Below are 144179 nucleotides of genomic sequence, written 5' to 3'. Positions count from 1 at the left end.
GAAATGTGGACACGCACGCGCGCGCACACACACACACACACACAGCTGAAGGCAGAAGGGAAGGACTTACCGAGTGGTAGCCGCTCTGTGCACTAACAACAACATGGAAGCCAAGCAAGTCACCAGACTTACAGATTCAGTTACAGAAGGTGCCACCCAACACAGTGGCAGGTCACTGCAGAAAGGAGCCAAATGTCTGGTGGGGTGCTTTGCACTGTGCTTTGTGATTTTTCTAATTCGTTTACTTTCTCTAAGCTGGTGAACCCAGTGCAGAAAGTAATACACTGTGGACGCTTAAAAGAGACAGAAGCCACTAACACCTTATCAAATCTCTTATCACACCCAGGTATGAGGAAGAACTTTTCCAGAATGACCACAAGCAGACCCACCTGCAACCACACAATCCAGTATCAAACTGCACGGAGTGTGTTGTTGTATTCCAGGAAACCTAAGCACCCCAAAGCCTGGCAAAGAGATGGTGCGGACCAGCAACAAATGGATTAATTACACGAAATGAAGGCCTGGGCGGCCGGAGAAAAGAGGAAAGCTATTTAAACATCAAATGTATTTACTTTTCGCTTATTATTATTATAGAGGAGGCATGGCGTGGAACACTCACATACATCCTCTGAGACCATCGTAGGGTATTTCGAAAAAGACATTCAAGTAATTAAATGGTTGAGTTGAACAAATAATGACCTGAATACTTTTCCCAATCCCTAAAAAGAGATGTTTTTAACACTCTATGATTGTCAAAACTATATGGATTTTCTTTATATGTCACTTAATACATAAATTAGTTATAAACGTTTAAATCACACCTCCTTCATATCTTTTTCTCCCATGTCAGACTGATGGCATTGCCTTGAAAATGCAGCAGCCGTCTTTCAAAAATAAGCTTTGTATTCTTCTCAACTGAGTCCACAAAACTGCCAAATGCAAGTCTGAAACTAGTTTCCAGTTATTAAACAGTTTCAAAACCAGAAGGTCAATATGTTTTCTCTATTTTTGAGTCAGTGAACATCTAGCTGTTATTTTTTATTTTTCTTTATTTTTTTGCTGAGAAAGATTTGCCCCAAGCTAATGTTTGTGCCAATCTTCCTCTATTTTGTATATGGGTTGCTGCCACAGCATGGCCACCGACAAGTGGTGTAGGTCTGCACCTGGGAACCGAACACAGGCTGGACCCTGTCGTTTTTATTTTTTGATTTCAAGTTCGGATTCAAGCTAATGTCCCTGTTTTCTTGTGAAGCTCATAGTGGTTGGGATCAGTGAGGGATATGACCTCAACCAATTTACCTAACCTTGCCGTGCCTCAGTGTCCTGACCTGGGAAATGGGGATAATCGTCTTTGTTCCTTCACGAAGTTGAGATGAGGATTTAGAGGCATCGTGCGTGTGGGGCCCTCAGCACGATGTTAGCTGAGCACAAAGCTCACGTCAGATCCCTGAGTGGTGGCCCTTCTGCGCTTTCTTGCCAGGCAGACCTTCCTTGCCCTCCTGGGTTGCGAGTATTTAACCCACTTGGGATGTTCTGAATCCTCGCATGCTCCCTTTCACTTTACAAAATAGGTGAGTTTTAATGATTTGTAAATTCAATTTCCATGAGGCCAATCTTACTTCTGAGACACAAGGGCACTTCCTATTTAAAGGACCCTCACAGCAGATCCTTTCTTAGAGTAGCAAATTCCTTTGTGGTGAGAGTAATTATCTATCAGCTTGTCTTTTTTTTTTTTTTTTTTAACAAATCCAGACATTTGCGGGAGGCAGGGTGTGTTAGCGGAAAGAACACTGGACTACGAGACAAGCCAGCCCCGGGGCTGGTCCAGCCACTAACTGTAAACCGGGCGAGTCGCACTCAGGCACAGCGCGCGCACCGGTTCCCACCGCAGCAGACGAGGCCCCCGCAACCCCTCTCAGAACACCAAGTGTTCGCTGTGTACAGTGCGCCCCGAAAGCCGGTCTCTGAGGGGCCGGGGCCCACATCGACACCCAGAGCCCGTGCTAGATGGGTCCGGACTGTGGTGAGTGCTGTCTCAGAGCCACGAGTGAAACAGACCAGAGGACGCCGAGGCCCACGCAGCTCGCAGACCTCTGACTCCCCGGGATCATGGAGGCCCGACCTCTGGTTAGCGGTCCAGGCATCGACCCCGCTCACTAAATGTTGGCTCGGCCTGGGCTTTATGGAAACCCGGGGGATCGGTGGTGTTAGGCTTGCAAGGTACCACCTGTGGATATAAATGTGCCCTAGAAAAGGAAAAAATGTGACCCCCTGATTAGAAGAGAGGACATCAAGCTTGAGTCTCTGGTAACCAACGTATTTCCTAGTGCTTTCTATTCAAAACTTACCCACACGAGCTTAAAATATTTTGTCAGAAAACTGACACCTGGGCCCCTTGAACACCTTACCCTGATCACCTTTGGCACCACGGCCGTGTCACCCTGCCACAGTGCGAGAGATTGGGCTCCGGGTTTAATTTCTATTGTTAAATGTCCTACCTCAGTATGGGTAGATGTCTATTCGGGTCCCTTTCACACTTTTCTCTTCTGGGCTCTTTTAGACTCTCACCTTGGGCTTTGCTAACTATCCCAGTCCATTTGAACAGCACACAATTTCGTCAGCTATTGGTCACCACATTGCTTGAGCATGAAGCTTTCAAAGGAAATTACAGTGAAAAAAATAAGATCTGGTATTGGTTATTAACTCCACCTCAGGGTGACTTCTCTTCAGGGGCAATTAAATAGCAGCTCTGCGCTGTTAAGTTTAGTGGCTTTACTCGTAGGTGGCACATCTTCTTCAAGGACAACTTGGGCTCAGATCTGCTTTGATTTGACATGATGAAGCTGAGGCTGCCTCTGCAAAACCAGATTTCATTTGAAATTCTAGGTGTGACCACATATCTGTGAGCTGACCTTTCTTTAAGAAGCAAGTTTTGCATTACCAGGTAAATGCCCTTTCCGGGGACTTCTCATGGAACACTGGTGACATCCTGTGGTCAGTTGGGTTTAAGGCAGCCGGCCTTCTCAGCAACTATCTCAGGGAATAAAGAAGTAAATGCCCCACATCAATCCTACTTGGTTTTGCCAAACCAGAAAGGAAAAAGAAGTACATTCTTATTTCTAATCATTTTTACAATATGAACAGCTCCCTTTTGGAGCAACGCAATTTTTCGGTGAATGCGGACAAAGCACATTCTGGTAGTGAGTATTTTGGTAAGGAGAGATAGTTCATGGAAGCGAGATACAGCTTCATCAAAGCAGAGGACGGGTGCCATGATGTCGGGCCTCTCTCCGCGATGGTACCTGGTTCTCACCATCTGCTTGGTACGTCCTCTGTACCTTGGCTTCACGTCTACTCCTTGCAGGAGACAGCCTTCTGCAAAAGGGCACACAGCGTGGCTTAAAGGGAAAACAGTGGGTATTTTGGCATTTTTACACCAGTGACAGTAAATTGAAGCCATCTAGTTGTAAATGTGATATTACACTTGACGGTTTCCCCTGGCAAAGCGCTGAGCGGCCCAGATTGAATGGAGCCAAAGAGATGGAACCGGGAGAGCAAAGCCAGTCGCCAGAGTAGCCGACCAAAGGGGCTCGTAAAAGCATTTGTCAGTCGTTTAGAATCATAACTCAGCTCCACACTCGTGGTACCAGGAGCAACGGGCTCGGTTTCAGCTGTAGAGAGCAGGCAATGGAGTTTATGTTGTTCTTCTGTTTATTAAAAACGGATGGGAGCACTTGACAGAAAAATCAAACTTCTGGTCATGGCTCATTAATCCCTGTTGTATCTGTCAGGGGGATGTGCGTGGAGTTCCAACAAGCCCCTGGAAGTCGAGCACAGCCGAGCCTCGGTGCTTTCTCTAATTTTGAATGGAAAAAGAGATGCCAATCACCTTGAAGGGGAGAGAAGAGTAGGTTATTCTTAACCCACCTACTTTGGACATTAAATGTAAGTGAGTTGGTTTAAGATAAAAGTGACTATGGTGAAGAATTTTATTACCAATATTTGTCATAGAGCTTTCTCCAGGAGAAGCAGAAAGGTAAAGATGAATGTGGAATAAAGCCTAATATTATGGCTCTTTTATGATAAGCCCAGCTCTCGGAGACAGATCCTCCGGGGAACTGTGCGGGCGCCTCATATCTGTGTACGCTAACTGAAGTGTAGGCCTCTGTTCAATAATGCCCAGGCCTCCTCCCTGGAGATGGAGACAAGACTCTGGTCAACTCAGGCTGTTTACACCAAGCCATGAGAAAGGACCAGCAGTATTCCAGTCCCTCTGTAGGGAACAATGGGCATTTATAAGACAATGGTTTTTCCAAGCCTTCACCCTGTGCCTGCTGCACCCTTGGGCTGAGAAAAACCACAGAGCTGGGAGAAATGCTGCTTCTCCTGCTGACTTGGAGCTTGGGCTCTGAGGTCACATTCACGAATCTCCCAAGGCCCCTGATTCCTTGTGTGTAAAAGGCGTGTAAGGACAATGATTTAGCATCTACCCCGGAGGATGGCCGAAGGGTTAAATGAGATAATGAGTGTAAATCACGTAAACACAGCACCTGGCCCATAGGAAGCACTCAGTACAAGTTGTTCTGGAAAGTATTATTATCGGCCCCATCATCATCGTTATTACGGACAGCACTGTTCGCTCTAAGCTGTGCTCCCCCCACGCTGCGTCCTCAAGCCACACATCAGGAGTGTGTGAGGAGGATGAAGAGTGAGGTGGGAGACAGGTCCTGCTAGGTCAACTCACTCTGCTGGTTGGGGGCGATTATTAAACTAATAATTTTGAACTCTATTCTGGGCTCGGCGCTGTGAATGATACAGAGAAGTTTTAAATGTAGTTTCTGCATTCAATAAACTTAAATCCAATCCATGTTCGCGGATACAGGAAGTTTTCTGTGTAGGCAATCTTAAGGCAATAGCTTTAAAGCAAAGTAAGCGAAGCCCCTGAAGGGAGACCAGTGCCGAGCAGAGTGAGAATTCAGGAGGGAGCGGGCGAGCAAACCCAGCACCTGCTACACATTTGGGTTCACTCCCTAGGAGGTAAGGATTAGCTGGAGTCACACCCTCGAGGCTTTCCAGGAGGGCCCAGCGCCTCCTTGTGAATTCCTGGTTCTTTTTAAATTTGGGTTTTGTTTAGAAACATACACGGTGGGTCCCCTTCTTTGCCGAATATTCTCTGCCAATGGAGAATTGAAACCAAATTGTCTGAGCATGGAGCAGGTCTGAGATAGAAGTTAGAAGCTCTGACAACATCTACCATTGTGGTCCTTTCTTCATCTGCCACCTAACTCCAAGTAAATTCTTCCGAAGAGAGTTACCGAACACCCGCAATGGTAGGTGTAAAGCACGATGCCAGATCTGACCGGAGATACACAGATGACATGGCTTCTCCATCAGGGAACCTCCATTCCAGGCAGAAAGGAGCTTCTTGTACACAAAAGAGTATGATGTAAAATAGATGTTCGTGACACACGCTAAGAGCCAGCCAAACAGGACAGAGTTCAGAACAGAGAGGGAGCCCCTCCATTGACGGCCATCAGGAAACCCTTCTGGGTTAAGAGGTTTTATTTTCACTGGGCCCTGGAAGCCAACAGTTAGGATCTGGCAAGTGCGACAGATGTGTCTATGAGAGGGCCTGCAAGTAGAGGGACCAGCAGCACAGAGGCCTGGGGCCAAGATGGCATGGTGTTTACACAGGAAGGAATATTAGGAAACCTGCAAAGTATCTGCGGAAATCTCCGCTTGATAAAGACAAACAAGCGTATTTCAAGGAATGCTTTGCTTGGGAAACTTTATCCTGCTAATCTTGTTGGAACGAGTTCATTCCACCGAAAGAGGTGAATCAAGATTTGGGAATCTAATTAACCCTGTGGTTTGTGTTTATGTTATAACTCAAACCTGCTTAACTCTCCCTTTCTCACTCGGCCAGAGCATACAAATCTAAGGACTTCGGGCACAGCGTCATAAGGGAGCATCGTAGCTGTGAGCCGTATTTTCAGTTTTATTAGCATTTCTTATTTGCCCACAGCCTGATTTCTTTTCAGGTTGACATAATTTGCATGATTGAGTTAATCCAAGTGTGAAATGCAGAGGGACCTGATTCAATGGGTGGCCAGAAAGGGGGCATTATTAGGATATAAAGGAGATGGGGCAGGGCTGGGCCTCCGCAGGTCCGGGTGCAAACAGGCTCCAATAGGACACACGGACTGACCACAGGACAGAGAACGTTCCGGAAGAGTAAACTGTGTTCGCTCAGCGTCTGAAATGCGTTTTTCAAGGCCCTTCTTTACAAAATATTCATCAGGCTAGGCGCTGTATTTGAGCTGGGCAAACAGGCATTCTCATGCGGCATTGAACCTCTTCGCCAAACTTCTCTAGCCCTCCTTGTAAAAGGGATCTTTGCAGCACTTTAATTCATTAACCTTTTAATTTAAAATAATTTTAAATTTACAGAAAGGTCCTACAGAGAGCCCTGTATACCCTTCACCTGCCTTCCCTGAATGGTGTTTTTTGGGTTTTTTTTGAGGAAGATTAGCCCTGAGCTAACATCTGCTGCCATTCCTCCCCTTTTTTTGCTGAGGAAGACTGGTGCTGAGCTAACATCCGAGCCCATCTTCCTCCACTTTATATGTGGGACGCCTACCACAGTGTGGCTTGCCAAGAGGTGCCATGTCCACACCTGGGATCTGAACTGGCGAACCCCAGGATGCCAAAGCGGAACATGTGAACTTAACCACTGCGCCACCGGCCGTCCCCTCCCTGAATGTTAACATCTCACATTACTATGACATATTTCTCAAAACTAAGACATTAAAGTTAGTACGGTCCTGGTAACTAAACTATAGACTTCATTCAGATTGCCCCAGTTTTTTCACTAGTGTCACTTTATTCATTTTGAAAGAGGTATGTCACCCCTACTCATTTGGGGAGGTGTTTTTAACCAGCAGAGAAAGTCCTTCTTGATTCCATTTTGCAGCTTGATGGCCCTGCTTGACCTTTCGGCTTATCAGGGCACAAAGCACACTCCCCGCAAAGCCGAGCAGAACCTCCCAGCCCCCACGTGCACCCTACATCCTTCCCGGATCTCTGAGGAGGACGGGTTGTCTGCTCAGCCATTGAGAAGGCCAGAAGGCCAGCTCCAAGGAGCAGCTGTGAATCACCGGCATCAATCGACCGGCCGTGGCATGCAGGCCGTCCTCAGAGATCTTCAGACCCAAAGGCAAGACCTGGAAGGGTGGCACAAGGACATTCAAGGAGGGAGCATTTGGTGCAGATCTTACCAAGCAGTGGTTCTTGCCTTTTTCTTTTTTATTGCAAACTCTTTTAATCATAATATATAATCCCTTATATCCTCTTAGAAGTTTTTCCAAATAATTTCACTGTTTTGTGATTTTTTTCACTTCAAAATATTTTTGTATCAATGTTATTAAAATCATATCTTTGGCTTCATACTTTACAATCTTTAAATATTATTATCTCTAAGATATATTACATCTTAATTTTACCAAGATAGAAATGACATAGATGTGTTATTCACTTTAAAGTAACAATTCAAGAAAAAGCATATTTTTTTGATGAATTAATTTTAAAATGATATATTGTTTCATCCTTGGAGACTGAATGTATATTAAAATTCAGGTTGCAATTTAACCACTCATTACTGTGTCAAAGGTACTAATAAATCTATTTGATGGCCCAATGTTTAGAAATCTCACATATTGTCCTTTAAAAATTAACTGGCTTATTTTTATAATTGTTGCATTGTTTTCTCAATGACAAGACGAGGGAGAACATTTCATAGTAATATTTGTGAAAACTTTGCAAACAACACATTGGGTGTATAAATAGTTTTACATTTTTAATTCCCAATACATTAAAAACAAAATTGGATGTGTTTGTGTCTTTTTAACACTGAATTTTGAAGTGCTGGTGACACGGCTGTGCGCAATACAAGACATTCTGCAGATCAATGCAGATAATCTTAAGAGGAATTTGCAGACTCATTGTCATTTTATGCTTCTTGTTAATAACTGCTTTGTAACATCAACGTCCCTGATGCTTTTCTTTCTAGCCAAATAGCCAAATATAAGCTTAAACTACACCACATGTGACTAAGAATAAAAGTACGTTACGCCCGCACAGTGGTGAAAACTCCTGGAGTGCAATGTGCCCAGGTGGGTGACAAACCAGCAGGGTCATTAGCACGCCTCTGAGATCCAAAGTCATCCTCAGGCATGCTCACTAGATACCTGTCAGAAGGCTCATAACTGTTTAAACAAGAAAATATTCCAAGAGTCATTTTACCCATTAAATCTGCTGCCCTGGGACACTTGCACGTATATCTCAAACCTTAGGTTGCAGAAAGGCCCATGAACCGGGACCATGGGCTTTGGACTTTTGGGGACAGGGAAGGGAGGAAAGTGGAAGAGCAATAGGTTGAATGTTTAATCTCTTGCTATTGATGGATTCCCTTCAATTTCATCACCTTTGACCCCCTTCTCTCCTATGGTTCCTGGAGCTGAACATCCTTTTCCTGCAAATTCACAAGGGTTTCCTGCCTAAACTTTCTGACAGATCACTCCATCTGGGGAGAGAGAAGTGGCCACATGGGGAGAGAAACAGAGCAGAGAGAAACCATGTACTCTAGAAAAAAAAGCTATTATAGTTTCTAGTCTAGAAAAACATATATATAAAACCTACTTAATCTTGTAGTAAAGGCTTCAATATGTGTGTGACACTGGACGTGGAACATTAATCACCATTCTCACCAACATAACAATAATAAGCAAGGTTATAGAGCTTGGCATTTTAATTTTGTTTGGTTTTTTCTCATTTTATTAACAGAAAACCCTGGATTCTTACATCCGTTCTATTCTCTTTTCACCAGATACAAGACAGTAGTTGAAGTGCCAGGTCTTATTGTGATCAAATTGTTAAAACTATCTGGCACATTAGCATGTGATCCAACTTTTAGCAAAAGTTACAACTTTTCTTATGTTATAGGAATTAACCTTCAGCCTCTAGTGCGGGGAAATGAACAGGAAAATATCTGTTTCGGGACGTATTATAAAAGGAAATTTTTGTATTACCACAGGTTAATCCTCAATAGACATGTGACTTTGGCGAGCTCAGGTCTGATAGTTAATTTCCATCTGGTATCTGAGCTGAGATGGGGCCATGGGTAGGGAGACAAATCATGGGGTTCTTTCAAGAGAGTGGTGGAACCTGAACTTCCCGGCACTACACTGGACCGTGTGACACCCTCTTCACTCACCCATGGCTTTAGGTTTGGGACTGGGGATTTTAAGAGGGCTCAGCACTTGCCCATTTAGCTCATTACTGTATGCCCCGTGGTTAGTACTTACCTGGAACATAGGAGAGACTCAAAAAGTATTTATTTAAAAAATGAACGAATCTATGAATGAAAGGAGGGGTAAAAATGATGGAATCTACATATCAACCAAGTAATTCACACAAAGAACAATTATTAGAGGGCTACACGCTTCCAGGCCAGTCAGTTCACAAAGTCAGATTCGTAAATGTGATTTTTGAACAACAAACAAACTTGCACGGCATCTGTCTTGGTGGCAAAAGGTAGAAGACTATTTATAGGAGAATATTTCTTTTCTCTTTTTAAATTTTACTTTTTATTATGAAAATATTCTAATATATACAAAAGTAGAAAAAAGTAATGCAATGAGCCCCCATGTACCCATCACCCAGCTTCAATGATTAGCTACAAAAAGGCCAAACATTTGAACCCTAATCACTCATCACCCCCGACCTGCACTAGATTATTCAAAAGCAAATCTCAGATATTGTATAATTTCATCCATAGATATTTTAGCATCTATCTCTAAAAGATACTATAATATGCAACAAAAATCTCTTTATATTATCAAACCCCAAATCACCATTAAAATTTTCCACATGTTCTCATAATTTTTTACTAAAGCGGTTTGTTCAAATCAGGATCAAAACAAGGTGCCAACTGCATTTAGCTGAGACATCTCTTAAGTCTTTTTTAATATGTAGGTTTCCTCTTCCTCTTTTCTTTCCCTGAAATTTATCTGTTGAAGAAACCAGGTTGTTTGCTTTGTAAAATTTCCCAAACTCTGACTTTTCATTGCATTCCTACGGTGTCTTTAATGTGCTCCTCTGGCCCCTGTATTTCCCATAAGCTGGTAGTTAGAGTTACAGGCTGAACGAGATCCAGCTTTGTGTTATGTACTTCCTGTTATAGCCCATGAGGAAGTCTTAATATCGGGCTACCTCTCTTTTTTGTGATATTAATGTTGATTAATAGCTTCAGACATTGTCAGACTGATCTGTTTATTATAATGTTCCCCATCAGCTATTCACCATGATTTAACTGCCATTAGTGATCATTGGCTAGATTCAATCTTTTATTTGGGGTTTTGAAATAGTGATGTTCTATTTCTACCGTTTCTTGCAAAAGCACATTTCTTAAAAACATGATATTATTCTACAAGCCTCCATCATCTTGTATATAAAAGGGCAGTAATAATACCTGCCTTACCTGCATGAGAGAAATGTTGCTGGGTGGATGCACAAAGCATCTGGTAAGCTGAAGTCACCATACAAATGTGTGGTAGGCCACGGTGATCCCCCAAAATTTATTCAACCTCAGAAGCACCAAAAAAACCATGCTAGTAACTGACTTGGGAATAGGCTTGTGACCCAACCCTCATGGATGGATCATGAGGGGAAGGAAGCCTCCTGAGAAGCTTCTGGGAAAGGTCCTTCCTTCTCAGCTAGAGCCATAGGAAGAGACAGTAGCTCTTCTTTCCTCTAAACAATGTCATATCTGGATTGGCACCTGGAATGGGTGCTGTCACTTGCTACCAGCCTCGCTGCTACACTGAGAAGAGATGGTGAACACTTGGATCCTTGATAACACTATTAATCTGCTGATTCAACCAACTCTGGAGCCCATCATTCTAAGGAATCTCCTGCTCTGAGATAAAATATTTGTTATTTATAGCTACTTTGAATTTGAGTTTCTGTTGCAATATAAGTCATCCTAACTAGTACAGGAGGTCAGGAATGACCATGGTGGTGATGGTGATGGGTATACCAGTGTGAAAGAGTGCCAAGACAGAAGTCCACCTTAGAGGTGGTGAATAGAATTTGAACATGTAAACTTGCATTGTTAGTCAACACTTATTGTGTATACACTCTGTATAAAGCATTGTGCAAAATACCAGTGAAATTTTACACAGAGATTTCCAGGAATGGGCCATACATAATTTCTAGTTAAAAGATGTCAGCTCTGATTTCTGTGCTGGGAAATGGTACCAGCCCATGACGTCATGGTCTTTCTTGAGTCTGGTTTCCTGTTTAATGTGGAACTATCTTGAAATCTCTTTGGAAGGTAGTAACATGTATGAACGGAGGAAGCACTGAATTCAGTTGCACCTCAGGAAAGTGTTAAAGGACTTCCTAAAATTGTGACTTCCCACCCATGGCTTTTAAGACACTGTCAAAGGTAATTTAACATGCACAATATCTTCCTCATTTGAAAAATAGTTTCTTTCAGAACATAAAATAATGTAATTCCTCCTAAAAGATATTTTTTAATGCCAGAAATATGCTATATGTACAAAATCTTGTGTCTAACTTATATAAAACATCTTCTCATCTTAGATTTGATATAAAATTGTGTAGTTGGGAAAATAGAATGAAACTGAAAGTTCTTCAGAGAATTCTTCATCCTCCAAAATGCTATTAAGAGGTCTCACTCTTTAAGAGTCAGGCTGGATGGAGGGTGTGTTAAAATATTAAAATTCATCCTTGTCTGGGGAGGGGAATACTAGAGAACTAGCCCAAGTGAAGAGAAAGAACCCAACCAGGAAAGAACAATGGGCAGGAATGTAAAAATGGGGAAAAGAAGGTGGGAGCGGGAACTAGAACTTGGCCTGAGACAGCGCCAGATTTCAGGGTTGAGAAACATAGATGAAGCACAAAAACAGACACTACAGGCCCTGGGACAAACCAATCCAAAGACTAAATGCAGGGCTGGCCCCGTGGCCGAGTGGTTAAGTTCGTACGCTCCGCTGCAGGCGGCCCAGTGTTTCATTGGTTCCAATCCAGGGCGCGGACATGACACTGCTCATCAAACCACGCTGAGGCAGCGTCCCACATGCCACAACTAGAAGGACTCACAACGAAGAATATACAACTATGTACCAGGGGGCATTGGGGAGAAAAAGGAAAAAATTTAAATAAATAAATAAATAAATAAAAAAGACTAAATGCAGGACACATTATCAAGATGTCTTGAAAGAGACAAAAGGGCTCATGTTTGGATCAGGGCCATAGGGGCTCCTGCCGTGTTGTGGATTCTGACTTCTGAGGACCCTGTGGACAGCAGAGCGGAGCCCTGCCAGGTCTTTTTGCGCCATCCTCTCCCCTTCCAGCCCCATATCAGACAATACTCTGCTGCTATTCATAGGGTTTTCATGGCCAATTTTTTGGAAGTGGGGGGCCAGGTCCTTCTTCCTAGTCTGTCGTAGTCATCTCCACTGAAACCTGTCCACCATGAGTGTCCCTGCTGGTATTTGAAATACTAGTGGCAGAGCTTTCAGTGTCACAGCAACACGTAGCTGCCACAGTATAACAGACAGATGGGTGGTGTGGTTCTCTGGCCGGGAAACGAACCCAGGCCAAGGTAGGGGTTAACAGAGTTACTTAGAAAAGAGGACAGGGAGGCCCAGCGAAGATGAGGAAGTGGCTCTAGACTGGTGTAGATTTTACTTTGAACCTGCGTGGTGATTCTGCACTTAAGGAATGGCCTTACTTTCCAGGGCCCAGGCCCAGCGTGACCTAAAGAAGGAGATGCATGTAGGAATGGGTGAAGCCTGCAATGAATCGAGGCTCCCGAAGCATAAAGCCACAGGATAGAAAGGTACTGTGGCACTGTTTAGTGGAACCAAACCCTTTAGGGGATGGACATGAGAGTGTGGAGTCCAAGAGGCCAGAGGGAGGGTAAAAAAGGAAGGAAGGGCATTTATTCCCTCAACATTGTCCCTGCTAAGTCACCGTCTTCTACAAAAGGCCACTGCTCCCATCAGATAGCTCACTCCCTTCAGCCCACTCACACTCATACTTTCGATGAGCCCACTGACCCTGTCTCTCTCTCACAGACACACACACACACACACACACACACACACACACACACACCCCTGGGCAAGCGCTCCCTCCCGTCGTCCGCATTCACGTTCAGGTGTGGTAAAGCTCCTGCTCTTAGTAGCAGATCCTGCACCATCCCTTACTGCTTTTCCTAAACTTCCCCTACATCTTTGCAAAGACGCCTCTCAAGCTCTGCTCGGTTACCCAGCTCTGAAAGTGCCCTTAGACAAGACTCTCACTGACACGCGGACTAAACTAACCATTGCTGATAAATTTATTTTTTGGTTGTTTCTTTACTTGCAGGGCAGATTTTTAAGAGAGTCGGTGAAGCAATCTCCTTGCTTGTGATGAAAACGAAAGGGCAAGATGACCCTTCTGTGGGAGTCAGTGATTGAAGGCTGACTGGAGAACCAGGGCCTCCGCACCATGCCATAGTGACAACAAGGAAAACCAGCCTAGAGGCATGGGCTCCAGAGACGGTCACATCACCGGGGGTGTGCATATGCACTCTTGTGGCCAGGCAGGTCCACTCCTGCCCCTAATGCCTGTGTCGGTGGGATGGCTAGGGCCAGACTACTGGCGCCCCAGCTTTGCAGAAAGTGCGGGGAGAGGGCCAGCCCCGTGGCAGGGTGGCTGAGTTCGTGCATTCTGCTCTGGTGGCCCAGGGTTCACTGGTTTGGATCCTGGGCACAGACCTAGCACAGCTCATCAAGCCATGCTGAGGGGGCATCCCACATAGAAGATCCAGAAGAACGTACAACTAGGATATACAGCTATGTACTGGGAAGCTTTGGGGAGGAAGAAAAAAGAGGAAGATTGGCAACAGATGTCAGCTCAGGGCCAATCTTCCTCACGAAATACTTGCAGAAATAAATTTAAAAAAAAAAAAAGAAAGAAAGAAAGTGCAGGGAGCAGCAGCAACCTGAGAGCGCATGGAGACAGCACCCAGAAAGGACCCCCTCTTCTCACAACCTTCTTCATCTTTACATTCTAGAATCTGGATTTCTGCTCGAGGTCGGCACACCTGAATCCCTGACACTCAAGACTCTCTTGTGCGTCTTTAGTGACTTCCACAAGAAACCTCGGTGCTCTTAGATGAGATCAATGGCTCAGTGGTGAACATTCAACAGACACCCACTGAGCTTTCTTATAAGTAACATCCTGTGGATGGTTCTGTGGGCAACTTAGTTCTCAAAGATCTGGTCTGAGGAGTCCAGTTCACTCTTTCTAACCTAAATTACTCAATCTCTTCAGGTAGCCCGAATCCACCAGGTGTTGACAGGGATTATTTTAATTCATACTATGTAGACAATTCTTCCACTTATTCACTCACTCAACAAATATCTATGGTTTGCTGAGTACTGGCACTACACTCAGTTATAAGAATAAATAAAGCCATGGTACCTGCCTGGAAGAGCGGGACATGGAAAAGTCAACACCCGCCTGGAACACAGTGTTTTCGGGACCCAGGGAGCCTGTGAGCAAAGAGCAATAGGAGGACAGAGAGGGAGCAGCCGATTCTGCTGTGGCAGGGATGGGGCCAGTGGAGTCAGAAAAGGCCCTCAAAAGTGGTGACGTTGTAATTGGGTCTTCAAAGAGGAATGGGATTTTACCAGGCAAAGAAAGGGGACAAGGGCATTCCAGACCCAGGGAATAGCATGAATGAAGACATGAAGATTTCCCTTAGCCAACCCACCCGTGGTCCTTCTCTTCCATAGAGCCTCCCAACGCTAAAGGCCCTTGGGCCTTAGTCCTGAGTTCTCTGCTCTTTCTTCTGTCACTCATTCCCATTAGTGAGGACATCTGATCGTGTGCATTTAAATCTCTGTGTTGATGTCTCTAGAGCTCTCGCCTGTGCTCCAGGCTCATATATCCAACTGTTGACTTGACATTTCCATTTGGATGTCTGTAGGCATCTTAAGATTATCCCACCCAAACCAGGTCTCAATAAAGGACCACACAGTTCCGAAGAAATCTGAGAGTCTTGCTCCACTGCTCTCTCACCCCGTCCAATCTATCAGTAGGTCCTGTTGGTTCTACTGCCAAAATGCACCTTAAATCCATCCCTTTCTCTCCATCTCCATCGTCGCTCTTTGTGTCTAAGCCACCTTCATATCTTGTCTGGACTACTGAAATAGTCTGACAACTGCTCTCCCCAATTCTATTCTGTTCTCCATAAGGCATTCAGGTTGATGTTTTTAAAGCATAATTATTTTACTCCCCAGCTTAAAATCCTTTAATGATTGCCCACTCCACCTAAAATAAAACCCCACGCTCTCCAACTTGGCTTATGAGGGCTGCAGGATCTGGCTCTACCCACCTCCGTCGGTTCCTGGAAACTATGGGGCTCTTTCTAGCTTTGGGGCCAAGTCTCCTGCAGAGTTTTATGTGGCTGACTCCTTCCAACCCTTTATGTGTTAACTGAAACGTTTCCTCCTAAGCAGGGTTTTCCTCGACCACCTTGCCTAAAATACTGCCCCCCCCCCCGCCGCCACTTACTCTCCATAATATCCCCTTGTTGATGTCTTTTACAGAACTCACCACAACACAAGCAGTGCATGGACTTTAACTGAACACTTATCATGTGTCTTCCCTGCTGCAATGCAAGTTTCCCATTGGTGGAAACCCTAACTGTCTTGTGCTCTATCGTATCATATCATATTCCTACAACCTGGCACATACGTAAATTTAGGTGGTACCTAAAGAGAGTGAATGAATGAATAATGTTTGTCTCTCTCTGGGCTCTCCCTAGGTCCTCATCGCTGAACCCCTATCTTTTTCCAAGAGCATCCTCTGGAAACTCAATCCGCCACCAGGCCCTGTGTCAACTGATTGATGCAGGGACGGGTTCCCTTCCAGATGGCAGATGTGAGGCTGACATCACAATGTTTGGAGTTCAAAACTTCTCCCTGAGTCCCTTTGGCTGCCAATTTAGAAAAATCCCAGTGTTGATGGGGATGTCTCCTGGGTTTTTGTGTTGTTTTATTTTTAATCTAAATCAGAGCTTTCCCCCCTCCTTCTGTTCCTCATGTTCCTTCCCTCCTGCTTGTCCATGATGGCTCAGGGCCAAGCCTGACCTACTGCCTTGGTTGTACTCCTGACCTGTTAGACCAAGTGCTTTTGATGAAAGATAAAGAACGAAGAGGGAGCTGGTGAGTGACCCGTCTACTGAGTAAGGTGGCACCAGGAGGTTGCGGCTCTCTGACTCCCACTGCCGCCTTGGCCCAGTTCAGTAGAAAAGGAAGGAAAAAATAAAGATGAGACATGAGCGGGCAGGACAGGATAGTGAATATTAATATAATTATTTGCTCCTTTAGTAAGACTTAAGAGCAACCTTCTGCTGGTTCCATGTCTACTTCCAAAGTTTTTCAAATTTATTTTTAATTTTCAAGATGATCATAATGAACTGAAAAGAGGTAGATATCTGTTTGGGAAATAAGTAATTAAATACAGTATTTAATCTAACCATTAGCTGATATTCTCCTTTCTCAATTTATGTTGATTACAATCCGTTTACTGAATGTGTGTACAGCATAATTTATGGCGGTTCAACCTTTACTGGATATATATTATATGCTGGGTAATAAGCATATCAGCCACAAGGGATCCAAAGATGAATGAGACACCCTATCTGTCTTGAGGGAAGTTCAGAGGGCAGGCAAACATGTAAACAATTAATTAAAACAGCGTGATGCCTGCAATGGTAGGAGTGTGTGCAAGGGAGAGAACAGGGAGTATATTTTGCACATGAGAGAAATACAAATAGTCTGTGACCAGAGATCAGACTGTGGCAGTTTGTGAGCATGGCCCCTGAATCCCGTGAGACTTCTCCTATTGAGAGAGGAGATCTGCGGCCCCTGTCCTTGAACCTGGGCTCTGTGACTGTTTAACTGATACAGAAAAACATGGGAGTGACACTGTGCCAGTTTTCAAGCCTTAAGGAACTGGCAGCTTCCACTTCTCGTCTCTTAGGTTGCTGGCCCTCGGAAGCTGACTCCATGCTGGGAGGAAGCCCGAAGCAGCCCACCTGAAGCGAACACAGTGCGGCCCTCAGACTTCACGAACAGAGAGAGAGGTTGGCCAGGCCTCTGCTGCTCCGGCCATCACTGTTACAGCTTCAACCTCTGTCCTACTGGGCTCCACCAGGGAGTTCTGCTGGTCTCACTGGAGTCTCTCACACAGTTACAGGTGGTAGGTAGCGGGGGCTGGAGTCATCTGAAGGCTTGCCTGAGACCCTGAGGTGGCTGGCCTCCTCCCTCCCTGTGTGGTCTCAGGGCCTTTCCACTGGCTCCCTTTGCCTTCATCACAGGATGCTCGTGTCAGGGCATTCGGACTTTCTACATGGCAGCTGTCTCCCCCCAGAGTGGGTGTTCCAAGAGAACAAGACAGAAGCTGCAAGGTTTCTTATGACCTAGACCGAAAAGACTTGCTATTAGCCCAGGTTTAACACCAAAGGGACTACACAGGGCCTGACCACCAGGAGACATGGGCGACTGTGGGGCACATCTTTGAGGACTGGGTGGCAGCCTGGCTGTTACCCTATTGATTGTGGAGAGTCACTGAAGGCTTTGAAGGAGGAGAGGGGTTTGATTTGACTTTTCTTTGAAACACTTATTCTGGGACTACTGGACTAGATCAGGAAGGAATGACCTGTTTCCTTTCTGGTGACACCAAGGGTACCTGGGGAGATGGCAACCTCTGAAATGCCCAGAGAAAATGCAGGGCTAGGAGCCCTGTGGCCTCAAAAGCAGAAAGTCTCAGGCCATATAAATAGGGAAGCCAGAGCTGCCTGCACAGAGAAGCCTCAGGGTGATTCAATTCTCTCTGCCACATTGCCATGTAACTTCCTAACGCCCCAGAGGAAGGAAAGAAACAGCAACTGTTGGAAAGAAAGTGGGAGGGGGCCGGGCAGAAAACTAAAAGCACTTGGCAACTGTGACTCCCATCTCAGGGCGAGCCGGCACTGCCTCCTCACGCCAACCTGCTGGCCTTTGCCTTTGATGAGGGGTCAGCCCACAGGGGGCCTGGGGTCCGAGAACAGACACCGGCGGGAAGGGAAGGCTGCCAACAGTGCCTCGCCTTTATTGGATACTAAGTCCTGGCAAGCTCACCTCTCTCCAAACATCTCATTTAATTCTCCAAACAGTCACCCAAGGCAGGAATCGCTGCTGTGTTTGTTAAGGTGAGGAAGCTGGAACATGACTCGCCCAAGATCACTCAGCTTTTGAACACTGGAGCCGGAAATAGAAACCATGACCCCACCTCCATGCTTGGACTACACATTTTTTGTAAGCTCTCTTCAGCATTTTGCTGTCAGAGAGTTTACAAATTAAGAAGAAAAGCACTTTACAGCTGAGTATAATTCCCTGAGTTTTATGATGTAACTCTGGCCGCAAGAAATATAACAATGGCTTCTAGAAGGTATCCTAGGGCCTTGAGCCACAGACACTCAAACCCAGAGGTTAAGTTTCTTTTATACTATTAGCTCCCTTTAGGAAAAGAAATCTCTCTAGTCTCCTATTTAAGAATTCTCAGCAGCGTCCAGCTGGAAAAATTGGCAAATGCTCCTTTTATGGCTTCTATTTCTCCCACTTCTACAAGGCTTCCATTGCAGGGATTTTTCAGCCTGTTAAATATAAAGCAAAGTTTGGCAGGGCCAGAGGTTTTCAGCCAGCACCAACTGTACTGGGCAGCTGTGTGTCTTCACCATCACGGAACCATGGAATGTACATCTCAGTGACACCAAGTCCTGAGCAATGCTGTCTCAGGATTCAGAAAGAGGCTGAAACCTCAAAACCCCACGAGAGTCACTCACTCGTAGTGTCACACACTCTCGGCTTCATCGTACCTTCTGTATCCCTCAGTGCCTAGCCAGGAGACTGAAACCACATCGACTATTTTAACAGAGATAATTTAACATAAAGAACTGTTAACCAGATATTCAGGAGCTGAAACGGCAAAAAAGGAACACTAAGATATCACAGAGGTAGCAACTTCAAGAAGCAGCTCCCTCCCCTAGGACCGGAGGTTGAGATTACTTAAACGCGGAAGCTGGAAGAAGAGACCCCACAGAGCTGGGATCCAGACTTCTGAGGAGAGAGCCCCAGCGGGCTGGACCTGGTTATCTCTGATGGGGTGAGATGAAGCTGGTTCCGTGAGTGTTGGAAAAACTGCTCACTAGAGTCACCTCCTACTAGTTAGATGAACTGCTGCTGCACGAGTGAGGAGGCTGGGGTGAGGCTACAGGAACAGCAAGCTAACAGGAGACAGTCCCGCCTCCCAGCTCCAGAGCACCAGCTCCCTCTAGCACCCCCTATTGGTAGAGTGTATCAGGCAAGCAGCTGGCAAAGCAAAAGTGTGGTCAGCGGGGTCCCAGTGCCCGTATCATAAAATAATAGAGAAGTGGGTTTGAGAGAAGAGGGTTGAGACACAATGGCTTAATAACTGGCACATTTAATGAGACTGAAAATAAAGTTGATTTGAGAAACCAAAAAAAAATCATAGCACTAAAAGACATTCATTTAGGAAAATGTTTTGAATTTAACCACTTGCTTTTTATATTAAGCCATTGCCTTGGTACTGGAAGGGAAAAAAGTGTTACGTTATTATTGGAAACCCTGCATTCAAGTAATGCAAATCTGTCTTCAAGTTCATTTAACAAAGTGACATTTAAATTACTAAGAAGAATGGAATAAACTCTATGTTATTTGCACTCTCCCAATACGCTGGGATGAAATTGTCCTGGGATCAGCAACTGATTAAACTGATTATATACCTCATACATGTAGGATGTGGTTTTCAACCGGCCACAATCAAAATACAATTTACTTCTGTTAGTGTAATAATGTAGATGCTATAAAAGGCATCTCTTGGTAAGTGTTTTTCATTTACATTTCTCCTACTATTAGCAGGATCTTTTCCCAGCCTCACTCTTTCTTCTCCCTGCCTTCAATGCCGGATTCTCACTGTGGAATGTTTTGGACTTCTGTGGGGCAATACTACAGTATTAGGGAACCCCGATGCTTGATGGGAAGGGAGGGGACCAAGCTGTGGGCTGCTGGGAAAGCACACACGCATGCTAGCCTGGAACAAGGCAGGAAAAAGTGGATAGTTCCTGAAAAGGTGCAGAGTAAAAAGAGGAGGCCAGCAGAGCAGCTCAGAGTGCCCAGGGGAAATGGATCTACAACCAAAGGCACTCTCTGTGTGCGTGTGTTCTACAAGAGCATGGGCATGACGGCAGGATCCCCAGGGGCAATGGCTCACCCAAAAAGAAGGAAATTGTATTTACTCACTCACCATTCAGAGGACTAGACTGATACCTTTGTCTCTCCTCTGGTCAGGACGTCGGTGATTGGTGTCCTGCCGACCTCCTCGGATGGTGCTGGGGAGATGCCGCAGGAAGTTGTAAAGCTGTGGGACAGCTCCTCTGGTGTGCTTCTAGTCGGTCATGCAGGAATATACGGTTACCCCTGAGCCTTCTATCTCCATTGCCACCACCCAGCCCATGTGTGATCATTCTTGCCTACTGTGTCATCCTATTCTTGTCCCCTTCCAATTATTCTCCATAAAGCAGCCAGAGTGAGCTTCTAGAAACTCAAGTTGGATCATGCCCCTCTCTTATTTAAAAGCTTTCAGAAGTTTCCATTTCACTTAGACTAAAATAAAAAATTTTTAGCAGAACCTACAAGGTCCTGCATGATTTCATCCCTGTTTGACCTGATGACTATTTGGTACCACTCTCCTCCTTGCTTCCTCTGCCCTAGCTGTGTGCCTGTTGCTCCTTCCCACGCCCATTTCTCTGAAATGTTCTTCCCTCCACGTCTTGCATGTATAACCCTTACTCATTCCTTATCCCTGAGCTCAGAACCACTTCCTTAGAAAAGCTTCCGTTGTTCACCATTTTCCCTACTTTAGAGGAGGCACCCACGTTGTTCATTTTCTTCCTGATCCTAGAAATAATTCATAATCCATGTGCATTTATTTAATTAATATACTGTTCCTTGCTAGACGTCGAGTCTAAGGAAGGTAAGGATTTTCTCTTTTTCCTTTTTTAGATAATTGTTGTATTCCTGGTGCCTAATGTAGGGCCTCACACACAATAGGTACTCAGTAAATATCTCCTGAATGCTGTGGTAACACATTTCCTGACATAGCTGCCCTCAAAAGCTGTTGTCATCCCCTGACATGGAGAAGGCCAAGTTTATCCCTTCGGGCCAACTTGTTGGTATGTTTTCAATCCATCTGTCCCTCTCGGGCATCCCTGCTGCCTTTCTGCTGCTCACCAGCTTTGGGCTGCCGACGTCCCAAGTCACGCGAACCTACTCTCTGCCTCAGACAAGCTTTGCACGTAAGTGGACCCTACACTAAGCACCAGACCCGCCTTTCCACTTTCAAAAATTCACTAAGGTGATCTGCCAAGCGAATAGCTCACTCTCTGATCTCCACCCTTTAACACCACTGGGAGAAGCCCTAGACTGAGCGCTTGTCCTTTAGCCAGGGTTCCTCCAACACTAGTTTCTGTAAATAAAGGGAAAATAAGGTTTTGTTTTTTCAGTTCTTTTCCTTTTTCAATCTCCTTGGAGTCACGAAAAATTTTACTTTCCACCGTACGTGTGGTAGCGTCTGAACCAAGTCAGCGAGGTGCTGGTCAAAAGACAGGAATTTTGACCCTAAATTGAGAAAAGCATAACCATGTTAAGGTGGCGCCTGGGTTCACTCAGTCAAAATGATGGGAACGGTTCTGGTAGACCAAACAGCGGGCCCCTGCCACCTGCAGCACGCGTTCTAGCGGATGGCGGCAGCGGAGGAAGGGCTTCCCTTTCCCAGGTACTTGATGAAAAGGGAAATTCTGATTTTCAGCAAAGAATTGACCTCATTCTTAAAATTCACTAAAATATGCCAAAATATTCAAAAAATTAAGGAGTGTATGCTTTATGTCATGAATATTTCGCTTCTTATTTTCAAATACTGTGGTTAATGTGGATCCTGTGGAGAATATTCCACACTAGATAAGGAAGGATGACATTTGCATGCATATGCATAAAGAAAAAACATCAGCTAGACCCAAGGGAGCCTTTATGATCCTAACAACGATAACAGTGTCTCCAGCACTGTGATCAGGGGGCAGGATGACTATGCCTCCAGAAAGAAGAGTTCAAGGTGCATGAGTGTAAGGTTTTATAAATTAATGGCCAAGGCAGAATTAACACGTCAGTATTAACTAATACTAAACCAGTCATGATCCCTTCGGCAAGAATTAGGTGTGCTTTCCTCTGCTGACCACTGTCAGACTGTAACGTCTAAAATGGAATGCAATCCCGGACTCATAGAGAGGTGACTAAGCCCCTCCATGAGAAACCTGCCAGTATGAGTGATGGAGTCCCAGATCCTAAATGTAGCAAAGACCAGGACAGAATTTGTCAGACCTGAAAACTGAGAAAGAATGTGCCATTATCAAACCACTATAAAATGGAAATGCTTGGTGCAGCAACATCGAGAAAGCCTGGGAGTCGTCACTCTGACCCACTGTAAGCGGGGTTTAAATGCCTAAAGCAGAGAAACATAATCCCAATGGACACGCACACTCGGAACGCCCATAAGCACCTTTCTTTCAAAGCATTTTGCTCTCTGTGCCATAATGAGCTTTAATCGTGAGCAGAGAGAAAACCAGTGGGCCTTCCCAGCTCATCTGGTCGTACGCAGAGCTGGAGGCAGGACCCCACCTTCTCACCTTTAAGCAAACACCTGGCCCTTGCATTCCCCAGTTCTGTGCTATTCAGGGAGAAAGCTGGCAATTCAGAATCAAGCCCAGGACAGGCCTGAGTGGTACATGCAGGATGGCTAATTCCACGTTCTGCAATTTAAAAGAATTTTCTTAAAAATTTTTTATTAGGAGGATTCTTGATTTAAAGAGGTACTTTAGGAAATAATCAACCATTCTACTGTCAAATTGAGATAATAACTACTTCTTGGCCTATGCAAAAGAATAATATCCATATCTTGGCCTAAGCACAGGAGAATGAAGCTTTTCAGAACAAACTGAGGGAAAGAGGTTTTTAACAACTAAAAGCCCACAAGACCCACTGATCAGGAGAGAACACACACTGGTCAAGCAGATGAGATAAGAGGCAAGTTTTATCGACATCAGTTTATTTCTTATTACTTGGTTAACAAGAAAGAGAAAAGAAGGGTAAGTAAAAGGAAGCAAGAGCAGGAGAGAGAACAAGAAAGAATGGGGATGTGAAAAAGCAGCCTACTGGTGGCAACTATAAAATATGTCTTTATTATTCAGAAAGCTCCAGTGAATTCAGCCAGTTTACTCCACTAAAAACAGTCATTTTAAAATACTTTTGTCCATATGCTTCCTTTACTGATGATTTAATTTTCTACCCATTTCTCCAATATGTCAGAACATTGATACCCAGAGTTTTGGCTCTCATGGTGTTCAGTCGTTCATCCAAAGCTGGCCCTTTGGGGTAGAGCCAGACCACCTTAGTGAACCCACAGGGCCATGATAAACACTCCACAACTAACATTTTTGTTCAAGTCAAAAGTAAAGCAAAACAGTATTTCTTTTTTCTTGGTTAACATGTCATTTAGATTTGTTTCCTCTGGGAAGGACAGAATTTCCCTGCAAATGAGCAGAATGACTCAGAACCAAGTCACACAGCAAGTATCTGAGACCGCTGAGACAGGAGGGGCGCCAGTTCATGTGGCGATGGTCAGGATGGTTTACAGAAATAGTTACATAGGCAAGACTCTGTCTGTAAAAAGGTTATGATCCAAAATAGGCAGCAACCAATATGCAAACTGAATGAAGTCCAGTCTTCTAGCCCATTAGGGTCATCCTGTCCTTTAATATGTAGATAAAATGACTAGAACTGCCATCACATATATTATGGGACACCCAGTGCTCTCCTCTGATGTCCAAAGACTCTGAAAAGAGGAGGAAGGCCTCCAGATTCCTACTTCCATTTCAGTTCTCAACCCTTCTCGCTCTCTCCCTGTTTGTGGCTCAGGAGCTCCCTCGGAACCTCCTCCCTTAGAGAGGCAGCCCCTTTCCGCCGTTACTATCCAAAATTATTTTACCTAATATTCTCTACAGAAGGTTTGGGGACACAGAAGGAGGTGTTGCAGTGAAGGATAGAATAGGAAGTAAGAACAGGAAAAGGAAGAAAGGAAGGCAAGATATGTGCTTATGCAAAGATAACTAATAATATAGGCTAACACATTGAAAAGATACACCTGTGCTAATAATGAATACAGAAATACTTGTATTTCTTCATTTGTGCATTCAAATACAGTTCTTGAGCGCCTGTTATCTACCCGGCAATGGGGGATTTGAAGATACATGGCATCAGAGATCTTATAGTACAATCATGCTTTTCTATTAACATCCACAATCATGAGGTGCTTTTAAAACATTTTAGTTGGAATTTGGAGATTTGTTTAATGAGATCTGTGTTCATTTCCCTTGAAGGATTTGAAGAGGTGGTTTTTCAAGAACACCCATGAGTCAATGTTGATTCCATGGGGTTTCCTTTCTTGAAATATTTAATTTCTTATAGAAAAAATACCCAACGGGCTAATATTTATTAGTATGAATAGCACTGTACACATGTCCCCCTGCCAGCCACCTGAACCATCCCTGCAGTGAGTATGGGAACAGAATGGGAAAGGAGTTGAGAGACTTAATTTGGAATCTCCATTCTTTCACTTACCAGCTATGTGACCTTGGGCAAGTTCCAATCTTGTGGATCCTTGTGTAAAGCATGGGAAGAGAAATACCATTGCATTATAATGACATCTTACACACGTGTAAATTTCATAGTTAAAAACGCTGTCACAAAATTTAGACCACTAGATTCATTGAAACCCTTGATCCTCTCCACCACAGATTAATATATCAGAAAGTGCTTTGTAGATTTTCAAGTGCATTAGATTATCAAGGAGCTCTTCTAAAGTAAAAAGGATAACTAATTTGATTTAATAATAATATAATACCTTGCACTTGTGTAACAGTGTTTTTAAAGTGTACAAATATAGAGGTGGATCTGGGCTTCTCTGTGCACAAGCAGGGCTCAGCGTGGAGGCATGCCCCGCAGCAGTCTTCAACCACCATGTTTACTGCGGGTCCTGAAGGCCACCTCTCCATTCACGTGCTGATAGCACTTTACATTAAATTGTAAATTTCTCCCTCAGATTTTAAAATATTTTCCCTTTCTCAACATCAGTTTATAAAACATGACAACATTCTTATAAAAGAGTGGTAATTTTTCTTTTTCATATTTTGCAGCCTGAAAACAGAAAAGTGATGAGAGTTCCTTGAAATTTCAAAGCAAACTATTGGCAAAGGCAGAAGGGGGAAAACCCAAAGCAAACAAAAATTCCTTTCCACCAGAACACATTGCTTCCAACTCTAATAGCATCATTGAAATTCCATTCTGAACCCAAGTTAACATAAAATTAAGACTTCTACACTTACAGAGAGCTTTGAAAAATTAAGACACATTTCTTACTAAATTTAAAAACTTCCTAAATGCAAGGAATTGTAGAAAATGTTTCAGCTCATTTTTCATTCAGTGAGTAATAAAAGGAGGAGGATGACTAATTGATATAATCAAGCCATAGATTCAAAATAAGACTTCTCCTGCCTTTCAGGTTCTGCAGACACATTGCACATGCCCCTTTAATTACCCTTCAACACCTAGGGGAGCGAGGGCTTGGTGTAGATAACTACCTTTCTTTCTGATGAAAATAGTGTTTACTTTACATTTCAAGCTGTAACATAATATGTTGGCTATATTTACGGCAATAATCATTCTAGAGATTTTGACTCAAGTTTTTTTAACCATTGGAAACATTAGCCAGAGCACAGTGACATGCTTATCCCTCATTGCATGAGGAAGGGCTGTCACTTCAGTCAAGGAAATGCATGCTTCGTTCACCGATCCATTCATTCACATGTTAATTGAGTGTCCACTACGTGTTCTAGGCACTAAAGATATAGCAGTGGGGGGAAAAATCACGTCCCTTTACAGGTCTCATGCCCCGCATTCCAGCTGGGGGAGACAGGCAAAAAATGAAACAAGTGTCTAATAAGAAGGTGATCAGTGCTTTGGAGAAAAATGAAGTGGAGAAGGAAGATGAGGGCTGGGGGCTGCAATTTAAATAATGTGGTCAAGGAAAGTCTCATTGGGAAGAGGATATTTGAAAATATTCTTGAGGAGGAAATGGGGCCATACGAATATCGGTGGAAAGTCACGAATATCTGCGGCAAGTAGGACCCGGAAAAAGGGAAGAGCAAAGGGAAAGGACCTACATGCGAGCATATTTGGAATATTTAAGAAATAGGAAAAAAGAGGGAGTGTGGCTGGAGCACAGTGAGCAAGAAGGACCAGGAGATGAGGTTAGTGAGATAAGAGCAGGTCGGTGGGGGTAGGGGGTGCGGCGGGCAGATCCTATAGGGCCTTTGTAAGGACTGTCCTTTTACTCTGAGATGGGAGCCACTGGAAGGTTTTAAGCAGAGGAATGACATGATCCAATTGACATTTCAAGACAGCAGGAGTGGAGAGGTAAGGAGGTCACTTAGGAGGTTATTGCAACAACCCAGATTAAATAAGAGAATAGCTTGAACCAGGTTGAGAGCAGTGGAGGTGGTGAGAAATGAATAGATTCTAGATGTATTTTTAAGGCAGGATTCAACAGGATTTCTTGATGGGTTGGATGTGGGATGTGAGACAAGGAGAAGTCAAGGATGACTCCAGTCTGAGCTCCGGAAGGCAACCAAGAGTGGAATTGGAGGAGGACTGGGAGAAGGGGCAGAGAGCGTCAGTTCACTTTGGGGTCTGGTAAGTTAGAGATGTCTCCTGGACACCCAAGTGGAGGGGCCAAGTAGGCAGCTAGATTTACCAGTCAGTAGTTCAGAGGGGTGTTCCGAACTGGAGATTTAAATTTGAAGTTTGAAGCCACAAAACTGCATGATCAACAAGGGAGGTGAGTGCAGGGTGAAAAGCAGAGAGGTTCCAGGACTATTCTCTGAACGCTCCAACCTGAACAAGCAGGGAAATGAGGAAGAACTCACAAAAGTAGGAGGAAAACCGGGAATGTGTGGTGAGCTGGAAGCCACATGAAGGAAATGTCTCAAGGATGGACAGATCAGCTGTGAGAGGTGCTACTACTTTAACAAAGAAGATAACCACTGAAAATCAATAGTGCCTTCAGCCAGGTGGAGATCACTGTTGGCCTTGTCAGTAGACGGGTTTAAGACAGAACAAGAGGAGACTGTTTGGCAAGTTATACTTGAAAGAGAGCAGAAAAATGGCGCAATGGCTCAAAGGGAAGCGGGAGCCAGGAAGGAGATGGTACATAAAACACTGCCTACATTAGTCTCCTTGAGAGCTTGACTTTGTTCAGTATGATACTCTGACGTGAGTGGAACCAAGGAATTGATGTGCTAATAACCTGTTTTAAATAGGAAACATTTTTTAGAGCAGTTTTAGGTTCACATCAAAATTGACCAGGAAGTACAGAGTTTTCACATCCTCCCTGTCCCTACACATGCACAGCCTCCCCACTAACAACATCCCACACCATGTGGTACGTTTGTTACAACTGATGAATGTGCACTGACACATCATTTTCACCCAAAGTCTATAGTTTACATTAGTTTTCACTCTTGCTGGTGTATGTTCTAAGGGTTTTTGACAAATGTACTAACAGTTTAAATATTTTTTAAAATAATTGATGTAATAATGACTTTATTTATTGTGGCTACCAAGACTTAACATGAGACCTACCCTCATTACAAATTTTTAAGTGCACAATACAGTATCGTTAACTACGGGCACAATGTTGTACAGCAGACCTTTAGAACTTACTCATCCTGCAGAACTGAAACTTCATACCTGTTTTACAACAACTTCCCATTCCCTCTTCCCCCAGCCCTTGACAACCACCCTTTTACTCTGTTTCTATGAGTTTGACTATTATCAAAAAACAAAAGGTGACAAGCATTGGCAAGAATGTGGAGAAATTGGAACCGTTGTACACTGTTGGCGGGAATGTAAACTGGTGCAGCCACTATGAAAAACAGTGTGGAGGTTTCTCAGAAAATTAAAAATAGAACTACCATATGATCCAGCTATCTCACTTCTGGGTATTTATCCAGAAAAATTGGAATTAGGATCTCAAAGAGGTACTAGCACTCCTATGTTTACTGCAGTGATGTTCACAAAAGCCAAGTCACGGAAACAACCTAACTGTCCATTGATGGATGCATGGCTAAAGAAAACGTGGTATATACATACAATGGAATACTATTCGGCCCTAAAAAAGACGGAAATCCTTCTTGCTGCCGTATGCAACAATATAAACGAAATTTGAGGACATGATGCTAAGTGAAATAAGCCAGTTACAAAAGACAAATACTGAATAATTCTCCTTATATGAGGTATCTAAAATAATAACATTTAAAGTATCATTTGTAAATAATTAAAAACATTTTAAAAATAATTTAAGATAGCATTAAAATAATAGCAGTTTAAAAAGTGGTCATATTTCTTCACACAGCATTCTATAGGCTAGTCAGGATAAATATTATCAACTAGACTTTATAATTTCAAAAACAAAAACACAAGTGTCCTGCCTCCAAAGGGAGTACTTTTCCCTGACATGGTGCAGAGCTCAGACAATGCAGCCAACCGTGCCGCAGAGCTCAGCCCCACAGAAGCCACTTGGCGTCCGACTGATGTCAGTGCTGCTAGTTAAGCCATTATCTGTAACACTAACGTGCCTAACAGAATGGGAACTAGTTCAATGGATAAACTAAATGCTTTATGCAGTAAAAGAAAATTTCCCAGTATGTTAACTCAAAGATGAACCACACACATAAATATAGACATGTTGTAACTATGCAAAGTACAATTTTAACAATATCTACTGTTTATAACATACCTATCTGCCAAGAAATTTACATACCTTGTTGCTAATTATCACCAACCACCTGCATAGTCGGGGCTGTTGTCCTGATTATTCAGACGCAGACACTAAGGTTCAAGGAGTTTTGTAAGTAAACAGCTAGAAAGTGGTCATGTGGATTCTGAATCAAATTGTTGGTGTCAGACAGCAAAGTCCATGTTTTTCCTTTGTAGCTTGATACTTTACAAAAAAACAGAAATAAGTAACTTTCTGTTCACTACTCATAAAAATCTTCCTGGGAAAAATGAGACTTGTGCGTCTAAAGAATATAGTACCACTTAAAGCAAAATGAATAAAGGTAATTCAGTGGCTGAAGTATTGAATGCATTCTGTTCTTTCTGGAGAATATAAGACTGCTCAAAAGAAGTCCCAGAAACGGTGGCCGGCAAGAGTTGATGTTCAAATACTTATGAAGTCAGCTGTTGGTAGGTGTTTGAACAGTTCCCTTCTAAGATCACTATGAAATGTTACTATGTTGTAGCCAAAAGAGTTACAAAAGAGCAAAGTGTGTCCTTGCTATATATTTTTTTAACAATTTGCACATGTCATGCACATTTTCACATTTTTCACATTTGTACATTTCTGTCATCTACCCAGAGAAACAAGCATAGATAATATTCAGCAAAATACCAAAATCTAGACAAGATGGGTCAAGTTTCCATCACCATATTATACCACATCATATTGCTATTTAAGCAATAGTGTCAGTGATTATATATTGGCTATGTGCCTAAATGCTGGTTCACATCTATAATTTAAATACGTATCATACTAAATAGTGTCATTGTGCAAAAGCCAAGAGGTATCCAGTGGTTGCTGTTTTCCCCCTTTTTGAGACACAAAGAAGCTTATTCTGTTCTCCCGTATGCAGGTGTAACGTTGGAAAATGTCTTGAAAATTCCACCCATGCATTTGCCTGGGAAAATAACTGATTTTTCAAGTTATAAAAATATACGAGCTTTTCCATCTGAGTGGGTGGATGGAAATGGGTAGAAATGTATCATTTCCAGCTTACATGTTTATGTTATTGAAACCTTGAAAACATTTCAAAATAAACAGTCCTAAACAGCTGGGCTAAGCGGCTGAAATGTTTGTCATACTTATTGTTTTGCATTGAACCTTCAAGTGTACACATGAAAATTAGATTAAGTCCATTTCAGTACATTCGAAACTTGTCTTTTCAAAAAGTCTCTTGTTGTGGATGAAAGGTCAAGAAAAACTCAAATCTCTTCTTAAACTCAAGTGCAATGAATTCGTGGCACAAAATTCCAAATATCTCAAAAAACATAGATGGAAGATAGTGATCGTGTTATACACACCTTTACCAACACCATGTCACACGAATGTGCAGTGTATACATAGCACCTGCATACGATATCTGTAGTTGAACTTGAACTTGAACTTCACTGCAAAATGGACCTGGTAACAGCTTGGCTGTTTACAGACAGCCTATTTCACTTCTCCTGAACTCAAATTAAACAGTCTTAGAATGTGGGACCTGTAAAAGGAAACAAAAGGGCTATTTATTTGATATTGTGGACCAAAGAGAAAAGATGTAAGTGGCAGTACTGGTCCCTCTTTCCAGTCTCACTGCCCTGTGCAAAGCCGCAGTGTTTCACTGCCTGGGCCTTCTCACTCAGGATGGTTGTAAGCTGTCACAGAGGCCATGTTAATGATCTCTTATAGGCTGACTTAGCTGTTGCTGGTCCCCTATTTTCTGCTACTTGGCTTATCCTCTTGGGGAATTGAGAAGGAGGGATTTCGGTCTTAAAGCACTGTGGTAAATTACTAAATGTGGCCAGAAATTATTTGAACTCCACTGATCAAGAGGTAGGATCTAAGGGCCGGCCCCGTGGCCGAGTGGTTAAGTTCACACACTCCGCTTCAGCAGCCTAGGGCTCGCGAGTTCAGATCCTGGGTGTGGACCTATGCCACTCATCAAGCCATGCTGTGGCAGCATCCCACATAGAAGAGCTAGAATGACCTACAGCTAGGATACACAACTCTATACTGGGGCTTTGGGGAGAGAAAAAAAAAAGAGGAAGATTGGCAACATGTTAGCTCAGGACCAATCTTAAAAAAAAAAAAAAAGTGGGATCTATTTCCTTACCTCTTAAATTTGGGGTGCTTTTGACTTGCTTTGAACAATAGAATGCAGTGGGAGTGAGGTTGTGAGAGTTCCAAGCACAGGCGTCAAGAGGCCTTGCTGCTGCTTCTCTTGCTGCTGGGAACCCTTTTGCCACCATATGGACAAGCCCAGGCTGGCCTGCTGGATGAGGAAACACCCATGGAGAGAGGCCCTAGCATCACAGCTTTCCCAGCCTTCCCAGCTGTGGCCCAGACACATGAGCAAGCCTTGCCAAGGAAAATCAAGCTGGGAACAGAACAGAAGGGCCTCCCAATGAGCTCAGGCCAAATTGCCCACGTTTGGAGTCATTTGTTACAAAGCAGTAGATAGCTGTTGCCAGCACTATCTGAAAAAGTGGATATGCCCCATACCAGCCCTCTGAGAGTGATTCCCTCTCCTCAATCCTTCTTTCCATGGAATGGAGACTGTTTCTAGCAGATCCTCATCTGCCAAAGGTGATCAGCAGCAGCTGCTCTCTCTGTCTTAAGGAGACAAGCTTAACTGTAAAAATCAAAACGTTTCTCTAGATAAGGTATGCTGGCTAACAAAAAATTAACTCTAGTGGATTGTACAAATTAAAACAAAAGAAAAGCATTCTCCTGAGTTGAAAGAACTACAGATTAAGAGTCCCTGGTGACAAGAATCTCCAAAGAATCAACAGAAATGCCTCACAAAACAAAGAGTAAATTTTAAAACTCTGCCAGGACCAGTTAGCACAATGTTCTCCTAGGAAAGTACCAGCAAGGCTTTCCTACCCACTTACCTCTCTCCTCCTGCTTGGGTGAGCAGGTGGGAGCAGCGCAGAGAGGACAGGAAAAGGATCCTCCTCCATTTCTTTAACGTCCCTGCAGAAGACACCAGCTGGATTGGGGAGCAGTTTTCAGTGAATTTCAGTGTGAAGACTTGGTTATTGTAGACAGGATGGCACATCAGAGGGAGGTAATCCTCAGCTTGAAGCCGCTCCTCTACTCTCAGGTAGAGAGCCAGAATTAGTGTAGGTGATAACTAGATACAGCTTCGGTCTTTCATTCAAAAGGAGAAAATTGGTGAGCTAACCACTGTGGACTCAACTCTTGCTTTTGGTGTCCTAAAAATGAAATTAAAGAAGAATCAAAAAATCACCTGCCTCAGAGATGGCAAATTATTTCTGAGCTTAGTAGCCACTAAAATGTTTCTAGGAGCTATAGGGTTTATATATCATGTTAGTCCTATATGTCAGAGAACCAGGCAGTAAAAGGAAGGAGAAGACATTATGGATGACACCCAATCCCTGCTACTTGCAGTAATAGTCACGGGCTGGTATTGATAACATAGCTTACAAGACGCAATAGGCTTCACTCAGCACCAAATTTACTTAGCTTTAAGAAAAATATGAATGGATCACAGACGCAAAGGTAAAAGTATAAAACTTTGAGAAAAAAATAACATAGAAGAAAATCTTCAAGTTTTTATACTTGACACCAAAAGTGTGAAAATTTAATATATTAGACCTCAGGAAAATTAAACACACCTGCTCTGTGAAAGACCTCATTAAGAAGGTGAAAAGACAGGCAACATAGTAGGAGAAAATATTTGAAAATCACACATCCAACAAAGGATTTATATCTGGAATATATAAAGAAGTCTCAATATTCATCATTACAAAATCCTATGAAAAATAGGTGAAATACATGAACAAGCATTTTACTGAAGAGGATATACAGATGGAAAATAAGCACACGGAAAATTGTTCAATTTCATTAGTCATCAGGGAAATGCAAATTAAAACCACAACAAAATACCATTACACACCTGTTGGAATGACTAAAATAAAAAAACAGAGTTAACACCAAATGCTAGTGAGGATGCAGAGAAACTGGATCACTCAGACATTGCTGGTGGCAATGTTAAATGGTATAGCTGCTCTGGAAACAGTTTGGCAATTTCTTATGAAACTAAACTGAAGCTACCATACAATCAATGATCACACTCCTGAGCATTTATCCCAGAGAAACGAAGACTTATGTCCACACGAAAACCTGCACACAAATTTTCGTAGCAGTTTTATTCATAAGAGCTGAAAACTGGAAGCAACCCAGATGATCTTCAATGGGTAAATGGTAAACCACCCGTGGGGCATCCACACCACAGAATACTACTCAGCAATGACAAGGAACAAACTACTGATCCATGCGACAACTTAGACAAATCGCTATGAAATTATTCTGAGGAAAAAAAACCTCAAAATGTTACATTTTGCATCATTCTATTTACACAACATTCTTAAAATAAAATTATAGATTAGCGGTTGCTGGAGGTTTGGGGGTGGTAGTGATGAGGGGAGGCTATAAAGAGATAGCATGAGAGAGCCCTCGTGATTATGGATCTGTTCTGTATCTTGATTATGTACAGCCACACAGGCGATAAACTTGGATATGACCACACACACACACAAGTGCATATAGAACTGGCAAAATCTGCATAAGCTCTGTAGATTGTTGATTTGCTGGTGTGATATTGTACTATAGTTACACAAGTTGTTACCATCGAGAGAAACTGGGTGAAGGGTACACGGGGCCTCCGAGTACAATTTTTTGCAACTTTCTGTGAATCTATAATTATTTCAAAATAAAAATTTGAAATGACACAAACAAAAAAGGATACAGAGTGGGCAATATAGCACAGACAGTAACAGCAAAGATGAGGTCTCATGACTCCCAGGCAAGTGTTCCCGTATACTTGTCCTTCTTTCAGGGTGGGTCACAGAGATGAGGTTGAGTAGATGTGGGCTCCTGGAAGCCCTCAGTCGGTTAGATGTGTGGCTCCCGTTCTCCAGGCATCTTCATTTCACCAATACTGGTTATTCATTTCTCAGTAAGCAATCTCAACAATCGGGCACAGGTGCAGGGCCTGGTACATAGACCTAGGCTGAATTCTCACTTACCTTGGATCTCATATACGTATCCTCCTAACAGACCCCTATGTTAGTATTGGAAAGAATGTTCGATCAAGAGTCAAAACCTCTGGCATGCCTAGAGGAAGCTAGAGGAAAGGCCATCCAGCAAGCTGTTCACCCTACCCTTCCACCATCTCAACCCCATACAATGACATCACCTGATAGCTGCCGAACGCTCAGAACTGGGCTTTGCAATGAATTTAATCTGCATTCTAGAATATATATGAGAATGAGATTCTAGAAAAATAAAAATTATCAATGCCTGGGGCCCAGAGAAATCTACACACCCAATTAATTGGCAAAAACCAATTCTTGGATGGATTCTTTCTCATTCTAGGAGGAAGAGTTTAATATATATGTATGTTTGTCTATACATACTTCTTTATTGCTCATCAGAGGATGCAGAGCATCATTCTGAAAACTTAGAAGGAAAACCTATTTCTGAAAATTATTAGCTATAGAAATCAGAAGAAAAGTTTAAGTAACAATTAGGCAACTAGGCATTATTAAGGTGGAAAAAACAATCATGTTCTCAATGACACAAGAAAAAGAAATAACAAAGAGAAACACATAACAAAATGCTATACCAAGATGAAAAGAAAGCTGCGAGAGATAAGAAACTGTTAAAGGAGATTACACAGTCAATAACACATCTGTAACTTCAAGTTTTTAAATGGTGGAGTAATGGAGGAAAATTGCCTTCCTCTCCTCAAAAATCACCCTAGGGCAGGCCCGGTGGTGTAGTGGTTAAGTTCACGTGCTCTGGTTCAGCAGCCCAGGGTTTGCAGGTTCACATCCCAGGCATGGACCTACATACCGCTCATCAAGCCATGCTGTGGCAGCACCCCACATACAAAATAGAGAAAGATTGGCAACAGATGTTAGTTCAGCAACAATCTTCCTCAAGCAAAAAGAGGCAGGCTGGCAACAGATATTAACTCAGGGCCAATCTTCCCCACCAAAAAAAAGAAAGGGAAAAAGAAAGACGGAAAACACATTCTAGAGTGCTAAAAGAGTCAGTACGTAGAAAGATATTAAAAGAGTAAGAAACAGAAGCAAAATCTATTTTCAGTGAAACTGGGAGACATCTGTAACACTGAACCACAACCGACGAGGAAGAGCTGCCAACAACAGGGAATGTCAAAGAGAAGAATGGAAATGCTGAGAAGGGGCCCGATGCACATCTCAGATGACACAGCAGGTCATGAAGCTGTTGTCTCTCAGCCTCTAACTCAGCTGCCCTTCTCTTTTGCTTTGTGCTGCTGGGACTCTGCAGACCACATTTGTCCCGCTAGATTCTGCCAGGAGTGGGGAGGAAGGAGCACCGGAAAATGTCAGGGCTGGAGTTCAACCCAGTAGTGGCAGTTGGTCCCCAAAACAGTTGATTCCAGTTTCTAGCTTTTCTATATTCCCAGAACACAGCCTCATCTTATCTATTCCGAAATATCAGCAACCAACTGGCTGACATTCCTCCTCAGAGGTCTGTGTCTCCCGCCCCACCAAGCTTCTAGGTCGTAATAACCCCACACAGTTCCCTTTATTCCCCCAGTACTAGGCGTGGTAGCTGCCTTCCGCAGCTACTGTCTCTACCTTAAGTCAGTGGTCCCTTTTCCCATTTTCCATCCTTCAGTATCTGTTTAATCAAGTTCTCCTATTAAAGTCACTCTGCTGAAATAACTGGTAGATTCTGTATTCCCGACTGGACCCTGACTGATAGAAAATCATCCTCCTCAGAAGTAAGTAATACACCCTGAGAGGCAAAATTAATAATTCCTGAGGGCCACTTGATAAAATGTCCCTGGACGTAGTTTGACGTGAATCTTGGAGCAGCAGGTAGGGTGACGCTGGATAAATCACCACCTAGATCACAATTGTGGAGACAGGCGTCTTGGTGAAGTGGCAGGGGAGGAAGGGGGCTCAGCCTTACGCACTGACTGCAGCGCTTACTCCCTTGTCCAGGGAGAAGGCACGTCCAGGAGGACACACACAAGGTTCCATCACAGGAATTCTTCCAGCCAGGAGCACCACCCCGCCTGCTCTCTGACAGGCACCTCCCACAGACAACTGGTCCAGGAAGAGCTCAGCTCATTCAAAGGTGAGCAGCAATCCAAAATGAACTTGACACAAATTACATGCAGATACATACTATGTCCTAACGAGAAAACAATAGCACAAGAATAAATAACCAAAATTGTAAGAAAAATTTTAGCATGTACAATCAAGTAGCAAATTTTAAAATCATAAAAATAACTAAATAGGATTTATTTTGGGATGATAAGATGCTTCAACATTAAAAAACTGAAAATGTTACATTAATAAATCAAAAATAAAAGCCAAATACCTGGTGGTGATTTGATTTTTTCAATAGATACAAAATATTTAACAAAATTCTGTGCCCACTACAAAAATGTTGAATAAAAGAATTTTCCTTAAATATTTTAAACAGTCTTTATCAGAAATCAATAGTAAACAGTTCTGAGAATTTAAAGTCATTCTAACCAACATGAGGAAGAAGACAAGCGTGTCACTGTCTGTACTATTCAATAAAACGTTGGGAAGTCTATTTAATGGAATAAATCTAGAAAACAAAATGAGGGAAAAAAATTGAAGAGGAAGCAATAGTTACATGAGATATGATTGTATACATAGAAAAATCCCAGAGATACAGCTCAAAAAAACCCACCTGAAAATAATATGCTGTGTTAATTATACCTCAGTAAAACAAAATAAATATTTACAAGTTAATATCTTTTCTTCCAATTAGCCATAACTAGTTAAAAATGACATAAAAAGTAAAGTCCCATTCACAAAAATGATAACTAAAAATCAAACTCAACAAGAAAGAAAAAATATATAAACATATAAAGAAAACTATGCAATTTACTGATACACATAAAATGAGGCCCAAGTTGAATGGGAAACGTACCATACTCCTAGATAGGAAGACTCAAAGTGTGTGAAGATGGCAATCTTCCCAAAGCAATAGATAAACATAATGTTTTTCAATCAGAACACCAAAGGACACCAAAGGAGCTGAGGGCATACAATGGAGAAAAGAAAGTCTTCTGAACAAATGGTGCTGGGAAAACTGGAAAGCCACATATAAAAGAATGAAAATTGACCATTCTTTCTCACCATTCACCAAAATAAACCCAAAATAGATCAAAGACCTAAAGGTGAGACCTGAAACCATAAGGCTTCTAGAAGAAAATGTAAGCAGTACACTCCTTGACATCAGTATTAAAAGTATCTTTTTGGACACCATGTCTTCTCAGACAAGGGAAACAATAGAGAGAATAAACAAATGGGACTTCATCAGACTAAAGAGCTTCTTCAAGGCAAATGAAAACAGGATTGAAACAAAAAACAACCCACTAACTGGGAAACAATATTTGCAAGTCATACATCTGACAAATGCTTAATATCCATAACATATAAAGAACTCACATAACTCAACAACAAAAAATTAAACAACCCGATCAAAAAATGGGCAGGAGACATGAACAGACATTTCTCCAAAGAAGATATACAGATGGCCAATAGACACATGAAAAGATTTTCATCATCACTGATCATCAGGGAAATGCAAATCAAAACTACACTAAGATATCACCTTACATCCATTAGAATGACAAAAATATCTAAAACTAATAGTAACAAATGTTGCAGAGGTTGTGGAGAAAAAAGAACCCTCATACAATGCTGGTGGGAATGCAAACTGGTGCAGCCACTATGGAAAACAGTATGGAGATTCCTCAAAAAATTAAAAATAGAACTACCATACAACCCAGCTATCCCACTACTGGGTATCTATCCAAAGAGCTTGAAGTCAGCAATTCCAAAAGCCCTATGCACCCCAATGTTCATTGCAACATTATTTACAATAGCCAAGACGTGGAAGCAACCTAAGTGCCCATCAACTGATGACTGGATTAAGAAGATGTGGTCTATATATACAATGGAATACTACTCAGCTGTAAAACAGAACAAACCGTCCCATTTGCAACAGCATGGATGGACCTTGAGGGAATTATGTTAAGTGAAATAAGCCAGATAGACAAGGACAATCTCTGTATGACTACACTCATATAAGGAATTTAAAAATGTAGACAAAGAGAACAGATTAGTGGCTACCAGGGGAAAGATGGTGTGGGAAGTGGGCACAAAGGGTGAAGGGGTGCACCTACAACACGAATGACAAACAATAATGTACAACTGAAATTTCACAAGATTGTAACCTATTGTTAACTCAATAAAAATTAAAAAAAAAAAAAGAATACCAAAGGAGCTTTGAAGAAACTAAAGTTGATTCTGTTTCATCTGGAACAATAATTATGTAAGAATTGTCAAGAAATGTTTAAGAAATAGAATATTGAGGGGACATGTGTCTTATCAGATATTAAAATGTCCTCAAGAGCTATTATAATTAAAGTAGTTCATTACTATATCAGGAATAGATAAACAGTTCTTTATGCCAGAATATAATCAGAAATATATATGCATTTAATACATGGAAAACGTGACACTTTAAAGCAGTAGGTAAAGAATAGATTATTCAGTATATGGAGCAACTGAAAATCTATTTTGTGTAAATTAAAGTTAGGTTCCTGCCTCATGAGATGTATAAATATAAAACAGTCATGGTTTATAAAGCTTTTAGGGAAAAATTTAAAGGAATAAAAAATGTTTATTGGAGAATAACCTTTTCCATAAAGTCCAGTAGCCAAAGAAAATTGGACATAATTCCTAGATTTTACTACTAAAATTTTAATTTTCTCTATGTTGACAAAATACCATAGACAAAGTTAAAAGACAAATGACACATTCGGAGAAAATGTTTGCAACTCCAAGAACAGAGGGGCAACCAGGCACTGCGATCTGCTTTCAACCTGAGGGCACCTGGTGAACCTAGTCATGAGTTTCAACAGCTCAGCAGAGTCGGCTGGGAGAAAAGGCCCAGAGAGGGAACTCAGTAGGACACTGTTCCCTGCACCACGAACCTGGAGCATTAAAGGACTACCCTCTCTTGGTAAAGTTCAACTAGAAATAACACTGCCCCTGCTGCATGAGTAGAGATACTGCCAATCTCAAAACTGCTTGTTGAGTAGCAGGACTATCACCCAGCCTTCATGGGATCATGCAGCTGAATTCATCTTAACTAGGAGTTTCAAAAAACCTCAAGCCAGGAATTTAATTTAGAATGGTCCTGGGCTGGTAGTGTCCCCAGAAACCGGGCAACGCAAACACAAATCCTCTCTTCAGAAATGCACCTTTATCCCAGCAACCAAGAATTTCCTTCCACAGGCCCCCCCAAAAAAATCCAAGGAAAATGAGCAGCTCTCAGTTAAAACAAAGAAAACAACAAAAACACAAGCACCATGAGTGAGAGAGAGCACAACAATGACTAGGAAAATTTCACCTACAAATACTTTAGGTTAGTTGTCCTCGAAATGTAGTCCCTAAACCAGCAACATCAGCATCACCTGGAAACTTGTTGGAAATTCAAATTTCTAGGCTCTGCTCCAGACCTACAGAGCCAGAGACTCCAGGGTGAGGTGATCCGTGGTTTAACATGTTCTCAGGTGCTTCTGATGCACACTCAAGTCTAGAAACCATTGCTTTAAATATTAAATTTAAAAAACCAATGTATGGTGTAAATGTTTGATGTGTTTTTCAAGAGAGGCTTGAACACATGACAAAGCAAACAATTGTGAAGAAAGCAAAGCAGAACTTTCAGAAGTAAAAAATATGATAACTGGAAGTTAAAATTCACTTTACCCATTTAGCAGCAGACCAAATGGACACCTCTGAAGAAAATGAGTTACCCAAAAGACAGAACCAAAGAAATGGTATAGAATGAAGCACAGAGAGACAAAGAAGGGAAAGTATGAAGGAGAGGTTAAAAGATTTGAAGCATAGAGTGAATCTGTATTCCGTATTTTATAATATAATGAAAAAATTTTAAAATCCCTGAATGATGTAATTAATACAACTGATTAATGTATACACATTGAATTCCACACCCCACAAACAGAGAAGGCCAAAGTCATGGAGGCCCTTTCCTGGGCACAGAGTTGGGAGGGCTGCAGGCCCCTGGGAGAACCCTAGCCCTCAGGCTATTGTCTTCCAACAAAGGATGGGAGCCACAGCAGAGGATGAAGGTCCCAATGCAGACAGGTGAGCCCCAGGCAGCTCTCCTACAGGGGAGCACACAGTCAGAAAGACGGCAGGCTTCCACTCACACCAGAGGAGCAGAGGCAAAATAGGCTGCTTAAAATATTGGACTAGACTGAGGTTACTAGGGTTGGAACAATCTTATACTTGCATTGCTTTTAAGAAATGAATGAGAGAAATATCAAATTTCAACAATGCTTAAGGGAAAAAGGCAGACTAACAGTCTTGGCACATTCCTACAAGAAAATTCAAGACATTTATTTGCTAGGAAATTGAAGAGAGTGAAATAAAAATTTCTCATGGCAAGCAATCAGTACCAATAGTACTTATAAACTATTAGTCTATATTATACAGGTTTTATGTGTTTTAGAAAGTATATGGTGAAAAATTGACATCTAATTATAATGAAAAACTAAAACTCTTAGATAACCAAAAACAGAATGCCAACTCCTGGACATAATAAAGAATATCTAACTTAAAAAAATAGCCAACATCATGCTTTCACAAATTGTACAAGAGATTATAGTGAAATAAAGAATGTGTCAAAGATGGCTGATTTCTGCAGATTATTTACTCTCACTTGAGAGTAAAACAAACAAAATACACTAAACAACTCTACCTAATTAATTTATAGACCATAAGAATCTAAAATGAGTATAGTCAGAGTGATGTCAGCGACATGGCGGAGTGAGCTCACCCGGGACTCTCTCCCCTCCAAACTACAACCAAAAGGAACGACAGAATTCCAACCAAAAAATCCTAATAACACAGAGATTGTCAGAGACCCACAGCAGCCAAACAACAGAGGGTGGAGAGGCTGGAGCTGCCCTTGGAGGAGGTGGAATGGGGTAAGAGAGAACTTCGCTCCCTCCCCTAGAGACTGGGATCGCTGCTGTGGGTGAAGGAAGGAGTGGGGGAGGGGCTGCGCGTCCACGGGATCTTCCAGGACTCCCTCCACCCATGCAGCGGAAACCCTCTAACAGGGGAAAGCTTTTGCGTGGGGGTACCCCAGCAAGCCAGGGCCCCTGGAGACCAGAGAGCAAGAGCTGATCGGAATCCAGGTCTGCACTCCAGAGAAAGTGCCCCTCCTCCTCCAACCCACGCTGCGTGCTGCCATCACGGCTGGAGGCGGAGGGCTCAGAATGTGTGGCTCTCGACTCCCATCTAGTGGCCACAGGCTGTAACTGCAACCGAATACTACCATCATGCGCAAAGACCGCTCTACCATCCAGCAATTTATACAAGCTCCAGTCCACAAGGAAAACAATAAAAACACAGAATTATGTCCTGTGGACTTGGAAATAGGTAAACTAAGTGACGATGAACTCAGAGTAGCTATCATCAAAAAACTCAATGAGGTAAAGGGAAATATAGAGAAACAAGTCAACGAGTTCTGGAGTTACTTCACAAAAGAGATTGAAACTATAAAGAAGAATCAATCAGAAATACTAGAGATGAAAAATACAATGGATCAGATAAAACAGAATACTGATTCCCTGAATGCCCGTGTAGACACCATAGAAGAGAAAATTAGCATAATCAAAGATAGACAGGCTGAATGGCTCCAGACAGAGGAAGAAAGAGAACTACGAATTTAAAAAACTGAAGAAAATCTCCCAGAAATAGCAGATTCAATGAGAAAAATGCAACTTAAGAATAATCGGAATTCCTGAGGGTGTGGAAAAGGAAAATGGAGCAGAAAGTGTGCTCAATGAAATAATAGAAGAGAACTTCCCAACTCTAGGGATTGAGAGAGAAATGTGTGTGGAGGAAGCTTTCAGATCTCCTAGATTTGTCGATGTAAAAAGACCTACTGCAAGGCATATAGTAGTAAAAATGGCAAAAATGAATGACAAAGAAAGAATACTCAGGGCAGCAAGGCAAAGAAAATAACCTACAAAGGAACCCCTATCAGACTTTCAGCGGATTTCTCTACAGAAAACTTACAAGCTAGGAGAGATTAGAATGACATATTCAAAACTTTAAAGGGTAAATATCTTCAGCCAAGAATACTCTATCCAGCAAAAATATCCTTCAGATATGATGGAAAAAATAAATCTTTTCCAGACAAACAAAAGCTAAGAGACTTTGTAGCCAAAAGACCTCCACTACAAGAAAACCTCAAGAAGGCCTCATACCTGAAAAAAAGGAAAAAAATGGGAGAAAGGGGTCACAAAACACAAAGTAGGGAGACAAATAGATAGAATCAGAATAGAATAGCAAATATTCAACTATAGCATTAGGATAAAGGGAAGGAACTCACCAAAGCAAAGACAATCTTATCACTCTAACCACAAACTCACAACACAAGTTGGAATAAGAGATGAAAATAGTAATTTAGGAGGGGAGGAGGAAAGGGACTGAATCAGTCTAGGCTAAGGAAGTAAGAGACCACCAGAAAACGGACTGTGTTATACACGAGATTCTGAATAGAAACTTCAGGGTAGCCACTAAACTGAAAAACAGAACAGAGACACAAAACATAAATAAGGAAAAATCTAAGAAACCCAGCATAAGAAATTGCAGAAGTCAATGGGTAGGCTAAAACACACAGGACGAGAAACAAAGGAAACACAGGGAAACCAGATAACGAGCAACAGAATGACAGCATTAAGCCCTCATGTATCAATAATCACCCTCAATGTAAATGGATTGAACTCTCCAATAAAAAGACACAGAGTGGCAAAATGGATTAAAGAACAAGATCCAACAATTTGTTGCCTCCAGGAAACACACCTCAGCCCCAAGGACAAACAGGCTCAGAGTGAAGGGGTGGAAGACAATACTCCAAGCTAATAGCAAACAAAAGAAAGCAGGTGTTGCAATACTTATATCAGACAAAATAGATTTCAAGATAAGGCAGGTAAAGAGAGACATAGAGGGTCAATATATAATGATCAAAGGGACACTCCATCAAGAAGAAATAATGCTCATAAATATCTATGCACCCAACACAGGAGCACCAAATTTCATAAAGCAACTATTAACAAACCTAAAAGAAAATATCAAAAACAACACAATAATAGTAGGGGACCTCAACACCCCACTCACGTCAATGGACAGATCATCCAGAAAATCAACAAGGAAACAGTGGAGCTAAACGAAAAGCTAAAACAATTGGACTTAATAGACATATATAGAACACTTCATCCAAAAACAGCAGAATACACATTCTTCTCAAGCACACATTGAACATTCTCAAGGATAGACCATATGTTGGGAAACAAGGCAAGCCTCTACAAATTCAAAAAAATTGAAATAATAACAAGCATCTTCTCCGATCATAATGCTATAAAGCTAGAAATTAATTACAAGAAAAAAGCTGAAAAAGGCACAAGGATGTGGAGACTAAACAATATGCTATTGAACAAGCAATGGATCATTGAAGAAATTAAAGAAGAAATCAAAAAATACCTGGAGACAAATGAAAATGATAACATGCCATACCAATTCATATGGGATACAGCAAAAGCTGTATTAAGAGGAAAATTCATTGCAATACAGGCACATCTTAACAAACAAGAAAAATCCCAAATAAACAAACTTAAACTACACCTGACTGAATTAGAGAAAGAAGAACAAACAAAGCCCAAAGTCAGCAGAAGGAGAGAAATAATAAAAATCAGAGCAGAAATAAATGCTATTGAAACAAAAAAGGCAGTAGAAAGGATCAATGAAACAAAGAGCTGGTTCTTTGAGAAGATAAATAAAATTGACAAACCCCTAGCCAGACTTACAAAGAAAAGAAGAGAGAAAGCTCAGATAAACAAAATCAGAAATGAAAGAGGAGAAATAACAAGACTCCACAGAAATACAACGGATTATAAGAGAATACTATGAAAAACTATATGCCAGCAAAATGGATAACCTAGAGGAAATGGATAAATTCTTGGACTCCTACAATCTCCCAAAGCTTAGTCAAGAAGAAGCAGACAATCTGAACATACCAATCACAAGGAAAGAGATTGAAACAGCAATCAAAAGCATCCCAAAGAATAAAACCCCAGGATCAGATGTCTTTCCAGGGGAATTCTACCAAACTTTCAGAAAGGATTTAATACCTATCCTTTTCAAGCTATTCCAAAAATTTAGGGAGGATGGAACACTTCCTAACACAGTCTACGAGGCCAACATCACGCTGATACCAAAGCCTGATAAGGACAGCACAAAAAAGGAGAACTACAGGCCAATATCGCTGATGAACATAGATGCAAAAATTCTCAACAAAATTTTGGCAACCCGAATTCAGCAATTCATCAAAAGGATCATACATCATTATCAAGTGGGATTCATACCAGGGACACAGGGATGGTTCAACATCTGCAAATCAATCAATGTGATACACCACATCAACAAACTGAGGAATAAAAACCACATGATCATCTCAATAGATGCTGAGAAAGCATTTGACAAGATCCAACAGCCATTTATGATAAAAACTCTGAACAAAATGGGGATAGAAGGGAACTACCTCAACATAATAAAGGCCACATATGACAAACCCACAGCCAACATCATACTCAATGGGAAAAAATGAGCGCCATCCCCCTGAAAACAGGAACGAGACAAGAATGCCCTCTATCACCATTCTTATTCAACATAGTACTGGAGGTTTTGGCCAGAGCAATTAGGCAAGAAAAAGAAATAAAAGGAATCCAAATAGGGAGGGAAGAAGTGAAACTCTTGCTGTTTGCAGATGACATGATCTTATATATAGAAAACCCCCAAGAAACCATTGGAAAACTTTTAGAAGTAATTAACAACTACAGCAAAGTTGCAGGGTATAAAATCAGTTTACATAAATCACTAGCATTTCTATACTCAAATAACAAACTAACAGAAAAAGAACTCAAGAACACAATACTATTCACAATCGCAACAAAAAGAATAAAATACCTCAGGGTGAATTTACCTAAGGAAGTGAAAGACCTATACAACGAAAATTACAAGGCTTTTCTGAAAGAAATGGATGATGACATAGAGGTGGAAAGACATTCCATGTACATGGCTTGGAAGAATAAACATAGTTAAAATGTCCATTCTACCTAAAGCAATCCACAGATTCAACACCATCCCAATAAGAATCTCAATGACATTCTTTACAAAAATAGAACAAAGAATCCTAAAATTCATATGGGGCAACAAAAGACTGAATTGCTAAAGCAAACCTGAGAATAAAGAACAAAGCCGGAGGCATCACAATCCCTGACTTCAAAACATACTACAAAGCTACAGTAATCAAAACAGCACGGTACTGGTGCAAAAACAAGTGCACACATCAGTGGAACAGAATTGAAAGCCCAGAAATAAAACCACACATCTATGGACAGCTAATCTTCAACAAAGGAGCTGAGGGCATACAATGGAGAAAAGAAAGTCTTTTCAACAAATGGTGCTGGGAAAACGGGAAAGCCAAATGTAAAAGAATGAAAATTGACCATTCTTTTTCACCATTCACCAAAATAAACTCAAAATGGATCAAAGACCTAAAGGTGAGACCTGAAACCATAAGGCTTCTAGAAGAAAATGTAGGCAGTACACTCCTTGACATCATTATTAAAAGTATCTTTTTGGACACCATGTCTTCTCAGACAAGGGAAACAATAGAAAGAATAAACAAATGGGACTTCATCAGACTAAAAAGCTCCTTCAAGGCAAATGAAAACAGGGTTGAAACAAAAAAACAACCCACTAACTGGGAAAAAATATTTGCAAGTCATACATCTGACAAAGGCTTAATATCCATAACATATAAAGAACTCACACAACTCAACAACAAAAAATCAAGCAACCCAATCAAAAAATGAGCAGCAGACATGAACAGACATTTCTCCAAAGAAGATATACGGATGGCCAATAGGCACATGAAAATATGCTCATCATTGCTGATCATCAAGGGAAATGCAAATCAAAACTACACTAAGATATCACCTTACACCCATTAGAATGACAAAAATAACTAAAACAAATAGTAACAAATGTCGGAGAGGTTGTAGAGAAAAAGGAACCCTCATATACCGCTGGTGGGAATGCAAACTGGTGCAGCCACTATGGAAAACAGTATGGAGAGTTCTCAAAAAATTCAAAATAGAACTACCATACGACCCAGCTATCCCGCTACTGGGTATCTATCCAAAGAGCTTGAAGTCAGCAATTCCAAAAGTCCCATGCACCCCAATGTTCATTGCAGCCTTATTTACAATAGCCAAGACGTGTAAGCAACCTAAGTGCCCATCAACAGATGAATGGATAAAGAAGATGTGGTATATATGTACAATGGAATACTACTCAGGTGTAAAACAGAACAAACCGTCCCATTTGCAACAGCATGGATGGACCTTGAGGGAATTATGTTAAGTGAAACAAGCCAGATAGAGAAGGACAATCTTTGTGTGACTCCACGCATATGAGGAATTTTAAAATGTAGACAAAGAGAACAGATTAGTGGCTACCAGGGGAAAGGTGGGGTGGGAGGTGGGCACCAAGGGTGAAGGGGTGCACCTACAACACTACTGACAGCCAATAATGTACAACTGAAATTTCACAAGATTGTAACCTATCAGTAACTCAATAAAAAATTTTAAAAAATAAAATTAAATAAAATGAATATAGTAGAATTGGTGCATAAACTTTGTCTTTGAGATTTTTCAATTTTACTACACTGTACTTAGACACAGGATTTTATTACCTATCCTGTGAACACTTCAACCTAAGGTCTTTCATATTTCTTTCATTCTAGAAAATGGAATATTAAATTCTATTTATTTTTTATTTTATTTTATTTTTTTCTGCTTTATCTCCCCAAACCCCCCCGTACACCGTTGTATATCTTAGTTGCAGGTCCTTCTAGTTGTGGGATGTGGGAAGCCGCCTCAACGTGGCCTGACGAGTGGTGCCATGTCTGCGCCCGGGATCTGAACCCTGGGCCGCTGCAGCGGAGCACGCGAACTTAACCACTGGGCCATGGAGCTGGCCCCTAAATTCTATTTAATAGCAAACAGTTATTTTAAAACAGGAAACCCAGTAGAAATAATGATTGAAAACTATAATTGCTGAAATAAAGAACTGGGCGGATAGTATGAATATCAGAATGGATTCCACCAAAAGAAGATTTCATAAACAAAAGATCGGGTCAAGGAATCCTCCCAGAAGGCACCAAGAAGCAATAAAGTGTCGACATGCAGGTAATAGGAGCGCTGAAGGAGAGAGGAAAACAAACAGATGGAGGAAGCATTTGAAAAAATTTATAATGACTAAAAAGTATTAAAACTTGCGGAGAGAAAAAACAAATTACATACAAAGGACCAAAAGATATCAGATTCTCCCCGATATCACTGGCATCAAGAAGACAGTGGTGATCATAGCCATTCTGAGAGCGTGAGGTGATATCTCATTGTAGTTTTGATTTCCATTTCCCTAATAATTAGTGATGTTGAACATCTTTTCATGTGCCTGTTGGTCATCTGTATATCTTCTTTGGAAAAATGTTTGTTCAGACCCTCTGCTCATTTTTTGATTGAGTCGCTTGGGTGTTTTTGTGGTTGAGTTGTATGAGTTCTTTATATATTTTGGAAATTAACCCCTTATCCAATATATGATTTGCAAAGATTTTCTCCCAGTTGGTGGGTTGTCTTTTTGTTGATGGTTTCCTTTGCCATCCATGCAGAAGCTTTTTAGTTTGATATAATCCTATTTGTTTATTTTCTCTGGTTTCCCTTGCCTGAGTAGATACGGGATTCAAAAAGATACTGATAAGAGCAATGTCAAAGAGCATACCACCTATGTTTTCTTCTAACAGTTTATGGTTTCAGGTCTTACATTCATGTCTTTAACCCAGTTTGAGTTAATTTTGTATATAGCATAAAATAATAGTCTACTTTCATTTTTTGCATGTGACTATTATAAAAAAAAACAAGAAATAACAACTGTTGGAGAGGTTGTGGACAAACGGGGATCCTCATACACTGCTGGTGGGAATGCAAAGTGGTACAGTCACTATGGAAAACTATGGAGATTCCCCAAAAAATTAAAAATAGAGATATCATATGATCAAGCTATTCTACTTATGGGTATTTATCCGAAGAACGTGAAAACACTAATTTGAAAAGATATATTCACTCCTATGTTTATTGCAGCATAATTCACAATAACCAAGACTTGGATCCAACCCAAGTGTCCATCAACAGATGAATGGCCAAAGGAGATGTAGTATACACACACACACACACACACACACACACACAATGCAATACTACTCAGCCATTAAAAAAAGATGAAAGCGTGCCATTTACAACAACGTAGATAGACCTTGAGGGTATTATGCTAAGCGAAATATGTCAGAAAGACAAATATTGTATGATTTCACTCACACATGAAAGATAAACAAACAGACATATAGATAAGAACAGATTGGTGGTTACCAGTGGGGAAGGGGGTAGGGAGAGAGCAAAAGGGGTAAGGGGGCACATATGTATGGTAACAGATGACAACGAGACCTTGAGTGGTGAACATGATGCAGTCTATACGGAAGCCAAAATATAATGATGTACACCTGAAATTTACACAATGTTACAAACCTGTGCGACCTCCATAAAATAATTTAAAAAACAAAAGAAGACAGCCCTGAGACTTCAAAGAGACCCAGAGAGGATTGCTAAATGGGTCTGCATAAAACACAGGAAGGAATTTCTCTTTGCTTCTGAGAGGCAGGAATGGGAGAGAGGAAAGATGTGGAGAGAAGGTTGAGGCGGAGAGAGAGGCGTCCGAGGCTGGAGAGGATGCAGTGAGATGCAGCCAGAAGAAATTTTCTAGTGGGTGACATAGCCAAAGAATATTTAAGGACAGCAATTGTCAAGATTCAACTTGAGGTGATTCACATTGTTTTATAGAAGCTACTCTACCATGCCCCCTCGCTTCAGAAATAGAGGAAAAAATATTTTACTCTCCTGAATGCTTTCTATGAGTGTGTGTGTGTGTGTGTGTGTGTGTGTGTGTGAGATGGATAAGACAGCCTCACTGAAATGAGGTGGAGCTTGGAGACAGAGGTCACCCAAAGGAGGTAAGCTCCCAGGAAGTTGTAGAAATCTTGGAAGGGAGAGAGGGTAGGACTCTCACAAAGTTTTGAGACAAGCCCATCTGGATAACGAGGGCCTGGGAGACTTCATTCCAGCTGATATCTGGGTCACACAGTACTTTGAAGTCCAGAACAAAAGTTCTCTCTCCAGAGTGGCTCCCGTGCCTTGGGTTCTTTCTGAATGAATCCCCTGACAAACGTTTTCCCTAGTTCTGGGTTCTCAGACCCTACTCAGTTCACTGCCTTGTACTCAGTCTTTCGTCTTCATTAGCATTCCTTTCTTCCCTTCCTTTTGTCAAAACTCAATATTTTCCAGAAGTTCCCCAAGCTCGCCTCTTCTACTTTCCCCAGCTCACTGGTTCATGAGGTCACCTCAGACACCATTGCTCACATAGTTTTATTTTAAATATATATGCGTTACCCTGAACTTGAGAGGCCTGAACATCTGCAAATCCATCATGTGTCTGGAAGGAAGGGATACTTTGCTGTAATATTCACTTCATTCAGAACTTCTCAAACTTTTTCTGTAAAGTTTAGTAACTATTTTAGGTTTTACAGGCCATATGGCCTCTGTCGCAACTATTCAGCTCTGCCATTTTGTGCGAAAGCAACCGTAGACAACACGCGAACAAATAATTGTGGCTGTGTTCCACTTTATTTACGTTTTACTTACAAAAACTGGCAGTGCAAAGGGTTTAGCCCACAGGCCTTAGTTTGCTCTAAACAAGCACTTGCCAAAATGAATACCAGTCCTCTGGGATATTTAGCATAGCAGAGGCCTATGGACAGCTGCATCTGAGTAATGTTGACCAGATCTTCCTGTGGATGTCCAATGCCCCCCAAGGTTTTCACAGATTTCAAGATTTCTCAAGGTGAATTTAAGCTCTAGACTTCTGCTTTTGCATGGGTTGCCTCTGTTCTATACCTGGTCTGCCCTGATTTATGTGTGTAAACCATTACTGATTTATGCACTTGCTAAACCATTCACACTATATTTTGGTGAATTTATCAGTTTGCTAGGTCTACCATAACAAAGCACCACAGACTGGGTGGCTTAAACAGCAGAGATTTGTTTCCTTAAAATTCTGAAGGCTGGAAGTCCAAGATCAAGGTGTTGCAGGGTTGGTTTCTTCTGAGCCTTTCTCCTTTGCTTGTGGATGGCTGTCTTCTTCCTGGGTTTTCACAAGGTCTTCCTTCTCTGTGTGTCTGTGTCCCAATCTCCTCTCTTATAAGGTCACCAGTTCTATTGGACTACAGCCCACCCTAATGACCCCACTTTAACATCATTACCTTTTTAAAGATCCTGTCTCCCAATACAGTCCCATTCTAAGCTAACGGAAGGTTAGGACTTTAATCCCTCCTTCGATATGAATTTGAGCTAACACAGTTCAGCCCATATTTATGAGAATATAAACTTTTATAAAGTCTTGTGGTTATAGGAAGGAGTCACCATATGTATGACATAGCAAAAACTTTAAATTGCTTGTTAGCCATTTCTATTGTTAAAGCCTTTTTTTACTACCCTGCCATGGTGGGGTTTAATCTCTATATCCCATTAGTGTCCAGATTTCAAACATCTAACCAACATCCCTTTTATCCACGCTCCTTCTCAAATCTTCACCTCCTTCCTTCCGGATTGTGGTTGCACAGTATCAGTTGACCTGAAGACTGAGGTCAACCACATGGGCAATCAACGTGTCATGCCTAAGTGATGAAGACCCAACAAAGACGCTGAACATTGAAGCTCAGGTGAGTGTCCTAGTATTCACTGGCCCCAGAATAACCAAAATGATGTTGAAAAAGAAGAGGAAAGATGAAAGACTTAAACTATCTGTTTTCAATCTTTATAATAAAGCCAAAATAATTGAGATAGTATGATATTGGTGTTAGACAAACAGATCAATGGAATAGAGATTCTAGAAATAGAATTGCTCATATACAATAAATTTATTTTCAACAAAAGTGCCAAGGCAATTCATCAGGGACAGGATAATCTTTTCACTAAATGATGCTAGAATAATTGGATGGCCATATGCCTCAACTTTTACTTCACCCCATATAAAATATTAATTTGAAATGGATCATATGTCTAATATAAGAGCAAAAACTAAAAAACATCCAAAATAAAAAGTAAGAGAAAACTTAGTGACCTTGGATTCAACAGAGTTCTTAAATATGTCACTAAGCATATGAACAATAAAAAGAAAAACCAAAACAACTGGACTTCACCAAAATTAAAAAATTTTGCTCTTCAAAAGACAAGGAAAAGTCAAGCCACATACTGAAAGAAATTATTTGCAAAACATATATGCTACAAAGGACTTGTATATATAATACATAAAGAACTCCTATAATTCAAGAATAAGACAAGTCAATTTTTAAAATGGGCAAAAGATTTGAACAGGTACTTAGCCAAATAAGATATACAGATGGCAAATAAGCACATGAAAGGATGCTCAACATCATTAGTTATTAGGGAATTGCAAAGTAAAACCATGAGACACCCCTTCATACACACTAGGATGGCTAATGGTAAAAAGACTGACTATACCAAGTGTTGACAAGGGTCCAGAGCAACTCTCACACACTGTTGGTAGAGATATAAAACATCACAACTACTTTGGAAAAGAGTTTGATAGTTTCTTAAATAGTTAAACATACATCTACCAGACTACCCAGCTTTCCCACTTTTAGGTATTTATCTAATCAGGGGAAATGTAAACACATGTCTGCACAAGAACTTGCACACACATGTTCATAGTAGCTTTATTCATAATAACTAAAAACTGGAAATGACCCAAGTGCCCATTAACTGGTGAATGGATAAACCAATTTTGATTAATCTGTACAAAGAATACTACTCAGAAATAAAAACAAGTGAACTATTGATACAAAAGTATCTGGATGAATTTTTTTTTTTCTGCTTTATTTCCCAAACCCCCCCAGTACATAGTTGTATATCTTAGTTGCAGGTCCTTCTAGTTGTGGGATGTGGGACGCCGCCTCAACGTGGCCTGACGAGTCATGCCATGTCCGCGCCCAGGATCCGAACCCTGGGCCGCCGCAGCCGAGCGTGCAAACTTAACCACTCGGCCACGGAGCCGGCCCCCTGGATGAATTTTTAAATAATTGTCTGAGTTAAAGTAACCTGACACTTGCCCCCTAAAAAACGAGTATATACTGCAAAATCTCTTTTATATAAAATTCTAGAAAATTCAAACTCATTGATAAGGACAGAAAGCAGCTCAGTGGTTGCTGGGGGCCAGGGATGTATGGAAGGATGATAAAGGAGCACAAGGAAACTTTTGGGCATGATGGATCTGTTCATTATCATGATTGTGGTGATGGTTTCACAGATGTATACATATGTCAGAATTTATCGAATTTTACACTTTAAAAATGTGCAACTTATGTATGTCAATTATACTTCAATAAAGCTACTGAAAAAAGAAAATTATTAGTCACCAATACCAGGTAAAGAGTTAAAATAAATACATGTATCACGTGAAAAAATAAAAAAGATTAGAGCTCATTGTGGTGGGTGATGAAGGAGACTAATTCTTCCTGTGAAAACTCACCTTTGGGGACAAGGACTCGTGAGAGACCTGCTCGCAGTGTAGAAGACAGGATGAAGCCAGAGCCAAATCAGTGCATTAGGGAAGTTCAGTGAAGGAGGTAGGGGGCCAGGAGGAGAACACACACCTTGTCCACGAAATTTATCAATCCTAATTACATATTATATTTATTTTAAGTACTGTTTCTGTAATTAGTTGAATGAGAGAAAAGTTCAGGGAAGAAGCCACATTCAAAATGAACCCTGAAAGATTCAAATAGGATGGGAAAGAGGGGAGTGAATAACTGATGACTGAACCATCTGAACAAACGCAGATTTGGACATGCCATTGGGCGGGCTGTAAAAGCACCATGCACTCTAGACCGCGTGTTTTGCTCGATGGATACTCAGATCTGTAGTCATATTACTAATCAAATATTATAGTTTATTTTTTAACGTGAGCCTGTTTGAGCGTTCTCATGCTTTGTAGGATGCTAGTCCTTTCACAGGCGTGGCAATGTTTATGTCGCTAATTCTGTAGTACCTATTCATATATCCATAGGAACCTAGTCCCTGGAGAGGTTCTTTCCAAACTGAAGATAGATAAAGGTCTTGAAATTTAAATTTCGAGATTGTTAAAGAAGACTAGTGGTCCCTTTGGTTCTGAAGGTACATTTATAGCTTCCTTTGAGTACTCAAAACATTTTAATATAAAGTTTATTTTTTTCAATTATATAAGAATTACATATTCAAATAAAATATTTATAATACACAAGAAGAAGGAAAAATGTCCTACAGTCATGCCACACTAAACATCCACTGTTAACATTTTAGAGTTTACTTCAAGGATTTTAATACACTTCTTAACATAGTGATGACCACAATACATATACCTTGTCATTTCTTGCAAAGAATATTTTTATGTTCAAAAAGGTAATTAATTAGGTGACTAGGTTTATTTCCACTTTTTATCCAAGAAGTACATCTGCTCAAGTATAAGAGATTTATCAGTGCCTTATACCGCTAAGAGATGCCTACTGTTCTCACATGGATACTTGTCTGATGGATAAAGGACAACAATTACAGCAATAGTAGTGACAGATAGCATCCACTAATAACTTATTCAGTAGTAACTATATCAATGTGCTCCATTTTAAATCAGCTAATGGAGAGTTAAGCATTAGCAAGGCCTTTTCTGAGACTTAACAAGAATCATCAGCTTCCTGATAGTCAACTTTTGGGTTGAAGAGGTTTTTCAGTGGAAATGTGTGCATTTAATGAATGATAATTAGATGGTTCCAAATCTTCTTTAGCCAATCCATTTGCAGCTGTTATCCAAGTTATTTTCTAAATGTCTGAAACAGCTGTCAACATTGTGAGGGGCAAGCTCTTCAATCAATGAATTGACAGAAATGCAATACTTAGGTTTTTCTGAGCAGAAGGCAAGAGAACATAATACACATCTATCTAGCGATGTAGCCAGCAATGAAAGGGAACGATTGATACTGCCATTGTGTTTTAAAGTGCTGAGGAGAATTTTCATGCTCATGGGTGTGGAGAAGACATTCTAAGAGCACATTACCTGCGGGGAGACCCACTAAGTCAGACGGATGTCTAAAAGTGTCCTAAGGATACAAGCGGTGCAATCTTCTTTCCATCAATAAGAATGCTTCTCGCGCTGTATAGCAACATTGTAAATCATATTTTAATTAAAATTTTAGTACTTGTTGATGTTATTTGTTTATTGTCTCAATAAAACATTTTTAACAGACGACATCTGGACATTTTGCTTAATTTCTCTCTTTTTTTCTCTGTAAGATTCTTTAGTAAATCTAATTGTTGAGAAAGGCATCAGACTGACAGTTCTGGAAAATGAGGCCTTTTATTCAGTCTCAGAATCCGTGCGTTCAGAACAGAACTGCCTTCATGCTGCTGTCGGCCTTGATTCCGCACTAGAGGGATGATCTCTGAAGGGAAGAGTCAGGTCTCCTTTAACCTGGGTCTAGTGTTTGCTTGTTTACAAAGGCTGCAGCCCTAAGTGTAAAAATGAGCATCTGTGATAGCAGCGCTCTCTCGATCCACACGTGTCAGAAATTAGGTTGAACCCACCATGTCTTTCCATCTGCAAGTGGTCCAAAAATGATTCTTGAACGGGGCTGGCCCCGTGGCCGAGTGGTTAAGTTCGTGCGCTCCGCTGCAGGCGGCCCAGTGTTTCGTCGGTTCGAATCCTGGGCGCGGACATGGCACTGCTCATCAGACCACGCTGAGGCAGCATCCCACATGCCACAACTAGAGGAACCCACAACGAAGAATACACAACTATGTACCGGGGGGCTTTGGGGAGAAAAAAAGGAAAAAATAAAATCTTTAAAAAAAAAAATGATTCTTGAACTGCCATGACCTGCTTAAAAGTAACCCAAGATTTTCTTCACAAGGATGCAAGAAAAACCCTGTCTTCTCTGACTTTTCATGTTACTATGTCCCTGCATGGGCCTGTCATAATTTGTCTCATGCCTGTCACCAAAGAACATGATTAGGGTGTGGAGGTTTGCAAAAGTCTTTCTAGTAAAGTCATGCTGGCAGAATACATATCCTCATCTCCATGAACTTGATAGTGATGATCAAATATATGAAAACATTTTGCTGTTTGTGCTGTTCCTTAATAGATGGAAACATCAGTAGACATGACATGATATCCCTGGGCAGTTTTTAAAAATGCACAAAATAATCTTTTAACTTTCAAATGAAGATTAAAAATAGAAAATTTTCTTTGTCGACTCTGAGGCTTCTTTAAGCATTGCCGAATAAGTTTATTTGTCTGCTTGTTTGTTTCCAATTAATATTTCACTCTTTATTATTTTCTCTTTCCTCCTTTAACTAACCTACTTCTAGGGTTAGTCACTCAATGGGGCCACCATGAAGTCATGGCCTGGTTTGAGTTCCCCAGAAGCCAATCCTGAGACAAGGATATGTGCGTAAATGATTTATTCAGGAAGTGCTCCCAGGAGAACCCAATGAGGGATGGGGAAAGTTTGGGCAGGGGAAAAGGCAAGCAAGGGTATGATCTCAGGCAAAGTTCCCTGGAGAGAGGAACCAGTCTGATCCGGCAGGGGAACTGGATTATAAGTTTGCCTCAGTTTATCCCAACTGGAGGCAAGAGAGCCCGGTCAGCCATTGGCTGAGGGCTTCCCTGAGGAGACATGAACTCCCAGGCATTTCCTGCTTTCTGTACCTGTGCCCAAAATGGCTTCAGCAGACCTTGAGCAGGCCTCCAAAGAAAGACACAGGTGTGGACAATTAGAACCTAAAGCCTACAGAAGCTAGAGGAGGAGAATGTAAGAATAAAAGAGACCCCAATGAATCTGGCCAAACCCCAACAGTGTCCAATACACGTAGGAATGTTCGATGATATGCCGAGAATTGTAAAGTGAGGATAAATGCTCATTCAGCAATCGAGAGCTCTGTCCTAGACAAATATAAAAACGTCTGAGCAGTCATATTTTGAGTAGCATGCTTACTGCCATGAGAGAAAGAAGGCATAGAGCAGAGATCCCCATTCTCATTAGAATCACCTGGGGAGCTTTTAGAACTCCCAAAGCCCAGGTCATACCCCAGACCAGTCAGTCGGAATCTCTTGGCCTGGTACCAGACATCAGTGTTTTTTCAGTGTGTAGCCAATGTTAAGAACCTTTGGCAGAGAGTACGGTCTCAGTATTGATGGTACTCGCAAAAGGATGTAGTTGCCTTTCTTAAAATGGTTTTTGTTCATAGTCTCTAAAAGAAAACATTCTTCTCCTCAATACAATAATATGTTAATGGGAAAACATTTTGCTTTTGGCAAAAACATCAGCCTTTCTTCCCACTCATGTACTGTTTGGTATTTATTTAAAAGTTGTTTAACTAGTGCAGGGACAAGCTATTGAGAGTTTTGCAGAAATTGACAGGGAAACTTTTCATTGTTTTTAAAATATAAAACAAAGATGACTATTTCAAGAAATAATAAGAAAGCCACCTTTTATCTTACAAAAATTAAGGGAGGATTCTGAGAAGATGGCAGAGTAGGAAGCACTAGGAATCTATCTCCCTACCTAGACAATAATTGCACTGCAGAATCTGTCTGATATAACTGTTTTGGAACTCTGGGGTCTATTGAAGGCTTGCAACTTCCACAGGAAGATTCGGATGGTAAATTGGACTTAATTTCAGTCAATTTCATAGTAGCAACTATCCATCTCTCATCCTCCAGCCCCACAAAAGGGAGCTGTGCACATGTTTCAGGAGCAGCTTGCCTGCGGCTTGAGGGAGCCAGGGTGGATAACATCCAAATGTCAGGGATCTGTGCTCTGAGCACTGACTGCTGCTTCTGATCACAGAGGTACATTCACAGAGAGTCATTGTTCCACTCCTCCCCCCACTGTTTCAAGCCTCTCCTCTTCAGGCTGAAATGACTCTCAGAGGGACTTAAAGGCCCAGTGTCTGTTAATTTTTTGTTTGTTCGTTTTTCCCCCCTCTCGTTTTCCTCTTTTTCCTATGTGGGAGCCAGAAATTTAAGATCTAGGAAACTCAAAAGCAACTGCATGTACCAGGGAATTTAGAAAGTCAACATGCATGTCCATGGAAAGGCACAGACTCATAAAAGACCTTAAGTTTATACTTCAAACTGATCCCCAGCACAGAGACAGCCTACAACAATCAAAAAACAAAAACAATAACAAAAGCAAAAATCAGCAAACCCTGGGGAAGAAGGAGAATCTGATTTCCAAAGTTACCACATCATTAGTTTCAAATGTCCAGTTTTCAACAAAAAATCACAAGGTATGCAATGAAACAGAAAAGTACAGCTCCTTCAAAAGTATGAAAAAAACCCCAAACCAACAAACACTGTCCCTGACAAAGACCACTTGGCGGACCTACTAGTCAAAGACTTTAAAACACTTGTTTTAAAGATGCTTGTGGAAGACGTGGAGAAAAAACAAGAAAATAATGTATAAATGAAATGAAATAACAGTAAAGAGAGAGAAAATCTGAAGAAAGGAAGAAAAGGAAATTCTTGAACTGAAACATACAATAGCTGAAATGAAAAATTCACTAGAGGGATTCAAAGACAAACTGGAACAGGCAGAAGAAAGAATCAATGAACTTGAAGATGGGACAAGTGAAAACACTGAGTGTGAGAAAAGACAAAAGATTGAAGAAAAGTGAACAGTTTAAGGGACCAATGGGACCTCATAAAGCAGATCAATATATGCATTGTGGGATTTCCAGACGGAGGAGAGAGAGAGAGAAAGGGGCAGAGAGATTATCTGAAGAAATAATGTCCAAAAATTTCCCAAATACGGGGCCAGCTCCGTGGCCAAGTGGTTAAGTTCGTGTGCTCCACTGCAGTGGCCCAGCATTTGGATCCTGGGCACGGACATGGCACCACTTGTCAGGCTACGTTGAGGTGGCGTCCCATATCCCACAACTAGAAGGACCTGCAACTAAGATATACAACTCTGTACAGGGGGATTTGGGGAGATAAAGCAGGAAGAAAAATTTCCCAAATTTATGAAATACATGAACATAAACATCCAAGAAGCTAGGTGAACTCCTAGCAGAATGATCTCAAAGAGTTCCACACCAAGACACATTATAATCAAACTATTGAAAGACAAAGAGAGACTCTTGAAAGCAGAGAGATATGACTCTCCACAAACAAGTATCCTCAATACAATGATCAGCAATTTCTCCTTAGAAACTTTGAAGCCAGAAGGCAATGTGCTGATATATCCAAAGTGCTGAAAGGAAAAAACACCCTGTCAATCAAGAACCCTATATTTAGCAAAACTTCCTTCAAAAGTGAGAGTGAAATTAAGACATTCCCAGATAAACCAAAGCTGAGGGAGTTTGCTACCACTAGACCTGCCCTACAAAAAAAGGTTAAAAGGACTCCCATACATTGAAATGAAAAGACACCAGACAGTAACTCAAAGCCATATGAAGAAATAAAGATCTCAGTAAAGTTAAATACATGGGCAATGATAAAAGACAGTATTATTGCAACTTTGGTTTGTAACTCCACTTTTTGTTTTCTATGTGACTTAAGAGACTAATACCTTAAAAACATTACTAGTCTAAAAGTTAGTATTACTTTAACTTTGGTTTGTAACTCCATACTTTGTTTTCTACATAGTTTATGAGACTAATGCATAAAAGATACAATTAAAAAAAAATTTTTTTGAGGAAGATTAGCCCTCAGCTAACGTCTGCTGCCAATCCTCCTCTTTTTGCTGAGGAAGACTGGCCCTGAGCTAACATCTGTGCCCATCTTCCTCTACTTTATATGTGGAACGCCTACCACAGCATGGCTTGCCAAGTGGTGCCATGTCCGCATCCGGGATCTGAACTGGCGAACCTCGGGCCACCAAAGAGGAACATGCAAACTTAACTGCTGCGCCACCAGGCTGGCCCCTAAAAGATACAATTATTCGTGTATGTTTTTGAACACAATGTATACAGATGTAATTTTGTGACATGAATAACTGAAAAGAGGTAGGGATGGAGCTGTATAGGAGCAGTTTTTGTATGTTATTGATATTAAGCTAGTATTAATTCAAATTAGAGTGTTATAACTTTAGGATGTTAAGTGCAATCCTCAAAGTAACCAAAATATCTATAGGGTATGCACAAAAGGAAATGAGAAGGGAATTAAAACATTTCGCTGCAAAAAGATCAACTAAATACAAGAAAGACAGCAATGTGGGAAATGAGGGACAGAAAAGTTATATGACATATAGAAAACAAATAGTAAAATGACAGAATTAAATCCCTCCTTATCAGTAATTACTTTAAATATAAATGGATTAAACTCTCCAATCAAAAGACAGAGGTTGGCAGAATAGATTTAAAAACATAATCCAACTATATGCTGTCTACAAGAGACTCACTTTAAGTCAAAGACACAAATAGGCTAAAAGTGAGAAGATGGAAACAGATATTCCATGTAAATAGTAACTATATAGCAGTATTATTCACAACAGCTAAAATGTGGAAGCAACCCAGGTGTCCATCGACAGATGACTAGATATACAAAATGTGGTACATTTATACAATGGAATATTATTCAGTCTTAAAAAGGAAGGAAATTTTAACACATACTACAACATTGATGAACTTTGAGGACATTAGGCTGAGATAAGTCAAAAAAGATACTGTATGATTCCACTTATATGAGCTTCCTTGAGTAGTCGAATTCATAAAGACAGAAATGGGTGGTCGGTGTCAGGGGTTGCGGGGAGGGAGCAATGGAGACTTCCTGTTTTGTGAGTTCAGAGTTTCAGTTTTGCAAGATGAAAAGAGTTCTGGATACGGATGGTGGTGATGGTTGCACAACAATGTCAATGTATTGAATGCCACTGAAGAGTAGGCTTAAATAGTTGAAATCATAAATTTTATGTTACGTGTATTTTACCACAATAATAAAAGAAAAGAAACATCACTATCAAGCTAAGAGAGAAAGGTTTATGTGAAGAGGATAATAAGCCAATGAAGGAAAATGGCAAGGAAATGATAGAAGCCGATTGTTTTTCTAAATCCCTATTTACTCATTCTTACTCTGAATTTGGAGAATAAGCTTGAACCCCTGGCCAAAGGAGCATTTCATGAAACCTAGATATCATTATTTGGGGCAAATTAGCGTTTGTGGTGATGAAATTATTCCAAACATCATTAAAGAATTTTTTCATATTATTCAGAGTAATTTTTATATACTCCTCTGTGTGTACATGTGAAGAAATTAAGAACATCTAAGAAATTTAAAAGGATATTCTGCTTTCACAGTAGATCTACCTAGATAGTGTTTCACTTTTCCTTTGAAGTGTTTTATTTTCATTGTATTAATAGGTGATTCTTTTCTTTCTAAAGATAAAATAACACTTTTTCATTGTTAATATGTGCTTTTAGCATTTAAAATATGCAAGATGTGGGTGGGGGGATGAGTGAAATAGGTGAAGGAGATTAAGAGGTACAAACTTCCAGTCATAGAATAAATGTCACGAGGATGTGTCGCACAGCATGGGGAACATAGTCAATAACATTGTAACAACTTTATATGGTGACGGATGTTACTAGACGTGGTGTTCATTGCGTAATATATACAAATGTTGAATCACTATTTTGTACACCTGAAACTAACATAATATTGTACATCAACTGTACTTCAATAAAGATAAAACAAAATACGTAAGCCAGGGAATCCAAATTTGACACAGATTCTAGTATGCTTAAACTCTAATTAGGCTGTGGTAAGAATCAAATGAGATAAATTGTGTAAAAAATGCTTTGAAAAACCTAAACTTTGAATAAATAAATATAAAGTATATATTTTGTTCTAGATATGGTTATAAATCTAATTTTGCAAAAATGTCTTACAAAGTGGAAATTTGTAAAATAAAACACGGAGGTTTGTATAATTTGCAATAAATTCACTTTAATTCCTAAAGGTGCTAACTTTGGGTAATTCAATTAAATAATCATTACAATAAGTCATTTATAGAATACGCAGATGTTAAGTCTGCACACAAAATAACACGGAGGTTTCTACAGATATCTCAACAGAAAACGAAACACTAATGATTTTTTTTTAGGAAAGAAAAACTCAGAGTTTTTAAAATAAGGAATAAAAAAATAAGTAGAAAACCCACTACTATGAATATGGGAACACGGGAGGGAGGCATTTGCCAAACATCTGGCAGTTCTCCTTCACCCCAAATCACAGAAACAAAGCCACATCAAGGACATGCTGTTTGGAAAACTATATGATGATCGTTATTTTCTGATTAATCATGCTGCATTTGCCTTGCTTCAAGAGCTAAGATGCCAAGCTAAGGTTAGAAGAAAGATATATTTTGTGGAGGTAAAAATCTTCAATGATATTTTCTGTGCAATAAAAGTAGAAATGGACCCATTAGACCACTACACCATTTTTGTAATGGCCAGTCTTATACTGATTTAAAGAAACCTCAAAATAAATTTAGCTGTTAGGATAAATAGAAAGCGCAGACAAACATACTCACAAATTCTCAATTTGTACACATCCTCAATTTAGGAAAAGGAAACAAATGACAAAACTATCCAAAATATCTATATGACATCAAACAAAAATTGGAGAGTAATCAGTATATGAACCTTGACCACTGAAGGACAGCAGAGATAGGAGAAAAAGAAAAAAACAACTTACATTTTACGTAATCATTCATTCAACCAACAAGCATTCACTGATTGCCTAGTTTTGTCAGGTACAGTCAAGCTGGGGATACAGTAGGAACAAAACGGACATGGACCCCGCCCTCAAGGAATTTGAGAGGGACTTCAAATTCTTCTCATCTAAGCAACTGCTGGATGCTTAAGCTCCCTTTGCAATACCCCTATTATGCGTTGGTTGCAAAAACCAGAGATTAGCTTGCTTAACATCCCTTCCAATTTCCTTCCTTCAACAAGCATGTATGTTCAAGGTTGTAGATACTGAGTGCTATTTGGAAAACTGTTAGCAATAGAGTAGCAAGCAAAACAGTTAAAAAATTATTGCCTCCTGGACTGATAAAGCTGGAAAGTTAAAGACTCCCTCCAGCTAGAGTTCCAGATATGATTTAGTCTCTGCCAGTCAGATGCACCCATGTGCCACTTAAATTTGTAACTGGATTCAGTGGGAATAGATGGGCAGAGCATTGTGGCATCCACCTGGCTGGTGCACATAATAACAGTGGCAGTGTAGTTTTGGGGGAGGCGTCCCTCCAAGTTCAGCTACAACTTGACCCACCTTCCCTTTCAATGATTTTTGTAAGTTAGTTAATACCTGATAATAAATCCCACATGCAAATGAATGCAAACTGATCCAATGTTAACAACACAATGTTTGTGTCTGCTGGTTAGCAGGATCCCTCTCTGCTGCTGGGAAGGTGCGAATCTACAGTACTGATTATGTATATTCAAAGGACAAAAGATGAAAACTAAAATCCCATTTCTTTTTTTATGTTCTCTCCTTCCAACAATAGGTCAAACGGATTTTTAAAAAATCTAGAAGTCATGCTAACTTGTACTATCAGTTTTATCTTCCCGGTTATAAACTGCATGAGTTGTTGAATTCTTCATTTGAACTCTTGATTCTGACTACATAAATAAACACATTGCCCCGATTAGATAAAAGTTATAAAGAATATGAATACTTGACAACTGCATGCCCTGAAGTCAGAAACCGATATCTAGAGTGCCGACATATAAATAAAATAACAGAAAATCATGGATTTACCATATAAGCATAAGTATTTCTAAGCTTCAAAGGTCATTAAGAAGGTAACTTCAATAGCTTCGTTCGAAAACTGATATGCCTATTTCAGGAATTTGTATTTCCCAGGATAAAATGTTCCTTTGAGTCTAAAGTTAAATAACAGCATGCAGGTGTTTACAATCTAATCACAGGAAGCTTTATTCAGAGAGGGATGTGATAGTTTAATCACACACTAGGCTGCGATATGCTCGTTGAAATTGGACACAATTTCAGATTTCAGATATGACGCTTGATTTTGGAAACCACTTGGAAAATGGGCCAGGAATGTTTCTTCAGAGGAAACAGGAAAGGTGGCATGCAAATGCTTAAGAGGCATTTAAGGTTATTGAAGAATAATTTTTAATCGTCTGATCTGATAAATTGAGACAGAAAATTGTACTCTATAGGCATTATAAAATGGGGGAGGTTAATCACTTTCAGGGAGTTTAGAAGTGGTTCTGCATATTGGTAAAGAAATGAGTTAGACAGTTTCCTTATTTTGATTTGCAGCTCTATAAAACATTTAGGAAATAAAACCATCTTGATCCATTTGGCAAGAAGTAATGTTTTCCTTCTCAAACTCCCAAATTACTTTGCAATTCTTCCATGATCATATCACAGTCTTTCTAGAATGATCATATTCGTGTAAATATCTTTCCCCCTTGTAAGTTTATAATCTCCTGAAAAACAGGTACCATCTTAATACTCAGATGGTTTCTACCCCAGAGCCTTGCAAAGTATGTGTCAACAAATATTGAATGATAGATAAAATCGTCTTTGTGTAGATTAAATTCTTACTTTAATTTCTAAAGTATCAAGATTCCACGTTTCAGCCGGGGAGCAAAGTCAGCAGAGATGTTGGGTGGGTTTATCCATGTCTCCAAATTATGAAATATTCAGCACCCTGATTGGACTTTGAATAGGCAAAATCTGAATAGTTGTGGGGTTCATGATCGTATCAGGAAGCACTTATCAAGTGCATATGTGTAGCACTCAGGGTGGGCACTGTGGAAAGCAGAGGTGTAATATGAACGTGGGAACAGCCTGAAGTAGGACACCAAGAGTGGTGGGGATGTGATGGATGGAGGGTGTGTACTCAACCTAAAGCTCAACCTAAATCCACATTTAAATTTCACGCACACACAAAACATTGTGCAGGCCCAAGGAAACATATGTGAAGGTCAGCCAACTTTTGCCCTCTGAAAAGCAACCTAGACAGACGTAATCTCATTTCCTTACACAGGGGATAGGATGAGAACTGTGACACCAGCAGACAGAGTTAACTGGGGTTGGGTGTTGAAGCAAGAGAACAAGTGAACCGGGTCCCTGAAGAGAATGGTAACTGAGCAGATGGCCTGGATAACAGCATCAGTGAGGGTGCGTAAGACATGCTTGCCCACCTCACAATTCTGCCTCCGCCCGGGCATAGCATAGCGTAGTGGTCAGGTGTGTGTGCTCCTGTGCCACGGTGCCTGGCTCCATCCCTTCCTGGTTGTGAGATCTTACTCAAGTTATCTAACATCTCCCTGCCTCAGATTCCTATGTCTAGTATGAGGATAATAATAGCATCTCCCTCATAGGAGTGTTGTTATGATTAAATGAGATAAAACTTAGAACGGTGCTTAATCAGTGCCTTATACTGTTATACAATGCTCTTTAAATTTTTTAGTGTTTTATGTGTGTGTTCATGGTATATGCATGTATAATTTATATAATTCTCTTTTATATTTCTTAGGATTGTATCCCATGGTCCATTTAAACCCATACACTTTCTCTGATAGAGACACAAGAGATATGTTGCTCTTACTTTGCTTCCTTAAAAGCTTATGAATGAAAATTACGCTTCAGAACACTTCTCATTTTTCTGGTCTGGATCACAATCTTATTCTACTTACTTAGCTTTTCAGGCTGCATCAACTTCTTAGGAGCAATGCATGTTTTAAGTTGCCTCCCTGCTGTGTAAAGTGGTACCTCCTCTATTTGTCCTAAAATGGTCTCTTTTATGCCTCAGGAAGTTCGCTTTGGTTCTAGTTTTCTGGAATTCGATTAAGTCTGTATTTATTTTAGCCGTGCCCGTAGTGATTTTATTGATTTCAATGACACTCCTTCTTAACACTCATTTTTTTTGTTCTGAAAGTCCTAGTGTTTTGATTATATCCAGTCTATGATCTTGGTCATTTAGTTCCCTTTTTCTGGTTCTTCTTTAGTTCTACTCAGAGTCCATCACAGGGGAGTCCTGTCCTGATGCAAAGCTGCGCTTCGGCTATGGGTAAAAGGCATACTCAGAATGTCATAGAGCATTTTCTACACAATATTATTTCAGATAGAAGAACCACTTATAAGCCCACCACCCCCTCTGAATAACCACTTCCACTGTCTACATGCACTTAAAAAAAAATGACATAACCTATGCAGAGTAATTACAAATAAGGTTAAGGAAACATTGGCCCAAAAGTGCATTGCCCCTGAATTTGTGTATGTTTGAAGTCATTTTCAATGCACAGCAAGGGGTGTGCTCGATCCACCTTTATGTTCCATGTAAATTTGTTTTATTTTTGATAACGAAGCCTGGAGAAATAATTCCTGAAGCATCATAACAGTGTTGACTGACAGCTCCCTAAGTGCTGTCTCTTTTATAGCAAATATAACTGACAGCTTGTAGGCAAAGAGCATATGTAGATGGATTGGGTTCACATTGAACACAGTGGGGGAAAACTAAAGAAGATATTTGTCCTATTTGTATTTATTAAAATTCAATTAATATGGTAAAATATATGCATCTTGGGAGAATAGATTTACTTGTAAGCTGAGACAGATTCTGTCTTTAAACTGTTATAGAAGTTTGATATATACCAATTATATACTAAAATTACCTCTCATAAATATTTTTAAGCTGCAGTGAAACTTACATTACTCATTTTCTTACTCCGTGTATACGGTTTACTTAGCTAGGAGTGGTCTAGATAATTAGAGACTTTTCAAGTTGTAGATTTAAATTCCACTCAAGTTATCTTTTGTGGGCACCTGCCTGTGTAGAATAAGTTAAAAATCTGGCCACATTAAAAAAAGAATCTTGTAATGCCCCAAAGAGCTGAATGCAGGGACTCAAACAGATAGCAGGAGGTTTTACTTCCTCACTAGGCAGACCTCTCTGTAGGGCTGTCTCATGACATGACATCTGAGTTCCCCAGAGCGGGTGCTTTGAAAGAGAGAGCAAGCGGGAAGCCACAGTACCATTTGTGACTAGTATCCAAAGTCTATTCTTCAGAGAGAGATCATTAAATCTAGCTCACATTCAAGGGGAGGGGCTACGCCTCTTAAAAGAGAGGAGTACCAAAAAATTGTGGGCATTTTAAAAACCACTACACTGGGTGTATTCCTAAGACTGCTGTAAGAAAGTATCATAAACTGGGTGGCTTAAACAACAGGAATTTATTGTCTCACAGTTCTGGAGGCTGCAAGTCCAAGGTCAAGGTGTCCGTAGGGCTGGTTTCTTTTGAGGCCTGTGAGGGAGAATTTGCTACAGATCTCTTTCCTTGCTTCTGGTAGCCTCAAGTGTTCCACGGTTTGTAGACGGCCATCTTGTTCTGTGTCTTTACCTTGTCTTCTCTCTGTGTGTTGTCTCTATATCAAAATTTCCTTTTTCATAAGTACTGTTGTCATAGTGGATTAGGACCCACCCTAATGACCTCATTTTCACCTGACTACCTCTATAAAGACTTTATTTCCAAATAAGGTCACATTATGAGGTACTGGGGGGAAGACTTCAACATATTTTGTGGGGGACAGAATTCAACCCACAATTCAATCAGGTAATATTGATGCTCCTGCTGTGGGTACCACGCTTTTAAGAACCTCTGGTCTAATCTATCCCCTGGTTACACTGATGAGAAATGTAGGTTTTTCCATAAACTAAATAAGCCACCAAGGGTCAAAGAGTGAGTCTGTGGAGGGCTCAAATGAGAACTCCGATTTCTTGATCCACATTTAATGCACTTTCCATGAACCACAGTGTTTGGTCACCTTTGCCCACAGTTCTCTGAAGATTTCAGTTCTCTGTGGAACCCTTTAAGCCTCTGTGTTTTTTCTAGGCTAAGATTTGCCACATTGATCCACAAAGCCCTGCAGTTCCAGGGATGCTTTCTAGAAATCCTTCAGAGGAGTGTGTGTGAGTTTTCTGGGGACCACATCATTCAGCATTTAAGCTATACACACTGGGTAGGAGAAGAGAGAGAGTAGGGGATGAAGAGGAGATAATAAAGGAGAGAGGAGTAAGAAAATGAGATAAGAGAAATACAGGGAAAAGAAATAACAACTTACTAATTTACACTCCCACCATAGCCTGCCACATCTTTCAGTGTGAATCAGGGTGGGATGGGAGATGAAAATCACCTCTTCCTCTCATATGCATCTATAACATATTTTTAGAAATTAAAGAATAATAATAAAATGAACACCTGTATATCCACCAGTCATCTAAAGACAAGAACATTGGCAGGAGCATTGACGCCCCTGTGTGTCCTGCTCAGGGCATCCTTCTCCCTTCTCTCTGGGGTATTTACTATCCTGAAATTTGTGTGTACTATTCTCTTGCTTTTCTTTATGGCTTTACTACATGGGGATAAACCCTTAAACAATACCTTGCTTAGTTTTACCTGTTTTTGAACTTTATGTAAATAGAATCATACTATGTACGCATATGCGACTTTCTATTTTTCCCTCCACCTGTGAAACTCATCCATATTCGTATGTGTAGGCATGCTTCATTCTTTGTCATGGCCGTATGGTGCTCTCTTATCCATCAATCTTTCTACCAATAGACAGGTTTTTTTATTGTTACAAAAAAAATTGATGCTGTGAACATTCTTATACATGTCTCCTGGTACACTGTGCAAGAATTTCTGCACAGTGCATACCTAGGAAAGTGACTGATAGATTGTAGGGTGTGATCATCTTAACTTTAGATCATTGATTAGTTGGTTGGTTTCAGGAGGGCTATACTAACTTCTACTCATGCCAGCAGCATCTAACGGTTCCTGCTATCTCACATCTTAGCAACACTTGGTGGTGTTAGTCCAACATTTTGACTCTCCTAATGTTTACCTTACAAGCCAACTTCAGAACCAAACCTTCATGTTAGACATGACCCCACTATATTGGACTCTATGATCCTGGTACATAGGATGCCTGATGCTTCTGACATAACAGGTGCTCAGTAAATAAGAGAAAAATTAAATGAATCTAAACCTTAGTTGTTTGGTAAACTTACAGATTTTTTATCATATTTTAAATGTTTATCAGAACATTCCTGATTCCAATCTTTCCTTCTGTCTCCAAATTATGTACCCAATGTCAACCTATAGTGGTGTATTTGTTCTTAAACTTAAGGGCTACACAGGAAATTTAATGCAGCAGTCGAAGTGTTGTCCCTGGAGGTGAGAAATGCTTTTCTATAGTCTGGTAAAAGATGGTTAACATGAATTTTAGAGAAAAAAAAATAAAAGAAAAAACCTCCACAATTACTAACTCTAATTTCAGTACTTAGTTCTTAAATGCTCCATGTCATTTTTAAAAAATGGTATAAATTCTGCTTTTATATGCTTATTTGATTGTTTTCTGTGAGATTAAATTTCCCCAATTAAATTTTTTTCTTTTTTTTTTTTTTTACAATTTGTAGGAACTGCTGTTTAAAAGCAACTGTTTTAACGAGCTATAAAGTCTTGGTTCCCAAATGCTAGTTCATGGACCGCTGCCAATTTCTGATGCAAGTTTCACTAGCCTAAAAGGTAATAAGAAGAACAGCAGAGTGAGCTTTTCATACAACTAAATGCATTCCGTTTGAAGGACCACTCTTTATTCTGAGATTATGTCCTTTCTACCCTTTTAATGTTAAAATGTTCTGCGTTTTAAGAGAGGATGGTGACAAGTAGATGACATTTATTTGCTTGATGACTTTGACCTCAGATTTTGTGTATGTGTGTATTTGTGTTTTAATTTTATTGATCCTTCAAATCTAAATATTTGGAAACCGTTTCAGTGAAGTTCACTACATCATTTAATATGTATCTCGTAGAAGGCATCCCGGGAGTTACTGTGAGGAGCACAGAAGTCTCAGAAAGCAAGGCACACTCATCTCTATTCAATACCTACTTATTTAGTTCTGATCGGGTTTCAAGTAAGGCTTAGTACTAACACTATGGAGAGTGACGTGCAAAGATGAGTACGAACTGGTGTTTCGTCCTCACTGGTTTACAGTTCAGCCTGCGCATCATACAGTTAAGAAACAACGTCACAGGGAGTGCCATGGAACCTAGAGTGGCTTGGCACTTGCTGGAGGAGTGAGGAGACCGTGAACCCTGAAAAATGTGGAAAGGTGGAGAGGATGGAAAACCTCCTAGGAAGGCAGGCAGACGGGAACCAAGGCTTGGACCGCGTTCTTGGGTGAGCGAGGAGAGGAGTGGCCGCGCTGGAGTGCGGTGAAGACGGAATGGAAAGGGAGGTGCGGGCGGGCTGCGAGCGTTCCGCAGGTCAGGGAGAACCAGCTCGAGGTGCAGCACTGGACACGGCAAGGGAGGAGTGGTTAAACAGCTATGTGAAAGTCCTATCAAAGAGACCTGCACAGCGACCGAATCCAAGCGGCGCAGAAGAGCAAAGACATCAAGCAGCGGGACCCACTACCGGGTCAATGCACGCCAGGGGCGGAGTCGGACACGCCCCCTGGCTCGCGCACCCAATCAGCGACGAGCCGCCTCGGGCCGCAGGAGCCGCCCCCTGCCTCAAACCTTCGGGCAAGTCCTTCTTCCCAACAGCCTCGGGCATCCGACGCCCATTGCGCCTGCGCAGGCCCCAGGCTCCGCCCCTTCTCCCTCCCGCCCGCGTCTCCCACTACCAATATGGCGGCTCCCTGTGTGTTCTGCGGGAAAGCTGTTTCCTACCGCCTCTTTCTTGGGGCTAGGGTTAGTCTTGCCCGAGAACAAGGCCTCTGGAAAGCCGCGGCTGCTGAGGTGCAGACAGGTACCGCATCCCAGGTAAGCCCGGGAGAAGTGGAAGTGCTGGTCTCTGTAGCGCGAGCATGTGGAGCCGGCGCCGCCACCTACCCTGGCGTCTCGCGTGCTCTCAGACGGGGACCCTAGGGTCTCAGGTATTTAGTAGAGGAGGAGTGGGTATTGCCTTGCAGCGGCTTCCGGAGTAGTTTTCGCAGGACGCAGTGCTGGGGGAGGACGGAACTACGGCGACCGCTCCCTTGACTTGTCTGCCAGGCTGGGGGAGGCCGGTGCCGAGGTGTGTCGAGGTGCGGTTCTCTGCGGGCCTCGCGGTCCACAGGGGAGGCGGGCCGGAGCGGTTGATTGGGAACTGCACTCGTGCGGTGGCCTGGAGGACTTAATGGACCAGGTCGCACAGTGGAGAGAATAAATAGTGACTTTTTAAAAGTGTTTTACATCTGTGCAGTTTCCATTTTCTTAATTTTCCCAATATTTTGTCTTTGGAGAGATGGAGACCAGAACTTGTTTCATTTAATCCTGAGGGCAGTGGGAAGCCAAGAGTCCAGTTTTACAGCTGGTTGCATGATGACGCGTCTCACTGACATGGGACCTCAGGAGGAGGAACAAGATTTGAGAGAGAAGAAGTTTAGTTTTGGATACAATTGCATTTGTTATACAGTTATGGTTGAGATGTCCAAGTAGAAGTTTCCAGTAGGCCCGTAGAGAGGCACGTCTGCAGTTCAAGAAGAGAACTGGTTTACAAGCCATCTGTTGCTTTGTAGATGGTGATAAATTAGATCCCCTAGGGAGGGTGTACTGACTGAGAAATAAGCAAAGGGACAGGGCCCTGAAGGACAGTCAAGAAAGAGGAGCCCCCAGGAGATTGAGAATGAGCTGCCAAAGAACTAGGGGGAAAACCAGACAGTGTAGTGTCATGGAAAACCGGAGAATATTTCCAGGAGGGAAAGTGATAAACAGTACCAAATATTATAAAGAAGTCAAATACTATGATCTAAAACTATATCGAAAAAAGGAATACTATCTTTTTTGCGTCTTACTTCTTTTATATTTTAACCCAAATCAACCATACCCTCCATTCATTTATCCGTCAAACGTTTGTTTTTATTGGAATATGCTGGAAGTTTTTATTTTTTCATGCATCTCTTTTGAGTATATCCTTCCTGTATGCACATAATTATCTATAAAAGGGACTGTGGCACACAGAGTGTTGTTATTGTTGACACTAAGTGTGTGTGTGTGTGTGTGTGTGTGTTGGGGGAATAGTTGCTAACTTTCTCTGCCTCCCTTGAACTCTCCAACCTATGTGTTTTTCTGTCTTTCTCTATGTTCTTTTAATCATATATAAGCATGCATGCATATGCATGCTTTCCAAAAAATAGATCCTGTTCTACTTTTTGCTTCTCTAACTTACGTACATAGTAGAAATCCCTGCAAGTCACCTGCTAGGTATCTAGCTGCTGCATGATATTCTATGGTATGAATGTATCAAAGTTAATTTAACAAAGGTCATTTGCTTTGTTTCCATTTTGTTCCCACTAATAAAGTGTTCAGTAAACATCTTGGTATAATTCTTAGGTACTTATGCTTCTATTTCTGTAGGAGAGAGTTCCAGTTTTGAGGTTATTGCTGCAAAAGATGTCTATATCATTTTAATAGGTGTGTGGCTTTTTTTGGGGGTGAGGAAGATTGGCCCTAAGCTAATGTCTCTTGCCAATCCTCTTTTTGCTTGAGGAAGATTGGCCCTAAACTAACATCTGTGCCAATCTTCCTCTATTTTGTATGTGGGATGCCTACCACAGCATGGTTTGATCAGCAATATGTAGGTCTGCACCTGGGATCCGAACCTGTGAATCCTGGGCTGCTGAAGTGGGGTGTGTGAACTTAACCACTAAGCCACCAGGCCGGCCCCACCTTTTAATAGCTATTTTTTTTGAGGAAGATTAGCCCTGAGCTAACATCTGCTGCCAAATCCTCCTCTTTTTGCTGAGGAAGACTGGCCCTTAGCTAACATCCATGCCCTCTTCTACTTTATATGTGGGACACCTGCCACAGCATGGCTTGCCAAGTGGTGCCATGTCCACACCCGGGATCCAAACTGGTGAACCCTGGGCCGCCGAGAAGCGGAACTTACGAACCCAACTGCTGCGCTACTGGGCCAGCCCCTTTAATAGATTTTTAATAGATATTTTTTAGTAGATATTTCCATATAGCTTCCCAAAAAGGCTGAGGCACTTTACTTTCCATCACTGATGTGTGAGCGTGCCCCTTTTCTACCTGCAGTAGGTATTATTTTTTCAATAAGATGACTGAAAGATGATTTCTCCTTGTTACTTTAATTTTCATCTCCCTGACCACTCTTGAAATAAAACTTTTTTTTTTCCATATGGTGAATGTTTACTGAACACTTTACTTGAACCAGGCACTGTGAAGTAAACAAATTATAGTCAAGCAAGGAATTACCAAACACTGTCAACCCCTAGCACTCTCAAGGGATGGTCCTGAGATGGCTGAATCCCCAGATTCCTGAATGCCACCACAGCATATATTTTACCACAACTGGAAGAGTTAACTGACCCCGCCAGACCCTTAGTGACTCCATCCATACAGCTAAAGACATTTATAAAGCGTTTTTTCTGGCACAGAGCTTGTATGTCTTAAATGTTAAATATTTCTTCACTTCCATCTCCAACATTAATAGTTATATTTCTCTTAGGGGCCATGTCTCATAAAAACCAGAATTTTTAATCACTTCATGAGTGGCTAAAGCACTATGCTTTTTTTTTTTTTAATTTGGATCATAACCCATTAGTTATGAAATCTCTTCAGAGGTTACAGGCAACTTAAAGAAGGGAGCGGGGGAATACAATAATAATAAGAGGCAAAGTACGTCTCTTACAGGGTAAGTATTTTTGCATTTTACTTATATGTATAAGTGTGCAGTATGTGGTGATATAAACGGTAGCTGTTACTGTTTGTCACAGTTAAAAAAGTTTGAGAATCACTGATGCAACAAGGAAAGAGAAACAAATTTTGTTAAGCTACAACACCTGGGTGCTCAGGTGGGACCCTGACTAGCAGAATTCCTCCTGCATACCAATGTTGTGGCATAACATACAATTGCAGATATATGAGTGTCCCAGATTTGGGTGGGGGAGGGAATCTTACTTATGAATGGCCAAACGTCTCAGATTATAAACCTGTGGATGTTAGAGATCTGCATAACAGTGTACTGTGAGGTTTACAGAGGTAAATACAGAAGAGCGCAGAACTGCAATGGCTAATTCAAACGAGTGGTAATGGATAGAGCCGTGGGCAGCTTCTCAGAGGAGATGGTTGTCAGGTCTTCAGTAGTAATTAGGAGTTAGAAGAAAAAGAGAGAGATTCTGTTCTAGGACAATGTAATAGGTACACAAGGGACAGAGGTACAGAGTCAGTGGGTTCTGGCAGCAACAAATAATTGATTGTAGCAATTATAATTGTCATAGTATTTGGCGAGAGAATAGTGAGATGGGATTGGACAATTTGGCAGTGTCCAGATTAAGAGTAGTGTGCTCTTTTGCTGTGCTAAGGTACTTGAATTTTTTAATCTGTTACAAAAGAAAGTAGTGGATTATTATAAGCAGTTGACAGTCATGATGTCCTATAAAGATTACCCGTGAATCCTCAAATTCTTTATCAATATAACTTAATGTAGGAATGCTAATTTAGTTTTCTGTAGTGTTTATGACTTTAATAATAAGGAAGAGCAGTAGACCAATTTCTATTTTGAAAAATATTACTACAAAATATCAATAATATGTCCTCTTAATGTTATTTTCTACTGAGCACTTTCTTGGTGCTTAAACTTTTCATTTTTAGTGAGCCAATATACCTTTGTTGAATTGGACTGTCTGCCGGAGAAGAAAGACTGATGACGTTTGGTGGCTTAGCCCTTGTATATTTTGGTTTTATTGTACAAACATTGCTGCCTCTGTTTTAAGTATCTGTTCTTTTCATCTCTCGTTTTATTGGCTCCTGAAGATTATAATATCCTAAACTTTATTGATAAATTGCTAAAAAAACTGTTTGAAAAACAAATTTGAAAATTGACCTGCATTTGTATCAGATGCTTTATACTGCTTTGTATATTAGTTATGTTTTCTCCCAGATAATTTTTGATAATTTTTTTAAAAAATCCCAGTTTATTAGTAATGGAAAAGAAAACCCCTTGGGTAGGGTAAATTGTTCTCTTTGAGATCTCATCCTGTCCTTTTAAGGATAGATTTATTGTGGTCCTCATTGCTTTAATTATGGAAAATACTGGGACATTAAAATTTGATTTTCCTTATGTAGCAGTTTACAAGTTTCTTATTTAAAGAAAGCTTGATAATAGCTGCTACCATTATTCTCATCTCTCTTTTCCTTATAAAACAAGATCAGCAAACTTTCTTGCTGTATGCTTCATTGTTTTTGGGATGATGAATGAATTTGTTATTTATTGCTGCATAACAAATCCCTCCAAAGTTTAGCAGTTTAAAACAACAGACATCTGTTACCTCACAGTTTCTGTGGTTCAGGATTCCAGGCACAGGGTCTTCTGGGTCTTCTGCTCAGGGTCTCCCATAAGGCCGCAGTCCGGGTGTTGGCTGTGGCTACAGTCGTCTCAAGGCTGGAGGGTGGAAATCTACCTCTCAGCTTGCTCAGTGTGGGTATCAGCAGAAGGCATTCTTGCAGGCTATTGGGCTGGCCCTTGGCCGGAGGCTGCCTTCCGTTCTGGCCACCTGGGTCTCTGTAGGGCAGCTCATCACATTTGGCTTCCATCTGGTTGGTCAAGAGGGGGTGAAAAGAGGGAAGACAGTCCTTTTGTAACCTATCTCAGAAGTGACATGCTATCACTATAGTAGTGTGCTGTTCATCAGAAGCACGTCACTGTCCAGCTCACACTCAAGGGGCGGGGATTGCACAACTGCGTGAGTACCAGGCTGCAGGATCACTGGGAGCCATCTTGGAAGCTGCCTACAACCCACATAAACTTCTTTTTTATTATCTATGCATCTCATGTATTTAGGTCTTTCTCCTATAGTTGATTTGTAAACCTCTTGAGAAAAATAACATAACCTTTGTGTCCCCACTATGGTGCTTAGCCATAGTGCCTCCAGACACTTCTTGATGCTCACTGATCATTTTGTGAATTAAACATGTGAAGAGTTCTTATGTATAGGGATGTGTGGGTGCATATGTGTGTGTATGCACATTTGTGTACATGTGAACACCTGCTATGTTACTTTGTGTCGAATAAGATTAGTAACTTAAATAAGAAAATTGCATCTTTACCATGTTTCATGTTTTCTTCTCTCAGTATAGCAATGTTCTCGTTTTAACACCACTCAATTCCACTTTACAATTATTTCTGTTAAAATTTAGTATTTAGCCTGGCTCATAGTAGTTGGGCCATTCAAATTTGTTAAATGAGCTCATAAAATAGTTTACTTTTTAGAATCTTATTATGAAAATAAAGCATATTCAAGCATATACAAAAATAGAATAATATAATGAACTCCATGTATATGTCAACCAGCTTCAACAATTATTAATATTTTGCCAACCTTGTTTCATTTGTCTCCTTCCTTTTTTTTTCTGGAGGCTTTTAATGTTAATCTTAGACTTTCTATTATTTTACTTATAGATACTTGAATATGCATCTCTGACAGGTAAAGATTTTTTTAGCTTCCATGCCAGTGTGAACATATCTAACAGAATGAACAGTAATTTCTTAATATTATCTATTATCCATTCCATGTTCACATTTCTCAACAACAACTTTTTTTGGTGAGGAAGATTGACCCTGAGCTAACAACTGTGCCAGTCTTCCTCTATTTTGTATGTGAGATGCTGCCACAACATGGCTTGATGAGCGATGTGTAGGTCCGTGCCTGGGATTTGAGCTGGTGAACCCTGGGCCGCTGAAGCAGGAACTTAAACCACTACACCACCAGGCCATCCCCCAGCAATAAGTTTTTAGAATTGGTTTGTTTAAATCAGGATTCAAACATGGTCCGTGTATTTTATTTGATTGATAAGTATGTTAAGTCTTTTAATTTATAACAGTTTGTGGAATGAAGGTAAATGATGAATTTTGCTTAAGTAGTGTAGTAGATTTCCGTGTTTGTTTAACCTAGCATCCATTTCCCCTTTATAATGGCACCCCAGTTTTCTCAGCAGCAATGAGTTCTTCCCCAGTGGATACAGTCCAGAGGAACTGTAGTCTGGGGCACCTGACCTGAGGTAGCCCACCAGGTATTTCTCTCCCTTGAGGTCTTGAGCAGGGAGACTAGGGCGGTTGCAGTACCCTTTTATCTTAATGGCCACATTCTGACTTCATTGAACTTGCTGTGGGTCATTGGAGTTGCTACTTTTTAGCTCCAAAGATGCCTTGGACCCTGCCTGCTTCTAGTATAGTCCCGTGGGCTGCTGTTAGCCTTCTAAGAAATGTCCCTTTTGCTTCAGTAAAGCAAAGTCAGTTTCTTTTGCTTGCATCCAGAGACCTCTAGTCGATAAAAGTATAAACTTATTCAGCAAGGTTACTGTAGTCACTCTCTTGGAGTCCTCATATTGTTTCTTGTTATCCATATTTTCTCTAATCTGACTTCAGTCTTTACCTTTTATTCCTCAAAGTTTTTTTTTTTTTTTTTTGCCTTTTCTATTCAAATTAGCAGCAGATTCTTCTTTGTTCCATTTTTATCCAGTTGAACAAAAAGGGAACTACTTAATACTCCTGTAATACCATTAAAGTAGTGCATAGCGGTGGCATTTGGCCAAATTGGGACATCACTGCTCTGTCAGTATGCATCTGCTTCTTTGGCAACCTGCTTGATTGAAATTATAGTTGTCTGACCCTTTATCTTTAAAAAGAAACAAATCTGTCAGGTTGTATCTATAGTATTCCGTGAAAACAAAGTCTGAGGAAGAGTCTCTGTCCTAGCTTTTCAGTTGGAAATAGAGCCTGTAGGACATTTTCTTGGGAGTTGTACTTAGTGCAAAGCTGATTCTCTCCTGAATTCTTAGTGTTCGGAGCTAAAGATCTGGTTCTCACTCAGCCTCATCTTCTTGAGGGATTGTAGTAATGAATAACGTACTCCTTTGAATGTAAATAGTTTTGTGTGAATTCATTGCTGGAATAATTCAGAACATTTAATAAGTATATCCAGTAGTCTGGCACTGACGCTGTGATGGCTTTGTAACTTTAATAAGTATGAATTTTCACAATGTCATATTCTTAAGCAGTGTGTACAAATGTCTTTGAAAAGATCTTAAAGATCTTAAAGTGATTTTATGAAAAATAGCAAATTAGGGACATGTGCTAATTAAAAAAAGAAGGCCCTTTCTAAATGAACAACAGTAAGCAATTTCACAAATGTTTGTTAAGCCTCATTTATGTTGAAACTAAGAAAGCTGCCACCTCATGTCACAAACTCTGGAGAATATAGACAGACTCAGAATAATTTTACATCAAGTAAAGAAATGAGTCTTTGAGCCAATAATCAACTGTTTTGCTTGAGATGATGCTAAAATGTCTTAGGAACAAAAGAAGGAATGGAACAATGTAGAAGAGAGATATGAAGAAAATACAAGAAATATTTACTCAACAAAATGGAAGAATTCTTTTACTATAACTACTTCATACTGTCAAGGACATTTAAAAAAAGATTGGGTGAGGGAGAATTCTGTGAAACGGGATAAGACAGGAAGATATGATTAAAAGAAGCTGTTAAGGAAAGAATTTTGAAGATAGACCAATGATATAAAAAGCTAAAAATTCAGAGTGGCTGCACAATTGACACTGCAAAAAAAGGGGTAAAAAAACATGGAGTAAAGGCTTAAAAGTCATACAGAAAGCAGAAGAAAAGGACAAGAAATAAGCCTGAAGAGAAGCTGGTATGTATGGAGAACATAATAACAGATAATTAGTGTGATTGAAGAAGAAGAACATAAGTAGGTGAGAATTCAGTGGATATTGGTTTTTTCTGAGGTTAGTAGGAGAAATGCATTTAAACATTTTATTCAGAGATGTATAGGTAATCGCTGGTAAAATAAAAGTAGGCAGTATATTGTCTAAATTGCCAGATCAAAAGACAAATGAAGAAAACTACAGACCGTATAGCAAAAGAAAGAAAACAGGAAGGAAGCATAAAGAAAAAGATAAATTAAGATGCAAAATAAGACAGAATATCTATTAAAACTTGTTTAAATGGGATATTATCAAGTATTTAAAAAAATTCAGATTGGGTCAAAAAAAATCCAAAACCTAAAGTGATTCAATTTCACAGAAAAATGTGGGCAATGATATTCCAGGGAAATGCAAATAGGAATTTGAAAGGGCTACAGTGGTACAATCCAACAGAATTAAATTCAAGATAAAGGTATCGCATGGGAGTGGAACACTTTATAATGCTGATATGTGCAATCTGCCCTAATGTAGAATTCTCCTGAGCTAAATGGTGCCTTGAGTATACCACTGAAACATACAAAGAAAATACATAGGAAATGAAAAGATAACTGACAAAGAAGATGTTACAGATACTGTATAGATGTAGATTTCTATTTCTTTGGTATTTTCCTGGCTTACATCCAGTATAAATGGATACTTAAAATTTTTTTCCTTTATTTTTTGTGTCTACACTTTACAGCCACTGCATCATTGCTCTTGAAGTATTCAGTCCATCACACCTTTCACCCCTTATTCTGCAGACCATCTCCTGTCCTATTTCACAAAGAAAACAATGGCAATGAGACATAAGTAACCTTACCTTTATGCCTACTCTCCCCCACAGACTATTTTGTTTCTTTGCATAGAAGAGATGTTTCTCATTCTAAACCTAATGGCTGCTCTTTCCCTTATTGTGATGGTATCAACATCATGTCCCACGCTGATTATTAACAGACTGTATCTCTAGCTTAGGTCTCTCTTGTGAGCCATCTGCCTCCTGGACAACTATCTCTCCTAAGGTGTCCATCAAGCATCTCAAATTCATCGTGCCCAAAATTGAACTCACTACTTTCCTCACTAATCTTGCTCTCCCTCTAGAATTTGTACTTCAGTGAAGGGAGCCATGTTCACTGGGAGACTCATTTCTTCTAAGGGCTGTGGTTGGTGATTGGTGGGAAGTGTACTGGATTCACCTGGATTATCAATAGATTGTTTAGCTATGGACAAAAACAGTTAGTCATATTATTCACAAAGCCAGCAGTGTCATCATCCTTTGGCAATGGAAGATTTGGGAGAATTACCTCAACTGGATGACTGCTATGTTTCTCTCCCAGATTCATACCTTTGCCATGATTCTTGGGGCAGGAAAAGTGTTTTCTCTTCACTTTGAATATAAGAAGCACCATTCTCCATTGTTCAAAGAAGACAGGGAATCATAAAAAATAAAAACAAAAGCCTGGAAAAAGTGAAAACATAAGATGGTAAAACTGCTGAGCTGGGAGGGTTGGTGCTGGTGGCCCTTGGCTGTGGGGAGAGGTGGCAGAGGTGTGAAGGCAGACTCTCCGTGTAAAGGGCAGGCTAACTGTATATGAGCAAGTTTGGGTCATGTTTTTACTCACTGATAAAACACTGTATCTTTATAAAGCATCATAAGAAAATATAATTGCTGGTTAATAATGTAAAGAGACACTCCTCTCAGTTCTCCTGAGGAAAAATGAACTATAAAGTTTCATGGAATTTTAAATTCCTCTTTCTTACTCATTGAAAAGTAGCAAGAAATTGTTTTATCACTATTTTAATTTGTGAGAGTTTAGGAATATAATTTTTACTATTAATTGAGTATTGCAATATTTGTCGTGTAATTTTCTTCCATTTTCTATTGTAGCTGTGGTGACAAATTACTATTAGAGTTATTTGAATCTCTTATTCTCAAAGAGATAGGGAATGGATGAAGGAAAGATGGTGCTGGTGGTGGTATGCGTAAGAGTTTTATGTTTATGAAAAAGGAAGTGAATGAGTTACTAAGAATTGTAGCTCTTGTCAACAAAAATAATCCACAACCAATCTATAAATGAAAATTTGGGAGTGTTTATTCTGAGCTGAAATCTGAGGACCATGGCCAGGGGCCTTTCTTCCCGAAGGAAGAAAGGGCACCAAAGAAGTGGGGTGCACAGAGTGGTTATATACCCCCAAACAGGGTGTTTCACATATGATTGAAATGTCCATTTTACAATAGTCGGGGAGACTGCTCTGTGGCACAGCGATTGATGGAAACAGCAGGTGGGTCTGCTGTCTCAATGAACACAGCAGGGTGGCAGTCTGTTATCTCGAGCTGGGTGGTCAAAGGTGAGTGCAGCAATCACTTCCTAGCCTAAGGAAAGATGCTTACCCCTAAGGAAATGCCAATGTGGGGGGAAGTTGCACCTTTATCTTAAGGCCATTTGTTATTGCCATAGTAAATGTTTTAAAGCAGATATACAATGTGTGCTCAACGGCCACAGTCAGGCCCTTTTGGAAAAAACAAAGTCAGGCCAAATTAGGTTTATACCAAATGGCTTCCTCATGTACTTCAATATATCCTATTGCTTGCCATTTTTATTTGTCACTCTTAAAGTCTGAATATTGCTTAAGAGTATTTAAAATTATCAAGGCTGGGATGAAAGTTGAGAACCACAAATTTAAGGTTATGAGAAAAGCCAGGACCAGAAAGATCTGTTCTAGTTATATGCGGCTAACTGAGTGCGGCTGAGTGATCATTTGAAAACATTTTTCTGATTCTTTAACACCCTGTATTGCAGGTAAAATATTAATGCCTTGGGGGGAAATTCCTAGAATAAATGGATCAACAGCAGCAGGTGTGACATCATTACTAATAGTTCAAAAGGATGTGAAAGCCCTTATTTCTACAGTTAGCATGTTGAACCAAATTAATAATAAGAAATCTTCTCAATGTTTAGTGAAGCAGTTTCTTCATTGTGTCCACTTGAAATAAGGACTGTAGAATAAAGTCTCAGACTAAGCTAAACCTGTTATTTCAAGGCTTTTAAAGATAGGCTGTATCTGTACCCTCAAGCAAGGTGAGTACCTCAAGTCTAGGGATACTGTTCCCAGGTACATGCCCCTTGGCTGCCATGTCTTCCACTTGCTAGTTTCTATCTGCATGTACATTGGCCTCTTTTTAAGGGAGTGACATTCTACCCTTTGTTGCATGTGTCAGATATCACAACTAGCTGCTGTTGACCAATCAGTATCAAATAAGAATGTTTGCAGTAGATAAGGAAGTAGGATCTCACTTACAAGTATTATCATCTTTAATCAGCTAAAATGCTAGTAGTTTAAACTACTTTGTAAAAGCAGGCTTTTAAAAGCAAGCTTTTGAGCAGGGGACAATTTCTAACAGCTTTCTTAATAGATCTTTTACCTTGTTTCCAGACTCCTGCCAACTGAGTAGCATAATGAAAAGACAACTGTTTGAATATCTTGTTTTATTTAGAGACAGTGGCCTATAAGATCAATGTTTAATTTAAAATCTTTTCTTTTCTTTCCACTTATGTTTTCTGCTAGATATTAAGGCTAAGACACACCACGGTTGTATCAACAAAGAAAAATATTGCAGCCTTGAGACGTGAAACTTACACGCTGGATTTTATTAAAAAGCAGATTGAAGAGTTCAACATAGGAAAGAGACATTTAGCCAACATGATGGGAGAAGATCCGGAAACTTTTACCCAAGAGGATATCGATGTAAGTACAGTTACTCTGTTGGAAGAGTAATTGCTGTAGAGTTTTAGATATTGAAAGCACATTTTTTCGGCCTGAGTCCCGTAGCTCTGGAGAAATTTTAATCAAATTGTCAGAATAAGGAGAAACGCCGCTGTACTTTGCAAGTTGGAACCGTGGTTTCAAAGAGAGATGCTACTCTGTATTTGAAGCATTATAAAGTATGGTGAGTTTTGGATTTTAACTAGAAATGGATACTTTCCCTGTTTCAAGGCATAGGAGCCGCTGTGAATGCTTACACAGGATTTGGAAACATCCTGTTGTGTAGTCTTAAACTCAGCTTTCTTAACAAACTGATAAAACAAATGGTAATGGGAACGTAGTCAAGTTTATAAGAAATACCATAGTTAAGCCTAAACCCAGTGTTTTTATCAACTTAACTATATGTTTGAACTTTCACAGTGAGGGCATACTCTAAGTGATTAGAGAATTAAGATTAGAACTCTACTCTGGTTCCAGTCTTGAATTATTATAGTCCTGATAAAAGTAGTAATAATCAATAATGCTTTTTTTACTAGACATCCTAGGATAGCTAGCAAAGGAACCTACATTTAACATCTTTGAAGCTTGTTCTAATTTTTAAAAAAGTAACATAGAACACCCCATGGTGCTTCATATTTATTTGAAGAATAACATCTTTGTATAGATTTAACATTTTATATGATTTTAAATATCTCATTTTAATCATTTTATGATTTTACACATTTTAGTTTAATTCCCATCTTTTTGTACACTTTCCTAATTATTTGTAAATGGTACTTCAATATTTAAGGCACTAGACCAACATTTTTGACTGAACTAGAGGGATTTCTTGTTGCCCTTCTAGGTCTGTGTGATTTAGAGTTATGGACTTCGTAGCTGCTGTCCTGTTTTTGAATCTTATGGTAATCTGGACAGTATTTAGGGATATTAAGAAAACTTTCCCTTTACAGCACTAATTTTGTCATGAGTAATGTAGGTACTGCTCCATTTTTGGAAGAGGAGACTGAGGCATAGAAATAATAAGCATCGTGTCTACAGGGAAGAACTCTCAGACTTTAAACTCCGAACTGGTGCTCTTTCTTTGTATGTGCCTCATTTTGTAGATAATGGACACCTGACAGTATCCAGACTGTATTACACAGTTTTTAGCTAGATAGCTGCATACTCAAAAAAGTGTGATTTTCAAGAAGAATTGAAGAAAAGGACAAAAAACAAAATAAGATCTTCTTCCCCAGGTATCCTTTAAAAAGATAAAAATAATGAGTATCTTGGCATAATAGTCGTACTATAGATTTTTGTTTTCCAAATAGAAATAAAATCTCTGTTCCCCTAAATCTTCTCTCCTGAGACAACTTCTTTGCTATTTTCTTTGTTTTTAGTAGCTGCTTTGTTGAGATGTGAGTCACTGTCCATCTAAAGAGTCCAGTTCTCCGGTTTTTTGTCTATTCAGAGTTGTGCAGCCGTCAGTCTAATTGTAGAGCATTCTCATCACCCTGTAACGGGCACTTTATCTCCTTTAGCACTCACTCTTCACTTCCCCATCCCCCCAGCTCTAGGCAGCTACTTTCTACTTTCTGTCTCTATAGATTTGCCTATTGTGGACATTTCATATAAACAGACTCATACGATATGTGGTCTTTTGTGACTGGCTTCTTTCACTTGGCATGTTGTTTTCAAGATTCATCCGTATTGTATCATGTGTCAGTAGTTTATTCCTTTCTATTGCCAATGATTTTCCATTGTGTGGATATACAGGCTTACCTCAGAGATATTGCAGGTTCAGTTCCACACCACGGCAGTAAAGCAAATATTGCAATAAAGCAAGTCACATGAATTTTTTGGTTGCTCAGTCATATAAAAGTTATGTTTACACTATATTGTAGTCTGTTGCGTGCAATAGCATTATGTCTAAAAAAATGTACATATCTTAATTAAAAGTATTTTAATTAAGTATTTTTGGCATACTTGATTGCCAAAAAATGCTAACCATCATCTGAGCCCTTGGCAAGTTGTAGTCTTTTTGCTGGTGGAAGGTCTTAAAAAGAATGCAATATCTGCGACGCACAATAAAACGAGGTACCACATTGTACCACATTTCTTTTTAATCCATTCATCATTTGATGGGCATTTGGATTGCATCCATTTTTGGCTACTATGAATAATGCTGCTATGAACATGCTTGTAAAAGTTTTTGTGTGGTCATATTTTTCACTTCTTTTGGCTCTATACCTAAGAAACCATTGCTAATTCAAGGTCATAAAGATTTAGACTTCAGTTTTCGTCTGAGAGTTTTATAGCTTTAGCTCTTATGTTTAGGTCTTTGATCCAGTTTGAGGCAATTTTGGTATGTGATGTGAGAGGGGGTCCAGTTTCGTTCTTTTACGTGTGGATATCCGGTTGTCCCAGCAACATTTGTTGAAAAAACTATTGTTTCTCTATTGAATTGTTTTGTCACCCTTATCAAAAATCAATTGACCTTACTGAAAATCAAATACAAGGGTTTATTTCTGGCCTCTCAATTATATTTCATTGATCTATATGCTGGTATGACACTGTCTTGATTACTACAGCTTTGTAGTAAATTTTGAAATTGGAAAATGCTGGTGCTCCTGCTTTGTTCTTATTTTTCAAGATCATTTTGGCTATTCTGTGCCCCTTGAATTTCCATGTGAATTTTAGGATGAGCTTTTCAGCTTCTGCAAAGAGCCAGCTACGATTTGGTTAGGGATTGTGTTAAACCTCCAGATCAATTCTGGGAGTATTGCCATCTTAATAGTAGGTCTTCTAATCTGTGAACATGGATGTCTTTCAGTTTGTTTAGATCTTCTTTAATTTCTTTCAGTGATGTTTATAGTTTTCAGAGTTTGGCATTTCTTTTAAGTTTAATTCTGAGCATTAATTTCTTTTTTTTATTCTCTTGTAAATAGAATTGTTTTCTTAATTTTGTTTTTGTATTCTTCATTGCCAATGATAGAAATACAGTTAATTTTTGTATATTGATCTTGAATTCTACAACCTCGCTGAACTCATTTACTAATTCTTAGAGTTTTTAGTGAATTCTTTAGGATTTTCTATATACAAAATGTTGTCACCTGCAAATAGAAATAGTTTTACTAGCTTCTTTCTAGTCTGAATGCCTATTTCTTTTTCTTGCCTCATTGCCCAGGTAGAACCTCCAACAGTGTTGAGTAGATACAGTGAGAGTGGATCCTCGTTTTGTTCCCAATACTAGGGGAAGGAGTCCAGTCTTTTACGACTGAGTTTAATGTTAGCCCTGGGTCTTTTGTAGATGCTCTTCATCAGTAATAGGAAGTCCCTTTCCATACCTAGTTTGTTGAAAGTTTTTGTCATTAGGAGGTGTTGGGTCTGATCAAATGCTTTTTTTCCTTTTATTGAGATGATCATATCTTTTATTAGTATGGTATGTCACATTAATTGGGTTTTTTTTCTCATTTTCTTTATCTTTATTAAATTAAAATAGAACTTCCATGTTATTGTTAGGACTAAAGAGAGAAACATAAGCAAAAAAAAGCTTATGACATAAATCACATAGTCAAGGGACCAGCCTGGTGGCATAGTAGTTAAGTTCACATGCTCTGCTTTGGCGGCCCAGGGTTTGCAGGTTTGGATTCTGGGCATGGACGTACATATCACTCATCAAGCCATGCTGTGGTGGCATCCCACATACGAAAAGTAGAAGAAGATTGGCACAGATGTTAGCTCAGGGCCAATCCTCCTCACAAAAAAAAAAGAAAGAAAAAAATCAAATAGTCAATTATAAAAGACAATCTCATTTTACCTATAGGTTTGTTCTGGGAATGATGGAAGCAAACACAGATTTTTGTTGGTTTTTTAACATTGTTCAATGAACTATTACTTATTAATAGCAAAATCTTTAATATGACTTTGAGCTAACATAAAGTGTTAGATGTCAGTTAAGACTCACAAGAATCAGAGATTTTTATCCTGTATCAAACTTACCTAATACTTTAAAGGATACAGGTTTTTAATTTATTTATTATTTTTTGTTTTTGTTTTGAGGAAGATTAGCCCTGAGTTAACTGCTGCCAACCCTCCTCTTTTCGCTGAGAAAGACTGTCCCTGAGCTAACGTCTGTGCCCATCTTCCTCTACTTTGTATGTGTGACGCCTGCCATAGCATGTCGTGCCAAGCGGTGCCATGTCTGCACCTGGGATCCGAACCGGCAAACCCTGGGCCGTGGAAGCGGAACTTGCGCACTTAACCACTGCACCACTGGGCTGGCCCCTATTATTATTTTTTACATTAATTGATTTGGATATTAAACCAACCTTGCATTCCTGGAATAAATCCTACTTTGACAATGTGGGTAATCTTTTTTATGTGTTTTGGATTTGGTTTGCTAGCATTGTACCTGAGGATTTTTGTGTTTAATTGATACTGATTTGTACTTTTCTTGTATTATCTTTGTCTGATTTTGATATCAGGATAATACTGGCCTCATAGAAAGAGTTGGAATGTGTTCTATTTTTAGAAGAGTTTGAGAAGAATTGGTATTTAATTCTCTTTTAAATATTTGGTTGAATTCATCAGTGAAGCCATCTGGGCCTGGGATTTTATTTTTCATGGTAGTAGTTTTTTTAAGTTATTATTCTGTTAGCTTTTAAGGATGGTCCTCCCCTCTCTCCATGTGACCTGTGTGTCCCTGAGTAACTGTTCTCAGCAAGAGGATCTCACTGCCCGACTGAGTTTACCACTATAGCACTTTTGAGCATCTCTTTGCTATCCTTTTGGATGTACATTGGGCATATTTAGCTCACTGAGAGAAACAGAATCATTCAGCACTTTTGTAATTCTATCTGAAGGGATAAACATTTTCACAAGTATTTAAATGGATTTTGTTGTTTGGAGTGGTTAGTTCATTGCTTGGGTGTTTAATCAGAGTATTATTTTGGGGTGTTAAAATTATTTTCGTGAGGATTTAATTTCTGCAGAGTAGACATGGCCTATAATTTAATTCAATTACCTAGTTAAAAGTCTAGGCTCACTGTATAGTGTTCACATGGGTAAATCAGGTGTCATTGTATTCAGATTAAACCATTTGTTATTTTATGTTTTTTAGAAACTGATTTTTCCATACTACTTAACCAATTGCTAAAATAGTGATAGTTAAAACAATCTATGAAATGCATTTAAGCAAAAATATTTGAGATTTAAAACAATTTTTTTCATATATTAAAATATCTTTAAATGTTTTTAGTTAAGGTGTTTACAACGGACACCCATTGGTGTCTCCATCTAGAGTGTCCTTTTTATATTATTCAGAGAAATCTAAGAGGGTCCTATCGTTCAATCAGGTAGAAACAGTATGTTTAGTTCTAGTTCTTAAAATATAGAATTGTTTTCCAGAGAAGATATGTTTAACATCACTATGTAAATTCGAGAGGTGACAGCTTTTCTGTACTTTTAAAATTGTGCACAAGTATGTTTGTATATATGCGTGTATATATGTATATATATATATATATATATATATGGTAAAAGTAAATTGATGTTATTTTATGTCATTGTGCTAATAGAATTTAGTGAAAATCTCCCTTGGATTTAGCCAATAATGTAATGAAATAATGAATTAATATGAAAAAACATCCAGTTGCTTCTTTAAATTATGTAGAATCTTCTAAAATGAAGCTGAACGTCTTGGGTTGTGAGGAATATGGATGCAGGACATGTAGGACTTTGTTGTTAAATTGTTTTTTTTCTTAATCATTATAATTAAAGTAATATTGTAGAAAGAGGCAGAACCTGGGATTAGGAGATGCCTTGCAGTGTCACTAAGTAGCGTTGTAATGTTTAGCGAGTGACAACACTCTGTCGCTTGATTTTCTCATCTCTAAAATAATGCCTGCTTGCCTACCTCAGAATATGACTAAGGAGCTTGAGATTCATGCAGTGTGTTATTGTTTTCACTACTATTAATCGTGATAGATAAAATCTACCATAACTGGAATCATTCGCTAGTTTTCTAATTGCTTTTGTCACACAAATCTTCCCTGCCACCTGAGAATGAGTGCTGGGGAGAGTTACTGTTGAGTACAGCGATGCATGGGTGAGCCGCTTAAACCGAGACTGCAGTGTATCGTAGGTTGGTATTTTGTCTTGCCCAGCTCACTGTCCAGAGCCCTGTGTGCAAGTGAGTGTTGGAAGTGAATGCTAGCCGTTTCCTTGACACCAGTGACATAACTCTGCTGTGCTAGACTTTCCTGCAAGTGATTAATCTGCTTCACTAAATCTCACATTTTATATCAATTAACTCTGGCATTTTATTGAATTTAGTGGACGCCCTTTGGCATCTGAGTAGATGTAAAAGCAAAAGAGGACAGTGACAACCAACTGTTACCAAAGCATTAGAATTATATACCCATTATGGTTCCTGTTTTCAGTTATGTTTTTGAAACTATTATTTTTCTAAGAGGTTTGGCTGTGTATATAACCTGAAAGAGGCAGTACAGCTGATGTGTTGTCTTTAACATTTCATACTGACAAAATGCTTAGTGATTTCTAAAGACAAAAATAACTAATTTGACACTCAAAGCCAGGAAAATGATTTAAGCTTCCAGACAATCTTTGGAAGAACGTTGTGATTGCTATTATATATTTAGAAGTTATAATGATGGGGCCAGCCCCCTGGCCGAGGGGTTAAGTTCACGAGCTCTGCTTCGGCAGCCCAGGGTTTTGCCAGTTTGGATCCTGGGCACAGACCTAGCATCACTCGTCAAGCCATGCTGAGGCGGCATCCAACATAGCAGAGCCAAAAGGACCTACAACTAGAATATACAACTATGTTCTCAGGGGGCTTTGGGGAGAAGAAAAAAAAAGATTGGCAACAGATGTTAGCTCAGGAGCCAATCTTTTGAAAAAAGTTATAATAATATATTTGGCTTTTAATATATAAATTAAAACTAGATACAGTAATTTTTCTCTTATTTAATATGATCAGGAAGTTAGGTATTTCACGAAAGGGAATTTTGTAGATAAGGGAAAATGATTTTTAATTGTTATTTGTAATGAAAGATACCACCACTTACTAAAAACCTCCTGTATATGTGCAAGATGCTGTCTGGGAGCCTGATATACGTTACCACGTTTAATCTTTATAAAAACCTTATGGGATAGGTATTTATTATTGGGGAAGTCAAGGCTGTACAAGGTCTTTCTGTAGCCAAACTGTTTTTTCCACGCTTTCAAAGATTAATTTTTTTGGTAACATTTTCTACAATAAATTGTGGTCTCCTCAACCCTGTTTCGTAGAGGATAGTGCATATAGTTTACCCTCAGCATTTACCCTCATGCCTCAGGGTTTCTTTTTAGTGTGCTGGTTAAACTGATGCCCCGACCTGGGCTCAGAGTGCGTGCTGTCCCTGTGCTGACTGGCCTGGCTGTGCTTTCTCACTGACTCCTGCCATCTCCTTTGCTGGCAAGATGTCCGTGTCTGTGTGTCTGCCTCGCCGCTCTCACCTGCGTCCAGCCTTCTGGCATAACTAAACTTGTTAGGCATGTGAATTAAAACCAGGAGCCATTGGACTCAGCATGAGGACCTGTGTGCCCTTCCACCAAGTAAAATCATGAATTTACGTCAGCTGTTTCAGCTCATTGTAGGCATTTGTGTTGATTTCTGGGCTTACAACTTTATTGTAGAAGGTTGAGCTTGACTGGAAATCTGGCCTCTGGCCTCACTGAGTGCAGCATATATAACTTCTCTGTGAAAATTACACCTAACTAATCTTACATGCTAGTATTCCTTAATTTAATAAGGCTTTTAAAGAGAATACAGATGTGGGTTGGTAAAATAAAAAGAAATGTGACAAAATTTTATGAATAAAAATAACTGTCACTGTTGATAGTTACATTATTTAGAAGACTTTATTACAATTATTAACGCTACAGCATTTCATATCTGCTAGAAGTTTCTCTTTGCAAAATTATTTTGCTATATTTAATGTTCAATCTTGGTATTAAATTTATATGAAATAATTACTATTCTTAGTTGGTGAAATAGCAAATTATTGAAAAGAAATTAGTCATGGGCAAGTATAGATTTTCTCCATTTCACAATAGGTTGATTTATTTTTATTTTTAATTTTTATTGAGGAAGATTAGCCCTGAGCTAACATCTGCCACCAATCCTCCTCTTTTTGCTGAGGAAGACTGGCCGTGAGCTAACATCCGTGCCCATCTTCCTCTACTTTATATGTGGGACGCCTGCCACAGTATGGCTTGACAAGCGGTGCCATGTCTGCACCCGGGATCCTAACCGGCAAACCCTGGACTGCCGAAGCAGAACGTACAAACTTAACCGCTGCGCCACTGGGCTGGCCCCCACAATAGGTTAATTTTTTTTTTTTTTTAAAGATTGGCACCTGGTCTAACAACTGTTGCCAATCTTCCTTTTTTTTTTTTTTCTGCTTTTATTTTCCCAAACCTGCGCAGTACAGAGTTGTAATATCTTAGGTGCAGGTCCTTTTAGTTGTGGAATGTGGGACGCTGCCTCAACGTGGCCTGATGAGCGGTGCCATGTCCGCGCCCAGGATCCCAACCCTGGGCCGCCGCAGCGGAGCGCACGAACTTAACCACTCGGCCACGGAGCCGACCCCGGTTAATCTTTGCCTAATTTCTTAAGTTACATTGAAAAGGGAGAAACCATCTATTGCTCTTTCCCACTGACCCACTGTGGTGCTACTGGTACCCTTCAGAAGGCCGACAGGAGGAGAAACAGCCCCCCTCCCACCATCAGTAGTGTCTCTTGTGTGTTGCCGAAAGTACTTTAACACATGCTAAATATTTTGAAAATAGATCTTCATGCTCTGTTTCTCAACTCTTACTCCATAAACCTTTCCCAGGTGAGTGCTCGATGTTGATCGGTGTTTAACAAGTATTTTTGGCTGTAACAGTATAGTTACTGTGAGGGGAATCTGTCAGATGAAGGTTGAGCTGAGTGGGTTTCAATGTAAAGCAGTCACAGTTTGGTTAAAAGAAGATTCTGTGTGTATGGAAACTGTAAAGAAATAAACTTGATAGTGTGTAACAGAGGCAAGGCAGAAACAGTTTGCCTCAAATAGGAACCCAGGGCTAAAGGCTGGCCGGGTGACGAGTAGTGCCTCAGTGCCCCTGGGTTTATGGACATGGTACCAGCTCGTTAAGTTGGAGTAGACATTGGGTTACAGTTGTTGCTAATCTGTTTACTATTGCTGAGTCTTTGAATCAATTCACATATATCTTCCCAAATTCCTTTTCTTGAATTCATGCTGTAAACACACTGAAAAGTTGAGGACCACTGATATTTGCATTTCCCTTTTTGAATTAGGCAGTATCAGTTATAAATTTTAAGTTGGAGACATTTCAGTTATATTAAATATTATGAATACAGCACTGCACTTGCATTTCCTAATGTCTTTATTTGGGAATTAAAAGTTAAGTTCTACATTACTATAGAATTTCAGGAAAAAAGCCAGCAAATTGATATATAACACTGCTGAAATCTACCAATTACTTTTTAATTGGTATTATAGACCTCATTCTGAAACCAGAATGTTTTATTCTCCTAAGTGTGAATATGCTGTATGAAGTTTCTCTAATTGATTTGCTGCGCCCATTCCATTTGATGTATCATTTTTCACAATATTTCATAATTTGTGCTCATTTCTAATGAACAGAGTCGTTAGGACAGGCATGTCTAAGTACAACTGACAGCTAACATTAGGTGCCAGATGCAGTTTATAAAGCTATGTAGAACGGTAGAGAACAGTTTAAATAAATTAGCACCTGTACATTAGTCTCACTTGCTGGTAATTTATAAGCGAATCAGTAGAGATGACATTTAGGTAAGTCATTGATCAAGTTAACAGCTGCAAACCCACTGCCCAGCTGGGATACCTAATTAATAGAGATTGCATTCCTGACCCGGTGCTTCTCTGGGTTGAGTCTGTGATACTTTTATACTTTGACTTAAGCCTAAGAATATCGTTAAACACTTGTTCATTTTAAGGAGCCTTTGAATTACCAATATTCTAGTTAAAATCTAAAAAAGTAGGAAACATGTTTACAAAAGAGAATTACCTTACTCTGAGACTTATTTGAATTAATTTTTAAAAATTTACAGTCCTTATTTTTGTCAGCATTTTTTGTTGTTTTGGATTCAGGTAAACCGTGCTGTATATTATACATTTCTAAATAAATTTCTGGAGGGTTCTATACTTGTCATTAAATGTATACTCCAATTTTTTTTTCCTGGAAGAAGCAGGGTTTTTGTTTTTTGTTTTTGCGAGGACCAAGCATTGAACCTAACCAATGTAACAATTTTTTCATGTGACATTAGTTTAAAACACCTAAGTTGACATTAGCTTAAAACACCTAAGTTACCAAGTTGAATTCTATGTAAATTCCAGAACTTAATATAGGAAATATTAAGCTAGAACTTATTATAGGAAAATGCCCTTTGTTTTCTATTCCTGTGGCTCAGATTTTCTTCTGAGTGAAATTAAAACTGAAAGATTAAGGTATCAGCAACCTTAGATCAGAGGGCGGCAATGCTTTTGTATCTATTTCAGGTATATAGTCGTGAAGGTGTGAATACCAGTGTGCTAACTAAGGCCACATCCAAAGTCTGGTTCCCGGAATGAGAAAAGGTCTCAGGAAACACAAATGCTAAGCCTAAGACGAATAAAAATATTGGGCTAGTAATATAGTTTTCAAGCTTCTTGAGGAATCATTCACTGAGTCCCACCCGATGTACATATTTTTGTTTTCTGCTTTTGTGGGAGGGTTGGGTGTTTCTTAAAGTAATCATTTTTTTCGTGCATATTGTTTAGAAGTGGAAAAAGTATTTATTTCAGATGATTATGAAATTTCTGTTAATTCTGTCATGGTTAGAAACTTGGTCCAAGTGGGCCAAACCATAATTCAGATGTGAAATGCCAATTTTCCTCTAATTTTAAGATACTTAAGGGCCTAGACCATTTCTTGCTGGTGGTTTTTCTCCAGAGCCTGGTAAGTGGGACACATGCACGGGGGAGTCAGAGAACAGAGCAATTGACAGGTCCGTTAGCATTAGCAGAGAGACAAGTATTTCCCTCACCACCTTTCTCCAATGGTTTTCTGGTTGATTTAATTTCACCTATCATAATATTTAAATTCTGCATTTTTTATCATGCTAATATAGATATTTCTGAATAGCATATCAGGAAAATTGCTAAAAAAATACTGAAGTATTTTAAGACTTTGTTTGCCTTTGTGTTTCTCATTTTGTTTTCTAGTTATACTTCTGAAGCTTTCCCATCCAAATTTTTACCTTTATATATGTGAAATAGCCCTTCTGCCCCCAACCATTTTTGTTACTTATTCTATATTATAATTATCTTATTTGAAATACCTTCCTTAGCTTTATGTCAAATTGAGAAATTGTATTTTTAGTTATTGTGTATTTTGGGAAGCCCCAAGCACTCGAGTCAGTCCATGGAAGAATTTATCTTCCATGAAATGTTTTCCCAGTGTGGGACAGAGGCTGTCGAGTGTAAGGAGTGAGGATGAAGTTGGCCGTCGTCTGCAAAGGGAGCTTGGGGAAGGTTTTTCAGCTTCTGGCTTTTGAGAGAAACTGATTAAGGAAACCAAAGGGGCAAATTAGTGAGGGTAAGGGTAGAGATGGAGAGTTAAATATTGTATTCAGAAGGGTTTTCGCAAGTACCTTTCTACTAAAATATAGCTAGCTAGTTGTTTTATGGAATCCAGACCAATTGTCTTGTCCAATTGTCCCACGTTCTGGCTTTCTCATTGCTTCCTCATGATCAGATTTAGAATGTATAAATGATACTACTTATGTGATGTTATATACTTCTCATAGGTTCACACCAGGAGGTACATAGTCAGTTTGTTCCACGGTTGACTGTATGTCTGATCCCTTGGTTAATGTGGTGACCACTAGACCTCTTTATTTTAAAAGTAAGTTTTTCCTTTTGTAACTAGTAAGTAATCTGTAGGATGGTATTTTTGAGTCCATATGAATATACTATTTCCCAATGACCTTTCAGCCGGTGACTTTAACATTCATTGATGATCCTTGCCTGAAAGTAATGATTACTTTGGAAGTTGTAAAACAGTGATTTTCTACTACTGTCATTCCTTCTACTTTTAATTGGTATTGTTCTACAAAGAGGCTTTCCTTTGCTCCTTGCCCCCCCCCCCCCCCCGCACCATGAGAGTATGTGTATGTCTTAATGTATATATGTACACTCTTAAACATAACATACCCACATGCTGAGTATGTTATAAGGTATTGTCATTGCCTTTTTTTTTTTTGATGTTCAAATTGTTGCAAGTTTGGCCACTGGGAGCCCCTTGAAGCTGGCTTTTGTGTCCTTTTGAGCACTTCCTTGTTTTCTGGCACAGGAGTATGTCTCAGGTTCATTTTTACTTTCCCTGCCTTAGGCCTACAATCAGCTATTTCTCCAAGATACTCTGTTCCTTATACTAGAAAATTGTATTTAGAAACCAAGATTTGGATGCTAGGGGCCACGTATTGCTCCTGGAGTTCCATCGCTTCTATGCTCTTTCAGGGGACAGAACTAAAAAATAATATTTTTAAAATATTATAAGAATAATATAGGAAATAATATTTTTTAAGGATCATGAGTTGGTATTGATTTTTCTAATTCAAACTTAACATTACTTAACATTACGTTTCTTCTTTTATATGTGTATCTCTCTTCCTACAATAAAATTTTGGTCACCATAAAATTAATATATTTATTTATTTGCTTTATGCTGCAATATACACAAAATATTTCAGAATTATAATGTTTATTCACTCTTAGCAGTAAGCCTACCAAGTAAAGTTGAAGATTTCTTTGCAGTTATTTTTTGTTGTTAGAAATTAGGTTCATTTGTTTCTATTTGTATTAAGTTTTAGAGTTTCTTTTGAAAATTTTAGTCTTTAATATGTACAACATTTACATGCTTCAAAGTTCAGCTGTATAAAAAGGTATATCCAGAGAAGTCTTAGTCCATCCCTGGGCCCCTCACCCTGCTCCCACCCATCCCTTCATAGATAATGATTTTTGTTAGTTTCTACTTTGTCCTCCCTTTGTGTTTACAAAAAGAAACCTGTGTATATTTTTTTCCTATTCCAATGTGTGTTTTCTTATTTCTGTTTTTCTTTCTTACACCAATGGTTGCATTCTAAGTACATTTCTTTTGCGTCTTGCTTTCCTCCGTCTTTTTTTTATGGCTGTAGAGGACTTGATTGGGTAGATATACCATCATTTATGCAGCCAACCTTTGTGGTGGTGTTTGTTGTTGTGTGTGGATTTGGGGTTCCTAATATTTTGTTCTTATAAATCAGTGAATAACCTGTGCTTATGTTGTGTTGTATTTGTTGGGATGTATCTTCAGAGTAAATTTGTACAAGTGGGAGTGCTGGGGGAAATTTATATGTCGTTTTGTTAGATAGTGTCGAACTTCCAAGTGTAGAGGTTGTACTGTTTGACACTTACACCAGCAAGGTGTCAGTGTCTCTAAAACGTTGCCAAGAGCGTACTGTCAAGCTTTTGAATTTTTGCTAGTCCTGTTAGATGAGAAGTGTTATCTCAATAATTTTAATTGCACTTTTCTTATTATGGATACATTTGAACCATATTTTTCTTTTTTTCTATGTAGTTTTTAATTGGTCAATCTTATTTTTTTTGCTTCTGAATTTAGAGTTGTAGTTAAGAAAGCTCTTCCCATATCTAGATTATAAAAGAATCTGCCCATGTTGTCTTATAGTACTCGTGTGATTTCATTTTTTATGTTTAGCTCTCTGGCTCATTTGGAGTTTATTCTGGTGTCTGGTGTGAGGTTTGGATCCAGTTTTGTCTTTTTCCAAATGGCAATCAAGTTGTCTCAACATCACTTATTAAAAAGTTTACCTTTTCTTCAGAGAAGGAGGGAGCAGCATCCTTGGTTTTAAAAAGAAAGTAAGTTCACAAAATTAACACTCTGATATTTGATCTAAGGTGGTTTTTTTAGTGTCAATTTTATTGCCAAAAGACTGAATAAGAGAATGATGCTTGACCCAGAGACACACCTGGGCTCTCTAATATAGTTGAATTTATATCCCCAGAATTACTGGCCTCTCCTTTCAGGGGCACAATGCGGTCCAGCACATTTACTGTGTGGATGGGCAGAGAAGACCCATCTTGAGAACAGGCTTTGTGAAAGAGCAGCACTGTGTGCTGTGTTTACGTGAGCTGCCACTTCATCTAAAGTTCACATAGGGTGCTAAGATCCAAGGCCACAGACTTTTCATCTGACACCATTCAACAAACGTGAAAATGCATGTTTTTGATTTTTGTTTTGCTTTCAATTGCGAGGAGGGATACTGAAGAAGACACTAATGGCTTGAGCATTCTCAAGCTGACGGCAGTACTGCTTCCTGGGAGGTGAAGGGCCTTTGGAAATGTGTGCGGGGAGATTTGTCACAAGCGCTGGGGATGTTACTGGCACAGAGTTTTGGAAAAGGGCCAGGGATGTTCAATGACCTGCATTGTAGGGACAAGTTACCTGCACCGGAGTGGTGACACTCAAAATGCCAATAGCATCCCCATTGAGAAGCAGACATTTAAGAGAACTTGTTTGGAAAAATGTAGTTTAAAAACTTCTCACAACTTGTAGGAGAAGTTCAAAGAGCGTCTGAAAGCACTGAGTGTCGCGGTGGCTGAGACTCAGAGCCTGCCCTTTTCAGTGCTCTGTCTTGGATTTGTCTACCAACTGGGAGTCAGAATGAGTGCTCTCGAGCACATTGCCACAGAGGTTGTGGAGGAGCACCTCCAGTTTTCCCTTAAAAAAGAAGAGAGAGATGATTTGTGGTGTCACATTCATGTTGGAAGCTGACACTTGAAAATTGTTAATAACTAGTTTCATGGTTAAATTTTTTTTTTCTTTTGGGGGATGTGTATATGGTAATTTTATTATCCCATTTAAAAGATTGTGAAATGAGATTATGTACACAAAACTCTTAGTTGGATGTCTGGAACAAAGTAAGCACTCAGTAACTATTATTCGTAACATTAACTTGTTTTATGACCATTGTTGATTAACCTTTGTGTATATTTTCAGAGAGCTATCGCTTACCTTTTTCCCAGTGGTTTGTTTGAGAAGCGAGCCAGGCCAATAATGAAGGTAGTTATCTTAATTAATATTTTTAAAAATTTCACTAAGGTTTATATGTTACAGTAATTATCTAATGCACTTTTAATTTATTTTACAGCATCCTGAAGAGATTTTTCCAAAACAAAGGGGTAAGTTTGCCGAAGAGTGACATAAACGGTTCTTTCTTGACTGCAGTCTTATGTGACATATCAGTCGTCACGCGAGTGTTGTGCAGATGCAGTCCTATGTCATGGTAGTTGTGAAGTAGGTAAAAAATATTTTATAACTAATAACGAATGACTGGAGTTTATAAACTGTTTCTTTCTAATTAAATAATATTAAAATTAGATCGGATTAGAATTTATGCTTGTACTACTGTCACACTAATTTATTTGCGTTCTAACATGCCTTTTTGAGGAAGAGTTTGGTACAGATCTGCTGGAGACTAATTCAGATTTTTTACATGAAAATTTTTAATTTTTCTTTATTTTGGAAGTATATTTTCACTGAATACAAATTTTCCCCCCTTTTTTAGTCTTTGGTTACTTTATTGATGTGATTACATTCTTTTTTGTCTTGCCTTGTTTCTGATGAGTGGTTAGCCATCATTCTTATCTGGACCCCTGTTTTCTCTGGCTTTTAAGATTTTCTTTATCTTTAAATGTGTAAAACAAAATCTTGAAGAAAACATAAAACAAACTTTAAGATTGCCAGGAAATAGGGTATTTACTGTTTTCTAATTTACATTAGAAGCCTCCTATCCAATGTGGACTGGTAGTAGTTGTCAGTTAATTTAAAAAGTATTGAAGCTAGAAATCATTTCTTAAAAATAGTCAAAATATAAATTTATATTTATTTATCAATCTTTTGCTGTAACCCTAGAGGTTTTTTTATTTGAGTCTGTATCTGTTTCTTTTGCATAACTCTGCCACTGATGCATCATTGAAGTGTTTCAGTTTTGATTTCCTTACAGTGGAGTAAAGAACTTAAAGAAGCTTCCTAAGACATCTGGGTGCAAAGTGTTTCTGTATTTCTACAGATTATTCCCCTAACCACACTAAAGTTGAACAAGCCTTTTTTTTATAGTAACTTCTATTTCTAAAGCATTCAGCTTAGCTTTCCTACAAGCAGCAACTACCTTTTCTGTTTTCACTCATATTTCGTCTGTTTTGGGAATAAACACAACTGACTATTAGTACTCAGCAGCAGAAATGTATAGATATACTAGAGAATAGCCTGATAGCCACAAATGCTCAGTATGCAGGCAGCATTAGTATGTTTTAGAGTTGATTAAATAGAGATTGGTAAGAAAGCAGATATTTCTGTGAAAAATTTATTTGTTTTGCATTGATGTTTCTGCTAGGTCTTACCTATGTTCAAAGATGGGCATTCTATCATTCTCTTGCTCCACTGCGCTCTTTAAAAATAACTTTTATTTTGAATCTTGTTATAAATATTTTGTCTTTTTATAAATATGTTCTATCTTTTGTATTTCCTCAATTCTTAGAAAAGGTTGATTATAAGCTGTAACATCAATTTAATGAGTAGCTTTTGGGTAAATAATAAATGAAGGCTATATTAAAAGTGCACATCAATTTTAAAGATGCAGCTCAGTTTTATAGAAATAAAACTGTATGCACAAGGCACAGTAACTTATACTTAGTGGCTTTTCTGTAAATGTAATGACAGTGATTTTTTTTCATTCTTTTAGTGGCTCTTCTACTTTTCAACCTCTCCATCTCCTCACTTACGTCTCTTCCTTTCTTTGTTCTGTCTGTCTCTTCTGGTTGCATCTCTTGTTATACATCGGCTCTTCTAAGACTGGTTCTTTCTTTAAAATTATGCCAGCTTCTCAGTATTAGAAGTTTGTTATTGCTGTCAGCTGGAATGTAGTAACTGAAACTTCTGTACCCTGCAGAATGCCCATGTATTACTTTGGAAATATGTCAGTGTTGGTAGGATTTTCTTACATTGCAATTAACTATATTTAACTATATTTAAATTGTACTCCTTTAGAATTAGCAAAATATTTTTTGCCAGCTACCTACCTACCGGTTTTGCTGTACTTTGTAAATATAGGACAAACTGCTTTTTTTATATTGAAAATGTCAGTGAATTTTAGATTTGAATAGATTATGACACTTGTAATGTGCTACCACTTCACTATTAAAATATGGAAGCTTCCAGGTTGAGTTAATATAAAAACCCTTCTCTTACTATTTAAAGCAAGTGATGAAAATATTGCAAAAACCAAAGATACATGCTGGATTGATGACAGAAGCAAGACAGTAGCACCTTATACTAGACAAGATGAAATTCAAAGGGGTTGAGGAATGTCTGAATGAGACAAGAATGTTAATTTATATTGATAAAACGTAATATCCATAAAGTGGATTTGACGACCATGAACCTTTTTGTACCAAGCATTTAGCATTGAAATGTTTAAAGCAAAAGCTGTTAACTAAGGCTCTAAAGAATTTGAATAACACAGCATGATTTTATAGCTACAGATACAAGTACAAAGAATATATTTTCTATGCAGATGCCAATGGAATATTAATAGAATTATGAAGTAACAGGTCATAGAGAAAACCTAACAAATTCCAAAAAGTAGAAATTATATGGATTAGATTTTCCGACTTAAAGTCAGTAGAACCATAAAACTGTTGGGTTACAGAGGAAATAAAAATTGAAATTACAGACTACTGAGAAATATATGAGAATGAGAACAGTTCACATCAGACCCTGGACAGTGATATGGACAGTGTGTTATGCAGAGGCAAACATACATTTATTAGACGTTAAGAGAGACTAGAAATAAGTGAACTAAGTATTCAGTTCAAGAAGGCAGAAAAAGAACTAAAATGATGAACAAAGTGAAGAAATTTAAAAGAAGGGATAGGATAAATAAAACCAACTAGTTCTTCGAAAAAGCCAGTGAAATTGATAACTTCCGGCAAATCCGGTCAAGCATAAAAGAGAGAAAACATAAGAGGATGATATCAGTAAATTTAAATAATAACATTCAGAAGATCTTTTTAAAGTACAAGATTTTTATGGGTGACTTTATTCTAATTAATTTGAAAAATATCCTAAATAATAACAATAACCATAACTAGTATTTATTGAAATTTAGAGTGGGCCGGGCACAGTTCTAAGTGCTTTGCACATCTTAGCTCGTAATCTTCACAACAGTTTTATTAAGTAGATACTCCTGTTTTCCCCACTTTACAGGTGTGAGAATTGAAGCCCCCTGAGAGGAGTTCACCAAGGACACACAGCTAGGAAGTGGCTGAGGCGGGTGTAGGCAGGCCCAGGCAGTTGTGACTGCAGAGCACCACCACACTTCACTGACTCTCAGACAGTAGTTTAAAGAAAACTAGAATTCCCTGAATCGTGTTAATCAGGAGAATGGTGGTTAGACTGAAAATAGGGTCCGGAAGGTGTTGTCAGTGACGTCTGTCACACCTTGAAAAAGCCTATAACTTTTATATTATGTAAACTGTTGCAGATCAGAAAAAATAATGAAAGCTTCCAAATTCACTTAAAAGGCTCATACAGTTATCAAATCTGGACACAAATTGCATAAAAAAGAAACTTATGGTCTATTCTCATTGCATAAAATCATAGCAACCAAATAAAGCATTATATTAAGAGAATATACCAGAGGACTTTTTTCACCCCAGGAATATAAGGATGGTTTGACATTAGGAATTTGTTAATGTGATTCTCTTTGTTCATTGTGTCGGGGAAAGAAATATTTCCATAGATTAAAAAAAAGTCATTTAACAAAATTCAACATTTATGTTTTGATAAAAACTCTAAAACTAGAAATAAAAAGAAACTTAGTTTGAGAAAGACTGTCGTGATAAACAAACACATCACATTAAAAAACTTATCATTAGATTGCTTTACATTAAGTTCAGGAATAAGACAAGTATGCCTATGCTTGCCTCTTGTGTTCAGTAGTGCTTTGAAGGTCTCAACCAGTGTGATTCAAAAAGGAAAAGAAATTAGGCATAAATCAGTTATTATTCACAGATATTATGATTGCCCACTTAGAAGATATAAAACCATAAACTGTATATTAGAATTACGGTAGACTATCATTATTTGGGTATTTGAATATTGGAAACATCCAAACTGATTTGTTTTGAAAGGTTTTTAAGTGATAATCTTTTATAAAAACATTCCACAGTATAGGTGAAGGGTAAACTTGCTAATCATGCAGACATCAAATGAGCGTCCTGCCAGTTGATGACAACGTGGTGGTCAGATCCACACACATCAGTGTGGAATGGAGCGTACTGATGATCTAAGGAACGTTATGGTCTCATTGGTAACGAGTAAATTGTGATCTTTCTCTGCCTTTATTTTGGTGGACAAGAACTGTTTTAAGAACATTGAATTCCAGCTGTACAAATAGATACCTGCATACACACAGATACATACATGTGTGTGTGTCTATCTCCTATTTCTTTTTTTTTCCACCATTGTATTCTGTACACTTCTTACTCATCTTTGTTCTTGTCCTAGATCTACAATTAAATTATTAAATGCTGTCCATTACTCCTTTTGCGGAAGTTTTCCTGGTCATCTGTTGGTTGATTGGAGTTCATTTTCTAGTAGATTCCTCAAAACGGGCTCCTGAGTACAGAATTCCCTGAGCTCTTACATGTTTAAAATTGTTTTTCTGCTTGGCTGGAGGGGAAAAAATCTTTGATTTGCACTTTCTTCTCTTGAGTTTCTTGAAAATGTTGCTCCATTGTTGCCTTGCTTTGTCTGTTGCTTTTGAGAAGACTCGTGCTGGTCTAATTATCTTTCCTTATAAGTTATTTAATCTTTTCCCTGGTGATCCTAAGTATTCTTTACCATTGTGTGGTAGCTTTATGAAAATATGGCATTGAGTTGATTATTAAGGGTTAGTTTACCTCTTAATGGTTTCACGCCCTACGCCACCCGGTTGAATCCTTCAGGCGGACTGTGTGGACCCCACTTGCCTGTTACTTTACAATGGTGCTGATGAGCCCTTTCAATGTGGAGATTCAAGTGCTTTACATCCAGATATTCTTAATAGTTATAAATATTAGTTCCACTTTTTTTGTTCCTTGGGACTCCAGTTATATAAATATTATTCCTTCTTTGGTATATTCTAAATCAATCACTATCTCTCTGACTCTTTTTGCGTCTTTTTTTATCTCATTTTCAGTTTCTTGGTTCTTTCCTTCTTTTTTTTACAATGTCCTTTATTATGCTTTTAATTTATTCTTTTTTGGGTAATGTAATTTAGTCTACATTTCTGATGATTTTAACTTTTTCTTCTATTTCTTCCCTAAGTTTAATCAAGTTTTCATTTCTTTGAGTTTTTTGTCCATTTTATTCTCTCTGTTTTGCCATTGGTTTTGGTGAGGATGCATTTTCATCAGCTGAACATTTGGGTTATCCTCATTTTCTGCTTTATTTTTGTAGCAGCCTTTAAACAAAAAATAGATGGAAACATGGTGTCCTGCATCTCTGTTGACAGAATCTCCTATTTCTTAATCCATTTAATGTAATTAAAAAAATAAATTGTATCCATATGACAGAGTTGGGTCAAGACTTAAAGAGTTCATTATGATTTTGGAATTAAGAGACTCAGACTCTAAAATAGAATTAAATAAGATGACTAGTTGAAGGATAAACATACAACTATCAATATTTTCTAAATATTAGGTAATATTATGCCCTTGAGTCACAAAAAAGTCACAAAGATTGATAAATTATCTATTTCAAAATTTAAAACTTCTCTGAAAAAAAGATACCATAAATTTAAAAAATAAGGAACAGACTGGAGGAAATTTGAAACATGACAGAGGTCTGATATCTAGAATAAATTACTCTTAAAATCAACAAACAAAACAGCCTAATAAAAAAATAGACAAAGGGGGGGAAATAAACAATTTATAAATGAAGAAAATAAAAGCCAATAAACATAGGAAAATATCAGATCAGAAATAATGTTCTGTAAAACAGTGACGAGATCATTATCACTCATCAGATTGGAAATTGTAAATATTATGTGTCAGCAAAAATCAGAAGCAATCTAAATGTTTATCAATAGGGTAGCTAAATAAACTGTCAGAGAATCATGCTATGGAATAGTATACAGGTGATAAAAAGAGTGAGGTTGGGGGCTGGCCCCATGGCTCAGTGGTTAAGTTCATGCCCTCTGCTTCAGCGGTCCGTGGTTTCGCTGGTTCAGATCCTGGGCACAGACCTAGCACCCCTCCTCAAGCTGTGCTGAGGCAGTGACTCACATAGCACAACTAGAAGGACCTACAACTGGAGAATGTAGCTTTGTACTGGTGGGGCTTAGGGGAGAAGAAGGAGGAAAAAGTAAAAAAGAAGATTGGGAAAAGATGTTAGCTCAGGTGCCAATCTTTAAAAAAATAAAAAAGAGTGAGGTAGTTCTCATTATATTAGTACAGATGAAACACATTGTTGGGTGGGAAAAGCAGGTAAAAATTGCATAATATCATCTTAGTCCATTCAGCTTACGATGCCCTGGGTGGCTTACAAACAGCAGAAAATTTATTTCTCACAGTTCTGGAGGCTGGGAAATCCAAGATCAAGTCACCAGCAGATTCGATGTCTGGTGAGAGCCTGCTTCCTGGTTCACAGACAGCTGTCTTCCCCTGTGTCCTCACATGTTGGAAGGGACCAGGGAGCTCTCTGGGGTTCCTTTTATGAGGGCACTAATCATCTCCTTAAGGCCCCACATCTAAATACCAACACATTAGGGATTAGATTCCAAAATATGAATTTTGAGGAGGACACAAACATTCAGCCTACAGCAAGTATGTAGTGTAAATACAGCTTAATACCATTTGCGTTTTTAAAAAACATGCAAACAGTCCCTATATTTCAGCACATATACATATGTAAATGCACCAAAAGAGTCCAGAATAATAAACTCTAACCTTGCCTCTAGCAAGGGAATTCTAATATTTAATCTTTGTAAGAAGAGTGGGCAAAAGCAGTTCTTAGAGGGAAATTTATAGCACTGAATGCATGTATGGGAAAAGAAGAAAGATCTAAGATCAGTCATCCAAGCTTCCATCTTAGGAAACTAGAAAAAGAAGAGAAAATTAAATCCAAAGTAAGCAGAAGAAAAGAAATAATAAAAATTAGAGCAGAAATCAGTGAAATTGGAAATAGGAAATCACTGGAGAAAATCAACAAAACAAAAAGCTGTTTCTTTGGAAAAAATCAATAAGCCTCTAGCCAGGCTAACTAAAAAAAAAAAAAAAGGAGTGAGGACACAAATTACTAATATCAGAAATGCAAGAGGGGACACTGCCACAGATCCCATGGACATTAAAAGAATAATCAAGGAATACTACGGACAGTTCCATGCCCACAAATTTGATAACCTAGATGAAATGGACTAACTTCTTGAAAGACATAAATCTACCAAAACTTACCCAAGAAGTAGATGATTTGAATAAGCCTATATCTATTAAAGAAGTTAAATCAATAATTAATAACCTAGAAGACCTTGGGTTTCGTGATGGCTTTTTTTGTATGTGTGTGAGGAAGATTCACCTTGAGCTAACATCCGTTGCCAATCCTCATCTTTTTTTTGCTTAAGGAAAATTAGCTCTGGGCTAATATCCATGCCAGTCTTCCTCCACGTTGTATATGGGATGTCTCCACAGCACGGCTGATGAGTGGAGTAGGTCCACACCCGGGATCCAAACCTGCAAACCTGGGCCATTGAAGCGGAGTGCGTGAAACTCTAACCACGGGGCTGGCCCCTGGCCATGGCTTTCTAGATGCAAGACTGAAGGCATGATCTGTGCAAGAAAGAATTGATAAGCTGGATTTCATTAAAATTAAAAATTTTTGCTCTTTGAAAGACATTGTCAATAAAAATTTTGCTCCGTGAAAGACATTGTCAAGAGAATGAAAAGACAAGCCACAGAATGGTAGAAAGTAGTTGGAGAAGACATATCTGATAAAGGACTGTTATCCAAAACATACAAAGAACTGTTAAAACACAGCAGTAAGAAAAGAAGCAAATGGATTTAAAAATGGTCCAAAAACTTTGACACCTCACCAGAGAAGATGGTACCAATGGCAAATAAGCTTAAGAAAATACAATCCACATCAGGGAAATGCAAATTAAAACAGCAGTGAGATACTGCTACATACCCATTATAGTAGCGAAAATCCAGAACACAGACAACACCAATTTCTGATGAGGATGTGGGGCAACAGGACCTCTCATTCATTGCCGGTGGGAATGCAAAGTGGTTCAGCCACTTTGGAAGGCATTTTGGTGATTTCTTACAAAACTAAACATACCCTTACCTTATGATCAAGTAGTTGCTGTCCTTGGTATTTACCCAAAGGAGATGAAAACTTATGTCGACGCAGAAACCTGCACACAGATGTTTACAGCAGCTTTATTCATAATTGCCCAAACTTGGAAGTAACCACGATGTCCTTCAGTAGGTGAATGGATAAACTGTGGCACATTTAGACAACGGAAAATTATTCAGTGCTAAAAAGAAATAAGCTTTCAAGACGTGAAAAGACATGAGGGAACCTTAAATGCCTATTACTAAGTGAAAGAAACCAATCTGCAATGGCTACATATTGTATGATTCCAACTACTTATGACATTCTAGAAGAGGCACAACTGTGGAGCCAGTAAAAAGGCTAGTGGTCAGCAGGGGTTAGCAGGGAGGGAGGAATGAACAGTTGGAGCACAGAGGATTTTGAGGGCAGTGAAACTACTCTGAGTGATACTGTAATAGTGGATACCTGTCATTATAACTTTGTCCAAACCCATAAATGTACACCAACAAGGGTGACCTAAACTCTAGTGTGGACTGGATCTGATTGTGGTTTGTCAGTATAGACTCGTCACTTGTGACGAACAATGCCCTCTGGTGGAGGACATTGGTAATAGAGGTGGCAATGCAGGTGTGGGGGCGGGAGCATATGGCAAGTCTCTGCACCTTCCTCTCAATTTTGCTGTGAACCTTAAATTGCTCTAAAAATAAATCTATTAAAAAAATAAAAGAAGATTGTATTACTTGTGTAGTTAAAGTTAATTTTATAGAAAACAGATAACTGAGGGGGCGGTATCAAGAGCAACAAAAACTAAAATATGAATAAAACTTACAAAAATACGTAAGAGATTTATATAGAAAATTATAAAACTTAAAGATCATAAGTGAAAATCTGAATAGCTGGAAAAAAAAGATTTCATGTTCCTTAAGGACAGATAATACTGCAAAGTTCCTAATTTTTTTAATTATTAATAAATCTGGTAGAATTTCAGTCAAATTGGGGAGAAACATATGAAGTATATTTAAAAGAGTAAATGTACAAGAAGCAAGAAATTTTTTAAAAGAAGAATAATGAAGGAAGCTTACCTCACCAAGTATCAAAATGCAGCAAAAAGCTGATTTTAAATAAATGGTGATAGTAGTGCAGAATAGACAGACTGACCAGTGGACTAGATTAGAGTATTGAGCGTCACCGTATGTCTGTTTCCATGTTTTGTGAATTCTAAGACACAGTTTTTCCAATTTTATCTTTGACAACAAGATTCATTTTAAAATTAATTACATTGATTACCATCTGCTTTCTTTCTTTCTTTGCATAACATGCATGATGGGGCTTCTTAAAATCTGTGACGTCTTAGATTGAGTGAAATCAAGTACATATATATGCATATACATGCATACATTACAAAATCAAATATACTCACACACATAAAATGAGACCCAACTCAAAAATCCCTCTCAGTTTTACAGGAGAGTCTTGTCTGTGACCATGAGGTTCACCTTTGTTGGTCACTTTCTAACTGATTACCTTAACAATACAGTGAAAATTGAGTGCATGGTACAGTTATAGAGAATGGAAAATATCTAGGATTTCATGAAGTTTATGAAAATGATGTTGGAGAGCTATGTAATTCATCCAAAAGCCATTGGCAAATAAGAATCTGGTTTTATTTTTCAAGATAAACTCTCTATCAAGACTTTTTTTTCGCCATTTATTATTTAATTTTGGTTTTCATTTTAAGTGTATTCACTTAAAGTTGGCTCCGTAATGCCAGTTATCCTCAGGAGAGAAAGATAACCTACGTATTTGGTACAGGTGGTATTTTAACAGACAAGAGTGTAGTATTCAAAAAAGTGTAATGGGATAATGACTCTCTTTGCTGGAGAAAATAATACTTGGATTTCTGCCTCATAAACGTAAATTTCAGATAAAATTTCTGAACATGAAAACAAATAAAAATTTCAGAAGAAAATATAGTTTTTAGAAAGCCCAAACTCTTAAAGCATGCTTTCTCAATGGGGGTGATGTTGCCTCCAAGGGGGTATAAACTGGTTCATAGGAGGTGAAAAAAAACCTTAGCTATTACAACGTGGCCCTCCAGAGGGCCGTAGTGTACACCAACAGATATGTGGTATATCTGTGATACTCAAATTTCACGGGAAGGGAGGCAATTAGGGAAAAAATGTCTAAAAAGGCTCCTTAGGAGAGAATAATGAAAAAACAGTTGAGAAACACTGCCATGGAGGAAAAGTGACATATTCTACTATATACGTATATTTTAAAGCTTCTCAATTAGGAAAGACAACATAAACAAAGACAAGTGATAGACTGGGAGAAAATAGTTTATAGCTTAGGTAGCGGACAGAGGAGTGTAATCTTTCATGTGTTAGAGTTCCTACAAATTGTTAACACAGAAACAATAAGAATATGGGCAAAGGACAAAGAGTTAGTGTTGTTTATTTACTGCAGTGACTCCGTTTCTCAATTTGTTTGGTGTTTGTTAGATGTGAATGACCGTCTGTATTTCAAAAGGAATTACACAACGCCTTTTTGGGGCCCCTTCTGTTTTAGACATTTTAAACTCTCCGAGATGTGTCACCACAGAGTTGAAGCAAATAATGTGGCATGGAATAATCTATTTTGTTTTTTTCTTTTATTATGCTTGTTTCTAATTTCCTGAATGTACTACATAATTGACTTTATCAGTTTCTCTTTTTAAGAGTATGAGAGTGCATTGTATTTACAGCCAAACAAATTTTTTTGTTCTAACAAGATGATTTTGGCTATTTTATGTGTTTTTATTTAAAACAAATTATAAAAATTTTCATGGTGAATTATTTAGGAATGTTTTATCAAATGTAAACTTGTTTTATGTTAATAGGTGTGAAATATTAAATATCAAATATTTTCATGTTAAACATGCTATTAAAATTTTAAATATTAAAATTTTTTTGTTATTTTAAAAGTTAATCAGAACTGTAAATGTGCCTCAGAACTGCAATTAAATACAGCTATTTGGTCTCTGTATATATTTATTTTTGTTTATTTTGTTTGTTTGTTTTCATCTCGCTTTTTCTTAGCAATCCAGTGGGGAGAAGATGGCCGTCCGTTTCATTTTCTCTTTTATACTGGCAAACCATCATATTATTCATTAATGCACGTGAGTATATTATATTTAGGGTAAATAATATGAACTGTAAGCTAAGTAAGTAATTATACCAGAGATTTCACTCAGCTTCAGAATTTACCTAGGATGTGTCTTAATAGACCAAAATAAGACTTCTAGAGGTGAAATAGTATGTTAGAAGCTTCATATTTTAATTCATTTTTTTGCTAAAGGTAAACATTATCCAACTTATATCAGAATGGTTTGTCCTTAAAGTGCTTTTATTTACAAATTGAGATCATGTTGAGAGATGGATGTTCAGCTCAATTTTAGTGCATGTACTTGCACCCTAGGTAAGATGTGAAGCAGGAAAGGGGGCTGAGTGTGTAATGCTGTCAGGGGCTATAAAGCACTGACTTTGGGAGACAGTCAAATGCTTTTTGTACTTTTTGTTATTCATATACAATTTTTGCTTTTCATAGGCTAATGCAGTATGTGAGTCTAGAATTTGGGCCCAAAAAAGACCTAAGAAATGATTTTATTACACTTTCACTTCCAACTGCATTTAAGTGTACTAGGAATAATTTTTATTTTGTTTCAGAGCCATAAGTGTTTGATAGCTGCACATTTGGGAGTTTCCTAAAGTTACTATGAAAAAAAGCCTGGATGCTAATATCCAGTTTTAAACAACAGAACGCATTTTATTTTTAGACTGTGATGTCAAGTTTTATTGTATTCATTCTATGATTTATAAAAGTTACAGAAATCTTCACTGGGCTTCCCTCATCCACAGTCAAGATTTCAGGTTGCTTGAATCCCCTGTACACATTTACTATAGTTTTTAGTGTTTATTTGTGCTCTGCAAACCCAAAGGACAAAATCCCCACTTGTCAGGTACATTTATTTCTTGGGGAAAAAAAAGAAAACCCTCTTTTCGCTTTTTGTTGACCTTGGGCAAATGAGCTTCTTGCCCTGGCATAAATAAAATGAATGATAAATGGAGAGTGTGTCTTTGCTGAGTAATGGAGCTGCGGCTCAGGCTTTCTGCCGAGGTTCTCTCCGCACGCCCTAGGCTGCCCGAGGACCCCTGCTGTTCATTTAAATAGGGATGTCAAATCTGCCTCCAAACGCTGCTGGTTTGATCTGTGGTAATATTTGTGAAGGTTCCATATGGACTTGAGCCCCCCGCAGTGCTAAGAAATAATGTACAACGCTTCATGGTGCAGACGCAAATTTTCTCTGAAAAGGGATGCAATGCTGCGTTTTAGCTGTCGGAGGGGATGATGGAGCTGACGCGCTAGGCCTGTCAACTTGTTACACGGATGGGTTGCACGCAGCGAAGCTGTGGAAAATCTGTGCCTTTTAACTTTTCTACTTAATCACGGTTGTAGCATTGCCTTTAGACTGTATGCTACATTAATTCTCTTCCTGCCTTCTGCCTTTCATCCCAAGTTTCACGGAAAAAAGTAAAGCATGCAGGTCTTGTAGAGGAGCCTTATCAAACAGCTGTCATCCGACAAGCCATTTGCATTTGTTTTGGCTGAAACTGAGCAGCCCAAGGGCAAGATATTTTGTTGCATTCCATCATAATGAAGAAATTACACATTGTGTAAGAGGCCTAACTTTGTTTTTAGTTCTTTTATATGTTTTAAAAGATATTACTCGAGAAATTGGTTGCTTTCTCAGTGGATAACATACTACCGTATTCTGACTAAAATGTCAAATTACATCTGATTAATAAACATTCTTTCTTTTTGAGCAACATAGTTTCTGTTACATATAGTAGAATTCTTTGGGCTTTTGTGTTTTAGTTAAACTCAGTCATTTAGGTCAATTTATTTTGTTGTGTGGTTTGACTCCCCAAACAGTGTGGGGTTTAGCATTTGTTATATTGCTCATCAGAACAGTTTACACGTATGAATTACAGAGATTTGGGGTTAACTTGAGCATTTTAACTGAGATAATTAATAAGACCTTGTATTTTTAAAAATGCTTTTTATGGAATTTTAAAGTAATTATATATATGCAAAAAAGGATAAATGTTTTCCTAAATATATGCCAGTCACTTTGTATGGCAAATGTTATTTATTACAAGTGTAGTAATACCAGTCTCATTTCCTAGATGATGCAAATCAACATCATCCTAGAAACTGTTTGTTAGTTTGGAATAGTGTGTGACTAAATATTCGCTGTTCAGCTGACACAGTGGTTTTGTAGTGCAGTCAGGCATTGCCTGTGAAGTGAAACGATACAACTTGAAATTGCTTCCTGTGTTTGCTCTCTCTTTTGTTCTGTCTTCTCTTGTTGTGGGGGTGCTCTTCCATTCTGTGTGAGAGGGATTCCCCTCCTGCCACCCCACTGGAGCAAGGGAGTGGCCCCACAAAGACTGTGGCTGGCGGTGAATACTTGGAAATGAGTCAGTGTTGTTAGTTTCTTTTTGTTGATAAATTCTTCCCAAGTGACAGGGTAAAAGACCCCAAGCCAAACTCAGTTTTTCCCGTCGTTGACCAGCTCTGGTTATGTGAGGCCATGGCAGTCAGCGGCCAAGCTTTTTGACAAAAAAACATAGATGTAGAGCATGTGTGCAGTTCTGCCAGGAGACTTTTCTTTTTGTCTTCTATAATAATGCCAAATCTTTTTAGTATTTGGTCGCCACTTGCATATTAAGTTTGTACATAGTCACGTGTCATTTAAGGACGGGGATTCGTTCTGAGAAATTCGTTGTTGTGCGAACGTTGTAGAGTGTACTTACACAAATCTAGATGCTGTAGCGTATGATGCACCTAGACTGTATGGTACTAATCTTATGGGACCACCATTGAGTGTGTGGTCCATCTGGACCAAAACGTCATGATGCAGTGCCTGACTCTTTTGCATTATAGCAACTATAAAAGATAGTCCTGATACAGCTTACAGTTAAGGATAAGACACAGTGCTTTAGTGAACACTGTTTCCCATTGAACTGTAGTTAGTCCATCCAATTTTGTGGAGAAGTGGGGAGGGTTTTGATGGAAAATGAGGATAAGAAGAAGGAAGCAATTTATTTTCCCTGCCCAGAAATGAAGCATGATGGGAAAGTATACAGTGGTTTGCTGATCCATGGGAGTCTCAGACTTTGTAAACGTGTTACACTCTAAAGGTTTCTTAGCAGGTTAGTTGGAACTCCTGTTTTCCTATACACATGCCTTCAGCTTCCTAGGAAAGTCAGTGAAAACCCATTTTTTTTTATTTTTTGAGGAAGATTAGCCCTGAGCTAACTGCTACTAATCCTCTTTCTGTTGAGGAAGACTGGCCCTGAGCTAACATCCGTGCCCATCTTCCTCTACTTTATATGTGGGACGCCTGCCACAGCATCGCATGCCAAGTGGTGCCATGTCCGCATCCAGGATCCGAACTGGGGAACCCTGGGCCACCAAAACAGAACGTGCGCACTTAACCACTGCGCCACTGGGCCGGCCCCAAAACCCATTTAGTTTATAATATAGCAGATATGGTGTACATATGTAATGAAAAAAGTATATAATAGTACTAACAAGTAATTTCTTAAACAGTAAAAAGTAGTTTAAGAAGAAATAAGACTTCAGGAGCTTCTCAAAGGATTGCCAAGCACTGAAGAGGGAGCTCCACGCTTAGCAGTGGCTCATCTATCTTTTTTCACCCAAAATGGATGGCTTTCCATTTCCTTAATAGCCGCTTAACTAGTAAACTTGTATATTTTCAGAACTTGATCTAGAGTCTCTGTTTAAGGTTTGAGGAGAGGAACAAAGAAATAGAGAAAGACTAAAAGTTTCCTGAAACAACTGAGCAAAAGTATAAAGGAAAGGGAAGAATTTTTAAAGAGGAGATATATCTGTGCAGAAAAGAAAATACTATACCATAGAACGACTGAGTTGTGAATAGCCTAGGTCTAGATGAGAGAGAAAACCTTGTGTGCCCAATTAAGGGATAGGCCAGAGGATGGTCTGCGCTTTGGGTCCCCTAGCCCACAGCAGCTGGAGCCTGTCCAGGCTGCCCACGCTGGTGGCACGGGGAGGAGTGGTCTGTATTCATGAGCAAAATGTTTGCAACCTGGGTATTCATGGTTGAGTTTGTACAGGTCCTTTAATTTTAAGAACAATGTTAATTCAGGTTTACTCACTTTATTAATATATACATTTGTGAAAAATTTAAAATTCACTTAGTAAAAGTGTGTTGAAAATTATTTCAAACTCATTATGGGAGGTGATTATTTGACTCAGAAGTGGGAACTCTTTTGTAAAATATGATTCATTAAGTCAGGCATGTTTATAATGCAGCTTTCCCAAAGTGCTTTCTGAGGAACACAGATTATAAAATATCCTTCGAGAAAGGGTCTCTGAAATTAAGCTAGTTTGGGAATGCTGCATATTGCCTACTGGGAAACTCTAATAAGGAGATACCTATTGACATGATAGAAGCTCCGTGAAGTCCTTCAGTGAAGAAACCATTGCATAAACCTGCTGCTGCTCAAATATTTTGGATCATGGAACCCTTCCTACCGAGAACACCTTTAATGTCCTGTGAATCCAGTGCTTGGGAAAGGCTGTACAGTCATGTGTCAGCTAGCCACGGGCATACGTGCTGAGAAATGTGTCATTAGGCGATTTTGTTGATGTGTGAACATCATAAAGTGTACTTGCACAAACCTAGATGGTGTAGCCTACTACACACCTAGGCTGTATGGTACTAATCTTATGGGACTACCATGACGTATGCGGTCCGTTGTTGATCGAACGTATTCAGCACGTGTTGTTCCGTGCCATCAAGTTGGCTCCGGCTCCTGGTAACCCTGCAAATGAGTGATATCCACAGTGTCCTGACATCAGCAGATCTACTCAGCTTCTGTAGACTCATGCCTCTGGCTTCCTTTATGGAGTCAATCCATCAGCACGTGACTGTGTAGAATATTGAATACACTGTAAGTTGTCAAATACATTAAGCGTTTATTGAAATTTTGCATAAACTCCCTCCACCCGAGTCTTTAAGGTAAGGTTATGCATCTCTAAAAACTCCACTGGAAATTTGGCATCTTATAGAAACCTCATTTATGTTTTTAAGACCAGTTTTACAGTAAACAATGGAGTATTTTCAAAATATTTTTATAAATTAAAGGAATTAAATGGCCACGGATGAAATTTTTACCCAAAAAAAGTATAAAATTAAGGAATAAGTAGATCATTATGTACTTAAACTATTCTGCCGAATTGGAAAAATAAGTTTAAGATATGAAAGAAACCACTTAATCTAATTGTGATCAACTTATGCATAAGTAGAATTCATTTGCCTTTGAAGGAAGCTCCTGGCTTATTTAGAAATTCTCCAGTTTATTTGTGTGCAGCTTCAGGACACGAAGATTCCAGACTCAACAGGAAAAAGTCCTGAGGACTTAGTATCACAGAATTCTGACTTAGTTTGTATCTTCTTTGTAACCTTGTGGTGAGTATTTGAAACTCCTGGTGTAGTGCTGTTATCTTTAAAGACACAGTTAAAATAGTGACCCTTCTCACAGTGAGGTATTGTGAAATAACTGCTCTACAACTATGTAAAGTGCTTATTTTTAGAAAGCTACAGACTAGTGCTGACATATGTCCACGTGCTGTTTCAAGACTTTTCTTGACAACAGGAATGAATTCAGCAACAGAAATTGCTCTTCTAGAAGTATCTTTAATATACATTTTCCTCATATATGAATAGTTGCCACTGTATACCTTGTATGTTCTAAGTGCAAGAATTAGGAAAATTAGTTTTTAAAAATTAATTCAACTTATTGCCTCTGTTGATTTTAATCAGATCACTTCTTTTATAATGGTATAATTGTTGTTATATGATGGAATGTTAATTTGAATAGTAAAAATAGATAGTATCTGAGTTACAAGCACTTTTACATAATTACCCCTGGGTGTGCCCTTTCCCAGAGTTCTTTTCTATATGACCTATATGTGAGACTATTTCCCTTTTTATGTTGAATAGCGTCACATGACATATAAACTATGTAGCATATTGTATTCACAAAGTGATAGCGAAGGTCTACGATAGAAGTATGTCACTTGGAACTTTAAGTAAACCACGATAAGTGGATTATATTTATGTCATTTGATTTTGTATACACAACTAGCCAAAAAATTGATAAGATTAAATAATAAGATTATTATTTAGGAAATTGATTTTCTGTGATTTTTTTTTTTTACCAAATACATATCTTAAGTCAGTTACTTTTTCTGTTATTGAGCTAGTATCTAAGATGACGATGATTATTAGTTCGTTATTGTATATTTTGTATATCAAAATACAGTTGACTCTTCCTTTACTACCCTCCCAAGAAGTGTTACTTGTTTACCCTTTCTAAAATTAGTATTTCTACGTGATTAGTATAACCAAAACAGATTTTAAATTACTAAAATCACAATTTTAGTCCAAAAATCACATTGCTCATGCTCTTAGAAGGATTTAGTTTAAGCATTTCTTTTTTGCAACCTTAGCATCTGGTATTTTCAAATTAGGCACACTCTAAATTTGACTCATACATTATGGAAATCTGATGACATGAGGGGTGGATAGGTTTGCTTTGATTTTATGAAATATTAATCATAGCTGTGATTAATGATTCAGCATTTCACATCTGGGTTATTCCTGTCATATTTGAAAATTATACTATTAAATACAGTATATAAACTTAGTGTAGGTGAGATCGTGCTATCCTCTTGTGTCCCTTAAAAATTAAATGGAAACTTAACAATATACTAGAAGCTACCAGTGATAATCTGTGATGTTGACAGTTTCTGGCATATTTTATACCCTCAAGGATTTTTTGATATAAATTAGTACACATCTCTTCAGGGAGTTGAAGCTATAGAATCTACTTTCCAGAGAACCGTTCTCTCTAACTAACCAAGATAGAATCTCAAGAGTAGTTTTATTATGTAGAAGAGAAAGAAAAATAGAAATGGTGCACCAATAAACTTGTTTCAGTTATTTGCTTCTTGAATGCCATATCTCACCCCGGCTGTCATTTCTTGACCATTACTCTAGGTCAGGCACTGTGCTAAATACTTTACATATATTTTCCTATTTACAGAAGTGTGTGGGGTGGCTTAATGAGCATTATATTATATAATTTGATGGATTGCAACTGTCAAAATGTATGCATTTGTGGTAAATGAATAGAATTTACCGTGTTTGAAATTTGACATGAGTTTTTCACGTTCCACATTTTTTCTGATTATTTTACTTGTACTATTTATAAATTATTATGGAGCTAAGTACAACACTGGAAGATAATAACATAGTAAAAGAAAATTTTAAGAAAAATATGGATTTAAAATAAAAATTGCTCAAAAGTTGCTGGAAAATGATGATGAATTTAGCAGCACAAACTGTCTTGAAATTTATCTAGAAGCAGGTGAGTTATCTTTATTTTAGTGGCCTTGGTTATTTCAGAAAATCAGATAGACCCTTACAAGCAGGGGAGGGTGTGTGATTGCTGTTGTTGGTGTTCTCTTGGATTCATATTTTCCCAACTAGATTGGAAAGATACAACATCTCTGACTTATGCGCTCTTAGAATCTCAGGACTCTGGAGCAGACCAGCTGAGAGACTGATGCCTTTCTTTCCCCAGAGTCCCCAGATGTCGCAGTCTGGCTGAGGCCCAGCCTGCTGATGGGCCAGTGCTGGGTACACAGTGAGATGCTGTTTGTGCTGTGCCTGTCCACTTCGTACAAGTAGGGGAGGATTCATTTTTGGGGGGTTCTTATTGTCCCTCTTCACAGCACTTGGGAATTGCTTTTTAGAACAGAGTTAGAAATTTTTCTGATACACTATCCAGTTGGGGTCACGACCCACTATCTTAGCCTTTAAAAATGAGTTAAAAAATACCCTAACTGCAAGCAGTCAAATGAGGCTTACCAGTTCTTGGGAGACAGATTGTAAAATTTTATTTGAAGTTGAATAGCAGGGATATATTCTATATGTGTATGGTTCACGTTGGTTCTTGCTTTCCTTAAAGTGGACAGTTGTTGTTTTAAATTGTCAGATATGTTTTTCTGCTGCTGTAGGTGATGGATTTGTACTTTGAATGTAGTTGTAGAGATAGTTATACTTAATATGGACGTTAGAATGAACTAAACTTGTCACTTTGCTGTTGTGTTGAACTAGACTCCCTGTAGTTCCGGTGTTTAGCTCCAGACTTTAGTGTGCATTACTTGGGAGCATCGTTAAAACAGATTACTGGGCCCCACCCTAGAGGTTCCTCTTTAGAAAGTCTGGGTGGGGCTAGACTCACCAGTTCCAGGCTTGGATGCCGCTGCTGGCCACCCTGGGAACTTACCTGTAGAATCACTCAGCTGGAGATTGTTTCCTGTCTACTGGGAGGGTCTGTAGCTCAGCCCCAGTTTTGTAGCTTCCAAGTGCCGCTTCTCTTTTTTTTCTCTTTGCTTCTTTGTCTCTTCTAAGCTATCAATTCTACTGCCCTTATTGAAAAACGAAACAAAAAAATGCTCTTAATGCGTCTCCACAGCCACAAGAAATGAACTTTTACGTCCTGTCTCACTAAGAAGTCCTAGCCCATTGAGTATAATCCAGCTTTTCTCACCTATATTGATGCAACTCAAAGGCTGAGGCTGTATATCTTCTTTTCTTTTCTTTTTTTACATTCTTTTTCCCCATGAGAGAAATGGATTCCTGAAAAGAGGTTGCAGAATGAAGATAATAATAAAATGCAAGCACTGGTAAATACAAAGACAGTGGCAAAGGGACCCTTCTATTCTTAATACTAACTCTTTATCAGCAACATTGTGATCTAATGTGGCAGTCTAATCAGAGCCCAGGACAAGTTGCCCCCAAAAACTGGAAATTATTAATTAAGACTGTTTGAGACATGGATGGACATCTCTATCAGTAGCAAGTTGAGTCTTCCAACATTAGCTAATGATATTGGAAGGTGTCAAGATTAGCAAGAAAATATGTCATTTATATCATCTCTAGCTTATCCTTTAAAACTGTCTATTTGTTCGTTAGGTATAAGTATGGTAGATCATGTGTAAATTGTAAGTGAGTGCACGCATATTGAATGTGGAGTCCTCAAATGATTGTTTGCTCAGTCAGAAATATTGGGAGACAATTCATATTATTCTGCTTGTTATAAACTCATTTCCTAGAAAATGTATTTCATTGATAACCTTTATTGCCAGATTATTGCTTTTTTTTTTTTTAAGATTTTATTTTTTTCCTTTTTCTCCCCAAAGCCCCCCGCCGTTACATAGTTGTATATTCTTTGTTGTGGGTCCACCTAATTGTGGCATGTGGGATGCTGCCTCAGCGTGGTCTGATGAGCAGTGCCATGTCCACGCCCAGGATTCGAACCAACGAAACACTGGGCCGCCTGCAGCGGAGCGCGCGAACTTAACCACTCGGCCATGGGGCCAGCCCCAGCCAGATTATTGCTTTTTACAAGTTCTAACAAAATGGCAAATTTTCCCTGACTTGCGTTACAATTTAACAAGTGACAGACACTCACAGACTTTGTTAGAAAGTAAATTAATAGAAAGAAATCAAATTATGAAAAATAAATCAAATAGTAAACTGTCCTTAAGACACAAACTACATGGTGAGGACTTAAATATTATGATAAAAATATTAGATAAATACTTCAGCTATAAATACCATAATTTTTAATGGGTAATTCTCTAATTTTAAAGGCATATTGCTATATAAATTATGATTTTTTTTAAGGAAAATTTTCAGTCCTGTTTGTGGAACTCTTAGGAAAATAGTTTGTAGCTTTGTTTTGTTTTTACCAACCTCATTGGAGTTGTAAATTTTTTATAGAATTATTTAAAACTCAGTTGGAGTTGTGTGCTACTACGTATGATACTAAATTCTCATTGACATTACCATTCGTTAGTTTGAAAAATAGTATTATTAAAGAGCATTTTCAGTATATTGTTTACTGCGTAGTGAGATTATTTGAGGAGGTCACTTTCGAAATGAGAGGTACACAAGGGAAAATACAAAATAAAAGTAATGTCCTGTGTCTTATTTTAGCATGTGTATTTTATTTGCCATAGGAAGCATATGGAAAGATACTAGATGTAGAAAAACATCAAAATCAATTGCGAGCTCAAGGTCTGTTTTCAGAAAAAACTAAAACCAAGTAAGTTGTTTTTTTTTGCATTGAAATATACGAAAAGTTTGAACTAAAAACATGCCACTTATCATTGTTGGGTTTTAGGCATACTTAAAGCCTAAAACTTTGTTCAGTATTTCACCATTAATCATTAAAATTAGGGGTCAAAATAGTGGGTGAGTTTTTTTCCTTTGGGAGGAAGTAAATGTTAAGGTTATTATTTTTATATCGCTTCATTTCAGATTTATATTTTAAATGGCATCTAATTACTATATTTGAATATGATGTCCTCGGAATTTTTGTGTATATAAGTGTATATTTAGTTAACATTTACCTGCTTTAATTTTTTTTGGTATTTCAAGGTTTCTGCTTCCATTTGGCAAACAGTGATAGATAGATCCATCACCCTGAGCGACCGGTTTTAAATTTTGGCCTGGTTATTCACCTATTTCTTCTTGGGTAAAGGACCCAAGTCTTTGAGCCTACCTCGTTTAAGTTCTAAATACTACGCCTAGCCCTTTATTTGGACTTTAATATTACTTTAGTCCATTGATAGGGTAACTTTGTGTCCATAACATCTCCTTTGAAGTAAATTATGAAAAACAAGTGCAGTTTCAATTGTTAAGAAATCTGGTGACTTTTAATATCAAATGAGTTCCACAATGGCATGTTTAACTCTTCAAACAAAACGTTTACTACACAGGGTATCTCTTCTAAAGTAGATTGGGGAAATGAAATAATATGTCTCAAAAATTGTTTACTTGAATGAAATTTTACAGCTATATAATACAAAAATTTGTTTCTGAATCAAGAATCTCTACTCCACATGGGATCTTTTGTGATATAACTCTTAATTGCATGGTTAATTGAAAAGGGAATATGTGTGATATTTTAACAGAGACCTGATTGGCAGCAGATGGCTGATTAAGGAGGAACTAGAAGAAATATTAGTGGAGAAACTGTCAGATCAAGATGTGAGTAATTAATCTTTTTAATTTGAGGGGACCTGTGCCTTAAGAATGCACACAGTTGCTGTAGTTAGGATCCTAATAGTCGTGTTCCTCAGAGGCAGGTGTTCCTAAGGCAGTTTTCCTTTTTCAGATGTATTTATGGTGGATTTCTGCCGTGGGCGGGCCTTATCTGTGGTCAGGAGGGTGGCATGCCTGGTCTCTAGACCCTCTTGATGTAAGTGCCCCTGTGTGCCTTGCCAGTTGTTCTAGGGAGTGTGGCTGATGCCATTTTTCTTCTCCTTCAGTAAAGCGGATAGCTAATTTTACAAGCTAATGATAAGTGTAAGGAGCTATTACAGGTTAAGTAGAAAAGGAATGAGGCACATGGTTCCACCTTCATGCAATTTGCTGCTTCCTGGCATACTTATGTGCAGTGTCTGTAAGGCCAGTATTTTCATCTTGGAATCTGCAAAGCCACCTGTATTAGAATCCCTTGGAATGCTGGTTGCCAAATGCAGTTTCCTAAAATTCAGACCTACCTCAGAATTTTTAGGATGTCACCCAGAAATCCATATTTTTAACAAGCTCTCCAGGTAAATGTTATATCATATAAATTTGTGATCCCTGCTTTAGGTCTTAATTGGATTCTTTTTTTGTTCAGTGTTCTAATACATGTCAATATTATCAGAGGAAATTTGATGCTTTAAATATTTTGATATTCTAAATTTAGATATTTCTGGAAAGTTTGAGTGTAGGTAAATTTCGTAAATTGTTCAGGAAGGGGTTTTTCTTCCATGGCAGTGGCTAACATTGTTGGTACCTTGCCACCATGTAGATTTTCAGTCATGTACTTAAATTGCTCTTTTTTTTCTCATTTAACGTATTGGATAAATTAATGATTTGGAAAAGTTGCAGTTTGCTTAAACCAAGGTGTCAGGCATTTGGTGAGTGGCAGATCTGGAGTTAATTTCTAACATCCTAACTGCCAAGTCAGTATTATTGCACTTGGATCTTACTAAAAAATCTCCCTTTGCTTCTCCATTGAATTCATCATTTCATTGCATCTTCTGTTTTTTGGCTGCTTTGATTTTTATGATACAGCTGCTCTCTTTTTTTGAAAACATCCCAGGGACTTTGTTACAAGTGTGCAGCTATAAAGACAAAACAAATATATATTAATCTTCTGTATTTTGGGAATACTGGCTATCAGAAGAAATCCTAAAGCTGCTGGCTGGTATCAAGATGAGGGAGGTAGGGGTGGTCAGTGACTTCTTATGCCGTAATCCTAGTTCATGAGCAAGGCTATGTCATACCTGTAGTTACCCCTCTGTAGGTTCACCACTAGTCACAGCGTATGCAATGGAATTGAGAGAATAGCTGAGAACAAAGGACATAGGCCTGTAAATGGAGACAAGGCATGGAGCTTTATCAGGCTGGGTCGCGTAGGTGGCTAAGTATTTCACCCTTACTTAGAAGATTGCCTTTTCTTTTATTGTAACATCATAGGAGGCAGTTATTGAAGCAGTCTTTTTAATCTTACTACTGAGGTTTTTATATGTTTCATTTGGCAGGTTTTCACTATAAAGGCAGTGGTAACAAAGATGAGTATGATTTTTAGGATTGGCGAAAACATTAATAAGGTTATCAAAAATTGGGTTTCACACTCCATATTAACTAAGGATCTCAAGTGTTAGTTGTTTCCTTCTGCATAAACACTTTAGAATGATTATTCTGACTTCTAATTTTAAGGGGTTAATACCAAGTTGTTTACTTTCTAATCACATGTTTAAGAACTATTAGAAAAAATGCACAGAGTAGCGAGGATAATTTATTTCAAGAGGTTGCCCTTTAAGTCAAGTATCTCTTGAATTTTTAAATAGCTTGATTGTTCAATTTTAAAGGAAATCATAAACATTAAAGTAACACAGCTTGAACCGCTAAAGATATATTTGCCAAATGTATTATGAAATATAATTTCAGAGGTACGTTTTCTCAAAATCAGACTTCTTCCATTTTATTATACATAACTTACTGGAAATTATTTATGAAGCTCCTCTTGATACAGTTCTATTAAAAGAGTAGAAACTACACTTGAAGATTATCTAAATATTGTTTGAAAATGAATTTAAATCTCAATTTCATGTAATCATAATATAGAGAAATTGATTTGTCTTTGAATGATAAATCTCTTTGTTTCTGGAAAGAAAAGACTGAGCACTGAATGCGCACAGGGAAAGTGCTGCATCTGCATGCTGTTTTAAAAGCAGCGTGAAGGTGCACAAGTGTCATCCTGTCAAAATTCATCAAGAAAAGCAACATTGGAAAGATCAAGTATATAAAAATAGAAAAAATTTAGCAAATGCAATTACACTTGCATCTTCTAATGAATTTTTATTGTCTGCAGTACGCGCACTTCATTCGGCTGCTAGAGAGGTTATTGACATTGCAGCGTGGTGGTGCTGAAGAAGAATTTGTGCAGAGGTTTCGTAGGAGTATAACTATTCAATCAAAAAAACAGCTGATTGAACCTGTGCGGTATGACGAGCAAGGAATGGCCTTCAGCAGAAGCGAAGGTAATGACGTTCCGTGGAGAGAAAATAAATTTAGTGAAGATTGAAAAACTACAATTATTTTTGTTTACTGTTGCTCCCTGATAGTCATTTGATTTGATTTGTTTAATGTTTGCTACTCCTACATTGGATTTCCTAATTTTTAAGATTCTGTTGAAGTTTTTGAAAAGTGAACCTTATAACATCCAAGAAAAAATGTGGACACATACCTACATAATCATATTAACACTTTTTATTTTCACATTTTTGTATTAAATCTTTATTTTGACATTTTCAACAGGTTTCGGAAACAATGAAATATTTATAATAAAATTTTTTTATATAAAATGGAAATGCTCAGTGAATCTGCATGTCAGATGCTAAAACTATGAAATGTGAAAACTTTAGGTCCTCACTCACATTTTCTTTGTAGGTCTACAGACATCTGATGTGGTGTAACTTAAGAATTGATTTACTAAATGATAATCTACAACTCTTCAAAATTTAACATCATTCCTTTCTCATTTTCAGTGTTTTCAAAGAAATATGACCTTTCCTGAGGATTCCTTTCATTTCTATCAGTTATATTTTATCATACTATTCATATATTTTAAAAATTATATGATTGGATATATTCTTATTGAATATGAAAGGATACTATGTAAATTGGTTGATTTTATTCAAGTAATGTAAATAAATATGGATTACTTTGTTGCTTGTTAAGACTAATTTAAAATCATTGTAGTTTTCCTAAAATGGAATTGAAGAACAAAATTACCTCCTGGTAAGCTTTATGACATCGATTATGGTGTCGTTTACCCCTTTCATTTTTGTTCCACTTGTAGTTGTTACAGACCTTTCCTATAGACAGTGTTCTATATTGTTATTCTGGGGAAAAGATTGGATGCAGTTTCAACTGTCTCAAAGCTTTGGTTGTTAGGAATTTTACTAATAGAAACTTTCTGTTTTAAAGGTAGAAGGAAGAGCGCAGAGGCAGAAGCAGTTGTGTACGCTCACGGCAGCGGGAGGGTCAGCGTGAATGGCACCCACTACCTGCGCTACTTCCCTGTGACCCAGGACAGGTTGGGTTTTGCTTTGGCTTTTTGTTTTTAAAGAAAATATACTTTATGATACATTATGATCAATTAAGACTTGTGATTTTCTGAATGGTTATTTCTCTTTACCAATAGAATTTATCAAACTAGCTAGAGGGATGCTATCACTATTTTTTATGTGGTTTTCCAGATTTTTTTTTTTGGTGGAGGATTTGCCCTGAGCTAACATCTGTTGCCAATCTTCCTCTTTTTGCTTGAGGAACGTTGTCGCTGAGCTAACATCCATGTCAGTATTCCTCTGTCTTGTATGTGGAACACCTACGCAGCATGAACCCGCAAACCCCAGGCCACCGAAGTGGGGCCTGCGAGTTTAACCACTATGCCCCGGGGCCAGCCCCGAGTAGTTTTCCAGATTTTTAAAAAGCATCTTTAGAATTCCTCATTAATTGAATCTTCCTCCTCTTTTCATGAGATCCTTCTGGAATTTGAGTATTTTAGATGTACCTTATGTTCTGAAATGCAGACTATGCCAAAATGTAAGAAAATCAGATTTCCACTTTCTGTTTCCCGAGTTTAGGGTGGGCATGCACAAAACACTGCCACCACACACCCATCTTGGCCCTCACCATCTTAAAGGCTAGGAAAATACTTCATCGCTTTGGACTTTTCCTGTTCAGAGGAGATCAACTATGTATATACTGAACAAGCAAAGAAACCTGACATTTATGCATTAAAATAAGAGCTCATCAGGCGTTGCCTAGTTCCTAGTGCTAAATATGGCAGTTTTATTTTTTGAACTTTGTATCCCATGGAGAAATAGACTTTAATCATAAATGGGTATGACCATTCAAATCTTCTAAATATACTCATCTTAGGTCTCTTTGTGAGTCACTATGTGAAGACCTCTTCTTGGGATGGTGATTGTTTTTCCTGTAGTTACTGTCATTATCCACGGTCACAGAAGTTCTGCATGATTATTCCTCCTTTCCTACTCCTTCTCCTGTCCTCTGAATGTGTAGTGGTATTTAAGATCAAAAGGGGTAAAGCTCTTAGGATCCCAATGCTTATGTCAGGAAAAGAGGACCTTGCTAATGTAGTGTAAGGTTTTGAACAGAATAATTACTTCACGAAATATATGTTTATTTTATTTGTGTGTGTGTGTCAAGTAGTCTACTCTAATTCCATTTAATGGGAATTAAACGAATTCTGCCATCATCCTCACAGGGAAACAGATGGAGGAGGCTCTTATTTCCTTTGTGAAAAGCCAGAGATCCATAACTGCAGCATTGGGGACTGCTAGGAGGAATGGAATTTGACCAATAACCTGTCAACTTGTTTTCAGATACATCTGATGACTTAACACCGAGTCTCAGTTGTGACTTGATCTCTCAATTAAATTATGTGCTTTGAACTTACCCCGTTTGAATTCAACAGGCATTTAGTAAGGGTAGGCTGTCTGTGCCCGCTCTTGTCCTGGGTGTTGTGAAGATATCAGAGCTATTTAAGATCCAGTTTCTATCATCAAGAAATTTCCTATCTGACTGGGAAGCCTTGGGCTGGGCTTGGTGGGAGTGGGCACCCAGACTGCCTTGTCATCTTTGCGTAGTTGTAGGGATTTGGGCGGCCATGTTAGCTGTGGACTGGCCTTTCTTCCCGCAGGAGCAGCTCGGGAGGTTAGCGGTGAGGTGACCACTGACCAGTAGGAGGACTACTGAACCAGGAGTCAGGAGATCTTGATTCTAGTTCTGTTTGCTGGCTGTGTGACCTTAGCCAGGTTGCTTAAAGGTCTCTTCCCTAATTGGTAGGAGAGAGTTGAACTTGATCTCTAAGATGCTTGCCTGAAAGTCAGTTGAACTGCTTACTCATCCTTTCTTTAGGCTGTTTTTATACAAACATAGCAACAGATCATTGGGGATGTTCACTTTGTTGCCTTCCCGGCATCATTGAGAATTTTTATTCATTCTTTCACTTATGCAACAAACATTCATTACTGTGGGCCTGGTACTTGGGAATACAAAGATTAATAACCTCTCTGATTTGGAAAGGCCTTTGCTCTGTCAGTCAACGAGTATAGCAAGTCTTAATTGATGATCTGTACAAAAATAAATACATTCCTCACACAGCACTAGCCATGTAATAGAGATAAGGTTACACTTTAAGCAATTGTAGAAAAATAAAAGAGAATATGCAACTATACGTGTGCTACATTACATGCTGTAGAATTGGTACCATAGAAGTAGCCTTCAGAGAAGATAGAAATGGGGAACTTGGTTATTTATTTTATTTTATTTTTCAAAAATACTTTGATTATATAACAAAGAACAAAATACATTTGATTCTTTTAACTCGGGATGTCATCTGAGGTCCTTGAGAGATGTATGTGGAATATTTTGATGCCATGTGACCATTTTTGCATGTACTAGTTTGTAGTCCAGGTAATTAAAATCAATAGCTATATAATCATTTTTGATTGTTACACTTTGGGAATTTTTCACCTATTTATAAATTTAGTGTTGTACCTCAGTGTATACCAACTTCCCAACTGTCCAGACTCTTCTTAGTGGTTCTTTCTTACCTTGACGACTCTAGCTCACTTACTCTGATACATCTCAAGTCAGTGTAAGTTTCTTTATTTATATCAGCACTTGTTGGGGAATCTTAAAATTTTAGTAATTAAGACAGATAAATGTTTAAGCTCACAAACAAGTGGGTGACCAGAGCTTTTCTTCGTAACATCACGTATGTCACTAACCCACTTAACTCTGGTAACTGTTGATGCAGAGGCCTATGACACGTGCATGTGACAATCCCATAGATTCTGTCTTGGCCCCTATTTCTTTGCTGGTAAAAGGAAATGGTAGAATTTGATTATCAACTTCTAAATTTTTTTATGATGATAATATTACTTACAATAGTACTATTTTTATAGTGTTCCTATTTTTGATTTGGTTGCTTTGAAACATTTGTTCAAAAAAGCCATATAGATTTATGTCATTTCATACCACTACTTTTTGTTGTTGTAGGAGTGGTTCATACCTATTGAAACAATGTTCCTATTGAAACAGTATTGTTACAAATTCCAATTAACCATGCCCTTCAAAGGTCTTGTTCTGTCCATCTATCGCATGTGACTATTTTGCTAGCATAATCCAAGGAGTAACGCTTGAATGTCTTGCCCATACCCCTCTTTCAGTTTCACTGTGTTAGAGTAAGCTCTATTTCGGGTCTAGAAAGCGAGAGTGTCAGACAAAGCAAGGAAATGCAATATAAACCGACTTGTCTAAATAAAAATTCAGAAATATTAAGGCAAAGTAGCAAAATCAAAGTACTTGATAAAGGTAATGATGAACACTGTACCTGGCACATAAACGGTGTTCAACAAATACTTGTTCCGTTGAGCGAGAGGAGGTCCGGGGCCATGTTCTGTCTGTGTTATTTCTCTGGCCCTGAGGTGTCTGCCTGGGACTACATGGGCACTAGCTGACTGTGGAGGGAAGCAGGCATAATGGGTTGTGCAGCGTGTCACCTGGCACCAGGCAAGTAGCAGGACTCTGCAACCTAGAGAACTGTTAATAGGAGTGCGTATTTCAGTGGGGAAAAAAAAGTTGAATGTGGTTTTAGTAACTTTAAAAAGTAAGCATGTCAGGATGAGCATATATATACGTTATACAAATATAGTACACTTTATTTAGTGAATCCAAATGGCATTTAATAATTGCTTGGGAAAGCCTATTAATATTATATGTGATTATTGAATCCAGAGAGGTTAGATTTGGTTGATTAATGGAGCTTCCCAACTTTAAGACTTCTTTACAAGGTTATTTCCAAGCCTCACGAAGTTCTCATGAGATAAAGAAATCAACAGAGAGTATATTGCGATCTCCAAGAAAAAGAGGAATAAACCTTCTCTCAGCAAAGCATTCTAAATATCAGAAATATCAGTGTTCTTCATATAATGGATTGATCAAGAAGTATGAAAAGTGTCATAGTGGATTGATTGGAAAGTATGCACGCTGGCATGCATGGTATGGTTTTTGTGAATGTTCAGAATGTGAGCAGTTTATAAAATCGTGTGTTGCTACAGTAAACTCAACTACGTTTTCTTGTGATGTGCTTTAGAGAACAGTTGATGTTCCCTTTTCACTTCCTTGACCGGCTCGGAAAACACGACGTGGCCTGCACGGTCTCGGGCGGCGGGCGGGCGGCGCAGGCCGGAGCCATCCGCCTGGCCGTGGCGAGAGCCTTGTGCACCTTTGTCACCGAGGAAGAGGTCGAGTGGATGAGGCAAGGTATGAGTGGAGTCGGGGGGGCATGGTTGTTCTCATGCTGTCCCTGAGTGTTTATCTGACTCTTGTTCTGGTTACCTGAAATCAGTGAGAAGACACTTAAACGTGCAGTATGCTGGTTTGCCGGCTCCTCTTTTCATGCTCCAGAACTGTAACAGTATTTTTCAGTTTTGATTTCTACAAAGTGAACTTCACTTAGAAGAAGAAAACGGAAGCACTCCCAACATCAGAAAGTTTATTTTGGCCTTTAAGGCATAGCCTTTTGTTTAGGGTAACAAGTAGTGCTCAGTTATGTTTAACAGATGAATTGGTGGTTTTTGTTTTATCATAGAAAGTTGTAGTTATTTAATGATGAAGCTCTTAAGGTATTTCTTTCCAAAATTATCTGAGATTTCTGTTTTTCCATTGTGAACGTTAGCTCATATTTTACGTTCTCCTACTTACTTTGTCTGTCCCTGTCACCCCATTGTGAATACGAGAGGTTGTGCAATGTGAGGAGGAAGATGCGCTCAGTTTGTTCATTAGGGCGCTGCTTTAGCATTCATAATAAATCAGGGCAGCTCTAGCTAAAGATGACCTTCGCACTCTTTATGAAGGGAAGACAGCGCTATGGGTGCTGCTAACCAGCTGTGTGGCCTGCACCAGTCAGTTACTACCGCTGGCCCCACAGCCGCTTTCTGGGCAAGTAAGATGGTCTCTGCGCCCGCTGCCCTCCCACACCAGCCGCTGGGTTCAATGCCACCTCTGGCTTAGGCTCCTCAATTTTTTAAGCCTCTTAAAAATCCATTTGCTTATAAACAATTCACCGTTTTGTGGGACTCATATCTGGTCATTAAAATAATTTGATAGGATCTTACATAACAATTCTACTAGTTTGAGTGACTGTGTATATTGAAAAGTAATAAAGTATTACTTATAATTTATTTTCATTGCAGTAACATTGGTTTATAACGTTATATAAATTTCAGGTGTACATGATTATATTTCAATTCCCGTGTAGATTGCATCATGTTTGCCACTCAAAGACTAATTACAGTCCATCACGACACACATATGCATAATCACCCTTTTTGCCCTCCTCCTTTCCCACTTCTCCCTGGTAACTACCAATCCACTCTCTGTCTCTATGTGATTGTTTTTTGTTGTTTGTGTCTTCTACTTACGAATGAGATCATATGGTATTTGACTTTCTCCCTCTGACTTATTTCACTCAGCATAATACCCTCAAGGTCCATCTATGTTGCCACAAATGGCCTGATTTCATTGTTTCTTATGGCTGAGTCATATTCCATTGTGTATATATACCACATCTTCTTTATCCGTTCATCCCTTGATGGGCACCTAGGTTGCTTCCAAGTCTTGGCTATTGGCAATAATACTTCAGTGAACATAGGGATGCATGTATCTTTACACATTTGTGTTTTCAAGTTCTTAGAATGAATTGGTAGAATTCACTAGGGAAGCTCTCTGGTCCTGGACTTCTATTTTTGGGGAGGAATTCATTACTGTTTCCATCTCCTTACTGGTTATTGGCCTGTTCAAATTCTCTATTTCTTCTTGATTCAGTTTTTGGAAGGTTGTATGATTCTAAGAATTTATCCATTTCTTCTAGATTATCCAGTTTGTTGTCCTATAGCTTTTCATAGTATTCTCTTATAATCTTTTGTATTTCAGAGGTGTCCATTTAACTTATCTTTCATGTCTGATTTTATTTATTTGTACCTTCTCTCTTTTTTTCTTGGTGAGTCTAGCTGAAGGTTTGTCAATTTTGTTTATCTTTTCAAAGAATCAGGTGTTGGTTTCACTGATGTTTTTCTGGGGTTTTTTTGTCTCTTTTATTTTGCTCTGATTTTTATTATTTCCTTCCTTCTGATTTTGCGCTTTGTTTGTTCTTCTTTTTTCCATTTCCTTTAGGTGCACTGTTAGATTTTTTATTTGAGATTTCTTATTTGTTGAGGTAGGCCTGTATTGATATAAACTTCTCTCTTAGTACTGCTTTTACTGTATCCCATAGATGTGGGCATGTTGTATTTTCATTTTCATTTCTTTTCAAGTATTTTTTTATTTCTCCTTTGATTTCTTCATTGATCCAATCATTGTTCAGTAGCATTTTGTTTAATATCCACAAATTTGTGGCTTTTTTGATTTTCTTCCTGTCGTTGATTTCTAGTTTCATACTGTTGTATTATTTCAATCTTCTTAAATTTATCAAGACCTGTTTTATGGCCTAATAGGTGATCAGTCCTGGAGAATGTTCCTTGTGCGTTTGAAAAGAATGTGTGTTCTGCAGTTTTTGGACGGAATGTTCTGTACGTATCTACTAAGTTCATCTGGTCTAATGTGTCGTTTAAGGCCAGTCTTTCGTTATTAATCTTCTGTTTGACTGGTCTATCCATTGGTGTAAGTGGAGTGTTAAAGTCCCTCACTGTTATTGTGTTACTATCTGTTCACCTTTTATGTTTGTTAATAATTACTTTATGTATTTAGGTGCTCCTATGTTGGGTGCATAGATATTTACAAGCATTGTATCCTCTTGTTGGGTTGTTCCATTTCTCATTATGTAGTGTGCTTCTTTGTCTCTTTTTACAGTTTTGTTTTAAAGTTTATTTTGTCTGATATAAGTATTGCTACCCCCACTTTCTTTTCTTTGCTATTTTCATGGAGTATCTTTTTTTCTATCTCTTCACTTCCAGTTTGTGAGTATCTTTAGGTCTAAAGTGTGTCTTTTGTATGCAGCATATATATAGGTTGTGTTTTTTTTATCCAATTGGCCACCCTATGCCTTTTGATTAGAGCATTCAGTCCATTGACATTTAAAGTAGCTATTGAGAAATATGTATTTATTGCCATTTTGTTACTTTTTTTCTAGATGTTTCAATAGTTCTTCTCTGTTCCTTTCTTCTTCTCTTGCTCTCTTCCCTTGTTGTTTGATGGCTTTCTTTAGTATTATGTTTGGGGTCCTTTCTCTTAAGTTTTTGTGTATTTATTATAGGTTTCTGGTTTGTGATTACCATGAAGTTCATATATAAAAACCTACATAGCAGTCTATATTAAGTTGATGGTGTCTTTAGTTTGACCTCTTTCTAAAAGCTCTACTCTTTTACTCCCCTCCTCCCGCATTTTATGTTTATGATATCATATCTAACCTCTTTGTGTGTGTGTGTGTGTGTGTGTATCCGTTACCCTCTTATCATGGAAATAGGTAATTTTAGTACTTTGGTCTTTTCACCTTCATAGTATTTTCATAGGTGGTTGATCTGCTACCTTTACTATATTTTTGCCTTTACCAGTGATTTTATTGCTTTTTTTTTCATACTTTTCGTCTTCCTATTTGTGGTCTTCTCTTTCCCACTTAAATAAGTCCCTTTAGCATTTCTTGTAAGATTGATTTCTTGGTGATAAACTCCTTTAATTTTTACTTGTTTGGGAAACTTCATCTCTTCTTCCATTCTGAATGATAACCTTGCTGGCTAGAGTATTCTTGGCTGTAGGTTTTTTCCTTTCAGCACTTTAAATATATTTTGCCCCTCCTAGCATGTAAGGTTTCTGCTTAGAAGTCTGCTGATAGCTTTATGGGGTTTCCTTTTTATGTGACTTGTTGCCTTTCTCTTGTGGCTCTTAGGATTCTCTCTTTATCTGTAGTTATTGACATTTTAATTATAATGTGTGTTGGTGCGGGCCTCTTTGGGTTTAAATTGTTTGGCGCTCTCTGTGCTTCCTCTACCTGGATGTCTGTTTCCTTCCTTAGGGAAGTTTTCAGCTTTTATTTCTTCAGATAGATTCTCTGCCCCTTTGTCTCTCTCTTCTCCCTCTGGGACACCTGTAATATGACTGTTAGTATGCTTGAGGTTGTCCCAGATGTCCCTTACACTGTTCTCGTTCTTTTTCTTTTATCTGTTCAGCTTGGGTGATTTCCTCTAGTCTTTCTTCAAGCTGGGTGATCCATTCTTCTGTTTCATCTATTCTGTTATTGAATCCTTCTAGTGAATTTTACATTTCCAGTATTGTATTCTTCATTTTTGATTGGTTCTTTTTTATATCTTCCAGTTCTTTGTTGACATTCTCATTGAGTTCATCCATTCTTCTCCCAAGATCAGTGAGCATCCTTATGACTTTCTGTTTGAACTCTTTGTCAGGTAGATTGTTAATTTCTCCTTTATTTAATTCTTTTTCTGGGGTCTTGTCCTGTTCCCTTACTTGGAGTGTATTCCTTTGCCTCCTCATTTTGCCTCTTTCTCTGTGCTGATGTCTGTGTATTAGGTAGGTCAGCTACGTCTCCTGGTCTTCGAAAGGTAGCCTTATGTAAGAGATGCCTTATGAGGCCCAGCAGTGTGCTTGCCTCTCATCACCAGTTCCAAATGTTCCAGGAGTGTCCCCTGTATGGGCTACATGTGTCCTTCTGTTGTGGCTGGTTTGGTCTTGCTGCAGGTGCCTGGGGAGGCTAGGCTGTTCCCCCAGCTGGTTGGTTGTAATGCTCAGCTGCATGGGGCTGTTATGGGCTCTTCAGTCACTTTATCAGGCATGGGGAGCCCTGGCCACAGTTGGCTGCAAGGTCTAATAGCACATTCCTGTTGCAGTTTTTGTGTTAAGTGAGTAGGCCTCCAGCCTGCAAGGCTGTCGTCAGCTCTTAGGATTGCAGCTGAGTGCGGCTAGCCCCAGGCACAGAAGCACCCAGTTGTTTCAGGCTTTGCAAGGTGGGGCCAATCTCTTGTGTGGCTGTTTGAGAAGCACACGACTGCTGCAGCTGACAAGCCCCACCACCCACAGGGCCACACACACCGTCAACACAGTCCTGCCCTGTGCGCATGCCACAACCCCCTGAAGTGGACCCAGTGGCCCTACTGCAGAGGCTTCACACACTCCACCAACGCCCCACCCACTCCACCTACTCCTCATGTGTGCCCTGCCACTCAGAGCAGACCCAGTTCTGTCCTGGCTATGGAGGATCCAGGCACCCAGCCTGTGCAGGCCCAAAAGCCTGAGGGCTTGCTGTTGGGTGGGGCCAGTCCCTAGGGCAGGCTGCCTGCCCTGCTGAGCTGGGTTAAATCAGTGCTCTAGTGGGTGGCACAGACCCTGGGCTTATAGGCCAGGAGAAGAGCTCCAATGGCGTCTGTGTCAGATGCCTATACTAGGTCACAGTAATGGCTGCCACCAATATCTCAGTCCCTGGAGGGATCGCACCTCTCACCAAGATGTCCCAGAGCCTATCAGGTGAGTCTCTTTTCATCAAAGGACCATGCATCTTTCTTTCTGGTGATTTTAGGTTGCTTTCCGAAATAGGTGAATTTGCGTGTGGGCCCTTTAAGAACCAGCTTTTTCCCCTTACGTCAATAGCTTTTCTGGTGGTATTTCCCATTGTTGTTAGTAGCCAGCAAAGCCAGATATTATGACTCTCATCTTGGTTGTGCTGAGTCCAACAGCTGCTTATAGTAGTAACACTCTCCTGCTCAGGATGCCTACCCTCCGGGGAAGGCTGCGTACCTTATGGTTGCTCCCAGCCAGCCATGAAGCACCATGGCTTGCGAATGTGGCTTTTTTTGTCTTCCTAAGGAGTTTCTGTCTCTTCCACGTCAGTCAGGACTGTCCATTATTGTGGGGGTTCTTCTTCTCCAGTTTTCAGTTCTCTCTCGGGTCATTGTTCTAAGAGTGGTTGTAAATTTGTTGTGTCCGTGGGAGGAGGTGAGTTCAGAGTCTGCCTACACCGCCATCTTAACACCAGCCTATTACTTATAATTTAAACTAGAATTTAGACAGGTTTTGTCTGCATTTTGTCCAAAATATTGTTTTTTATTCCATACCCTCAAGTGTAAGTAAATGCAAAAATTATGGGTATATAATAAGCATTTGAAGTTTGCCTTTGCTGTATAGCCATTAAAAGATCCCTAATAAAATATCTAAGTCTTGTATACAATGCAAAGGAGTGCTAGTGTTGGAAGAGTAAAGAAAAAACAATGAAAAACTGCGGTCTATTTACATGTTTACAAAAGCAGTTTCAGAGCTTTCTCATCACTGGCGTCCTGGCATCTGTGGTCTTTACTAACATGCTATGGCTCCAGCCACGATGGGGCTGCTCCATTTGGGCCGTGTGCTGAGACTACCCTGGCAAAGCCTAGAAATCATGATTGCTCCTGGTGATTAGGAGATGGAAGCTTCCAGTTTAAGCTGACTTTCTTCTTCTAGATTAAACTGTTTATGCAGAGAATATAACCCTAAAATTAATTTTTTAGGTTCTGAAACAAAATACCAAGGGATAGTATTGTCACACAAATTAGAATAATAAAAGCTTTTTTCCTCAAATATGTTTGATAAGCCATATTTTATGTGCATGTATATTAATGAATACTATTAATATATGGTGTCTGTGTACTTCCTCATACTTCACCATACACTAAGCATCTCTTTTCTACCTCTTGTCTCTATTCTGACTTTCACGACTGTCATAACAAGTAGGCAGAGAAGTTCCATTCCAGTGAATAGTGACTGCCCACACAAGAGCAGCTTTATCTTAAGTTGAGCAAGGTTAAAAACCAAAGAGGAATCAGTTTTCATAGGATGAGGAAAGCAAACTCAAATAATGTAGCTGCAGTTGGTCTCAGAAATTGGAAAAATATTCTAAAACAGTGAAAGCAAAGTGCTGTCAGGAGATTTATAGCGGGCTGGTAAGTTAGTACAGGTCTGGTTGCTCTCCTCTACTTTTTCTCTGACAACGGTACCTATAAATTCATGCAGTTGACCTTTTCTCCTGCTAGGCAACTTGCATGTTCCGTGGTTCATAAAGGCTTCTCTCTTTACGCTGCAGCTGGACTACTTACTGCTGATCTACGTGTCAGAGAACGGAAGAAGCCAGGCCAAGAGGGAGCCCGCAGAAAGTTCACCTGGAAGAAGCGCTAAGTGTGTTTTCACAGGGAAGGAAACGCTGCGGGTGTGTGCCTGGCACGTGCAGACGCACGGTAAACATTTGCAGGCCCATGTGAGGGCAACACTATCAGACATGTGTGTTGTGAGGTGATTTATTTTTAAATGCTGCTTTGTAAAAGTCACCTTTTAAAAATAATTTTTAAAAATGTTTAGCTTCCATCTCCTACTTTATTTTTTAAACTTTTTCAGAAAATAGTTTAGAAGCATAATTCATAGAATCTTGGCATATTAGACCTGAAAGGAACATTCAGCAAAATCTAGTCAAATAACCTTAGTCTGCAGACATAAAGGCCCACCACCTAAAATTAAGTGACCTACCAGAGCTACATTGCTAATTTAATGATGGAACTAGACTGGAACTCATTCCTCCTGATTCTGTTGTTTTCCCATATGGCAGTTGTTGTAAGGGATTTTTCAAAATCGAGAGATGAGAGTGCTTGTTCAGAAGAATGAAATAAGTTGAGTGTCTTTTTCTTCTTCTTTTTTTTTTTTTAAACTCCCCAATCTGCTAACTTTTTTTTGTTTTGTGAGGAATATTAACCCTGAGCTAACTACTGTCAATCCTCCTCTTTTTGCTGAGGAAGACTGGCCCTGAGCTAACATCCGTGCCCATCTTCCTCCACTTTATATGTGGGACACCTACCACAGCATGGCTTGTCAAGCGGTGCCATGTCCACACCCCGGCTCCGAACTGGCAAACCCTGGGCCACTGAGAAGCGGAACGTGCGCACTTAACTGCTGCACCACCAGGCTGGCCTCAAGTTGAGTGTCTTTGTCAGGAGCTCAGCCAAGCTGGAGAGGGCTACACTGCCAGGTGTCCAAGAAGCTAATTCAGACAACAAGCCAGTTTCCCCCACACCCAGCCCCTGGCAGCCACCAGTCGACTCTCTGTTTCTATGAGTTCGACTTGTTTGTTTGTTTAAGATTCTACGTATAAGTGACACCGTGCAGTAATTGCCTTTCTCTGTCTGGCTTATTTCACATAGCATAATGCCCTCCAAGTTGGGGACACACTTTCAGTTATAAGATGAGTGAGTTATGAAGATCTAACATATAGTATGGTGCCTATGGTTGATAATACTGTATTGTATAATTGAAATTTGCTAAAAGGGTACATCTTAAGCATTCTCACCAAAAAAGAACAAAACATAACTATATGAGCAACTATATGAACTTGATGGTGGGAGTCCTTTCGCATTGTTGATGTTTATCAAATCATCACCTAGCACACTTTAAATATATTCCGACTTTGTCAATTATACCTCAATAAAGCTGAAAAAAGAAGCAAGCCAAATGAAAGTAATAGTCAAGTCTGTAATCACTTATTTCGATAGTCTAAGCAAGACACTAAACTGGAGAAAGTGTTCCCCTGCCCAGGAGGCCTCAGCAGAGGAGCCCGAGGGAGCAGACGCAGAGGCTTCAGGGTGCAGGTGCCAGGCAGCCAGGTGGGGAAGGCGGAGCGCAGAAGAGCAGGCGGGGCAGAGGCGCCGGGTCCTCCTGCAGCGCGCTCAGACTGCCAGGCGCTGGCTGTCACCAGCTCGGGGGCGGGAGGGCGGCTTCCCTGTGAGGCCTGCCGGGAGCGCCTGCCTTTGTGAGTGCCTGTGTTTGGGGCTGAAGGATCACACATAGCTTCTGCCCAGGAGCTGGCCTCCTCAGTCACAGCTGCCTGTTACATTGAGGAGTTTGTCATTGGATTCCTGAGGTCTCTTAAACTAAGAAATATACATTTAACTTTACTGCTGTGAGTTTTTAAGGGGAACAAGGCAATTGGTAACAGGGGTACTGTAGATATATTTTAATACAGTTGTTTTAATTAAATAAATATATTACATTAAGAATTAGACCCTCAATTGTCGATTTTCCTTCATTTAGAGAGTTACTTAGTACGGATTTCTGTGTAATTTTCTGTTTTTAAGAAATCTTGGATCAGTTCTGAATGTGTATGTACACATAAAATCCTGTAAAATAACGTGATGATGAAAAAGTGAGAGCATAAGTACCATCCTGGAGTACCCAGGGCATTATTCATCTCAGGAGAAATCGTGGAAAACATGTCCTGTGGCTGTTTTGATGGAGCAGCCCTTCTCTAGTGAAATTGTCTGTGGCAGGTCTTGTGCCTGTGTGTTGGAGCATGCTTTGTTTTTGGGGAAGATTAGCCCTGAGCTAATATCTGCCGTCAATCCTCGTCTTTTTGCTGAGGAAGACTGGCCCTGAGCTAACATCCATGCCCATCTTCCTCTACTTTATATGTGGGACGCCTGCCACAGCGTGGCGTTCCAAGCAGTGCCATGTCCACACCCGGGATCCAAACCAGCGAACCCCGGGCCGCCGAAGCGGAACATGTGCACTTAACCACTGCGCCACTGGACCGGCCCCTGGAGCATGCTTTTTATCATTTTAACAAAGGAGAAGGGACAAGTGTCCCATCATGTGGTGTGGGTGTGTTGAGATCTTGTGATGGGCCTGTGGTTCCATCAGCGTGTGGTGAGCACTTGCTGTGCTCTTGCCATATCTGGCAATACAGAGCAGACTAAGTATGTGCCATTAGGTCCTTCCAGTGTCACGGAGGGGACTGACATGCAAGAAGTCTAATAGGCAACCAGTGTGGTTGTGCTAAAGCCAGAAATAGAACTAAAGAGCAGTGGGCCTTGAAGGGTGGTCACATCTGGGCGAAGAGGGGAGTGGAGGAGGAGGGGCGTGCAGATTCAGGCAACAAGGAGAAGGACGGGAAGGGCAGTTCAGGGAACGGCATCCTGGCGGCTGGGTGTTGCTGGTGAGGGAAGAGTGCCTGCGGAACCCGGCCGGGAAGGAGGCTGGGGCGGAGTGTGGAGGGCTGAAGTGTCACGGGGACTCTGCGCTGCTGACGGGAAGCACTGAGTCTTTTTTCTTGGTTTTCTCCTTTGAGAGAATAGCAATGAGGGTTGAGATTAGAACAGTGATTTCAAACATCATTTTAGCAACAGAACTCTATTTTAAACGTTAAATAGGATTATAGTACATAACGTATCACAATAAAATCTAAGCCTTGTTAATTCCCACCTTCCTGTGAGGCGCCTCTCAGGAGCGCAACCTCTGAACTCGGCAGGTCACTCTGCCCTCTGGGTCTCCATTTCCGCACGTCAGAGTGGGGTCATCATCTGCCCTGCCAGCTCCACCTGCCCTTTTGTGAGGATCAGAGGAGACAGTGTGAAAGCACTGGGCCATCTACTCTGTCCCACCTGTAGCTCAGGAACTGGGCTGGGGAACACGTTGATCTGGGGCAGCGAAGAGGAGGAGCCCGTAGACCCCAGCTCTGGTCCTTTGTTCAGCTCCAGGCAGACTCCTTTGTAAACAAGCTGAACTGCAGGAGCCAGAGGCCGTCAGCTTCCAGCCCCTGATCCGTGACCCTCTCAGCACCTTTGTTGGAAATACCTACTACGAAGTATTTTCTGAACGCCCACTGTGTGCATAGCATTGGGAAGGGCTTTTTAGAGCTATTTTTTTAGATGGACATTCGACAAGGGTATTGCCTTGAGATAACAGTAAGAGCTAACGCTTCTGCAGCTCCTACTGTGTGCCAAATACTGTTCTTAAACACTTTACAAATAAGAACTCATTTATTCCTTGCAGCAACTCTATGAGGGAGACAGAAAAATCGGTGCCCAGAGAGGTTAATTAACTTGCCCAAAGTCACACAGCTAGTGAGTGGCCAGGCCAGGTTGAAATCTGGGTTGGCGGCTCCAGAGCGTGTGCTCTGAGCCACTATGGAATCCCAGGCAGGACATGCTAGCAGCACATGATACAGTCAGAAGACTTGACAGCAGAGGTGAAATTTCAGGTAAATCCTAATGGATGGGTAAGTATTGATTAATTAGCATTTATACTGTGCTCCATGCCCAACCTAGAGACCTCATCACATTCAGGTAGGGGTATCATAGCCACACCATCAATATGGGATCATGATGAGGACGGTGAGTGGGCCATATAACTGGAGGAGAAGGTTCTGGATACGAGAGTCCAGGGATGAAGTCACAGTGAGGTCATTACACCACCGTTTGCCCAGGATGGCCTCAGCTGACATCCGTTATCTCAGTGTTAGTACTGAAGAGTCCCCTTGTCCCCACAGAGTGCCCTGCTTTGAATGATAAGTTATGTGGTCACTCTGGCTTTAGCAGATCTGTGAAACGTTGGAACACTGCAGAGTTTTATGTGTGTGACATTTTTTCTGGGCTATATAGGTCCATTGCCCTCATAAGATGCCCAAAGGGGTCTGTCCCTATGATATTAAGAACCACTGGCATAAGGAGGGTTTTTTGTTTTTCTAAGGAAACTAAGTGTGCCTTTGTGTGCGGCACTGAATCCAGTGGGTGAAGCGGAGCGGGTGTCGGTAGGATGGTGACAGGGCTGCCCCAGGTGGCAGGTGGGTAATGACCTTCATCTGAAGCTGGGAGGTGGGTGTGTGAGTATCCGCTTTACTAGACCTTCCAAATGTACTAGGACTTACGGTTTTTATCTTGAACAATTTTATGATAAAAGTAAATAAAAGACCACCCTGAGGCAGCGTGTGGAAGTTTCAGAACACAGTCTCTGTGCTCCTGTGTGACCTCGGGTGGCTTGACCTCCTCACCCCGCTTTGCTCGTCTGTGAAGTGGGGAGAACAGCAGTACATCTCCAGGCGTTACGAGGCTTCAGTACAATCCGCAGGAGCCACGTGACCCATAGGACGTGCTCAGTAAATATAGCTTATGATTCTCATCCAAAACTCCCTCTCTGGCCTCTGCCATTTGGTTAAACAAAGGCACACGGTGATCCGAGTTTGGAAGATGGAAGGATAGGTGGTGATGGTGTAAACAGGTGGCTTCCTGGAAAAGGATTGACACAGTCCTTTGGTACGTTTGTCCTCCTTTGTAGCACGAAGTTCATTGATATGGACGACTCAGAAAAACCAAAAACATAATATATATGGTGGAGTAATTTGATGTGGACCAGGTATTTCCATGTTTGCTAAAATATCTAGGCTAGACTCCATTCAGGAGGCCCCACAGACGTGGAGTGTGCGCAGCCTCTCCCAAAGTTGGTGGGACCGCAGTGGGCAGTGACCACTGAGGGGCTGACGTGTTTATAAGGAACAATCAGCGTGTTGTATTTTACAAATGTGGAAATCTTACCTTTAATAGAAGGGCTGTAACACATTCCCCAAAATTAGCAGGCAAGGAACCATAAAAATCATCATCTCATAAAAATTCTTGCCACCTTTGGTGAACAACTTCGGGGCTACAGAAGTTTTTCTTTTCAAACCTTTGGCTAAAACACACAATAAACTCATTACTAAAAATTGAAAGTAACCTTTGAACACTAAGCTGTAAAAACTACTGAACTTCAATACTGTGAGCAAAATCTTATCAAAGAATTTTTTCTGTCGTTTCACAGAAAATATGAATTACTACTGAGGTACAAAATGTGAAAAAAATATTTTAAAAGAATTCAAGTCATATCACTGTATTGCTTTTCCTTCAACACAGGCCATTAGCTTTTTAAACTAAGTCAATAAAATTAATGTTATATCAAAAAAAAACCCATAGATAGAAGTAAGTACTTCATTAGAGTTACAAGACACTTAAAGGTCATGATTTATGGAGTATAAGCCTGTATTAACCACATGTTCTGATGCTTTGCCGTCTTGGGGTCTTGCCGACTCTGGAGGGACTGCCCTTCCCAGGGTTAGCCAATTCCTAGAGAGTGAACCACATGTCTGCCAGCTGGCTTGATGTGCAAACCAACCAATGCAGAGTCCACACTCGCAGCCACCTCCTTTCTCTCTCACACTCAGGGCCACTATCCATCTGCCCTAATCACCCCAGAACCGGGTCCCAGACAACTAGGGACAGCCCCGATGTCCCAGAGCCCACTGAAATCACTCCAACTAGCCAGTCCTAAGCCTGCTCGCTCTTCCTCACACGTCCCTTCCCTTAGAAACCACAATAAAGGCTCGCTCCCTCTGCTGACCGACTGGTGGTGTCCCATGTGGCCCCGTGTGGCCCTGTGTGGTGTGCTGTGCCCTCTCCTCTGGGGAACGGTATCTCTTGAATGGCAGTCATTTCCTGATCTGTTGTCTTCTGTCACCAGACTTGAATAATAATAAAATGTGCATTTTAAACAAGGCCTCAGCCTTTCAGGCTGTTACTGCAATAGCAGAATAGAGAGGTCATGGTGTAACCTTGCTATGTTAGTGCCTTTTGTTATTTGATTTTTCATTCATCAAACATTTAGTTACCAAGGTTATAAACATCAACCAGACACTCCTTCTAGGGAATTTTTTTTAAAGGAAGGGAGGAGACCCCTTTATTAAAGAGGTAAATTCATGTTGCTTTTCACTAAATTACTGCTACTTAAGCTTTAGCAAAAGTGAGGACCACTCTTGCGTCTTCTATGAAAACTGTTCATGAGAACTCCACATTTATTCTTTTTTCATTTTCCCAGGACTTGATTGTACTTCTCCTAAAAAAGATTGAAACCTCTCCAGGGGAGCCAGCCTCGCAGTGTGAGGTCTTTCTCTCCATGTCAAGAATGAAAGATGCTCACTGAACTCCCCATAATTGCATCTAACCTCCCATAGATCCTCTCCACTGAGGATGCGTGCATCACTTTTGTGGAGCAGACTGCCCCTTCACAGTGTCCCCCACCATTAAGTTGAATTTCACTTTTGTAATTTCAGAACATTGTTTCTTGAAGTGAGGGGAGGAAATGGGGCGGGAGGGGAAGGTACTTTTTCATAGTGGTGTTTAGTAGATAAAGGAAGCTGACTATTGCGTGTCAGTCGTGGTTGTATTAGGTTTTATTAGGACTCTCTTTGTTGCAGGTTGCACAAGCCCAAAACTTGAGCTCTCTTTAAACTGAGAGGGGATTCCTTGGGAAGCCCTCAGGGTATCTGACCTGCCTGAGGAAAGAGATGAACAGCCGTCCAGCAGGAGGGCAGTGCCTCAGGTCGCAAGGAGGAAATGCTCTCTGCCGGGCAAGAAACACTTCCACCACTTCCCGTGAGCTCCCAAACTTAGGGCTCTCTCCATTTCTCGGGGTTCTTCCAAAGATGCCGGGGAATCGCTCATCAGCCTGTCTGCAGCAGGCTCTACGGAGGGGGACTCATGTTGGAATTATAGCAGCTCGCAGTGAAGCCCAGGGCTGGAGTGGGAGAAGGGACCATTCCTAGAAGATAGGTCCTATTCCCAGAAGGTGGTAGGTTGCGCAGAAGAAAGAACTGTGCACCCCAGCCTTGTCGCTGGGCCATCTGAAAGCAGAGGCTGTCACCGCAGGTCTAGAGATTGCGGTCTGAACTCCTTCTCTACCTCACAGTGGCTGGCGCTCCTCACATTGAAGGGTATGGCCTCCACCCACCTTTCCAGGCTTATTGCCCCTCCCTTCATCCCCCTCTCGCTAGCCATCCCGGATGGCTGACCTCGAACATGCCACCCACTATTGCAGCTCGGCACCTCCGCTCCAGCCAGGCTGCCGCTTCACTACCCCTCTGCCCTGAACATGTCTTTACTTTCCAGTCAGAGCCACCAGGAGACCTGGCCCCACGTCCCCCACCTCTCCTCGATGCGTGCACACAGCACTCACCCGGAGCATCTATACAGCACACGTGTCGTACAGTTGTTTATGTCTTTTTCCTCCCACCAGACTGTAAGCTCAACAGACAGAGAGGGAGTGTTCTGTTCATCTGTGTGCCCCAGCGCCCTGCACACAGAACGCACAGAAAGGAGTAGTTGCCACATAGTTGAAGGACTTCATTACGATTCGTCATACAAATGTTTGGCGATCTGCTTGCCTGTCTGCCGTATGCAGTCTGGATTCTTCTGTCAGTCCATACATATTTACTGATAACTCCTTTGGGTTCAGCGGTAAGAAGGTTACAAAAAGTCAAGTCAGAGTTTTTGTCCTCAAAGCTTAGAGTCTAATTACAGACACACAACAAACACAGAGAAAACAATTAGAAGGCAATTAAGTCCTGCTGGGAAATGTTGACTGAGTGTGATAATGACAGAGAGCGAGGGCATGTCGGGCAGATGCAGGGCCTCACCTGTCAGGTTGGGCCTGGAGCACGGCTTACCCATGGGAGCCTGGCACGCTTCTCTCCCGGGGCGCGGCTGGGAGAGGCCTGGCATGGAGCAGGTGCTCAGGAGCCTACAGCGCTCCGCCTTCTCTGAGCCTCCGCTTCATTGTCTGAAAAAGGGAGACAGCAGCCCCACTGCGGACTTCTGTGGACACGCAGAACCCAGGTGCGGTACCAAGCAGGTTCTGATGCGGACAGGTCCTTGCTAAACAGATTGTTAACACAGCCAGTGTTGACCAAAAAAGTCAAAACTGCTGCCAGGAGCAAGTGAGCCATGCCTGCAGGTGGCAGTTAGAGGCATGTGATGTCCGTGTTCATAGCCGGCTCATGCTTTCCAGCACCTCTCCTGCGGTTCCACTCGGGCCTTTGCTTCCTGGGGAAAGAAGCAGTAGGAGAATGATACTGGACGCTGCACGTGGCCTCCGAGCGGTCGGCCGCAATCGTTTCTACATCCACAACCGTCGTGCTGTAATGAGCTTGTTTGGAACACGTGCTGGGGTTCTCTCCTCCAGGGGTCCTCCTTGATCTTGCTTCTCGTCACCTTGACACCTCACAGGCTGTGACCAGGGGGTTCGTCGGCTGAGGCCTGACACAGGTGTTGGCGGCTTTCTCTATAGACATCTTTGTAAACAAATATTGTCCAAGCTGGAGGCCATCATACACACCGTCAGCATTTGTTTTCTTTCAAAATGATAGGAATTTGGGGCTGGCCCTGTGGCCGAATGGTTAAGTTTGCGTGCCCCGCTGCAGGCAGCCCAGTGTTTTGTTGGTTTGAATCCTGGGCGCGGACATGGCACTGCTCATCAAACCACGCTGAGGCAGCATCCCACATGCCACAACTAGAAGAACCCACAACGAAGAATATACAACTATGCACCCGGGGGCTTTGGGGAGAAAAAGGAAAAAATAATAAATCTTTAAAAAAAAATGATAGGAATTTAAATTATATATGAATTACAGATGAATTCTACTCATCATTTAAAAGACTTGTTTAAAAAGCACAGTGGATTAATTTTGTCCTTATACATAAGCTTTCTAAACGAGTCCCAGATATCATCTGAAATGTGATAGGGATTTCTAACTGCCTGTGAGGTACCACCATTGAGGTCTTTCCCTGGCCACATCTACCTGCATTCCCTCCCTCCCCTTTCCTCCCACCCAGCCCTCTCCTGCATTTGGGGTCTGAATGGAAGAATGGGTGGTATGTGGGGCCACAGGGCAGCTCACCAGCAATGTCTTGCCCTCGACTCCACAAGATGCTTCTCGGAGACTGCCCGGCTTATTGGTAGAAATCTTTCTGGATCTCAAGGGTTTGGAGGGACAATTTGGAGACGTATAATAAGCCACCTGAAACTCCAAAGCAGATCTTTAAGTTACAAATTGGGCTGTCCCCACAGAGTGGAACCCACTCACGGGTTGCACGAGAATGGGAGCTGAGATGTTCTACGGTGAGGGGAGTGTGACGCGATGCTTGTGAGGTTTGAGGGTTGACAGGTGACAGTCTCTCCGGAGAAAGTGGAGGGGTGTTGTTATTTCTAACACACCTAGTACAAGGCTATTG

At 39.7% G+C, this 144179-nt stretch overlaps 1 protein-coding gene across 1 annotated transcript; it reads left to right on the top strand.

Moving 5' to 3' along the window:
* The first annotated feature begins 70157 nt into the window (after window positions 1–70157).
* On the top strand, window positions 70158–135117 carry MRPS9 (mitochondrial ribosomal protein S9). Its single transcript, XM_046663551.1, has 11 exons — window positions 70158–70324; window positions 81831–82010; window positions 97155–97217; window positions 97306–97336; window positions 108608–108687; window positions 118713–118798; window positions 119670–119745; window positions 122126–122294; window positions 123244–123352; window positions 127445–127614; window positions 134411–135117. The coding sequence occupies exons 1-11, from the start codon at window positions 70190–70192 to the stop codon at window positions 134500–134502; spliced, it is 1191 nt and encodes a 396-aa protein (XP_046519507.1). The 5' UTR covers window positions 70158–70189; the 3' UTR covers window positions 134503–135117.
* Window positions 135118–144179: the final 9062 nt, after the last annotated feature.

This window comes from Equus quagga, chromosome 5 (genome assembly GCF_021613505.1).
Source record: "Equus quagga isolate Etosha38 chromosome 5, UCLA_HA_Equagga_1.0, whole genome shotgun sequence".
In the NCBI taxonomy this organism is placed as follows: Eukaryota; Metazoa; Chordata; class Mammalia; order Perissodactyla; family Equidae; genus Equus; species Equus quagga.
This window is presented reverse-complemented; position numbering and strand designations above follow the sequence as displayed.

What these genes read in the sequence shown, in the direction of transcription:
- MRPS9 (XM_046663551.1), top strand. Translation starts at nt 70,190, where the DNA reads ATGGCGGCTCCCTGTGTGTTCTGCGGGAAAGCTGTTTCCTACCGCCTC. An exon ending in GATTTTTCCAAAACAAAGGG is followed by an intron (nt 97,337 to 108,607) that starts GTAAGTTTGCCG and finishes GCTTTTTCTTAG; the next exon opens with CAATCCAGTGGGGAGAAGAT. An exon ending in TCAGAAAAAACTAAAACCAA is followed by an intron (nt 118,799 to 119,669) that starts GTAAGTTGTTTT and finishes ATATTTTAACAG; the next exon opens with AGACCTGATTGGCAGCAGAT.